The sequence below is a fragment of the Pelobates fuscus genome, chromosome 3 (assembly GCF_036172605.1).
Source record: "Pelobates fuscus isolate aPelFus1 chromosome 3, aPelFus1.pri, whole genome shotgun sequence".
NCBI classification, from domain to species: domain Eukaryota; kingdom Metazoa; phylum Chordata; class Amphibia; order Anura; family Pelobatidae; genus Pelobates; species Pelobates fuscus.
In genome coordinates, this window is record NC_086319.1 from 273689204 (window position 1) to 273805013 (window position 115810).

Here is a 115810-nt window from a genome sequence, read left to right on the forward strand (position 1 = left end):
TGTCTGTATATGGGGGTCTGCCTGTGGCCTTTGTGCACTTTGTTTATTGCCAAGTTATGTTTTATGACTTTGTGTGTATGATGATTGTCTTCATGGGTGACTGTGACAGGGTGAGGGGGTGAGTGTGACAGAATGAGAAAGGGCAAGTGTGACATGGTTAAAGGATGGAGTGTTACAGGGTGAGGGGAGGTAAGCGTGACAGGTTTAATTGTTAATGTGACAGGGTGAATGTGGCATGGTTGGGGAGGTGTGTATCACAGGATTGGGGTGAATGTGGCATTGTTGGAGGAGTGAGTGTGATAGGGCAAGGGGAGGTGAATGTGACATGATTAAGGTGAATTAATTGACAGGGTGAGTATGGCAGAGTGAAGGGGTAAGTGTGGCAAGGTTGAAGGTGAGTGTAGCACGGTTGGAGGAGGTAGTGTGACAGGAGTGTGACATAAAAAGGAGTGGTGAGTGTGAAGGGGGACAGTGTGTGGAGGGGGGTGACAGTGTGTGTGCATGAAGGGGGATGACAGAGTGTGAAATGTAAAAAATAAATAAAGGTCTTGGCACTCCAAGGTCCAAGAAAGGCAAATTTAATCGAACCAGATCACAATCAGCAACATTTTGACCCTTAAGGTCTTTCTCAAGCTTTTTATTTTTTTGCTTTATGCGTCTTAGTAGGGCGTAATGGTGCCCAGGGCCGAAGGTAAGGATCTCCCGTGGGCAGCGGTCCCCTCCTGGGCCACCCTTTATCCCCCCAGTAACTTTACGTGACCCATACCTGTGAGAGTTAAGAGGTGACAATTCGCCAATACTAAGTTTGGGTAGGCTATGTACATTGGGTTGCTATGTGGGTTAGCAGGTGTCTAGTGCTGAATCCCTTATGTGATAACAGTACATGCCTGGGCCACCCCTAGTCCCTTTAGTTACGGTACACAACCCACACCTGTTATTACAACATTACATTACCCATCCCGGTATTCCACTAATCAGTCCTCGAGGCACTTGCGGTTAGGGGTCCTTTTTTGTGGATATTGTGCAGGTAGGAGTTCATTTATCGTTTCTTCGCTCTCTTCCATTCCGGGGAGAGTCTGGCTGTGTCTTTCTCAGCGCTTGGGTGGGTCGATGGTGTGATGTCCCAGGATCGCAGTATCCGGTCCCCGTCCTCAGGTGTTGGTATGATCGTGGTCTTCCCTCCTCTGGTTACTAGGAGTTTGGTAGGTGGTGTTCCCGCAATGCAGTGGTGATGACTCTGAAGTCTCGCCTCCTTTTAAATGTGTAGGCCGATATGTCAGCAAAGATAGTGGTTCCCTTATATTCAGCCGGTAGGCTTTTGCCCGCCTGTTTGCTGAGATAATTGCTTCTTTGGCGTGAAAATAGTGCAGCCGGAGCATGACATCTCGATGCGTTTCTGGAGGTAAGAATTGGGGTAGTGCTGTGCGATGTATCCTGTCCAAGAGGAGCAAATCTTGGGGTATATCAGGAATTAAGAGCTGGAGTAGGCCTGTAACATGGGTCGTGAGGTCATTGGTGCCCACACTCTCAGCTATGTCCCTGATTCGCAGGTTGATTCTGCGGGCTCGGTCCTCCATGTCTGTGAGTTTCAAATCTTGGGCATCCATTTTGCTCACCAGAGCATTGTGCACTTCAGTGAGCTCCACCATTTTGTCCTCAACATGTGAGGTTCGATCTCCCAGTTCAAGCAGATCCTTGCGGAGGTCTTTTAATGCAGTGTCCAGCTTGGTTAGTATTTTGTCGGACATCTCGTCCAGCAGGCTCTTCATTAGGCCGTGTGTTAGCGAGGGATCTGACTCCGGTGGCTGTGTGGCCTGCTCGGGTTCACTCTCCATGTCATCTTGCGCCTGTTTCAGCGGCTGCCAGTTTTTGCCTTGTCCGGCTCTGGAGACAAAGACATTTATCTCTTCAGACCTCTCTGTGGTTCTCTTCCCCTTGGGCTGTGACATGGTCGGGTGTTGATGCCTTTTATTCAGGGATTACGGTAATTGCTCAGTAGAAGCCCTCATGAGCGGAGCTATCAGCACATGCATCCGCTCCGATCATAGTCCAGGACACGCCCCCATTCCAATCTGATGTTTAATGAATAAACTAAATGTTACTTTTCATTTTCTACAATCATTGAAGTAATAATTACTGTAGGCATCTTTACCACAATATGTTCCCCTTTATGTTAGCTTGCGCTCTGAAAATATTGATATTTTCTGCTCTGATAACTGTAAGGGACTGAGAATCCTTGCATGGCAGAAGTTAGCAATACTTCTGCTCACCTTGTAACTAAACATCTGGAGGTTGCTATGTTGTGATACAATATGTTCTGCAGATAGAGGGCAGTGCTGGAACGTAAGGCTGCACAGTCAGTATGCTCTTAGTGTAATAGAATTTAGAAAAGACCAAACCCTGATTGTACTGTGCTTATTTACCAGAATCAGCGTGAGTTCTACATTCAGTGCAAGTGGTATGCAACTAATGCGAGCCTAGGTGTTGCAATTGTGTCTGTAGTATGCAGCAAAGTGCATAAGATGTGCCACTTTATCCAGGAATTCAGTCACGCACACCACTCACATGTTACATGAACAAATTACAAAAGAACTGTGTTGTAATCAAAACAATCCTATTGCTTACGTTAATACACCACCTCTGTTGAAATATACTCAGTACATTTCAGTAAGGTTATCTACCATAAGCGCCTCAGGTAACACCGCCAGGTTTCTTTACTAAATTCTGAATTTTCACAAATTAATTCTGAATGGCAAAACTGAGGTAAAAACAGATGAGCTGAAGAAATTCTCAAAATAAGCTATAGTCACAACTTGGCTATTATTGCCTCGGATTTACTATTCAGAATATTCCGAAAGAAAACACAAAAAGTTCAGAGTAACTTTACATGTGTTATATTTGCCTGACTCTCTATATAATGCATGTTTTCCCGCTTTCTGAAATGTAATCTCTCTAAAACTGAACTTCTTGTCTTCCCTCCTACTAATACTGATCCTCCTCTGTCGCTCTCCCTTCAAGTTGATAATACCCGCATCAGCCCGTCTTTGCAAGTGCGCTGTTTTGGTGTTATATTTTATTGTGGCCTCACCTTTAAGCCTCACATCTAGTCTGTTATAAAATCCTGTCGATTACACCTAACAAACATTGTCAGCATCCACCCGTTTCTTACCCAAGATGCTACTAAGGAGCTTGTCCATGCTCTAGTAATCTCTTGCATGGATTATTGTAACCCTCTCCTAATAGGTCTTCCCAGAAGTCGTATTGTCCCGCTACAGTCTGTAATGAATGCTGCCACCAGACTGATTTTCCTCTCCTGCCACTCCTCATACACCATACACCTATTGTTCCTGTAACATTTTTTTTTTTTTCCCAATGTATTTTATTTTTACATTTGGCATAAGTAAGAATACCATAAAAACCACAATGATGAAGGGGGTACAGAAAAGAAAATAGGGAGGTGGAAGGAAAGGACAGCGGCATATATCACATCTGCTTTGAATTCACAGCAGTCGTATACATAGATGGTTTCAACCAGTTTGTACAAAGTGTAGACATTGATACAGTTAACAGATTAGCAAATCAATTACTAAGCATATACCAAATCAACTCAGGAATCCCTGATAACGATGTGTGAGATGACCTATACGCATCTTCTCCTAACTGGCTAGTAGGGGGAGAGGGAGGGAGGCAGCAGCGAGCGCTAACCTGTGACCATTATACCACCTACGTTGTGCTAGGTAGTCTCTAGCCCTATATTTAGTGATTTTTTGTCGTTTGGCTGTTGGGCAGTTTTTTTTTTTTTTTCATTTACGTGTTTCTCCATGCCGGTATTCCACCCATCTGTGCCAACGTGTCTTGTGTTTGGCACAACACAAGACACGTTGGCACAGATAGGTGGAATACCGGCATGGAGTTCCTGTAACATTTTTAAATCGTCTCATTTATTGTTAAATCTCCCCCTCTTATAATATTGTAAAGCGCTATGGAATATGTTGGCACTATATAAATACCAATACCAATATAAATACCAATATAAATACCAATAATAAATACCAATAATACTAATAATAATACTAATAAATAATTTGAACGGTTCCGGAAAGCATCTCTTTATATTATTAATGAGGAATGGCATCAACATGTGTTTCAGAGCCAGTTTACCAATTAGGCAACCAAGGTAGCCATCTTGGGCCTGGAGATCCATCTGTGAGCTGGCCCTCCTCAAATCAGCAGAGAGAACAAAACACAGACCTGCGCACCCTCACTTTGTTGAAGGAGTGTTTATGTTTGTATCAATATCAGGTACAAGTTACTTTAAGAGCACCATCACATCCGTCCATTCGCCCTGACTGATATTGGTACATAGAATGGAGCTCCCTCATGAGACCACCATGGATTCTGCTCACTCTCCACTGGACAACTAGGCGAGATAAGCAAAGGAAAAGAGGTAAAACAACACTCAGTCACAGCATGAGAATGGACTGGCTGCTGATGAAGATCTTACATCTTCCCAGTGGCTGTGATGCTTCTCTTCTGCTTGCTGCCCCAAGGCCGTGGCCTTGTAGGAAATCCATCCTTGGGCACACATGGCATGGATGGTTGTACATTCTCTGGGCCCAGCAGATTAGCTTACACTTTTGATGGTCATTTTAGTGGTACTAAAACCCCCCTATTTTGCATAGAGATTTGAAATAGTGCACAGATAGCTGTTTTTCTGTTTTGTTCTATTATGAGTATAAGCATATGAATCCAGATGAGTATGTGTTCTATGTGTTTGGGCTGATGAATAATAGAGCCATTTCTGCTGTCCAAGAGTAGTGGACAATTGAGCAAACAACCACTGAACTCTGGAGCAGTGGAATTGTGTTCTCTCATGTTATGAATCACACTTTGCTGTTTGACAGGCTCAAGGAAGAATCTAAGTGTGGCAGATGCCAAGAGAATGCTATCTACCAGAATACATAGTGTATGCTGTAAAGTTTGGTGGTGAAGAAATAATGGAATAATGGTCTGGGGCTTTTATTTAGGGTTTAGGCTAAGCCTTTCATGTCCATCGAAGGGTCACTTAACGCTACAGGATCCAAGACATTTTAGACAATTGGGTGCTTCCAACTTTGGCCTTGATTAAATTCCAGCTGATAATGTTTATCTGCAGTTTATCGGCACTCCACTCAATGCCCCATTGTAGAAAAGGTGGGGACACTAGATTGTTCCCTTGCATGCTTTTTTAATTTAATAATTATTACGTGCAGGAGGAGTGGAGTGGAGGCATGGGAGTTGGACTGTAAGCTATCCAGCCTCTTTTCTTTCTGAAGGCCACAGGTGGCTGCACAGGTCCCTCTGTATGTTAAAGGTGTATTATTACTGCAAGCAGCCACCAGCTGGTCTCTGTATACACATCCCCACTTACAGTCTGTTGAGTGGGATTATGGAGAAGTAAGACCTCACTTATACCGTGTGGGTCATATTTACCCCCATAGACTTTATGTCTGTTTTTTTTTTTAAATGACTAACAGCATTATATTATATATTAGATGGGCTTCCAAGCAGTTTTTTATAATAATTTAATCAGCTGGGCCGTTTATCAGGTTTGGCTGCTAGAATTTTGCCTGCCATTAAATTGAGCAGAAATTTGACAAACATAATCAAGGTCTTTGTGGTAACAGTTTGGGGAAGGACAATTTCTGCTCCAGTATGACTGTGTCGCAGTGCACAAAGCAGAGTTGAGTGTCTTGCTCAGAGCTCTGACCTCAGTGCCGTTGAACACCTTTGGGATGAATTGGACTCCTGATTGTGAGACAGACTTTTTCATCCAACATCAGTGCTTGACCTTACAAATGCTCTTTTTGCTGAAATTCCAGACAAACACAATCCAAAATTGTGTCGAACGTCTTCCCGGAAGATGGTGGCTGTTGAAGCAACAAAAGAACTCCATATTAATAACCATGGTTTTGTAATGGGATATCCAACAAACTTGAAACATTGTACAGAGTAACTTCAAACAGTTAAATCAATATATATATCTAAGCCAATGAATGCAACAAGGATCAGACATTTGTATTGAATTATGCGAATTAAAGGAACACTACAAAAACCATAACCACTACAGCTTGACCACTTATCTGGATCCCACCAGGTGCCCATCGGTGCATACCCTGCTTCCTGTTTTTTCCTGTGTCTTTTCTGAGAATCCACTGAGCTAAAAAGGACATATAGGCCCGCACTTATTGGTTGAGAGTGTTAGCTGAGTGCATTTTCATGCTGAGATCCAGGTAAGTTGTCAAACCATGCTAAAATAGTTTAGAAAACCATACCAAGATATTGCTGGGGAACTCATGGCACAATAGCTACTACAGTGGGCTTGCTATAGATGACCTCATCTGGATTACAAATTACCTAAATATACTTATTTACTTAGGGTGCTGCAGACCAGTCTCAGTCACTAAATACGCACATTTCTGTTTATGAAGACGTGATACCGGAGAAACTGACGGAAGCCAAGCACAGAGAGATGGACACAGGTTTCTTCAGGAAGGAAGAGATTCTTTATTGGATCACCGATCGGGACTCAGAGGGACTAGCGTCACCAAAATACAGCAAAGTCTGAGTACTGAATACATAGAGTACATTCCTTATATAGCACTGTAGCTCCTCCCACAATTAACTACACCCACACATACCCTTAACCTATTTAATAAATAGAGTCTAAACTCATCCATCCGGTCTAACCACGTGGCTCATCTGATACAAAGGAGAGGGACGCGTAATTCCAGTTCTTACATTCCTGCACCTGGTCAGTACAGTGATGACAGTATCTTAGCTACGTGTAATTAACTAGATACTACAAACACATATACATACATATGCCTTGTGGCAATCTTAGCCTGCTAAACTTGTATTTTACTGGAATTACATCACATTCCCCCCTTTGATGCCTCTGATATTTCACAATTACTTGAGGCATCACTTAACCTTGGTTTGCATATACCTCAGGTTACCATGAACCAGACCAGACTTATCTTATGATGTGAATCTTCAACATTCATCTTCTTGCATTGGTTCTCCCTGATCTAGAGCCTTATACTTATATATCGCCATTATCTGTGCAGCAGCCTTCCTCTCTGCTATACTTCCTATCAGGCTTTGCACAGACCTAACTACTAAGGGTATAAGACACGGTAGGAGTAGACACAACAGTAAAATCAGTAGGACTCCACCTACCACTGCCTTAAGCCCTCCAAACCACTCATACCAGCTACCAAACCAACTACTTGGATTATACCCTTTCCATACCTGAGTAGGCACATGCGCTAGTTTAACCATATGGCTAGTAAGCTCAGCTATTGCTTGCCCTTCGTCATCTATTTGAAGACAGCAATTGCTCAGGTTAAACTTCCCACATACACCTCCCTCTACTGCCAAAAGGTAATCCAAGGCTAATCTATTTTGGTACACTGCTGTCCTCATCCTGGTATTATGCTTCGCTAGAAGATTGAGTGCTTGTGAGGTCTCATTAGTAATAATCTCAACCACCGCCTGTAATCTTATAATACGGTTGAGCATATAAATTGGGGTTCTATAACCAAAGGTACCATCTTCTGCCCACGTGGCTGGCCCATAATAATCTATGATACGTTGGGGAGGCCATTCATTATCTTCCCAGGTGCCTATCTCTAAGGGTCCCCTTTTCTTCCTATGATTCACATCATACACTTTAACACCTAAAGTCTCACCTGTTTCAATCGGTAACAAGAAGAAGGATGGTTTGAGCATACCCAACACACATGCCCCTTCCCAGTCCTGTGGCAACTCCGAATAGGCTTTCTTACCACAGATCCAGTACAAATTTGCTGGGGCTCTCCAGGTAGATGTGATGGATAAATCAAACCACACATCCTTTAAACTGGCATATCTAGCAAACGGGTTAGATGGTTCTGAGACATTTGAAGCCGACCACCAAGTTGTATTTTTAGTATCATCATCATAAGCTTTTTGCCCTAGACAAGTTAATTCTCCTACAGAAGTATTATACATCATTCCTTTCCTTGCTATGCAAACATAACCTATGATGGAGGTCTTTAATCTCCACTCAGATTTACCTCTAACACTCAAATGATAATCGGCTTGTGTAGATATTAGTTGGTCAACTGCCTCAGAACCGGACATTACCTCCTTTGCTTCCCAAGGCCATTGGTCTCCCATGTTAGTACCTCCACACACATAGCAGTTGGTAACATTAAGACTACCGGCAATACTTTCAGCTAAATCGATGAACAGGTTTTTAGCATTATGGGGGATCTTATTATCTATACTCATCTCTTCGTAAAAGGAATGGTATACTTGATGAGTCTGGGAGGATACCGTATCAGTCTCTATCCCTATAAATAATATTGTCCCAGGGTCTAAACCCGTCCCGTATATTTGAAACCCAAATAAATTACCATATTTATCTAAGAACTTGTCGGGGTTATTTATAAGAATATGGACTGGATTGCATTCCATAGACTTACAATAAGGGCTAGTCGGCAACTTAGTCACTATCATGTCTTTATCTACTGTCTGTCCCCAAGTCGCCCACCCCACACAAGACCAATATGGACAAAAGTTATAGTCTTTATTTGGGCATCTAGGACTCACATATTTATTTTTACTACTGGGACAAATATATTTATCATTAGACCCATACGTCCTCTCCCATCTAAGATCCCCACATACATTCCACGGCTTTCTACCACTAGATATCGCTTTACACGCATCAAATAGCAGAACACCCGAAGAATGTACGGATTCTAACACCGTCTTATTAATTAGGGTCCCCTGAGGATCTCCATTCCTGAGAGTCAACCAAATTGTACGAGGTTGATACTCCGGACTGAAGCACTTAGGTTCTCCTACTCCTAAATGGCACACACTATATTCTATATTTAAGTATCTACATCTCGATACATCTCCTTTACACTCGTATTGTGAATGCCAAATTAGGGTTTGGGAAATATGATTACCTGTTCTCGTAGTCTTAATGCATACCTCACAGCTAGGAGTGTCGGTACCTCTACCTTCCTGAATATAAAAACACATATAAATAAACACAATCAAAAGCACATCTTTCGCCGTCATCCTCAGTCTTCGTCCGTGCGATGGAACCTCAGCTTCCAGGATGTGAGGGCTGCAGGGAATGGAGTTCTGCTCGTCTTCACAGGTGTCCCTTCGAGACTTTCCTGGCTTATACACTATGTGATGGTAAGCGGACAGGCTTTATTATGGCCTTCTCACTCACACCTGTAACAATAAAATTTGTAATCCACAATAATTCCTCGTTACTCCGACTGAGTAGTGCGTTTTAACCGGATCTTGCAGGGATTCTCTGGATCTGCTGTAACTTGCCAAGAATCGACTGCTGCTGGTTTAACCCTGGAGTGATGTATCCACGGAGTCACTTCTGCTACTTTTATTGCTGTAGGGGTAGACAAAAGAACAACATAAGGACCTCTCCACTTGGGCCCTAACGGTACATTATTCCACTCTTTAATCCACACTTGGTCTCCTGGATGGTAACTATGAACAGGGGGATAAATATTCACAGGTAATCTATCTTGTACCCATTTCTGTACCTCCTCCATAGTCTTACCCAACTCTACAACCTGCTGCCGGGTAATTCCTTCTCCCAACTGACTCAAGTCCCCCCTTAAGTTACCAAGTATGGGAGGTGGTCGCCCATACATGATTTCAAAAGGAAAGAGGCCCATCCTTCTGGTAGGGGTACTGCGGATTCGCAATAAAGCTATGGGTAAGAGAACGTTCCACTTAAGTTGGGTTTCCTGACACATTTTAGCCAACTGGTTCTTGATAGTTCTATTCATTCTCTCTACCTTACCAGAACTCTGGGGTCTATATGCAGTATGAAGCCTCCACTTTATACCAAGCATATGAGTCAGTTGTTGTAGGCACTGATGAACAAAAGCTGGACCATTGTCCGATCCTATAGAACAGGGTAGTCCATATCGGGGTATTATTTCTCGTAGCAGGAATCTTACAACTTCTCCTGCTTTCTCTGTACGAGTAGGACATGCTTCTACCCAGCCTGAATAGGTGCACACAATTACCAGCAGGTAACGATGTCCACCCGATTTAAGCATCACTGTAAAGTCTATTTGTAGATCGGACATGGGGAGTCCCCCCATAAACTGAACTCCTGGTGGCTTTACTGGTCCTTGTCTTGCATTATTCTTAGCACACGTTACACATCTGCGTACAATGGCCTGAGTCAAGTTGGACAATCTTGGTATGTAGAAATGTTTTCTAAGAGATTCTTCAGTACTGTCTCTCCCAGAATGTGTCCCGTTGTGATAATTTTGGACAATTTCTACCGCTAGCGATGCTGGTATAACTATTCTTCCATCTTCTAGCTGATACCACTTGTTCTCCAGATACTTTCCCGGTTCAGTCTTTAACCACTCCTCTTCTTGAGCTGTATAAACTGGAGTCCATTGGGACAGTGGAGTTGGTATAAGAGCAGCTATATGCCCTACATACTCCTGTCTTCCTGATTCAGCAGCACGCTTAGCTGCACTATCTGCCATCCGATTTCCCTTGGTTACATCACCATCTCCTCTCAGATGCGCTCGACAATGTATGATACCGACTTCTTTCGGCTCCCACACTGCTTCCAATAGTTGTAGGATTTCAGCTGCGTACTTGATTTCTTTGCCTTCTGAATTCAGTAGTCCTCTTTCTTTATACAAAGCTCCGTGGGCATGAGTGGTTAAAAACGCATACTTAGAGTCCGTATAGATATTTACTCTTAAACCTTCAGCCAATTGTAACGCTCGTGTTAGTGCTATTAATTCTGCCTTTTGTGCTGATGTTCCTTTCGCCAATGGCCGAGCTTCTATCACCTTGTCTATGGTTGTTACTGCATATCCTGCATAGCGGATCCCTTCTTTCACATAACTACTGCCGTCTGTATAATATTGAACATCGGGGTTCTGGATGGAAAAATCACGAAGATCTGGTCTACTTGAGAATACTTCATCCATTACTTCCAAACAATCATGTTGACTTTCAGTAGGTTGTGGCAAAAGGGTAGCTGGATTTAAGGTGTTTACAGTCTCTAAATGCACTCTTGGGTTTTCACACAACATTGCTTGATACTTGGTCATACGGCTGTTACTAAACCAATGATTTCCTTTGTAATCCAACAACGTCTGTACTGCATGTGGGACTCGTACATAAAGTTCTTGACCCAGAGTGAGTTTATCGGCTTCAGCTACTAGCAGGGCGGCTGCAGCTACGGCTCTTAGACAAGGTGGAAGTCCGCTGGCCACTGCATCCAATTGTTTAGACATGTAGGCAACAGGTCTTTGCCATGATCCCAAGTACTGTGTCAATACTCCCACAGCCATTCTTCTTTGCTCGTGTACATACAGGTAGAATGGTCGTGTGTGATCAGGTAGACCTAATGCTGGGGCACTCATCAAAGCCTTCTTCACATCTTCAAATGCCGTTTGCTGTTCTTGGGTCCATAGGAAGGGGTCGTGCTCTGTACCTTTGATAGCTGCGTACAGAGGTTTTGCCAGTATCGCATAGCTGGGAATCCATATCCTACAGAAGCCTGCTGCCCCCTAGAATTCTCGCACTTGTCTTCTATTCTTGGGTATTGGTATTTGGCAGACAGCCTCTTTTCTCTCTGGCCCCATAATTCTTTGACCTTCAGAGATATGGAACCCCAGATACTTGACAGTTGGCAAACACAACTGAGCCTTCTTTCTAGACACCTTGTATCCTGCCTTCCAGAGAATGTGTAGTAGATCGTGCGTTGCTTGCTGACAGATTTCTTTTGTAACTGCTGCTATCAACAAGTCATCTACATATTGTAACAATACACACTCTCCTGGGATGGACTCGAAATCCAATAGATCTTGACTTAGGGCTGAACCAAATAGGGTAGGTGAATTTTTAAACCCTTGGGGCAGTCTTGTCCAAGTCATTTGGCGTTTTGAGCCCGTTACAGCGTTCTCCCATTGGAAAGCGAAAATACATTGACTTTCTGCGGCAATTCGGAGGCAAAAGAAGGCATCTTTGAGATCTAAGACTGTGAAGTAAGTAGCCCCGCCCGGAATTAAAGCAAGCAGGTTATATGGATTGGGTACAACTGGATGTATGCTAACAACCGCATCATTGACTGCTCTTAAGTCCTGCACAGGTCGATACTCATCTGTGCCGGGCTTTTGAACAGGCAGCAATGGGGTGTTCCAGGGGGAAGTACAGAATTTTAGGATACCATACCGTATGAACTTATCCAGATAGGATTGGATGTTCTTCTTAGCCTTCTGCGGAATGTGATATTGTCTTAGGCTCACTGGATAAACCCCATGTTTCAGTTCAATTTTTATTGGTGGAATATTGCGGGCCAGTCCTGGTGGGTTGTTCTCTGCCCAAACTCCTGGTATGTTAAACAATGTCTCATCACTCCTAGGGTTTTGGCTAGTCAACACTGTATAAAGTCGCCACTCTTCTTCCTTTGGTACGGATAAAGTCATAATACCTGAAGGTCCATTAAACTTTAAAGATGTTGTTCCATCTGGTAGGAACGTAATCTGCGCTTGTAATTTGGATAGCATATCACGTCCCAGCAATTGGACTGGACATTCAGGCATATAAAGGAATTGGTGTCTTACTACGTGGCCTCCCAATGTACAGAGTCGACTTTTAAGAACCGGTTTTTCAGCACTTCTTCCAGTTGCTCCTATCACAGTAATAGTCCTTCCAGATGGAGGAGCAACTAGATTAGTCACCACTGAATGTTCAGCACCAGTGTCGATCATGAACGCACTCCTTTTCCCCCCTATTGATACATCGACCATAGGCTCCGCTCGACCAAGGGGGATGGAGCCCGGTCGGTATCAATAGTCCTCCATGACAGTGTCAGCCAATCCTACAAAGTCCCTACCTTCTCTATCGCGGGACCTTTGCGCTGCTGGAATATACCTGTCTTCCCTAACACTTCCTCTGTTCCCATTACTCCCTCTATAACCATTACTCCCTCCGGGGCCTCCTCTACCTCTCGCTCTGCCTCTAAAGTTTCCGTAGCCTGCCCTGGGTTGGTCTCTCTCGTACTGCTCTCTTTGCGGACATTCGTTCCTCCAATGCCCTTCTTCCTTGCAATACGCACACTGATCCCTACTCAAAGGCTCCCTACTCCATCTATTATTGCCTCTATCTGGGCCCCGTTTATCTACGCCTGCGATCGCTACCGCTAGCATATCAGCCTTTTTACGCATCTTGCGCTCTTCCTCTTTCTTGCTTTCTGTTTCCCTATTCATATACACCTTATTTGCTACCTCCATTAGTTGGGTGATTGACATACCTGCAAACCCTTCTAGCTTTTGTAGCTTGCGCTTAATATCTCCGTAAGCTTGGCTGACAAAGGCGGAGTTCACCATTCGGGAATTGTCTGCGTCTTCCGGATTAAAGGGGGTGTACAAGCGGTACGCCTCCAATAATCGGTCATAAAAGACACTGGGCGCTTCATCGCTTTTCTGAATCACCTCAACTGTCTTTGACATATTAATAGCCTTCTTTCCTCCGGCTTTCATGCCAGCAATTATAGCGTCTCTATAGGCTCTGAGTTGAACCATATCAGCACCATTTACGTTCCAATCGGGATCAGTGTTGGGATAGTGTGTTGCGGCCCATGCTGCTGGATTGGCTTGGTTCAAAGCACGGGCTCTATCCTCTAATGCTTTAATGGCTGCTTGATTTATTCTTGTCCTTTCCTCATTGTTAAATAAAGTCATTAGTAACTGCTGGCAATCAGCCCATGTCGGATTATGCGTCTGTACTATTGAGGTGAACAGATCAGTCATAGCTTGTGGTTTCTCAGTATACGAGGAATTATGGGTCTTCCAGTTTAAAAGGTCGGTAGTGGTAAATGGGACATATACGAAGACTGGGTCAGCGTGTGCCATTTGACCTGCGGCATCGATATAAGCTGACCCGGGATTTAGGCGAAGAGGCATCTGATAGTGCTTTAATTGTTGGGCACCAGTCAACTGTCGGGTTTGGATGGGGCTACGTAGAGAGGCGTCAGTCATGGGTTCCAGTCGGGGAGAAATAGGGTATGGGGATGTGGGAGTTTGGTTTTGGGAAAAGGAGGTAAATAAAACACTTCGAGCCGAGCTAGATGAAGCTTGACCGGAAGTCTGAAGTGGCGCCAAATCAGGATATTCGTTTCTAATGGGGGTGGATTCTGGTTCCGGAAGGGGAGATTTAGTACGAGGGGGGGTGGATCCTGTACTGGAGGAGGAAGCGGAAGTGGATGAGGGTAATGAGGGAAGGGTTACAGGACTTCCTGTATTTGCGTCACTTCCTCTTACCGGAAAGTAAGGGGGCGGCAAAGGGATCTCGGACTCAGGGGGCGTGTCCAAAATGGGCCTAACACCAGCCCTAGTGGACGAACAAGTCCTAGCTACCATGAGGCGACACTGTTCCTCGTGGCATGTCCGGAGCCATTTTGGCGAGTCATTTACGGCCTGTCTCCAACAATCAATATAAGGAAACTGGCCGTAAAGTTCAGGCCTACCTGATACAGCCACGTGTAAGCGCTGTACCAGAGTTGGATCCAAACTGCCACGTGGCGGCCATGCCGCAACCAAAGTAGGCCACTCCCTAGTGCACAAAGTGACCAAACGTACAGGGGACATCTTAACCCCAAAATCACAAACCTTGAATCCCTTTTTAAAATTCTTAACCATACATCCTAAGGGATCCGGAATCGTTGACTGCGACGCACCCATACTTAACAATGGAACGTCGTCGACAACGAATACTATACACGCGTACTATTCAACAGTCACACCCGTTTCCTCTGGCAACAGCACCACGTGGTACGGTTACCAAGTGAAACGTACACAATAACAATAAACACTCAGGGAATTCCCGTACACACACAGCTGCTACACCAGTCACTATATAATCAATATTATGCCCTTTGGCGTAACTACACAGTCACCCACGCTATAATTCTCTATATACGAATTACCCGTCTATAACACACCCCAGTAACATCGTCTTTTACAAATAGCGGTTACAGTACGGTTAGCATAGGTCAAAGCACAAGTTAAGGTCACAATACAATTATTAGTGGTTATGGTGTTAAAACATGCAATGGACGACAATGATTAGTACTTATTATATAATGTCAGTAAATATACAGGGTTATGGTACCGTGCACTATAATACAGCAACACACTATTAACACTCTCGCTAGACGGCTGAGCTCGCGCTATCTAACAAGATATACACTTTACTAAACAATCGTTAACACATTTACAATTCCCAACTAAACTATTGGCCAGTACCTTGAATGGACTACCTAAAACTATATACACCCGTTTTGGTTAGCCACACTGCCCAATCACCACATATACATAGCGAGCTAGAGAACCGAATTTACACAGGCGCCTCTTAGTCGCACTATACAACGAGCTAGAGATCCGAATTTACACAGGCGCCTCTTAGTCGTACTATCAAAAGTCTAGTGGGTTCCAAATTTACACGCCTTCCCACTTAGCCCAGATAGGATGAGAACTAGCGAACCGAATTTACACAGGCGCCGCTTAGTCTCCCGGTCCCTCCGACCTAGCGAACGTAATATACACCCTAGAACGCTAGTCTAGACAAGACACCGGTGTCCGGCTAGGGCTATCTTACACCTGGACCCCGCCTGACTAACCAAATCAAACGGTCTGACTAAAGAGCGTTCGATCGAGCGGTGCGCCTTCGCTCCTTCCCTCCGACAGAGGGGGCAGATACACAGATTCAAAACCCCTTTGGGCCTACCGCACAATCGGTATACCCCTAGTGGGTCCTGCCGTCTAAAACAGCAGTTGTCTTACCTCCTCGTTCCTGAACCTGAGTTCACACTCATCGACGGGGACACCCCAGCACTTCTTACGTAGAGGCCGATGATCTCCTGGACAACAGACCAGTGGCGCCGAGACGAAGGGAGGTCCACGCAGAAGTTCAGGGGTGCAGCCGTAGAGAACGTGGGCAAAGATAGACCGTCTCACGCCTCTGCCTCTCAGCTACCGTTGAACGATGAGCTTCCCGGCCAATGCACCAAATGATACCGGAGAAACTGACGGAAGCCAAGCACAGAGAGATGGACACAGGTTTCTTCAGGAAGGAAGAGATTCTTTATTGGATCACCGATCGGGACTCAGAGGGACTAGCGTCACCAAAATACAGCAAAGTCTGAGTACTGAATACATAGAGTACATTCCTTATATAGCACTGTAGCTCCTCCCACAATTAACTACACCCACACATACCCTTAACCTATTTAATAAATAGAGTCTAAACTCATCCATCCGGTCTAACCACGTGGCTCATCTGATACAAAGGAGAGGGACGCGTAATTCCAGTTCTTACATTCCTGCACCTGGTCAGTACAGTGATGACAGTATCTTAGCTACGTGTAATTAACTAGATACTACAAACACATATACATACATATGCCTTGTGGCAATCTTAGCCTGCTAAACTTGTATTTTACTGGAATTACATCACAGACGGACACTCCATGTCAGTGACTGAAAAGTTGGCACTGCGGCTGTTGTGGACTAGGTGTTCCATGGGGCTCAGTCTTGCTCAGGATAAGCACTTAAAGAGTCACTATGACTCTGCCTGGATTATGCTGATTGTACCATCAAGATGTGTTTGCAGAACACTTCATATAAGAAGGTTAAGTATCTATTGCCTAATATCATAAAGAAAGCTATGTGTAAGTGTTTAAGAGTATGCACGTGATTGTCTGTAGAGGGGGTGGATTTCAGAGAAAATGTGACTTAGGGTGCAGAATTTGCTGGAAAAATAGTCGTGATGTGTTAGAAATTAAGTTGCTAAATGTTTGATTTATTTTCCAGTCAATTATTTTGCCTGTACACGTAATCTTTTTTTCTGTCACCAGAAGCGTTTCTTTAATGACTAAGACCCCTGTGTTTAAGTGTGAACAGGAAATGTATACCAAGACAGTGGTGTATCTACTGCTAGGGCCGGGGAGTTCCGCCATTGAGCCTATCAAGCTGTTGCTGGTAATGGGCCCTCTGGACGGTGATAGGCCCCCTCAGGAGTCTGGGGCCCTGAGCATTAGGGGGGCGCAGTCCAGCTCTGGGAGTTTGACAGACACAGCTGGTCCTGATTGGGTGATGGGCCTCTGTGCTGCAGTGCACAGAGGCTTCTGGTTGGTCGGGGGCCCCTCCCTCCTTCTTTCTCGCAGAGAAAGAAGGAGGCAGGGACCCTCTAGGGGGGGCCACAATGAGGTGAAGTGTGGACCAACACGGTGAAGGTGCTGTGTGGCAATCTGGAAGAGAGCGCTCCCTGGCAGTTGCCACTGCATCCTCCCCTCAGTGTGTTTCAGCAGAGTAGGCAGGTAAGCAAGTACCTACTTTGCCTGAGGGAATATATGCCTGCACTGGGGTGCCCCAAGGTGATGAGTCGACTACCCCTGGGACTAGCAACCACCGGCTTGCTGCTTTTGCAGTGCCCCCCCCCCCCAGATATTTGCACGTGAGACAGACACACCATCTGCCCCCCCTGTAGTTAAGCCACAATGTCTGTGTGTGTTAGTGTGTGAATGTGTGTCAGTGTGTATATATGTGTGTGTGTATGTGCATCTGTTTGTCAAGGTGTGTGTATGTGCCAGTGTTTATCAGTGTGTCAGTGCGTGCATCTGTGTTTTAAGATGTGTATAAGTGTGAAGGGTTTTTTATGTGCCAGTGTTTATCTGTGTGTCAGTGCGTGTATCTGTGTGTCAAGATGTATGTATGTGTCAAGGGGTGGGTACATGTCAGTGTGTATATATCTGTGTAAATATGTATGTAGCTGTGCTTGTGCACACATCCCAGCAATCATACACCATCATCACATGCAAAAACACACTTGCAATCAAACACAAATATTACATACAAACACACCCATGCATTTAAACTTCAAAATCATACACAAGCCAGACATCCCAACATGCAAAAACTTATTTCAGGTAGGTGGCTGCACCCCCAACCATGCGTGCCCCCACATAACCCACCAATGTGGTCCCCCACACACAGTCACACACAACATATTGCAACTACCTACACTATTAAACCCTCCAGGACGGAGTCAATAGTACACATTCTGATCAAAACAAAACGTAAACAAAAACTGGAATTTGCGCTATTTATCTGTTCAACCGTAATTCCCCTCTTTCATATTAAGTGCACCCACACTTATTATATATCATTTTGTTCAGTAGAAACTGGGCTTTAATTTCTCATGAACTATTCATATTTGAAACATAATTTATTATGAATAAAATAAAAAAACTGTGAGAAATTAAGATAAAAAAAAATTGTAGACATTTTAGCTGTAAATGTCATAATACTGTTAGCTTTAACTGCACAAAAAAACCACATATTTGGATTCAGCAAAGTCTCACGAGTACAACCGTACCCCCATTAACAGTTTTTACGGTGTTTTGGAAAGTTACAGGGTCAAATATAGCACATTCCATTTTTCAGTTTTTTCAAATTGAAATTTGCCAGATTAGTAATGTTACCCTTGAGACCATGTGGTCAGAGGCGGCTCTCTAATTAGGCGATTTAGGCGGCCGCCTAAGGCCTCGCGCTTGCTGGGGCCTCGCGGCCGCCTAAATCACCTTAGGGCAGAAGGAACTGCCGGGTCCTCGGTCCATGACCGAGACCGAGGATCCGACAGTGAGAGGGGGCCCGGCGGCTTGCCCAGTATGCCGCCGGGTGGCCCCTCACATGGTCTGCCCACAGGGAGAGCCAGCCTCTGATCTGCAGCTCCGCCGAGTGCAGAGCTGCAGATCACATAATGTGGTTCTCGCGAGCACACAGAGCGTTGCCGCGGGTTACCACGGCAACGCTCTGACAGGCTCTCGCGAGAACGAGGTCTGCAGCTCTCGCGGAGCTGCAGACAGAACAGTCATCCCACCGGACCACCAGGGACTGCTGCCACCGGACCACCAGGGAATTTAATTATAAAACAAGGTATTTTAGTGTGTGGAGGCTTGTCACAGCCTCCACACACACTCTTCCCAACACTGCCCACCCAGCCTCACTGCCCCAACACTGCCCACCCAGCCTCACTGCCCCAGCACTGCCCACCCAGCCTCACTGCCCACCCAGCCTCACTGCCCCAGCACTGCCCACCCAGCCTCACTGCCCCAGCACTGCCCACCCACCCTCACTGCCCACCCAGCCTCACTGCCCCAGCACTGCCCACCCAGCCTCACTGCCCACCCAGCCTCACTGCCCCAGCACTGCCCACCCAGCCTCACTGCCCACCCAGCCTCACTGCCCCAGCACTGCCCACCCAGCCTCACTGCCCCAGCACTGCCCACCCAGCCTCACTGCCCACCCAGCCTCACTGCCCCAGCACTGCCCACCCAGCCTCACTGCCCCAGCACTGCCCACCCACCCTCACTGCCCACCCAGCCTCACTGCCCCAGCACTGCCCACCCAGCCTCACTGCCCACCCAGCCTCACTGCCCCAGCACTGCCCACCCAGCCTCACTGTCCCAACACTGCCCATCCACCCTCACTGCCCCAAAACTGCCCACCCACCCTCACTGCCCACCCAGCCTCACTGTCTCAACACTGCCCCAAAACTGTCCACCTACATACACTGCCCTCCCACCCTCACTGCCCTCCCACCCACACTACCCCAACACTGCCCTCCCACCCCCACTGCCCACCCACATACACTGCCCTGCCCCAACACTGCCCTCCCACGCACACTGCCCTCTCACCCACTCTGCCCTGCCCCCCACATACCCTGTCTCAAACGTGCCCTGCCCCAACATACACTGCCCCGCCATCCACATACCCTGCCCACCACAGACACTGTCCCCCACACTAACCACCACAGACACTGTCCCCCACACTGACCACCACATACACTGCCCCCCACACTGACCACCACAGACACTGTCCCCCACACTGACCACCACATACCCTGTCCCCCACAGTGACCACCACATACCCTGTCCCCCACAGTGACCACCACATACCCTGTCCCCCACAGTGACCACCACATACCCTGTCCCCCACAGTGACCACCACATACCCTGTCCCCCACAGTGACCACCACATACCCTGCCCCCCACAGTGACCACCACATACCCTGCCCCCCACAGTGACCACCACATACCCTGCCCCCCACACTGTCCGCCACACACTCTGCCCCCACACAATTTCTCACACAAAATGCCCTCCACTGTCACACACCCTGCTCTCCCACACTGTTTCCCACACACTCTGCCACCCACATGGTCACACACCCTGCCCCCCTACACTGTCATACACACTGCCCCCTCATGCTGTCACACACCCTGCCCTCACTAAACTGTGTCCCACACACCTTGCCCTCCCAAACTGTAACACACCCTGTCCCCCCCACACTATCACACACTGCTCCCCACACTTTCACCATCCTCCACACTGCTACCCCACACTGTCATCTTCTTCCTCACTGTCACCCACTCACACCCTGCCCCCAAAACTGTCACATTCCTCCACACTGCTCTCTCACCCTGTTACCCTTTCACACACTTGCACCCCATATTGTCAGCCCCCAACACTGTCACCAATACATACAGTCACCCCTCCCACACACTGCCCCTGCACACACTGTCACCCTTTCCAACACTGCATCCCACACTCTCACCTACCCACCGTCACAATTCCACACACATACAGCCACCCCACACACTGTCACCCCCCACATGCTGTCATGCCCCCTTCACCCAGCTTCGCTCACATTAACCTCTCCTAATCTTGTTGCTTTCACCCCCTCCATCCATTCTACAATTACCGGCCCTCGCTCTTCTACACTCACCCTATCACATTAATCCCCCTAATCCTATCACACTCATCTTCTCTCATACTGTCACACTCACCCCCAACCCTGTCACACTCATCCTTTTTCACATTAACCCTTTTCTCGTGGGCCCAACCATGCCACACTCACCCTGTCACGTAATCCTGTCCGGCTCACTTTCCCTTTGCCTTGTCACACTCCCTCCTCCAGCCGTGCAACACGTAACCCATAACCCTGTCAAACTCATCCCCTCTTCACCCTATCACATTAACTTCTCCTATCCTGTCACTCATCCTGCCTAGACATGCCACACTCACCCTGTCACATAACCCTCCCTCATCCTGTCACTCTCACCTCCCCTCGCCCTGTCACCCTTTCTCCTTCAACCGTGCCACACTCACCCCAACAGTGAATACAGAGACTAGCTCTCTGTATCCAGCACTGCAAACCTGTCATACATTATAACTACAGCTCATTATACACACAATTCAACCCCTATATGTTTTTTTTACTATGAGTGTTAGTGGGGGGCCTCATGTTTGAGTTTCGCCTAAGGCCTCATAAAGTCTAGAGCCGCCACTGCATGTGGTAGCCCAGGAATGAGAATTACCCCCATGATGGCATACCATTTGCTAAAGTAGACAACCCAAGGTATTGCAAGCGGGGTATGTCCAGTCTTTTTTAGTAACCACTTAGTCACAAACACTGGCCAAAGTTAGCGTTCATATTTGTTTTTGTGTGAAAAAAGCAAAAAACTAATATTTGGCCAGTGTTTGTGACTAAGTGGCTACTAAAAATGACTGGGCATACCCCATTTGCAACACCTTGGGTTGTCTACTTTTGCAAATGGTATGCCATCATGCGGGTAATTCTCATTCCTTGTCTTCCATACGGTCTCAAAGGCAACGTAACCAATCTGGCAAATTTCAATGTGAAAAAAATGAAATGCAAGGGGGCGGGGCCGAACCGCCGAGCTGGACGGTCGCACACAAGTTTAGCTCCTGCTACACAACCTCGATTATATAACCAAAACATGAAAAAATACCTAATAATAAACCACCAGCACGGGTGTTCAAAGCCACAGAGACACCGGATCCAGGGAGAGGCTGGCTATTGGTGCTACAGTCCCCTGGAAGCGAGGCCCTCGACGATCGAGTGGGGGCCTATGCCGGCGGTGAGAGGGACGGACGGCCGCTGCCCCTCTATCCTGCCTAATGGTGCCGAAATGGAAGCGGAGACCCGGGCGGATTCGGCCCTGTTCCCCCCCCTGTGGACCGGTGGGGGTGATCCCGGTCCTCACCCAGAGGCTATGCATCCAGGGCCCAAAGATGGTGTCACACTGCCCGAGCGCCTGACCGCCCCACCCAAGATGGCGGATTCCGTGTGTGCCCAGACCAGCGGAGGTAACTACTCCATAAGGGAGATCAGACCAACCAGCCAGGCCTCCAAAACCGAATACAGGGGGCAGGAAGAACATAGGCCCAGCATGCCAAGCACCACAGCCCCGCGAGCAACCTCCTACCCGCCCTCTCCACGAACTATACCTCGGACAGGCAACGGCGGAGGCCTACCCGGATCCATAATGGCTGCTGCACTGGCGCATACCGAACACCACTCACCCATGTCAGCGACTGTCGGCCATACCACCAAACGAGGTACTCCCACGACGGGGCTGACCACATACCCGCCCTACACACAGCATAGAGCACAGCGGCCAGGACGAGGATCCCACAGGGCCCCCCAGCACTCAGACGCTTTGATCAGCTCCCAAGCGTCCTCCCTAATGGTCACTCATAGTCGGACATCCAAAGGGGGCACGCCTGGCTGGCTGGGGAGACAGCCGATGGGTCACCTACCAGAAGCACGAAGACACCCCTGGAGCGGCACTACCCGACCACCGAAGGACACCGGCACCTGGCCACACCTTCATAGTAGAACGGGCATCGGATAAGCGCAGACCTGCGATCACAAACAAGGCCTCGGGAACATTATTCAACCTAAGAACTCTGAATCAGCCAGGGTGATATACCTACTACTCGTGGACTATCATTTCTTTTCAGCGTGTTTAGCATCTAATCTTTCTGATATGATATATCGCTTAGCTTAAATACATGCTTACAATCACCTAACTCTTTAATGTACTAGTACCCAGAACGACATATGATCCTATGGGATAAATGTATGATCACTTCGACCATATAAGTATATAATGCAGGTACACCTCTCAAGCGTTGACAAGCAATGCTGAGCATAACCAATCCAACTTCGAGTAACTAACACGTGTCCATAAATTACATCAGCACACTCAAAGTTAAGAGATTTGTACCTCGCACGTCATTTAAACGTTTCTCACTGTAATATTTCTTTCCCTATCATTTAACACTCTATGTATGCTCTCATGCACAAGTCATGCTCCCCGCATATGTTTCTTCTGTATCTGTCTCTCCATGACATGTGTAATATGCTACCATCTTAAAATCAAACGTGATCCTGCTCTACTGTTTTCAAATAATATAAAAAATGTGCCTGTATATCCAATGCCATAACAGGTTATACCACTGTTTACCTACTCTGCCGGATGTCGCTGTTGTGGCACACACCGGCTGTTTGTTCAATCAGTGCACAACCAAAATAAAGAATTAAAAAAAAAAAAAAAAAATGAAATGCAAGCCTTATATTTGACTCTCTAACTTTCCAAAACAACATAAAACCTGTACATAGGGGGTACTGTTATACTTGGGAGACTTCACTGAATATAAACATAAGTGTTTCAAAACAGTAAAACATATTACAACAATAATATCGTCAGTAAAAGTGCTGTTCATGTGTGAAAAATGCAAAAAGCTTCACTTTTACTACATATATCATCGTTGTAATACAAGTTACCATTTTGAAACACTAATATTTGTGTTCAGTGAAGTTTCCCGAGTAAAACAGTACCCCCCATGTACAGGTTTTATAGTGTCTTGGAAAGTTACAGGGTTAAATATAGTGCGTGCAAATTAAATTCTCTGCACTTTCTGCCTGGGTTGTCAGGCACGTCAATCAAATTTTAATTAATTAAATCACATAATTATGTTAAAAGATTACTTAAATATACACGTAGAATTTTAATATATATATATATATATATGTATTTAAATTCTACGTGTATACTTATGTAGTTATTTATGTAATTATATATATTTATCTATTAGTGAACTGTTGAATTAGATGTACCGAACTGTTCGCCGGTGAATAGTTCCTGGCGAACATAGCGTGTTTGCGTTCGCCACGGCGGGCGAACATATGCGCGGTTCGATCCGCCCCCTATTCGTCATCATTGAGTAAACTTTGACCCTGTGCCTCACAGTCAGCAGACACATTCCAGCCAATCAGCAGCAGACCCTCCCTTCCAGACCCTCCCACCTCCTGTACAGCATCCATTTTAGATTCATTCTGAAGCTGCATTCTTAGATAGAGGAGGGAAAGTGTAGCTGATGCTCATTTGATAGGGAAATGGATAGCTAGGCTAGTGTATTCAGTGTCCACTACAGTCCTGAAGGACTCATCTGATCTCTGCTGTAAGAACAGCACCCCAAAAAGCCCTTTTTAGGGCTAGAACATCAGTCTGCTTTTTTTTCTGTGTAATCTAATTGCAGTTGCCTGCCTGCCAGCTTCTGTGTCAGGCTCACAGTGGATATTGTGCCCACTTGCCCAGTGCCACCACTCATATCTGGTGTCACAATAGCTTGCATTTAAAAACCAAAACATTTTTTTCACTGTAATAGATTGAATAGCAGTTAGTTGTCTGCAAGCGTCTGTGTGTCAGGCCTACAGCGTGTACTCTGCCAACCTCTGCCAGTGCACAGTGCCCCTCATATCTGGTGTCACAATAGCGTGCATTTAAAAACAAATTTTTTTGTCTGTTATTGTGTGTGTGACTGTCTGTAACTGTGTGTGACTGTCTCCCTGTAACTATGTGTGTGTGTGTGTGTCTATCTATAACTGTATGTCTGTGACTCTCTGTAACAGTGTGTGACTGTATGTGACTGTCTGCCTGTAACTGTGTCTATGTTTGTGAATGTCTGACTGTAGCTGTTTGTGACTGTCTATAACTGTGTGTGAGACTGCCCGTAACTATGTGTGATGCCTGTACCTGTGTGTATGAGTCTGCCTGTGACTGCGTGTGACTGCCTGTACCTATGTGTGTTTGGTTGACTACCTGTAACTGTGTGTGCATATGTGGCACCCTTAAAGATGTATGTGGCTGCCGGTAACTGTGTGTGTGTCTGTAATTTTGTGTGTCTGTCTGTCTGTAATTGTGTGTGTGTGACTATCTGCCTGTAGCTGTGTGCGACTGTCTGTAACTTTGTGTGTGTTTTCCTGTGACTGTGTGTGTACAACTGTCTGCCTGTGACTGTGTGTGACTGCCTATACCTATGTGTGTGTGACTGACTACCTGTAACAGTGTGTGTATATGTGGCTACCTTTAACTGTGTGTGTGGCTGCCCGTAACTGTGTGTGTGACTGTAACTGTGTATGTGACTGCCTGTAACTGTGTGTCTATAATGGTGTTTGTGTCTGTCTGTAACTTTGTTTGTTTGACTTCTGTAACTGTGTGTGTGTCTTTGTGGTAACTGTGTGTGTGTCTGTTTGTCTGTAATTGTGTGTGTGACTGTCTGTAACTGTGTGTGACTGTCTCCCTGTAACTATGTGTGTGTGTGTGTCTATCTATAACTGTATGTTTGTGACTCTCTGTAACAGTGTGTGACTGTATGTGACTGTCTGCCTGTAACTGTGTCTATGTTTGTGAATGTCTGACTGTAGCTGTGTGTGACTGTCTATAACTGTGTGTGAGACTGTAACTGTGACTGCCTGTAACTGTGTGTCTATAATGGTGTTTGTGTCTGTCTATAACTTTGTGTGTTTGACTTCTGTAACTGTGTGTGTGTGTGTGTGTGTGTGTGTGTGTCTATGTGATAACTGTGTGTGTGTCTTTTTGTCTGTTATTGTGTGTGTGAGACTGTCTGTAACTGTGTGTGTGTGTGTGTGTGTCTATCTATAACTGTATGTTTGTGACTCTCTGTAACAGTGTGTGACTGTATGTGACTGTCTGCCTGTAACTGTGTCTATGTTTGTGAATGTCTGACTGTAGCTGTTTGTGACTGTCTATAACTGTGTGTGAGACTGCCCGTAACTATGTGTGATGCCTGTACCTGTGTGTATGAGTCTGCCTGTGACTGCGTGTGACTGCCTGTACCTATGTGTGTGTGGTTGACTACCTGTAACTGTGTGTGCATATGTGGCTACCTTTAACTGTATGTGTGTCTACCTGTACGTGTGTGTGTGTGACTGTCTGCCTGTATCTGAGTGTGACTCCCTATAACAGTTTGTTTGACTATATACCTGTAACTGTGTGTGTGACTATGTGCCTGGAAGTTTGTGCATGTGGCTGTATTTGACAGTGTATGTGTATAACTGAGTGCATCTGATATTGGCATTGTGTGTGTGTGACTCACTATCATCTTGATAAAGACCCAGGAGGATTGAGACGAGAGAGTGCTCCTGTCTTTACTTTGTGTGTATATATATATATATATATATATATGTATATATATATATATATATATATATATATAAACACACGCGCATGTTTTATAACTGCTCCCCTACTTTTGTCCCTAGCCCACCATGTGCCCCCCTAAATATGAATCCTAGAGATGCCACTGTTGTGTGTGTGCAGTAATGTGTATCTGTGTATGCTTGGCAATGTGTATTTGGGTGTATGTGTGTGTCTAGCAGTGTGTAACTATGTGTACCCGTGTGTGTCTATAACTGTGTGTATACTTTAAGTGTATCTGAAAGGTATGTCCAGCCTATGGTGTCTCAGTTAGTGTGTATCTCTCTCTGGGAGAGTGGCAAGGAGCCAGCCAGGGAAAAATTCTAATGGTATCCCCGGTGATGAGGTTTAGGGGTACTGAGGAGCTTCTGTACATGATGCGATTGTTGGTAATGATAAGGTAATGTGATTGTAATGTGGTTAGGGCTGGAAATGTTTAGTTGAGTATGGGGCTATGGGTGATGAAGGGATGAATGGATTGTAGTGGTTATGGAGCTATCACACAAAGACATCACCCACACCACATGCAGCGGTGGGCTGGGTCGAGGTTAGGGAGGCAATTGCCCCCCAGGCCGTCCTAAATTATTTTAAAAACAGCCGCAGGCGGCTCTGTAATTAAGCGGTTTAGGTGGCCTAAACCGCCTTAGGACAGACTGTGTCGACCCGACACCAGGAGGAGGCCTGGCGTTTTTTTCGGTATGCCACCGGGTGTGAGACCCCTCCAGGCTGCCCGAGAGCACCCGTAGCGCTGGTCTGCAACTCCGCCGTGTGCAGAGCTGCAGATCATGTGTCTCGCGAGATCTGGCCAATCAGAGCGTTGCCGCGGGTTACCGGGTCTTGCGAGATATGGTCTGCAGCTCTGCACACTATGGAGCTACAGACCGGATATCACCACCGGACCACCAGGGAGCCCACACTGGACCGCCAGGGAGGGGCAGAAGGTATGTAGTCCCCCCTCCCTCACACCATCACCCTCCCTCCCACACATTATTACCCCCTCCCTCTCACCATCAACCTCCTCACTCACACCAAACCCCCCCTTCTCACCATCACCCTTCTCCCACACATTTTTAACCCCCCCTCACCAACACCCCCCTCCTTCACACCATCACACAACCTACCTTTACACCATCACCCCCTCCCTCTAACAATCACCCCCCTCCCTCACACTAACACCCCCTCACCATCACCCCCCTCCCTCTCACCATCACCCACCTTCCTCTCACCATCATCCCCCATCCCTCACGTCAACACCCCCTACTTCACACCTTCATCCCCCTCCTTCACACCTTCACCCCCCTCCCTCACACATCACCCCCTCCCTCACACCATCATCTCCTCCCACTCACCAACACCCACCTCCTTCACACCATCACCCCCTCTCTTTTACAACATCACCCCCTCCCTCTCACCATCACACCCCTCCTTCACACTAATACCCCCTCACCATCACCCCTCCCTCTCACAATCACCCCCTCCCTCACACTAACAACCTCACCATCACCCCCTCCCTCTCACCATCCTCCCCTCCCTCTCACCATCCTCCCCTCCCTCTCACCATCACCCCCCTTCCTCTCACCATCATCCCCCATCCCTCACACCTTCACCCCCCTCCTTCACACCTTCACCACCCTCCTTCACACCTTCACCCCTCTCCCTCACACCACCCTCCATCCCTCACACCATCACCCCCTCCCTCTCACCATCACCCCCTCCCTTACACCATCTCACCCCTCCCTTACACCATCACCCCCTCCCTCTCACCATCACCCCCTCCCTTACACCATCTCACCCCTCCCTTACACCATCACCCCCTCCTTCTCATCATCACCCCCCTCACACTAATTCCACCGTCACCATCACCCCTCCCTCTCACCATCACCTCATCCCTCACACCAACACCCCCCTCCTTCACACCATCACCCCCATACTTCACACCATCACCCCCCTCTTTCACACCATCACATGCCTTCTTCACACCATCACCCCCTTTCACACCATCACCCCATCCCTCTCACCATCACCCCCTCCCTCTCAAATTACCCCCTCCCTCACATTACTACCCTCTCACCATCACTCTCTCTCACCATCACCCCTCCCTCTCAACATCACCACCCTCACCATCACCCCCTACCTCACACTAACACCACCCTCTCTCACACTAACATCCTCCTCCCTCACAATAACACCCCCCTCCCTCACACTAACACCACCCTCCTTCACACAAACACCCCCTCCCTCACACTAACACCCTCCTCCCTTGCACCATTACCCCCCCTCACATCATTATCCCCTGGCTCATACCATCACCCCCCTCGCTCACACCATTACCACCCCCTTCACACCATTACCACTCCCCCCTCACAACATTACCACAACTCCTTGACACCATTACTACCCCTCCTTGACACCATTACTACCCATCCCTCTCACCATCACCCCCACATAAACCACATTGTATCATATTTGCCTTGCTTCATGACATCAATATGCGTTATAAAACCAGGAAAAGGTGGGCATGGATGGTGAGCGGATTCTGTGGTGCAATCGGCCACTTGACTGGATTTGCCCCCCAGGGCTAAGGCTACCAGCCCTCCCCTGACCACATGTCCACATGCAACCAATACACATATCATACACATCCAGGACTGGTGCAACAATTTTTGGTTACACAGGCAAGATGCATTGCATCTTCACCTATTATCTCTTACCACCTTTAGTCCCTTTTGTTTTCTTATCCTGCTTTAAATGTCTTACCACCTTTACTGTATCTTATCCCCCTACACTACTGTATCTTATGCCCCCTTTTCCCCCTTTGTATCTTACATCCCCTTTAGTGTCTCTTTCTCCTCCCAGCTCTTTGTGTGCCTCCTTCTTCTTCTCAGTTCCCTTTTGTGTCTCTTTCACCCTTCTAAGATGGTTGCCTGTGGCATCTTATGGTAGCCCCAGCCCTGCTAACATCACATATATCACATACTACACACATCATAATTTAAGTTTTGTCTACGGTGTCAGAAACTCTAGAGACGGCTCCGCATACAGTCTGTATTTAATAATGGAAGGTTGGCAGGTTGTTGCAGGGAGTGTTTGAAGTTGACAGAAATGACACCATAAAGGGACGTAGGGTCTAGTAGGTGCTGTGTCAGACTAATGTGTAGTCAAGTACAGTCATAGCAGATATGAATGTGTGGTGCACTGACAAATCTTTGTGTGTATTCAGTAAAGGAATAGCCGGGAGGGATGTGGGGTGCAGTGGGAGATCTCTGTGTGTATTCAGTACAGGAACAGCAGGGAGGAATGTGGGGTGCAGCGGCAGATCACTGTTTGTATTCAGTATAGTAACAGCAGGGAGGAATGTGGGGTGCAGTAACAGCACAGTGTGTGATTTCAGTAAAAGAATAGCATAACGCAATGTAGCACACAAATAGCAGGGGATATTTGCACATCTCATGCTCTCAGTCCCAGTGAGTCAGTAAAATAGGAATGATACAGCCCTAATGGGTGGACCCTTTACATAACCCCTTCCTCCTGCTCAGGTATATAGGACAATCACAGCACGCTATACTCTACACGACACGCAGACATGGAACCTTCACGCATCATTTGGGTATTTGCTTTTTGTGTGATTGCAGGTAAGGGCTTTTTTCATGATCTCACTTATAAATACACAGAAGAGCAGTCTCTTATGGGATAATGCTCAGGTATATGCAGGGTAGGTATCCCGTAACTCGCTAGGGATTGATAAACTCATTAGCCTTAGATAGCTAAACAGTTAATGATTTCTGCACCACTTGTTACATAGATATATCTTCTACATTACATAAAGCAGTAACTTTATTTTTCAATAGTAGAATAAACTATCTCTGTGCAAATTATTGGTTGGCTAACAATTATTTTTCATTCTTTCTCTCTTTCTTTCTTTCCTTTCTTTTCTCTCTTTTCTTTCTTTTCTTTCTTTCTCTCCTGAAATTATTGTTGTAATTATTGTCTTTAGAATATATGAGCAATTGTTCCTCTATCCTTCTTAATGAATGTTCATATTTGCAGTCTGTGTTTGGAACCTTCCTGTGCAGTGCTACAGAATATGTGTAAATCTAATTCATGTGATTGTGATTGATGTCTCTCTATCTAGGTGATTCTTTCAATGTAATCACTGAAAACACTGAGCCTGAAACATTGATCTTCAAGTATTGATAACAAATAACTTATTAATTCACGAATATGAAAGGGATAACATTTTAGTTGGTAACATGCCAGTGCTAGTAATTAGCTACAGGGTTATTTACTAAGGTACGAATTTAAAGTTAATTCAAATTAAATTCCAAGTTTAAGGTCTCAGTAGTCAAACTAAAAGCATAGCTGCATAAAAGCCTGTTTCCAGTTTGGCTATTTTAACCATTAATATGAAATTCACTGTGATTTCTCACTCTAGTAAATAATCCTGCTAGTGTGAGATTACAAATTAATGTTGAATGACTGACAGTCATAGGGTAGTATTTCTACAGAGTACTGTACTCCAATAGTGGCAAGTTACTGCTTGCCCCTATTGGAGAGTCCTGCATCAGATTCTTTCTCGGGGAACCCATCTATATCCAAAAGTCTCTCATTGATGGATGAATTTCAGTAAATCCTAGACTCGTGGTTGTTTCTTATTAAGTAGCTCATTGTATCACTTGATTACAAATGTTCTTTCAGCTGTCTCTGCAAAGGTCGTAGTAAAGGATGGATGCTCCCAGGGCCCCGAGTTCTGGTGTCAGGATCTGGTGACAGCCGCTCAATGTGGAGCAATCGACCACTGCAAGGACGCTGTGTGGAAAGAAGGAGAGGTAAAGAGAAAGGCCACCAATATTACTCGTTAGATACAAAGCAGATGAGTCATTATTTTCTGATTTGCACAAAGGCTCTATTAGCTCGCCATGACTTCAGTTTGTCCTTATACATTTCAATTTAATCCGATGATTATCTTGTCTGTCTACACTTTGCACGTTCACTTAGTTTTCCGCAGTACACAGCATTTCTCTATAGCAGGGGTGCCCAAAATGTAGATCCCCAGATGTTTTAAAACTACAGATTCATGATGCTTTGTCATTCTAAAGCCCTCAAAACACATGCAAACATAATGGGAGTTGTAGTTCTACAACATCTGGGGATCTACCTTTTGTGCACCCCTGCTCTATAGCATGAGCAGTTAACCCAGGAGTTCTCTGAAGACTAAAGTTTTAACTCAGTAGCTATACATAGGAAAGCTGAAAATCAAACTCAGCAGCTGAACAGACGCTGAAAATTAAACTGAGCGGAGTCTTAGTCAGGGGAGTTGGTAGGTGGCAAAAAGACCAGGTAGGTGCAAATCCTCACACTGCAAGCTCGGATTCCCCTGGCAGCCCAGTGGCAATGTTATAAATACATCAAATAAATCCCCAGCCTTGCACGGCTCAGTGGTGCCACCCCCTTCCAGGGCAGGTGCCATCACTGCCATATCCTCTGTTTATAAAAAAATTGAGCTGTTAATACTTGCCCCCTGCTCATTCCATCCTCTTACTATGTAATATTTGTGTCTTTCTCCAGGATACCCTGTGTGTCCAGTGTAAACAGATTGTGACACTCCTACTTAACATGGTAAAAGCTTCATCTATCCAGGTAAGACAGAAGGCTAGCAATGTAAATGGCAATCTATTAACCTGGTCAATCATTGCATCTACATCTTTTTTTTTAATTTTGTCTTACCTATTTGTGTTCTGTTGCCTTATTATCCCCCTAAAGGGCACCTGTTCAAATTTTCACTTCTGGGTTTTTTAAAAGTTTTTTACGTTTAGTGAGACAATTCTTTATTTTTTTTAATGATGTACATTGGTTTTTGACCAACTGCTGCTCAACCTATCGTGCTTGCTGCCACAGATTCACGCAGAGCTATCACAGCAGCAGGCAAGTTTGGTTGATCAGCAGTTTGTTAGATAACAGTAGAGTCTAACTCAACAGTTGCTCAGTCAGATAAAATAGCAAAATATTCTTTAAGAATCAAATATACACCATTTCAAAAGTTATTGTTTTATTAAATGTTCTTATCATTTAAAGGACAACTGTCATCAAATGTTCATCTCACATCTTTTTATCATCCAATCTTTCTTTGGCAGGACACCATCAAGAATTTTCTTCACAAGGAGTGTTCCCATCTGCCAGTCTCTGCTCTTATACTCCAATGTCACCAACTGGTGGAACAATACCAGGGGGTCCTGATTGATCTACTGGAAAGTCAAATTGTGAGTATCTGCCACCTATTAGGGAAAAACAGTAAGAACAGTTGGGCACAATAAGTTTAAGAATCATATGTTGGGAAGAAGTCAGTAATAAAGATTATAAACCTTGCCTGTACATATGAATATGAAAATGTATAATTTATCTCATTATATATTATATGTTAAAGGACATTTTGAAATGCAGACAATAAATTAAGTCCTTGTTCCATCAATCCTAACATTGTAAGTGGTGGTGGACTCACATTTAAAAGAGCCAAGAATGTCCTCTTGGGTGAAGAAGTGGATGCTTTGTTGTGTCTGGGAGGCTGATTGTACCAAGGTAAACTGCTGGGACACCTTCAACAAACTGAGCTGACAAGTGTGGTGAAGTAAATGAAGGCTTAATAAATATAGTAGAACTGTTTACACGTTGGAACAGTGAACAAGTACTGTGTTACTATGCAAAGGTCTCTGGGTAGCCTCTAAATCTTTAGTGTGTACCTGGCCTGTCCCTGATTGGCACCTTACACATGTTTAGTGTTATCTGTGTCCGTGTGTTTTAACAATATAGGTTCCGGAGAATCTGTAAGTGTTTTTAGTTAATTTTGTATTATTTATGTATATGTTACTACTCTATATATTTGCCTGCTCGTGTTCTTAGAGCAGTCTTGTAATCTACATTAGTGATGACAGCACCACCTCCAAAGTGGACATTTTATTAGTAATGGATAATGTTTCATTTAATTACATTGCCTCCCATTCACGGTTTATGGTTTGTGGAATTTGTAGACACTTTTCTAGATAGATCTCTGTAATGTGTGCTTTATTTGTAGCTCCTGCTCATGGATAATGTTCTCACAGAAGAATTTAATAATACAGATTTAATGGGACCTTAATGTGTATCTTTTTTACATTTAGAAACATTGCATTTCTTATATTTAAGCAGTTTTTTTCTCCTATTATTTTCCAGCTATAACTACATTTTTAATTTATTGTATTTTTATACATTGAGGATACATAGGTCAGCCTTTCTCACACTTTATTCAAATATAATGTTTAGGAGGTAAAATGCCCAGAAATACAGAATTACACAAAAGTCAAAATTGAAGCTTCCAAGAAGATTCTGCATTCTGCAATATTCTAAAGCCATGATGAAGAGTCAGTTCCACTTTCCTTCTGAATCCTTTTATTATCCGTTGAGCCCTTGAGTTGAGAAGTTTCCCCTAGATGCACTTGAACATATTTGAACATACTCACTCATGATGATGAAATTGCATCTGTGCCTCTCCAGAGTAAATAAAGCAAGGTTTCACTAGACATTCTTTAGAACAATTCTCTTTGTACTGGGTTCAATCCATTCTATACTAGACTGAAGATAAGTCCCCAGGGACTAATGAAAGTATTTAGAACATTAGGCTGACTAGATGGTCCGATTGGTTCTTATCTGCCGTCACATTCTATGTTTCTATCTGTCTGTTTCTATCACTGCTTACTCCATGCGTTGTGTCCAGCAAATGGGTTAGTTTGTTTATATCTAGCCGATATTTGTATATGTTTCTTCTTTTACAGAATCCACAATCTATATGTAGTAGTCTGACCCTCTGTTCATCTGACCAATCAAGTAACTTGAACTCAGAGCTGCTGACCAATCATATCCTTGAGACTGTAATACCTCTTGTACAAGAAAATTTACAGAATGCCTATTTCAAATCTTACCAGAAACAGGTATCATATTATCTTACATATAGAATTTTTATGTATTTTAATTATTTATTTAACAGGACCAACGTGCCTACAGGTAAGACGTACAAGTGAACAAATGTGAAACATGAGGACATGAGTTTATATTTTGAACAGCTGTGGCAGAGATATTCTGGCCATGAAATTGCAATTTTTTAGTTTTACAAAAAGGTGTGATCAGGCCAGAACAATAGGCTAATTGCAAGTAGTGGAGTGTATTGGGTAAGCGGACAATCAGATTGCAAATTTTAGACCAAAATAGCAAAATTAGAACAATTCTCAATCTTAGCAATTTATGCTAAATTTCGAATTTGCTGGTCTTTTCACCACACATGTTTAGTCATTCATCACTTTCTCTGCAAGTCTCTGATCCTTGCCAAGTTACATAGTTACATAGTTACATAGTTAGATAGCTGAAAAGAGACTTGCGTCCATCAAGTTCAGCCTTCCTCACACCTGTTTTTTGCTGTTGATCCAAAAGAGAAAAAAAACCAAAAAAAAAACCCCAAAAAAAAAACCCCAGTTTGAAGCACAATTTTGCAACAAGCTAGGACAAAAAATTCCTTATTGACCCCAGAATGGCAGTCAGATTTATCCTTGAATCAAGCAGTTATTACCCTACATTGAAAGATTATATCCTTGAATATTCTGTCTTTGCAAGTATGCATCTAGTAGCTGTTTGAACATCTGTATGGACTCTGATAAAACCACTTCTTCAGGCAGAGAATTCCACATCCTGATTGTTCTTACAGTAAAAAAACCTTTCCTTGCCTTAGTCATGTCCAGACAAATCTTGATACAAAAGTTAACATTTGGTTAGTTAGAAAAATTAGGTAGATGGATCTTCTAAAACCGAGATCGCAGAGTCATGTATATTTTCATCACCATTAAAACAACAAATTCTACAGATTGAATGGATTCAATGAGTACTGGGACACTATCCGCATCATCATTTATGAAAAGTATTAGGCAATGCATATTATTCACTGATTTACCTTGTGTAGCTTGTTTCAAGATATATTGATGGGGAAATGAGAAGGGTTGCCAGATTAAAAAAAAAAAAAAAAAATACAGTCTGAGCAAACTATGGAAATGCAAGACTAAAGAGAAACACTAGGCATGACATTTTACTGACATGGAATATTTGGGAATTAAACCCAATTGGCAAAATGTAGGCTAAAATTGTTGTGACCAGGACTGGACTGGCCATCGGGCACACCGGGCAAATGCCCGGTGGGCCACAATGTCAATGGGCTGAGGCCGGCAGGGGAGGTCACAGGATCTCCCCTGTCAGCACGTGCAGGGCCTGCGCTATCCGAGCGCCGGCCTTGATGCATTCCATGACGGGACGGTGGGGAGATCCCAGCTGGGGAGGGAGAAAGGAGAGGACCCCAGAGGAGCTCTATCTTGCAGCTCTACTGGGTTCCTCTCGCTAGACCCATGGCAACGCTCCGGAACCTGCGAGAGTGAACTCTAGCCCTGCAGGCTAGAGTTCACTCACCACTAGGACCATCAGGGATGGCAGCACAGTCCCCCCTCTCAGGCATAAGGTAAGAAAAGAGGGGGGATACAATGCTGGCTTTTTTTTTTAAATAAAAAAATACATATATAATGACATTAACCTGGCTCCCCCAACACACAATCCCTCCAAACACATACACACAAAGCACTCTCTCACAAACACACACACAGCATCCTCTCTCTCTCTCACACACACACACACACAGCACTCTCTCACACACATAGCATCCTCTAACACACACAGCACTCTCTCTCACACACACAAACACACACAACACTCTCTCACACACACAGCACTCACTCTCTCACACACACACAGCAACCTCTCACACATGCACAAAGCATCCTCTCACACACATACACAACATCCTCTCTCACACACACACAGCACTCTCTCACACACACACAGCATCATCTCACACACACACACAGCACCCCTTCCAAATGACACAGTCATTGTCACACACATTGTTTAACCAACACACACTTTCACTGAAACACACATTCACAGACATACACACTCACTCATTCACTGTTACACTCAGTTACACACATACTCACATTCACCAACAGACACACATAAACACTAGCTGACAGATACGCATTCACCGACAGACATATGCACATTCACTGACAAACACGAATACACTCCCACTGACAATAAAAAGTTCTATTTTAATCATTAACAGAACAAGATCTAGTAAACAGAGCTATAAAAACCGAATGCAAAAAAAGTAACTCATATAGCAACATTTTAATTCACTGTGTTAAAAACATAGAATTTTTTTTTTTTTTTTTATCCTTAGTACTATATGGAGATGCCAAAAACAAAAAAAAATTAGAACTATTGAAAGTCAGCAGGATGTATTTTACACTCCTCATCACATGTTTAATAATGGTGGGTAAATCAATACATTATAAAATAATCAAGAGAAAATGTTCTAGTAAGGAACTTTTGCAAGATTCCATTAAAGGAAAAGTCCAAGCACCATAAGCACTACAGTGCACTGTAGTGGTTATGGTGCCAGAAGTGCCTAGATGCCGCCCCATCTCCCGCTGTTAATATAAGTGGTCAAACTAATGCTCCCAGATTAGGAGCTAGCTGAGGAGAGCTAAACAAAGCCCCTGTATAGGAGCTACCTGCTCCAATTCCATTTTCTTTGAGACAAGTTCAATCCTATCTCACTTACTAAAGCATAGGCCATATTATTATTATTATTATTATTTGTAAAATGGCAACTTACTCTGTAGAGTTATAAAATAAGTGGAACTTAAATTTAAGTTTGTTTGACATTATACAATTACAAATTATATCACTTATTAAAATGAGTTACTAATTTAAACCAAACTTCTAAAGAAAACAAAAATACTATTTTTTTTAAAAATGAGTATAGCATATATTCATCTAGTAAAGTTCTGTTGGTTTGTTAACCATGGAAGCTGAAAATTAAATATAAATAAAATGACGCTTTCTACAAGGATGTGTCTACCTGTAATCAGCTATTTTTGTAGAAAAATGGTGCATGGAAATGAGCCTTAAAGTGAATGCGGTATGACCCAACTAGGGAACCTGGGTAGTCAATTGACTCAGTGCTGTTTAACCATTTTCTCACTCTGTATTACAGAATGGCGAAGGAGACTTGCCAATCCCACTGCCAACATGCTGGATGTGCAAAACATTTATTGGTCGAATCGAGGCAGCCATCCCTAAGGTGAATTCTCCATTCTGCTACCCCTTCATTGTATTTTCATATTCATATCCATCTAATTCATGACCAGCATGGTTACTCACTAGAGACTTCAAAAAGAATTTCAAATTTCAAATTTACAGGGTTACTCCAACCACCATGACCACTTCTGCTTTTAGAAATGGTGGTAGGTGTTTGTACGTGCATAGTTTCTACTTGAGATGCTGTACAGGTAGAGTAATCTGCTACTTTGTGCTGGGGTCTAGTTGTACACTCGGTTCCAGGCTGCCCAATTTCAATTCTACCTAGTCAGTTTAAGTAGGTAGAATACTTCTTTATGGGAAGCATTTGATTGGACCACGCATGGGTAGTGGTGATGTCGAATTGGGACATGGAAACCAGTGCGAAGAGCCTCACCCAGTGCTGGATTCCAGGTACTTTTCTTTATTTCCAGGATTATCGGGTGGGAGGTAGTGGATATTGCCCAGAGAATCATTGTAAACTAAATACATATGCATTTGTGAGGTTTAAAAACGGAATTAATTTTAGAAATCCACACCTCATTATTCTGCAAAAAGGCTTCATCCCTGTCAATCATTGAGGCAAACTGTCCTTTGCACTTGGCAGTCAGTAAAGAACAAACATACAGAGAAGAGGAGAAATTATACAATATTTACATTTCTCCTCTTAATTTGCAATGTTTGCCCTGGCTTTGCCTTGTCTAAATTGGATCATTATGTAATTTGCTAATTCTTTAAAGGGACACTATAGTCATCAGAACAACTACAGCTTATTGCATTTGTTCTGGTAGGTATAATCGTTCCCTTCAGGCTTTTTGCAGTAAACACTGTCTTTTCAGAGAAAATGCAATGTTTACATTACAGCCTTGGGATAACTCCAATGGCCACTCCTCAGATGGCTGCTAGAGGTGCTTCTTGGGGCAGTGCTGAACAGTGAGCAGCACTGCCATTCAGTGTCTCCACCCTCTGCATGCAGACACTGAACTTTCCTCATAGAGATGCATTGATTCAATTCATTATTATTATTATTATTGCCATTTATATAGTGCCAACAGATTTCGTAGCGCTTTACAATATTATAAGAAGGGGGATTTAACTATAAATAGGAACAATAGCTTGAAGACAACCCTGCTCAAACGAGCTTACAGTCTATAGGAGGCGGGGTGTAAAACACAATAGGAGATGCTGATTGGCCAGCGCTGTATTTGACTTATGGTGGCTCTGCCCCTGATCTTCCTCCTTGTTAGTCTCAGCCAATCCTATGGGGAAGCATTGTGATTGGATCACAGAATCACTTCTGATGATGTCAGGTGTAAGCAGGCAGATCAGGGGCCGAGGCAGCGGCTGCAGACTTAAATACAAGTAAGATTTTCCTATATTTAGGGAGGCAAGGGGAGCCAGGGGGGCTAGATGGTGGTTTTAACACATGTTTGTGTTCCTGGCCTTATAGTGTTCTTTTAATGTAAGTGTTTTGGTGAGTATAGTATGTTGCTGCAGGCCTTTTGCTGTAAACATTTCCTTTTCAGAGAAAGGTCAGTGTTTGCATTGCTGCCTAGGAACACCTAACGTGGAAACGGTGCTTCCTGTGTCAGTACTGCACAACACTTTGCATGGAGGCGCTGTTGTTTTCCCATAGATGTGCATTGAGTAAATGCATCTTTATGAGGAGATGCTGATTGGTGCAGCACAGCATTTAGCCACACCGCATTAGCTGGGATCGTAGTTTTGATGACCATAGCCAAGGGGCGGCGTGTGGGCAGAGCCAATGCCTGTGCACCTGTGTGGCGCTGCAAATAAGGTGAGTTTTTAATCTAGGGGTGGGAAGGGGGGCCGGTGGCCTAAAATGTTTTTTTTAATACTATAGGGTCAGGTTCTTTTAATATAAATTTAAAATTAAAAGGAGTATCTCTTCCAGAGAATTGACAATTCCTATTCCTGTTAGTATTAACAATGATATTAATGGCTGTTTTTTAAAGGAACACTCCAATCAGAATAACCAGTACCACTCTGAGTTTACAGAGAAAGAGGTTCTATTTCATCTGTCAAACATAAAGACAAATAAGTCAATGGGGCCTGATGGAATACACCCAAAGGTATTAAAAGAGCTTAGTGGTGTACTAGCAAAACCATTAACAGATTTATTTAACCAATCATTGTTAACAGGAGTAGTCCCAGAAGATTGGAAATTAGCAAGTGTTGTACCCATTCACAAGAAAGGTAGTAGGGAAGAGTCGAGCAACTATAGGCCAGTAACCCTTACTTCAGTAGTGGGAAAAGTAATGGAAACCATGTTAAAGGATAGGATTGTTGAACATCTAACATCATGGATTTCAAGATCGGAGACAACATGGGTTTACTTCAGGGAGATTATGCCAAACTAATCTTATTGATTTTTTTGATTGTAGTAGACATTGCTTACCTAGATTTCAGTAAGGCTTTTGACACTGTTGCACATAGAAGGCTTATCAATAAACTGCAATCTTTAAGTTCGATTCCAATATTGTTGAATGGGTTAGGCAGTGGCTGAGTGACAGGCAACAGAAGGTAGTAATCAATGGAGTATATTAGAAGTCTTGTCACCAGTGGGGTAACTCAGGGATCTGTACTTGGACCCATTCGCTTTAATGTTTTTATTAGTGATATTGCAGAAGGTCTTGATGGTAAGGTATGTCTTTTTTGCTGATGATACTAAAATATGTAACAGGGTTGATGTTCCAGGAGGGATAAGCCAAATGGCAAATGATTTAGGTAAACTAGAAAAATGGTCAGAGTTGTGGCAACTGACATTTAATGTGGATAAGTGCAAAATAATGCATATTGGACGTAAAAACCCAAGGGCAGAGTACAGAATATTTGATAGAGTCCTAACCTCAACATCGGAGGAAAGGGATTTAGGGGTAATTATTTCAGATGACTTAAAGGTAGGCAGACAATGTAATAGAGCAGCAGGGAATGCTAGCAGAATGCTTGGTTGTATAGGGAGAAGTATTAGCAGTAGAAAGAGGGAAGTGCTCATGCCATTGTACAGAACACTGGTGAGACCTCACTTGGAGTATTGTACTCAGTACTGGAGACCGTATCTTCAGAAGGATATTGATACTTTAGAGAGAGTTCAGAGAAGGGCTACTAAACTGGTTAATGGATTGCAGGATAAAACTTACCAGGAAAGGTTAAAGGATCTTAACATGTATAGCTTGGAGAAAAGATGAGACAGGGGGATATGATAGAAACATTTAAATACATAAAGGGAATCAACACAGTAAAGGAGGAGACTATATTTAAAAGAAGAAAAACTACCACAACCAGAGGACATAGTTTCAAAGGGACACTATAGTCACCAGAACAACTACAGCTTATTGAATTTGTTCTAGTGAGTAGAATCATTACCTTCAGGCTTTTTGCTGTAAACACTGTCTTTTCAGAGAAAATGCAGTGTTTACATTACAGCCTAATGATAATTTCACTGGCCACTCCTCAGATGTCTGTTAGAGATCCTTCCTGGGTCATGGCTGCCTAAATGCATCACAACATTCAGTGTCTCCACCCTCTGCATGCAGACACTGAACTTTCCTTATAGAGATTCATTGATTCAATTCATCTCTATGAGGAGATGCTGATAGGCCAGGGCTGTGTTTGAATTGTGCTGGCTCTGCCCTTGATCTGCCTCTTTGTCAGTCTCAGCCAATCCTATGGGGAAGCATTGTGATTGGATCAGGCTACCACTTCTGCTGATGTCAGTAGGCAGTGGGCAGGCCTAAAGGAAACCGGCACAAAGAGTGCAGCTGCAGACTTGAATACAGTAAGAGTTACTATATTTAGGGAGGCATGATGGGACCAGGGTGGCTGGATGGTGGTTTTAACCCTATAGGGTCAGGAATACATGTTTGTGTTCCTGACCTTATAGTGCTCCTTTAAATTAGAGGGGCAAAGGTTTAAAAATATCAGGAAGTATTACTTTACTGAGAGGGTAGTGGATGCATGGGATAGCCTTCAAGCTGAAGTGGTAGTGGTTAACACAGTGAAGGAGTTAAAGCATGCGTGGGATAGGCATAAGGCTATCCTAACTATAAGATAAGGCCAGGGACTAATGAAAGTATTTAGAAAATTGGGCAGACTAGATGGGCCGAATGGTTCTTATCTGCCGTCACATTCTATGTTTCTATGTTTCACTACAGCTTGCTTTCTGGTTGATGTAGTCAAGACAGAGAGCGGCACCCAGCAGAAACCACTTAAGATCTCAAACCATTCTAAAATTATTTGATTCCATACAAAGTGGCACCATAACCACTATAGGGTGATATAGTGATTATTGAGTTTGGATTGTTCCTTTAACAACAAGCATGACAACTAGCCCTATTAGTTTGTAAAACCTTTCCTTTAAAACGGAGTCTCATCTGCCCACAGACCCTTATTGCCAAGTCAGCCACTGCACTGTGCCTTGCTCTGCCAGGAAAGATTGCCGGTGTCTGCCAGTGCTTGGTAGAGAAATACACCATTATTTTACTGGACACTATTCTGAACAAAGTGGGGCCAAAGCTGGTGTGTGGACTGATCTTTATGTGTTCCACGGATGAGAACTGTGGATCAGGTGAGAGAGTGCACCTTACAAATATGCTGTATATGAAACCTTTGGGCAAAAACATCTTACAATATAAATGGTTATGAGAAAATAAAAAAAAACAAATTACACCCTAACATCCCAGTGACAATTTTACCACAATACGGACTTGATTGTTCTCTTTTTATATAAAAAAAATAATGCCCACATTGTATGCCAACACAGGGAATGTGAATTGGGTGAATACTTTTATCTTAAAGGTAGCATGAGAAATACATAATATTGATCTAATGAATAATATGATTGCTTTTTGGGTTTCTTTTAATCTTCTTTACCAAAGAGCAGAATGTTTCAGAATTTTGTTGTCTACTTCAGGCTTAAAAGATCTATTATATATGACTAATTTTTGTAATCCAACAATCTCTGCAGACCTACCCGTGAAGCCAGCATTGAGCTCTGATATAACCTGTACCATGTGTATGGTGGTCACACACTTGGTAAAACCCACCCTTGGTGAAAATGCCACCCAAGCAGACATAAAAGCAGCTCTCGGCAGAGTGTGCTCTGACCCCGAACTGGATTTTAATGCAGTAAGTGAATAGGAAATAACAAGATCAGGAACTGAAAAAAAAACCTGTACAGAACTGTTACGTTGATTATTGCAAACATAATGCAGATTAATGAACAGTGCACACAAAAAATATACATATTTAAATGTTACAACTTAAAATCACCTATATAGAATCCCCATATGTGTTTGCTGAGATATGTGATCTAAAGTAGCCTTGTAATATGTCATACTGTATTTTTTTTGACTGTGGCATGTTTCCTAATCTGTATTTTGTATATATTTTGGTCTTTACGGCAGGACCACTACCGAGAAATGCATGCTCCGGGTGTGCCCAAAGTTCCCTTTATCCTGTGTATTATTGTATACATATAATGTATTTCTGTTTAGTGCCAGCAATTCATGCAGGAGCATCAGATTGAAATGATCCAGATTCTCCAAAACCCTTGGGATCCCAAGTTGACCTGCCAGGTAAAACCAGCAAAACATGCGCACACTCTCTCTCCCAGCATTTGTTGTTTCAGCACCATTTGTCAACACCAAAAAAATACTCCTAATAAGCCTATACTTCCAGTCTGTTTTATCTGTCTTAACACCTGCTGAAAACATTAGGAACTCTATTCCAAGAACACTGGGAACGATAGGAGAAATCCATATGAAAATGCTCACCTGTTTTAAACACAAGACCAAAGCGAACAAAGCTATGTTTAATGATGTTGAATAGTTGTACTTCTGAGAAATGCAAGTCAACAAATCCAGGTCCAATAATGTTAATAAGATTATATTATTATTATTTTTTAATCTAACAAACAGTGATATACAAATCAGCATAATACACAGTTTTCTTGGAATGTAAAATGGGATGAGTAGAGAGGAAGCATGTTTTCTTTACCCTTTTGCTTATGTTCCCATGTGTGCAGGAAGTAGGTGCCTGTCCTGTTTCTAGTACTGCTGCTGAGGGGCGTTCTGGTTGCGCATCTGGACCATCGTACTGGTGCAAAAGCCTAGACAATGCTAAGGAGTGTGAGGTGAGTGAGGATGGCTACACAGGAGTTTCCGTTGAGGGTGAATATGAAGATAAACAGGTAGTCTAAGTGGGAAGAGGCAGTAAAAGATTTTTTTTTTATTTTGTATTTTTGCAGTGCATAAGAATATAACAGACCAGCCCGAGTTACCCCAACAGCAATCCTCAAGCAGAGTTTCACGCATTATAATTGGGATAATAGAGTAGACATGCACAATTTTATGATAATAGGAACAGGAACCGTACGGAAGTAGTGAAAGCAAAGAGACAAGAGATGTATAATAACGTTAAAATGGATAAACTCCTAAGCGAGGCATCCACTTTGGTTCACTTGTGTACGTTTAGTCAATCTACGTATGCCTGAACAAATTGTTAGTAAACACTAGAAATCATGCTGAGTGTCTTCGAGTGTACTACAATGCTGGTACATGAGATGGACTAAGTGTTGCAGGCTAAATATGTGTGGGTATGTGCAAAGTGCTCATATATTAAGGTAGAGTTTCAGGCTTAAGAAGCCACGGTTTCCACCCCGCAGCATACGCTTGCGTGTGGTATGGATGCGGCCCTATATCCCCAATACAGGTATGGCGGTGGGTGTGCCAAGTGTGCATGCGCCCAACTGAGCTGTTGTATGTCAATGCCAGCGGTATTGCTCGCGTGTTGGCATCGTGAAGTGTCGCATCTGAACATATAAATAATGTGTCTGCAAGCTGCCATTTCTGGTGCCTTTCGTCATTCAAGCAATTAAACATATATGTTATGGTATGTTGTCATGGGAAAAATGCAAATAGGGAGACAGGCAGGCATGTCGAGTTTAGTTGGATAGTCCGACTTATGGGCGAGCTCTTCAGCTCCTGTGCGTTTGGGGGTGCAAATACGCGAATCATCCTATGCCCCGGCTCAGTAACAGGCTTAGGGGGTGGCGTGGTGTCAAGAGGCAGAGACCAAGTAAGTCCTTCCCGTAGCCCCGGGCCATCGTGAAGGGCGGCATCTTTGGACCACAAACCTGGTCACTCACGTAGGAGGCCAAATTCTTCCCTTGCAGGGGACAGCTGTGGATCCCAGTGGATAATCGCCGCCTGCGGCGTCGAATCCTCCGCGTCAGTAGCCGATACTCCGGGAGGGTATCCCTGGTGGCCTTCAGCCTGGGTGGGCCTATCATGTGAGGCTGTAGTGTAGCTGTGGATGGAGCGCCCAGTGGGGCGCTCTATCCATACAATGATTTGCTCTTCTTCCACCTCTCTTCTCTCTGCATGCTCTCTGCAGCCGGTGCTCTAGGCGGCCCAGGGCGGGCAGATAGCCTGGCACTGAATCTGTTGTGTGCCTTTGCCATGTGTCATAGTCTGAGCTCACATGTGTTCTGCTTGCTCCCCACAACACTGTGCACGAGGCTTGTGGTAGTCAACCATCTTGGAGAAACTGCACGGTTCTTGATGCTTGTCAGGACGAGTGCTTAAGCACGGCTGCGTGCAGTGATGGTCGCTCGTGGGGACCGGGATAACCCCCACCGGTCCAGAGGGGGTAAAGGGTGGGGGGGGGCAGCTACGTGGCGGTTGGAGAACTGGGAGAGCAGCCGTTTTACCCCAGCTCAAGCTCTGGTAGGCCTCAATCAGGTTACTACAATGCCATATGGGGTCTTATGGGGTATCCCTGAGTTCACTGTCGGCTGATAAATAATATGATCACCGATGTAGGTCAGTATCTGCTTGCGGCATGCAGTTAGCTCCGATTTTATAGCTAGATGCGGGAGCTCAGCCAAGGCACGTCTGATCCGATCTGCGGTGAGGCTCCGCCCCTCCCAGTGAAAGAGTTTACTATATAGGTCTGTAAAGCAATAGAAAATTCATTCAGACATACAATGATTTGCTTCTCCTGATTAAAACCAAGGCAGCATTAGTGGGTGTAGAGCTACTTCAAAGAACACTGAACTTATTGGGGAGTGTGTATAGCTATAAGGCCCATTGAATTTAATGCTGCCACGCTTTAATTTTTTTGTTTTTCTGAACAAACCTTGACAGCATTAAAAGGACACTTCAAGTACCATAACAGCTTAATTCTAATAAAGTTATTATGGTGCTTTATGATTCATGCCTCGTTCTGAGGTGGATATCCCAGGGCAGTACAATCGGACTTTGGCTTCAACACTGGTGGTAAACGGTTCATTAATGTTTTAATACCTTGAGGTAAACCGGCACACGGGGACCTCCTCACCATAACAACTTAATTCGAATTAAGTTGTTATGGTGCCAGGAGTGTTCCTTCAACTTTGATGTAATACCTAAGATATAAACATAGGTTACTCCAAGCACCATGACCAATTCATTGATTTCTGTACATTAGGAGTTTCTAGATTCTAGATTCAGAGGTAATAAAGTCTAGAATCGTAACTCCACCTCTGACAGAATCATTGGGTTTTCCATCAGCTAGCCTAGAAGTAGAGTTCACTAGAATTTAATTGCACAGATTGTCAGTAATTAGCTGAATTCCAATGAATGCCAAAGTATATGGCTTCTGACTACTGCAGAAGCAAGAAGCATGTCACCGGACCACAAAAGAGCCTGTCAGGGACCTAGCTGAGGGGGCAAGCCATTGCAAAATAATCGGCCCCACTACTAGGGAAACAGCCAGGCTAATCCTGACATCACAACCACTACAGCAGGCTTTAGTGGTTATAGTGATTGGAGTAACGCTTTACGGAGAAAATAAACATTCCTGACCTGCATTAACATCAAATTTCAACTTCTGAAAGCAAACAATTTCTAAAAATGATATCCATTTGTTCATGGTACCATTCTAAACTACTGTGAAAGACAAATTGGGAGTAGTCCGTACATTTTATACTAATTTCACAGTTCTGTTTCCTGTCCTTTCGGAGATACCCATATGATAATAGGCAGCCATGGTTTGATCTGGAAATTATATTTGTAGCTATTAGGGTTGGAATATGTGCACATATGAAAATCTACATTTTAGAGAATTATAGAAACCCCACAAAGAAGGTACTGGCACATATGATAGGTTTCCTGCCCTGAGTAAAAGCATAAAATAATTCTGGAGACAAATGATGAATATTACCACCTTGTGCTCAAAGCTGGTTAGATTTCAAATATATTGAAAAATGTCATAATGTGTTTCATTTTTCTAGGCTGTCAGTCACTGTTTGGAACATGTGTGGCATTAAAGACCTCTTCAACGCAATTCCAGAATGCAGGCATTACGACACTCTATTCTGTTGAGATCAGGTTCTCGCAACCAATCAATCACTTTGCTTGTGCTTTATAAAATAAATTACTTTATAAAAAGAGCCATAGTGTCTTCTTGTGTTGCTAGATTTACCATAAACATTTGCATCTCTGCAAAAGTGACTCTTTGCAAGGGCAAGGCTGGACCGGGAACGAAAAGCAACCCTGGAATAAATTCTTTAACAGACCAAAAAATGCATCATGCAGATATAGAGGTGGAAAAGATCATTTAAAAGGGGGCTTAATGTTTGAGAGGGTTTAACATCAGAGTTAATTTAAATAGGGTGGTTAGTGTTAAGATGATTCAAAGTATGAGTTGGATTGAAACAGCACTGTGGTATAGGACAGGCTGACTACTAACACATCAAACTCCAAATCCAGCTATTACACCTACACTCCGTGCTTGGAGACTGGTAAGACATCTCCCTACTTTGTCCCTGTAAACCTTCTCAAAGCCCAGACTTCTCCCCATGCTGTCAGGGAATAAACTTCTCCAAATATCATAATTCTACATATCTTAGCCTCGGAACAATGCTCAGCCCGACAGGCTATAAGTCCCTACATACAATCATGCACCCTCACACTTTACTCTCTCTTTTTTTGGGGGGGGGGGTCGGGTTAAATTTAACGCATGTGTGGTTAGGAGGGGAGGGGAAGTACTTTACAAATCACCCTTCAATGTCTTCTATAGTCCAGTCACTTTCATGTGATTAATAGCAGAGCTGCAGCAACTGTTATACATCACTCATTTCTGTTCCACCTACACCCCTATAGGATAGGTGCCTACTCGGCCTAATTGGAAACCTGGCACTTGTTATGACTGCATTAAACTTGTTAGATTCACAGTATAGATCTATTGAAATAGGTTTTAAAATACATACTATAGCGCTAAACATTAACAACAATGAGATCACTAACTAGAACGCTGGAATATAATTTTCCTTTAAATATAAAAAGTCACACTGCATGTTTCTTACTGTCTGATACTATGCTACCCTAAGAGGCATATTACTGTGATGACGTTTTCATATTGACATGTATTGTATACTGTATGTCCAGTGTGGACCAAATAAAGAATTCAATTAAATAAAATAAAGGTTTTAACAACAACATTGAGATATGCGGAAAGTTATGATAATAATAAAGCTGATGATAGATCTAAGTCTGAATTCTCTGCCACAGTCCTGGTCAGTTGAAGGTGAATTTAAAAAGGTACTGTATGTAAAAGTTTTATTTCAAGTTTTGTTTCATTAAGAGAAGTAAAGTCTTTTTAAAATAAAATAAAATAAATGCTGCCATGTTGATAGATACAAGCTGTTTTTACAAAGATTGTTATTCACCACCGGCTGGCATCCATTGACTGGAACCCAAATCTTGGTCACCTCGTTTAAGACATAGTATAAAAAGTCAAGTATTTCAAAAAGTATGTGTGTCCTTTATATTTTACCCTATGCTTAAAACAGTGTAACAGCTATGGAGAGAAGGATCTCATTACAAAACATTGAAGCATAATTCTTCTGATTTAGAAGTTCTGCAATGTGCTTTATCTGTTGTAGGGGTGGTTCTATTTCTTAGGGACATTACAGATATATAGTATTGTCCCATCAAAGGGGTAGCTCTCTCATGTGGACATGCCCTGTATAAAAACAATCAAAACCACACACACTGCACAAATCTTTGGGAAATCCATACCTAAATAGTCTTTAGCTAGCATTTAACTCCCCATTGGCTCTCATATACCTTCGATCCTCACGAAGGAGGTGCAGGGAATAATATCACCACATCAGGTGGACAGGGTCCTTGATCCGACCCACTGGATAGCCTTCATACCTTGTAGCTCTCAAACATTACTTCTAAATCTAAACCCAGATAATGTCTTTTGAGAGAAAATGATGTTATTTCACATCCTAACCACTATTATTTTCCTAGTTGCAAAATACTGGACACAGAAAAGAATTTCCAGCATGATGACAATGCAATTAGTAGCCACACAGTTCAGCTAGGAGAATATGTCAAGAGACATTTTTGCTTATACCTGTAGAATTATCACAATATGGGGCCCATGGGATTCTTGTTGGCAAAAGTTCTACAGTACTGCATGATGCCTAAAGCTCTCTTCCATAATGAAATTGCACTATGACGCAACAACAACAAAAACAAAAAGAATCACTATGACAGCCATTGGTCAGTAGAAAAAAAAACTAAATGTATACTCATCACATGTCTATTAACTATTATAGCAGGCTATTATTTCATAGTCCTTGGTATAAGACACACACAAACAAACAAAACAAAACAAAATTACAGTTAGTTATGGTAGAAAAATAAAAATTCAGTCGGCTAAACAAGAATTGTTTCTGTTTGGAATACTCCAGTAATGAACAATTCACCAGGCTGTGTCTGAGTGTAACATGTCATTTTTGTTCAAAACCTTGAATTCATAGATTACAATATAATAAAATGATAAGTTGAATATATTAACAATACAAACAATAATAACTTGTGACAAAACAAGTTTAATAAAATATAATCTGTTAAAGTCAAAGACCTGTGGCTTTTAACACAAACTTCACAGAGGTTTCAGAATATATACACTTGTACTAAACAGCAATGTCTGGCAGAGTGTTGTAGCAGTGAAATGTTTGTCCTACCTTATAGGTAGCAGATTCTATGACACGCATAAGGATGACAAGGACCAATAAATCGTAAGACACTGTGTATAGTAAACAGTCCCAGATAGAAAGTCTATAAAATGATAATCTGCCATAACCCACTTTGACAGACCCTTCGAATGAATTAAAGAATAACCCTCTAGAGACTAGAGGTGGCCTCTTTATTAATAAAGACATTTCACACGTAGCAATTTCTCTTCATGTTCTTCAAAACGATTTTCTCTTTACTACATGGACTTCAATCATGTTATGAAAACGGTTTATGATCACGCCCCCTGCTGGTTCTTCTCTCCATCTTCCCTTCTCTTCCAGATCTGCAAGCAAAAGAGGAAGTGCTGTGAGACTGGTCCAGACAAACACATTAATAATGGTGGATATACTACATGTGCTTTGATCTTCTAAACCTCTTATTTGTCCAGGTTGAGGACAGAGATGTGATTGTATAGATTCCCTATATAAAGTTTGTCTAAGCATCACTCAGATACTGTGATGTTAATTACAACAACAGAGGTCTTATCGTTCCCTACCTGTATGTAGGCCTCTGATAAAGTGATCATCTGTGGCAATATGTCAGTCACTTGCAAATCCTGCAGCTCATACCACTTCCCGGTGCCCTATAACAAGAATCGCATATTAGGATTTTATGTTAGACAGTCCTGGAATATTTACTACAAGTACATACAAATCATTGATCGTATTGATCTGGAACAAAGTGGAAGAGGATAAGTTAATAACGAAAACATGAACCCCTCCTGCTTTGGAAAATGTCAGTTAAAAAAAAAAAAAAAAAAAAAAAAGGGAAATCACAAAACCCACAAGCCCAAATAACAAGACACAGGATTAGTTAGTTGAATGTTTCTCAAAGCCATATATTTGTTTTTTACTTCCCTTGAATGGTTACCCCTAGCAACATGAGTGATTTGAAGTGGTCATGGTGCAAGAAGCCTGTATGCACAGTGTTTCAATGTGAAATGATGTCACATACAAAGATTGTTTGTTTAGCTGCTGAAGCAGTGCCAGGTTGGTTAATGTTAAATCTGTGCGTAAAACATATCTGCCATCAGCCTTCTGGCAATGGACATCCCCCTCCATGCTGCCCTAAGCACTGCATGATTTCCCTTAGCCAGCAGTGAGTGACAGTGGAGTCACTTTATTGTATTACACCATTTTACATATTGTGTAATAAAATGACGCCAAGGAAACGCTTAATAACATGTGAACACTTCAATAAAAAACAAGTTTAACCCCTTAAGGACACATGACATGTGTGACATGTCATGATTCCCTTTTATTCCAGTAGTTTGGTCCTTAAGGGGTTAATAAAATATTGGGTAATGAGATGTTAACACTAACTGCATACAGGTTTCATAATACACACACACACACACACACACACACACACACACACACACACGTGTAGCATTGAAATAGTTGCTCCCACCTTATGGGTAGCAGATAACCATGGTGTAAGAAGCCCACATGTGCAGGTGTTTTAATATGATATACTGCACATAACATACAAAGATAGTTCGTGTTGCTGCTGGAGGAGTTCTAAGCTGGCTAATGTTAAATCTCTACATAAAAAAAATATTAAATAAAAAATAAACTTCCATCATCAGCACGCAGACACCCTAAGCCCTCCCTCAATGATATCACTCTACATGCAAGGAGGTTGAGTAGCATCACAGAAGAAGTGGACTGTAAGGAGAACCTGCCTTGTAGCTGAATAAAAAAAGAAGCCGAATGGATTTACTATCTAAAAGCACTTAATCATAAACTTAATCAAGACATTGACCTTGAAGGACTTATTTGATTGGTCAGGCCGTTGCAGGGTTGATTCTTTCTTTCCTCACTATATTGTTTAAAGGACCACTATAGGCATCTAGACCACTTCAGCTCAATGAAGTGGTCTGGATTGCCAGGTCCTTCTAGTTTTAATCCTTCAGCTGAAAACATAGCAGTTTCAGAGAAAGGTAAGAGTTTAACCCCTTCAGCCCGGCGAGAGTGGCGGGGACCTAAAGACCCTATAGTTCCAGGAAAACAAGTTTGTTTTCCTGGCACCATAGTGGTCCTTTAACCCCTTAAGGACCAAACTTCTGGAATAAAAGGGAATCATGACGTGTCACACACACGTCATGTGTCCTTAAGGGGTTAATAGATTGTTTATTTAATCTCTCACATTCTAGTTCGTGTTGGATTTATTCAGATTTTATTGAGTTGGTGGTGTATTCCATATTTGATGATATTTTATTGTTATGGGAATTGTACAGAGAACATTATCATGACTTGGAATTTTCTTAATGTTTCCTTTTTTGTTTTGTTCATGCTCTTTTTGTATTTCATTCATTTAAATTTTTTCTAGAGCTTATTTATTTTTATACTTTTTCTCTAAATATATAGAAGTAGGATCATGCTGGATTTTTTATTTATTTATATCACATATTTGTTTATATAGGTCATATTTCCGGGTCATTATACATTTTTGTATTATTATTGTTGTGCGTTGCCTGCCCCCTCATAGGTTTTATAAGTTTACATGAGTATTTCCGTCCCCAAAACTCCAGGACATTCTTAGACATATCCTTAGATACGATTCTCGTTAGAGAAGGATCCAGGAACAGGATGTGATGTCACAAGAGCCTGAAACAGCAAAGCATTTTACAAACTGCAGGTGGATGGCATTAGATCATTAACAATTCTTATTTAAATGAAGGACAAGTAAGATGAGGCAGATATCTCTGAAGAAGTCCATAATACGAAATGCGTTGGATATTACTATTTTGGGACTTTTGTTTTTTAGATTTCTTGTTTTGGTTTTTATTATATTTATATTGTTTGGGACACTCCCCTCGATCTTGGAAATTCATCTCTGTACAAGTTTCATCAGTATCCACATTCCCTGGGAGTGGATATATGCCCATTTCATGGTTTCTCTTGTGAGTGTAATTTTAATAAATATTTAAATATCTTTGCAATCTGCACTATTTTTTTTTATCAGCTTCTTTTAAAGTTCAGGAAGATTTACAGATGCTCCTCACTTACCACTCGGGTTCCGTTCTTACGACCCGGTCGTAAAACCAATTGGTCGGTAAGTGAGGCGCATGCGCACCAGCACAGGTCTATATTCAGGGAATTTTCCCCAAACATATATTAGAGTGATTGCCTGCTCTGGTGCGTATGTTTATGTTCGGTAAACTTTCCCCGAACATAGACATACTCACCAGAGCAGGGAATCCCTCTAAGCTATGCTTGGGAAAAATTCTGTGAACATAGACCAGCTCTCTAACGTGGGGAACCCCTTGAATTTCCATGCTAGAGAGCTGGTCGTAAGTGCGAGCTGTCACAAAACAGGTAGGTCGCAAAGTGAGGACCACCTGTACACCATGTTTAAGAACATTTCCAGATGGATGATAAGTCTGACAAACTTTGTGTTCTTGTGAGTTCTCCTGTTTATTTGGAGTGTCAATTTTTGTTTTACTTTATTATACCACATCCAGTCTTTTTTTTATTATTATATATTATCATATATTGTTCTCATTTTGAGGTTGTATTACCTTTTAATTGTTTTTCACTTGGGAGGTGTCACTCCTTTAGATTAGAATTCCTGCTTATTTGTATGTTACTATAAAGTGTTATTAAGACCAGTCTGTGGAACTTACGTGGTGTAATACGTGGATACGGTAAGATCCCTCATTGGGTTTCCCATCATGCACTACGTTTGCAATAAGGTCATAAGTTGTGTTCTTGTGCACAGATTGAAATTCCTCTGCCAGGTATTCTCGAAGATCCACATTCCTAAATAACAGAAAGAGCAAACACATACTGGACTTATAGGACCCACAAAACTCTCGAAACATGGAATGTATCTCTAATGCGCTAAAGTCCAATTTAACAGCAAGTCAACTCACGTGATGGGAAAGTTCACAATGGTGGGATTCTTCTCCACAAAAAAGTTATTCTTCGTAAAACGCTTGATGCAAAAGATCAGATATGGAGGCAGCTTGGTTAGCTGGAAACGCTTGAGGAAATTTTCTTTATAGGTCTTGTATTCCTGCAAAGAAAAAAAAAACACTGTCTCACTCAATTATGTCCACATATAAATGCCATTGCTCCAATCACCTAAGACATACTTCTTTTGCTTTTCAAAACCGAGAGTTTTGGCTACTCTGGTCCCCATTACAGGTTTATTAAGTTTGATAGCATTTATCACCAGTAATATGTTTTGCATGTTAAAATCTTAATAGCTTTGCTATTGTAGCATTCTGCAACCATCTTTACACAACCCGTGTTTTATAAAAATTCTTCCCTTTATATCTCAGGTTTCCAGTACTTTAAGCTCAGTCATTAACAGCATTGCCATTACATGTCTATTTCTTCATTCCATGTGTCCCAGTACCTTCTCAGTTATGCCGTTGAACTTGGCCAGGATGCTGAAGAGAGGAACCTGTGGAATAATGAGCTGTTCTTTCTCATCCTTGTAGAGGGGGGCAGTAGGAAGGTCCAAAGTCAAGTACATGAAGGGAGACTCCAGCTTAGTTTCCTGATATTCCTCGTTGTTCTGCAGCTGTTCCTTCTCTTCTGCTGGCTAAGAACACATGGAACCATTAACAAAACACAATTACATAACAGGAGAGAAGGTCTAATCACTGCCCAGCTCTACATATTTATTTCAGGGCTTAAAATTTCCAGTTGATGCCTAGTCATCGGTGAGTGGAAAGTCAGCCCTGGCAAATTTGCCAAGGATGATCCCATACACTCAATAGTGATTGAAAGCAGCGTCTTAATGTATCAATATGTGTGCAGTTGATGTCTGCAGTCAGTCAGTCAATTAATCATAGTGAAGTTAATGATGTATTTATTATCCAACCTCACACAATTAAAATTCTATCTATACACCGTGATGACGTTTTTTGAGGAAAAAAAAGAAAAACAAAGTTATGTAAAGGGGGTACCTTTATTGGTCAACTGAAAAAGCTTTCTGTACATTAGTCTTGCAATTATCACTCTCTTAACTGACCAATGAGGCGCACCAACGCCTTTACATACATTTTTGAAAGAACACATGTTCAGGTTTCCAAGCAATTGTGAAATAAGTTACCGAGACAAGCGGTAAACATTTGTCAAAATGAGCATGTTTGTACAACTCACCAAATCTGGGTGTGGGAGCTTTTTGGTGAATATCCTCATGGATCCTTGGAAGACATCGGTTACAATAGCTGGAAGAAAACAATGGATACAGACATCAGTCCAAAAAGTCACATCCTTGAAAGCATACAAATACCATGCAGAAAATATGCAAAGCATGAATTCAAGAGACAAGTCTGGAATAATCGCTTGCAAATGATCATTGCTGAACTGAAATATGTATGTAATCCAGATACTCACTTTTCTTTTTCTTGTTGCCCCCAAGAGCAGAGTTTAGAGCATTTAGGAACCAGGACAAAAAATCCACTCCGTCCCCTATACACATTAAGAAAGATTGCTTAGACAAACACTAAAAAGGGGATACTGTCAGCACACACACACATTCCAATAGAGAAATGAAATCAAAATTAAATGAAAAAAGAAAAATCAGAAATCAAACCTTTTCTGATAAAAAAGCACTTATATAGTATGCAATAAATATATTACCGTAAATGTATTTTTCCTTAGGATTAGAGGTAGTGCAGAACAACAGGGATATCCACCATATCAGGACAGGAAAAGGTAGGCATCACACTACAAATGTAAAAGTTAAGCGCCTTCTAAGACTTCCCCCTCCACCCCTAAACAAACTCAGAAACACCAGTTCTATGCCTGCCTTCTGAAAGATAGGTAGGCATTCATGTTTTAGACATTGCTCACCAGGGGGGAGGTTAGGCGGCTAAGGCAGAGAAGAACTCTGCTCTTAAAGGGAAGAAGACCTAGAATATTTATTAAATAGGGAGGAAAATCAGTGCACTGTCTCTAATCCTAAAGAAAAAGAAACTTACAGTAAGTAAATTATTTTTTTCCCTCCAGATTAGAGACTGTGCACATTGACTGGGATAAACAAGCAGACCCAAATGAGTGGGTAGACATTATTTTACCATAGCTTGAAGCACCTTGCACTCAAAAAACAGAATCCTCAGAGGCCTGTATGTCTTACTTAGTATTTTGAGTATCTGAGAAAGTGTGAACGGGCACCAAGCAGACGGCTAGCAAACTGAAGAGTTGCGAATTCCTTAGATGCCCGGGGTGCAGCACTTGCCCATATGGAATGAGCCTTTAAAATAAAGTGGGGGAGTAACTTGGAGGACTTGCAGGAAAGCATGATAGCATCTTTAATCCATTTCGCTAATGAGTCGGATGCCAAGAGATCCTCTTCTGACAGAAATCAAACAGCCTGTTAGAAGGACGGCATGGTCTTGGTTATTCCAAATAGCACTGAAGTTTGTTTAACATCAAGGCAATGACAAATACTTTACTTTCTGTTACAAAGATTCCAACAGAATGTTGGAAGTACAATTTCCTGATTAATATTGTCCACCAAACGTGACTTTATCATTATGAATAATAGATAGGGAAGATGCGCTTTAAAGCCTTCATTTTTTTTCAAACCTCTTTGCTGACATAATGGCTACCAGACAGTTGTCCCAGGTAAGGATTATGAGATGGCATTCATCGAACAGTTGAAAAGGGGAGTCACAAAATGCTGAAAGGACTAAAGTTCCCACGTAGCAACCATTTCTCTGATAGTTCGGAAGAGATTAAAGACAGATCTCCAAAACCTTAAGATCAGATGTTCTCAAGCCAAGTCTCTGATTGTGTGTAAACTAATTGCAGAAATTTGGACTAGCAAAGATGTGAATCTAGACCCTTTGCAAAAGTCAAATGTAGAAATCTTGGTATTCGAAACAGAAGTTGATTTTTCATTTTTATGAATTCCCAGGTACCGGGAATTGAATGTCCTCCAGATCCTGAATAAACTCTACTTGTGGATTCTTTCTTGAAGGCAATAAGAATATCAATAACATCTGGACACAACTCTTTGGAACCAAGAATCTACCGTTCAAATATCACTCTGAGACTGATTAGCAGAGGAACCAGATTGTGTTCCAAAATGTTTACTGAAAGTGGAAAATGCAAAACGTTTCATTTTAGAGGTTCAAAGAAAATTCAGAATTAGCTGCTCCAAGATAGAAGGGAAGAATAACAATGATTTTTGCTTGTTTTCCCTCTGAATAATTTTCTACAAAATCCTTGGAATAAAAACAACTGGAGGGAAAAAGTAGGCCAAATGAGAATATCAGGTAGTTGCTAGGACAACCACAAGGTCAAGATTTTCTAATTGGATGATAGAGAAATATATTCTGATTTGTGTGTATATTCTTAAAGTCATCAGGTTGATTTCTGGAGTTCCCAATCTCAACACTATTGATTGAAAAGTTTGATGGGAACAAAACCAATCTCCATGCTTCAAATGAGTCCTGCTCAGAGCATCTGCCAACATAGTGGTTTCTCCTTAGATTCAGATAGAAGACTTCTGAAAAAATCTTCACACTGGAATACACCCTTGCCAGAGGGAGAATGAGTTGCTCTTTGCCTGGATAAATATGCGACTGTGGTTGTGTTGCTGATCGAATTTGGACAAGATATTTCCTGAACATAGGAAATTAAAACCCTGGTATCACCCATGATGAGCTCCCCAACCAAAACATGAGGCATCTGCATAAAAATAAAGATACTTCCACAGATGCTTCTCTGCAACAGACACCACAATTTTCTTTTGTATCGGTCTGGTACAGGCTGGTAGCAGGAAGAACATATGTTGACATACATTACCCTTATTTGGAGACTTGTACTAAATTTTTTTTGAAAACCAAGGGAATAAAAGGCAAATGACCATAAAGGAAAAAAAGCCAAGTGTCTAAACTCAAATGGCCTCTGGATGTGCTGGTGAAAGCTCACTGCAAAAGAACTGAGAGCACCTGGCAAACAGGCAGTTGCAAGCTGGAATAAACAGCCCCCAGAGCCTAGAAAAATTGAATTTTGTGCCTAAAATCAGAGATCGCTTAGTACATAGTGCCACAAACTCCAAGTGGAGCGCATAAGAACCTATGCGTGTTTTCAATCATCAGAGATTCCCAGCATATGTGTCTGCGATGATCATAATTTCTGGCACTCCGCATGGACGTAAACAGGACTTAAAAAGGCAACCGCCATACATTCCAACACCTAAGAAGAGAAAAGGGAAGAAACAGGCCCACCTAAAGTCCTACCCTGTAAGAGCAGAGCCATCCTCTGCCTAAGCCGCCTCACCTTGCCCTGGTGAGCAAGGTGAAAAAACATGAGTGCCTACCTATAGAAATTGAGTTTCTTAGTCAGTTTTGATTTATTTTTTAGATCAAGTTGTGTGCTCAAAATACCCCACAATGTCCTTTTCATGTTTCTTCTGCATTTTATCCATAATGCATTAATAACAGAGGTCAATTTTGAATTATAGTGTTCCTTTATTTCAGACCTGGAATGTCTCTTATATCAAAATTACTTTAACGGACTAGAGAACCAGTAAACGGAGAGAATATTCAACAGAGAAGTCATAATCAAGCTCATCTAAGGTTATGTACAGGTAAAAATGTACTTTCATGCTATATACAAAGTATATATTTTATTACCTTGTGGGTGGACTGGAAGGTACCTTAGAAAGAATAAATGCTGAAAACGTTAACAAAATAACTTTGCTTCTAAGAACTATACTTTATAATGGCGGTTGCTAAAAAATCTTGCGATAATATTGTTCCAGAAACTATTGGAGTCCTTAGAACAACTTTATGATGGCAGAGCACAGCAAAAAGTGACAAGTGATTAAACAGCCTCACACCTTACCTCTGAAAAGGAATTGAATCACAGGCCATAATTAAGAATTCTATAAGAGAGGTTTAAAGACACAAACACATGGAAGGATAGATGATTTACACAGAGAGTGGAGTTCTTACCTTGCTTTGTGATCTGGAAATTCTTTTTGCTACAAAGAACTACGGCCTGTAACATTTCATGTGGGGATACGTGAGCTTTAAAATTCCTAGGGTTCCACAATTTGCGCATAAGTTCCCCAAATCTCTGCACCAAAAGGAACATGATGTCCCCAGGGGGACGCTGGATATTACGGTAATTCTCCTCCTCAAGGAAATAATTTCTCAAAGGAGGAACATTGGAGAGAGCCTGGAACACGGAGAGAATTCAATTGAAGGTGCATTTCTATTTCCATTACTTCTGGTATTATATTCAGGCTGGAATAAGTCCAGTAAATTACCCAAGATATTAAGAAACACAACATAACCTTAAATTTTGAGCCCTGCTATATAGGGAATCATGCACTCATTCATACATGTTTATTCCTACCTGTAATACAGAATTGGCATAGTCGTTAGCTTTGATGTTATTCAGCCCCACAATTCCTGGGAGGTAAGTGGTGCCATCATATGCTCGGGAAAGCTTGGCCTGTTTGTCCAAGTTAGTGATTTGAGCTTTTGTGAACGTTGGTTTCAGCACATACTGCAAGAAAGTGTAAACAGACAGTGATTAAATGTAACACGCATAGGAAGCAAAATAGGAATATTTGGAAGTCTTTCTCTACTACTCATGCCAAGATGGAAGAGGCACTTTGTATTGCAGGTTTTTAAAAGCACTAGCTCAAGGGCCATTTCTGCCCCATAAATACTTTCATGTGGCCATTCTACCCAGTTTGATCGCAACATTCCCAGAATAGAGAAGTATGTCTCCATCCCTGGCATACACCTCTCAATATCGCAGGCAGGTCCACAACAGGGCCGCAATCTAGTCGTTGGTTAATATGTTTTGAGTGTCAGGCTAGCTTGGAGCAGTGTTTGACTGTGTGGTGTACTTTGTCCGTTATTCACTACTACATATGGAACTTCAGTTATGAGGCTGGTTGCTGCACACAGCACACAATTACAGCCTAAAGCAAGAGCTCTGCCACGCTACAGGCGTGGGTGGGTATATCATATATGTGCAGCTGTATGCAACGTTGAGTAAGGATTTGTCCATATGTCTAATAATATGGATCCGCAAACCCCATGGGAGAGGAGGACTTGGCTAGTGGACCTTGCATATCCTATTATAATTCATGGGGATGGGTGATCTTTGTGTCAAATAATACACAGAATTATTATAAAAGGTCTTCAGAGTGAGCTTACAGGATCACACACTGCACAGTGTGACAATGTTACACAAGAGTTACACATTACTGATCCTGAAAAACTATAAGCAGCCAGCAGGTGTAACAGAAAAGATTTGCAGCTACAGGTCTAAAGTTTAAAAAAAAAAATGCAGATATGAAACAACTTTATATGAAGTACCGTAATATCTTCCAGAGATGAATCTATGATCTTATAGTTATCCGGAAGGCAGTAAAACCTCAGCGTGTGCAAGTTGAGGAAAACATGGTGACTGAACTGAACACTATGTATATAAGCATGAGATTTCAACCCTCGACCTGCAGAAGAGGAAGTAAAAAAAACAATTGTAAAAGATTAAGAAAGCAAAAAAAGCGCAAACAAGATGCAGAATAGAATGGAACACAAAGACAGAAATCAAGAAAATAAACAGAAAATATAATGACAACACTGTGCATGAATTAATATTTTCACATTATCAGTTTCAATTTCATAAAACCTTAGTAACATTGATTGGCTAATACTGCTGCGAACACGTTAACATTATTGGTTATGTTGTTTAGTGTGTCCCTATGTTTGAAAATAGGAAATATCTGATCCTGTCTTACTCACCCTGGAAGTATTTTCCACACACCAGGCAGGCATATACATTGATGTGAGAAAGAGAAATGGAACACAGCTTTTCGAAATCAAAATCCAAGACGCTCCTTATAGTATAGGAAACAAAAATAAGGTTTAAGGATAACAATCAAAGCAACAAAATCCAATATAGACATTACAGTTTAACAGCCATAATAACCTATTGATTGTGTCCAGGTATGGGCAATGCCTACTACGACGATCCTCAGGCTCATGCCGGCCGTGTTTTACTGCAACAAAATGAAAACAAAAAAACTGTTTATTAATACATAGCACTGGGAAACACTAGCCATCCAAATGTAAAACTTTTCTGCTACATGTATGTATGTATGTATGTATGTATGTATGTATGTATGTATGTATGTATGTATGTATGTATGTATGTATGTATACATTCCTTATATTTATTTTATTAAAAATAATGCACTTTAGTATTAAATGTGTCTGTTTAAAAGATTATGCCAAGTACCATGAGTAGGTCCAGATAATCAGATAAGTCCTAACTGCCATGATTTTAATGTACACTATTGTAGCTACTGATTGTAAATCAGAGTGTTCGGGAGTTAAAGGGACACTATAGTCACCTGAACAACTTTAGCTTAATGAAGCAGTTTTGGTGTAAAGAACATGCCCCTGCTGCCTCACTGCTCAATCCTCTGCCATTTAGGAGTTAAATCCCTTTGTTTATGAACCCTAGTCACACCTCCCTGCATGTGACGTGCACAGCCTTAAAAGAGCCCTATTTAGGCTTTCTTTATTGCAAGTTCTGTTTAATTAAGATTTTCTTATCCCCTGATATGTTAATAGCTTGCTAGACCCTGCAAGAGCATCCTGTATGTGATTAAAGTTCAATTTGGAGACTGAGATACAATTATTTAAGGTAAATTACATCTGTTTGAAAGTGAAACCAGTTTTTTTTTCATGCAGGCTCTGTCAATCACAGCCAGGGGAGGTGTGGCTAGGACTGCATAAACAGAAACAAAGTAATTAACTCCTAAATGACAGTGAATTGAGCAGTGAAATTGCAGGGAAATGATCTATACACGATAACTGCTTTATTTGGCTAAAGTAATTTAGGTGACTATAGTGTTCCTTTAATTTTCGATCTGCATTACATGACTTAAGTAAAGCAGTAGAATTTCTTAGACCAGCCACATAGTATATTAACAGTTTATTGAACGGTTACTCCAACCACCATGACCACTTCAGTGATTCAGTAGGAATCTGGGTGCGCATTGTTTCAGCTTGAAATGCTGCACATATAGAGATATAATGACTTTTGTGCAGGCCACCAGTTGCATCACTGCAACACGTAACTTTGCCTAACAATTCTGTGCAAAAATAACAATTGTCATCACAAGTTTATATACCCTTTATAGCGGATGTAGTATAAAATAATAATAATAATCTTATATATATTATTTATCCCGACTCACTTCCTTTCAGAATCAGAGCATGTGCATGCGCTCTTAGCCATAGAAACGGTTCAATCAAAGGATGCATTTGACTGGACCACGCAAGGCCCTTGTTGATCTTGGAAGGGACGTCAGCTGTGTGAGCTTTGCCCTGGCACTAGGTTCCAGGTAAAATATGATTTGCAAGTTTTAATGCAAAATTTAGGGAAACACAAACAACTAATAAGTATTGTTAAATAGGGCATTTTAAGTTTAAGAAGTTCGGTTTTAAAAAGGATCACAGTAACACTTTTGTTAAAAGTATTACTGTAACCCTTACAGTAAATCGTTTTCCTGGCACTCCGTCAAAGCCCCCCCTCCCCGGCCACTTACTTGGGTCCAGCGCTGGCTCGGGGGTAGACCCAATGTGCATGCGCCGCAATGGCTGCTCTCATATTAGAATTTCCCCATAAGAACTTATTATTTAATGCTTTCTTATGGGGATTCCGGTGACGCTGGAAGTCCTCATGCATAGCGTGAGGACATCCAGCGTCGTTTAGACGACCAAAAGTCACCTAATCACCCGGAAATCCCTCCAGTTGCTGTCTGGAGGTCACTAGAGAAGGAGTTAACCTTAACAAACTCCAATACAGGTAATTACCTGCTCAGGGTTAAGGGTGCTGGGCAGTGGCGTAAACACAATCCATGGTGCCCTGGTGTAAAACTGATCCCCCCCATACCACGCCACCCCATACAGACACACAGACAGACAGACATACAGACACATACATAGACACACACAAAAAATATTTTAGTCACCCTCCTATTACCTACCTTTTAGGTGCAGGGGGGTGACTTCCCTGGGATCCAGTGACTCAGATTGATGGGAGTCAGAGTTCCCATTTTGATTCCCTCTAGTTCCTCTCGCACGGCTTCCAGTGGTTGCTGGGAGGCGTGACCGCGGCAGTCACTGCCTCCCAGCATCTGAGATCATCAGAGGGGGCCCGGTTGCGCTGTTACCGGGCCCACTCCGATGATGATATTCAATTCCTTCGGGTGGCCCTAACAGCATGGGCCACCCGATGGGCCCGTTCACCTGCGGCCCCGGCAATTATACTGCGTGTCCGGGGCCGCAACACATGGGGGCGGCCCCCGGGAGTGACAGGCCCGGTCGCAGCTGCGACCGCGGTATGTGCGCTGCTGGTGCTGGGACACTGCACCCAGACTACTTCAATGAGCTGAAGTGGTCTGGCTGTAGGAGCATTAAGGAGGTGTAGTCCACAACACCTGCACTGCCGAAGGTTGCCTAGCCTTGCACTAGTACCTGATCATAGGCAACCTTCGGCACTCCAGATGTTGTGGACTACACCTCCCATGATGCTTTACCAGCATTGTGGATGGAATAGCATTATGGGGGATGTAGTCAACAACACCTGCACTGCCGAAGGCTGCCCACCCTTGCACTAGTACCTGATCATAGGCCATAAGTATCAGGATAAACCCTGATCAATGCTTGGAAAGGCCTGAATGGGAAGCAAACACCAGGAACATCCCATGGGTTTCTATAGCTGCTGTAGCGCTGGGAATGTTCCATGGTGAGGCTGCTGTGGATATGAGACATTATTTGCTCTAACGGCAGTGATATCCCGCTCCCATCACTCACCTTCCTCCTCTATCTCCTCCTCTTCCTCCGGTTCCCGTTTTAGCCGTTTCTCAGGGTTCATTCTCCCGGATAACCGAACCTGCTCCCCAGGCTAGCCTCGCTGTAGCCGCACACTCCGCCCCTTTCTCAGACAACAACCTGAGTGGAGGCTTCAAAACCAAACCGAGGCTTGGCACGCAGGAAAACCCTCGTTATGATTGGCTGGGCTGCATCGAGAGCCACGATTGCTGTAAAAAATTTACGAATCAGCGTGTGCTATCGCCTAACTAGCCAATGAAATGTCTCTGTAGTGATCAGCCAATCACAGGAAGCCAGTCTGCCCCTGCAGGCACCCGCTTGCCATAGGAGACGGTCTGGCATGGAAGAGGATGCGGAGACTCGGGGCAGAGCGGGACCTGGCGGCAGGCTGGATATGAGCCATGGCTTTGTACACCATATCCGGAGAAACCAGATAGCCAGGTAACCGGGACACAGGGCCCATCACTATAAACAGTATGGCGGAGTTTCACATTTCAGGCCAGAGTAATCGAGCTTAAAACAGGATTTACGTGGTCTCTTTTACTATGCGACTATTTTGGCCTAAATTCTCACTTTAGTGAATATCCCTGGTAAAAAGAAAGTACTCACCTGCTTCATAGCTCTATCCTAATGGTGTCATAGAGTGTGTGTGTGCATACACAGTGGAACCTCAGAGCTCGAACGGTCCCGTTCTCGAACAATTCGTAAGTCGAACAAAAATTTCCAGTAAAAAAAAAAAAAAGTCTTGGTACGCTAAGGATCTTCGGTACCCGAACATACAACAAAGAGCCATGTCTCATTTTCAAGTCAGACAATTATTATAAATAATTGTAGTAATGGCCAACGGTACATTCTTGTATTTGAAAGGCAGGAACCACTCAAATAAATGTAAGGTGCTTATTACTAGAGTGATCTCTGCATTTTTAATGCATACATATAAATGTAAAATGCTGTAATTTTGGGGGTCTGGAACGGATTAATCAATTTTACATTCATTTTTATGGGGAATGTTGATTCGGTTCTCAAACATTAGTGGACTCGAACAGCCTTTGGGAACGGATTAAGTTTGTGTTCCGAGGTTCCACTGTGTGTGTATATATAATTTACAGGCAAATGAGATATATATATATATATATATATATATATATATATATACACACACACGTACTACCATTTATACACAGGATTTACAGTAGTAAAGAGTGCGAGCTGAAGTGGTCTGGCTGTAGGAGCATTTTGGGTGATGTAGTCCACAACACCTGCAGTGCCGAAGGCTGCCCACCCTTGCACTAGTACCTGACCATAGGCCATAAGTATCAGGATAAACCCTGATCAATGCTTGGAAAGGCCTGAATGGGAAGCAAACACCAGGAACATCTCATGGATTTCTATGGATACTTTAGCGCTAGAATGTTCCATGATATATATATATATATAATCTCCTGATCACATTGTATTACCGTAGCTAGTTTTGTGTTATCTGCTGACTCATGACTTTCAGTGTGTATTTCATGATCAGATCATTTTATAAATAGATTGAATAGAAGCAACCTTAGAACAGACACCACTCTTGTCCATCTTGGAAATTTACCATTAATGATAACTCTCAGTACTATATCTATCCAAGAACAAGAATTTTCATCCACCCCAATTAACTTTACTTTGAACACTAACCTTTTTGTGTGGACGTGTATCGAACATTTGTGGCAAAATCCAAGAAGATCACATCCACTGCAATCTGATCTATACTTCTAAACAAATACATACAATAGGTGGAGCACTTCTGTGGTTTACTATATATCACACTAGGAGCTCGCTGTCCGGTATCCCGCTCTCCGCTCATACACTGGATCCGCTGTTACTCAGTCACTGACAGTGCGGCTCCTGTCTGGCTGCGACGTCATTGACTATCAGCGGATCCAGTGTGTGAGCGGAGAGCGGGATACCGGACAGCGAACTCCTAGTGTGATATATAGTAAACCATAGAAGTGCTCCACCTATTGTATGTATTTGTTTTATTTAGAGTGGTATAAGGGGCTCCCACTCAGGGGGTTTATACCAGTTACTGCTAACACTCTCTCACGCAGATTGTGTACTGTATTCTTTACTCTGATCTATGCTTCTACTTGCTTCTTCGTATAATCCAAAAATATGATTAAATATGTTTTTCATAAAACCATTCTGATTTTTACTAATAACATTGTTCTTCACCATGAAATCCTGAAAAATTATACCCCAATAACCCTTCAAATAGGGGGCGGGGCCTGACAGCAGAGCTCGTCATAATTGTGGTTTTTACAGACCAACATAACGGAGGCTCATTGCTGCATCGAGTGGGAGCTCGTGGACACCAAAAAAGTGACTTTCCGTCGAGATCTGCCACACTCCATACCGAAGGCCTAGCATGACAGGCAGTCTGATGGCTGGGAGAAACAGCAACATGCGAACCAAACCGAGCAGCAACTATACCAACACCCTGCACCCCCCTCTGGACCGGTGGGGGTCATCCCGGTCCCAGTTGGAAAAACCCTCAGACCTACAGCAGGGGAGTACCTGGCTGGAACAAAGCTCGCATTCAGTAACTAAGATGGCCCCCGAGCCACAACCTCATGAGACACTGCAGGCCTGGAGAGAGGGCTTTGAGGCCAGGTTCAATAAGATCTGTGAAGACTTTTGGAGGCGATTAGAGCGCAGACCCAAAGCGTTTCACTCATCCGCCACAATGCCACACGAAGTGGAAACGGCAGCCCCCCGAGATGACATTAGACAGGGGCAAAGTAAGGAGAAGCGTCCACCCCGCCGCCCGCCTTACCAGCGGTCTCCCCGGACACCCAGACGTAAAGCAGCACCACATCGCCGCAAACCCGCCTTACCGCACACCCGGCGCTCCGCCATGCAACACCTCGGAGGGGCACCAAAACGCACCTGCACACTGCCCTACCAGGAGAATCTCACCAGGCAGCACTGCTTACGGGCGCTGAGGAGGCTTGAAGACCATAGCCCAGATAATCAACTCCGCTATTTGCTGGTGGACACAGTGAAGGAGCACACAGGACTTTGGGGCTGGAGGGGCCCGAGCATGCAGAAAGGTGGACTCAGGACCCCCAGAGTGGACAGCCCAATTCAGTGCCCACCATCACGTTCCTGGCTCTTCCAAAACAGGGGAATCGGATGACTGGTGACTTACTGAAAAAGCTCTAGATAGCCATTACTGGCTCTGATTTATACTAACTTTATGTTATAGGCCAGGCTTCTGAGCTCCTGTCTCTCCTTGGTTTATTTATTTATTTATTTATTTATTTCCTATTTGATTCTTCTCTATTTCCTAGCTATCATAGTGCAGGGAACGGGAGTAGGGCAGACCTATAGCTCCAATAATAACCGACATGACATGAATAGACATAGCCTGTTCTCAACCTGCATTGTCTATAACGCTCAGCTCTCCAGGCATAACACGTTTCATGTATATCGGAACTTCAATTAAAACATGTATAGCTCATTGTCAACACACATGTCTTGGCCACAATACAGGATAACGTTACTATTTGGTTTCAAACAGAGGTGAGGGTGGCCTACTTGATCGTTCCCTGAAGGCTACCATAACGCTGCTCAGTAAATGCACCTCTAGACATGCGGCCTATTGCTTTAAAGTTAACCCTATTTGCTGAGGCCTGCATAGCATAGCACTACTGTCCCAAGCTCTAAGGGTCACTGGCCTGGGGCATCCCTAGGGATTTACTCCTGTCTCCAACTGCTACTTACTACTCTTATAAAATGTGCTGTTTTGATCTGCCATGAAAAGGTTGTTATTGAAATGCTCGCATCGGCACTAAAAGTTGAAGCACGTTATTACCATTACTGGTTGACTATTATAAATTAGCATGACTTTTTTATTACTAATCACACTTGCTTATCTTCTGGCATTCATAGCACCAACCTGTTAACGTATAAAATAGTGCAGCTCATGTGACATTTTAAGCAAAGCTTTGTCTCGTAGGTTGCATACTCCTGCCAAAATGTCTATATAATGCCTATAATCATACAAAATGTACAAAGCAAGTCATTAACCCTGTTATACCTTTTTAAAAATTGTGCATGTCTTTCTCATTGCTCTACTACATGTAAGCTATCTATTGTGAATCTATTGTCATTGGCTGTTGGGGCATGACAAAATTGTATGTATTTTTTCTGTACTACAAAAATAAAGAATTAAAAAAAAATAACCCTTCAAATACTTTCCCAGCCACGGAAATTAAGCTCACATGTCTATAATTTCCAGGCAAACGATTTTAAACCATTTTAACATAGGAACCACATCTGGCTTTCTCCAATCGTCCGGTATAACGCATGAAAAGAATCATAAAAGCTTAAAACCAGAGGTTCACGATTTCCACACTTGGCTCCCTACCTTGAAATCTGATCATGCCTGACAAGAGATGTGATTTTGCTTCAGTGTTTTTGTTTTTGTTTTATTCTTCCTCCATATTCTAGAAGCTTGTTTTATGTAAAAAAAAGTTTTTTTTAACTATTGCTTCCTAATCTAATAATATATCCACCTACATATTTTCTTGCTGTTTTAGAGATGATTATGACAAGGAAGTGAAACAAGCCCAGCAGAAGCAAAAGAAAAGATATGTTCCAGGACCTTCTCGACCTAAGAAGCCTGACTTACAGGTCTACCATCCTCGCCCTCGAGGTGAGGGAAATAATGCATTAGTTCAGTATTATCAAGAGACACATAGCAATCGTGTAGAGCAAAAAAAGCTGCAGGAAACAAAAGTATTTTTTTCATTGCGATATAGAATTGATGTGATGCTTTCCTTTTGGGGGTGCCCAGATCACATGGCCAAGTTTTACTCTGTCATTACAGCGGAAACCCCTCCAGTAGCTGTCAGTGTAGCAGTCTCTGGTTGTGTGTTTAACCCTTCTACAACATTGCAATGTTCTGCCTTGAATGGTTGACAGGACCACGTTGGAGTTCCTTTAAATTACAAGTTTATGCTTTTAGTTTCAATATAGAGCCTTCCAAACGGCTTGCAGTCAAGTACACTTTCTTCTTTCAGGAGAATCCCAACCGGTTTGTGGTCTAGAAGATGATGGATCTAGTGATGGTGATAATGGTACAGATAATGAGCATGCCCGAGCGGAACTCTTCTGCTTGGAGTTTGAGGCAGATGGAGGAAAGATCACATCCATTATTGTATATGAGGTGAGTGTCGTACATAATTGTTCTTATTTTGTAAATCAGAATTTTCTCTGTGAATGAAAAATGGCCCTCCAAGGATCATGTGTAACAAATACAATGTTAAGAAAGCAGGAATAACCTAGAACCTTCAGAGCAAAGCACCCTTTGGACAAATGACTTCTGAACTGTAGATAAGTGCAGGAAGAAACTGATGAATCTAACTGATGCTGTATTTTACTTTTATTTTTTTATGAAGTTTTAGTTCACAGACATATTCAAAGCATTGCATTGTTATACAACAGTAATTTGTAGTAAAAATTTTTTTATTTTTTTTGTACATTGTTTGTTTTTTAAAATACTTTGTGCTATTTGTACATTGTTGTGGCAATAAAGTCTTTGAAATGTGAACCCTTTTTTTTAACTGTATAAGGCAAAGAGTCAGATGATAAACATAAGGATGGAGTGGGGGAGGGGAATAGAGATGGGGATCGGGTTACGCACTTTTCAATATTGAGATAGACGGGTGTTTCAAGGAGTTGATAGATTGTCTGTCTGTTGTTTTTCTCTGAACATGTCAGGACTAGCCCTGTCTTAAGTAGTTAGAGGTTGTGTCATTGTCACTCATTTTCATGGTAACGGTTGCTATTCAAGCTCATGGTTACTGTCTTTGGTCCATTTTTCCCTTTTTAACACATACAGACTCTCATTTGCATTTATGGGTGTGGCTGTCGAGGCTTCTGAGATTCTTTATAGTGGTTTGTTTGTCTCAATGGCTTTTTCCCATGTGTCCCACACTATTTTCCAAATTTAGTTTTTTTTGGTGTACTGCTAGTCTAGCTGATCTTTCTGAGACTTTTTGTTCCACCAGATGTATGCATTCCTTTAGATCGGGGATGTTGTCTGTTCCCCATTTCCTGACAATTACTGTCAATGCCGCTATGATAGTTTGGAATATTAAGTAGCGTATTGCCTTCGGCAGTCACCCTGGGTAGTTATGCAGCAAGTAGGTATCTGGATTGTGTGGGAGGTGTGTACCAGTTGTGTTTTTCACCAGTTGTGCCACCGGCAGGCATTCCCACCATATGTGGAGCATATCACCTGAGCCGTTGGGGCATCTCCAGCATTTGTTGGGCACTTTGGGGTTTATATGGTAGAGTCTCTTTGGTACTAAGTACCATCTATATATTAGTTTTCTGGCTAGTTCTATGTGATCGGAGCGGAGGGTTAATTTTCGTTTTAGCCACTTTTGTGTGGAGAAGTGTTCAATGTCTTCATGCAGAGTGTGAAGACTCCAAACAACTATTCTAACAGCCACTAGAGGTCTCCTTAATATCAAGTGTAAAGTTTAAATACTACTGTTTCTCAGATAATTAAGTTTTTTTCAATTCTTAAACTGCAGAGACACGCTTTTTGCACCAGAACCAATGCGTTAAATTGTTGTGATTGTGATGCTTATTGTCTCTTCAAGGCAATACTTCTGCCAAACATTAACTACCATTTTAGGTAATCACTACCTAGTTTATTTGATATTTCACAACAATGATTGGGCTACAGTATAATCTTTAATGGATTTATTTTTCATCTACTCCATAGGATGATGATGCAGAGCAAGTGGCAACCAAAATCTCTAATCAGAATCATTTGGAGAACAGAATGAAGGAGGCCCTTAGACAACGTATCCAAGAGGAGATTTCCAAGAGAAGAGTGCAACGCTGAAGGCATGTGCCCCCATTTGATGGCATGTACAATATGTACCTGTGGCACACTGTGCTGGCCAGTATTGGTCCCAGTCCCAGAAGACAAACTAGGAAACGGGGAAAAAGAATTGTTGTGTGGCCAGGAGGCTGTAGAGGCTAGGACACTGGTTTTGATTTCACACCAAAGTTACTACCAAACTGAGAGCTCTTGTAGACTGTTGCATATTCAGTATCTACACGCTTCAGAAATTGTGTGCCTTTTACTGCCAGAGTCTCTATAAATCTACAGTGATTGTGAGCAGACAGTATTTTGGATTGAAATCAGTGGAATTTGTGTTTTGTATGCAAATATGTTAGAGTGTAAAAATAGGCATTGTATAAGTTTCTTACTAATTTGTAAAAGAGAACTCTATAATGCATAACATGTTAGTGCCTTTTTCTTTTCTTTTAAGATGCACATAATTGTATCTATTGTTTGTGTTATAGGAACAGCTAACTAATCTATAGTTTCGGAAATGTAGTAGGGAGTAAAGTAAACCCAATGTATGTGCCTGGCTCTGCAATATAGAAATTATTGTGACGCGCTCTATATTCTATCTCTGCATGCTTTGGGTTATTGTGTGTTTGCAAAGCTATACTAGCCACTTGTCTACCATAATATGTAGATACGATCACGTGCAGAATAAAACTGTTCTGTGTTATGCAGGGCTGGGTAGTTCTATTCTCAATGTTAGAGGAATCATTAACAGTTTTATTAAACCCACACACACAAAGTTTATTAAACACAAACCTGAGACTAGAAAATATGTACCAGTTCATATTACATAAATATTAAACTTTGCCAAGAAATGTAATCATTTTTTTAACATCTAAAAAAAAAAAAAATCCGTGAGTGTTCTTTAACTTATTTAAAATAATGAACCATTACAGGCCACCAAAGCATTTTTGCAATGACTCTGGAATTTCTGTAAACGTGTGTGTGTATTTAACTTGTTTTTTTTATAATTGCAGCTTCCTGTGGCCAAATAGCAAGCTTTGGTGACAATATGTTTCATGTTGGCTTTAAGGGGCACTTTACAAAAATTAACCCTTACAGCTTGCTGTTTGGCTTATGTTTAGTGTCCTGGGGAAACACCTGGTTAACCACACAGTAGTGCTTATAGTGCCATTATGGTCCGGGCACTCCCCTATTATAGGTAGTTAAACTGTTTGCTAATGGTTTGACTTCTTACCCGGGTTCTATCAGGCATTGCTTTCTGCATTTTGCTAGATTTTCGAGACACTGCGAGAACACTCTTGGTAACACAATCACTATGAGGTTTATTTGCAAAATAAAAATGGGAATATTATTTGATGCCAATTATTTTGTAGCTCTGTACAAAAGATGAACTGACAAACAAGTAGCTACAATATGACATTTTGGACACACAGGAAAATGGATTCTTACATTCTACAAGGAGTAGGTGATATACATTATATAGTGTATAGACTATAGTCGCAAGAACAACTGCGGCTTATAGTATTGCTCTGGTCAGTAGAATCATTCCCTTTTGGCTTTTTGCAGTAAATACTGTATTTCAGAGAAAATGCAGTGTTTACATTACAGCCTAGTGCGAACTCCACTGGCTGCCACTCAGTTTCTGTCATTCAGTTTCTCCACTCTCTGCATGGAGACACTGAACTTTCCCCATAGAGATGCATTAATTAAATGCCTCTCTCTATGAGAAGATGCTGAGTGGACAAGGCTGTATTTGACTTGTATTATGCTGTATTTGATTTGTGCTGGCTCTGCCTCCTTGACAATCCTATAGGGAAGCATTGTTATTGGTTCACATCACTTCTGATAATGTGGGGCAGGGTCAGCAGCTGTAGACTTGAATACAAGTAAAATTTTACTATATTTATAGAGGCTGGGAGGGTTGATAGTGGTTTTAATACTATAGGGTCAGGAATATCTGTTTCTGTTACTGACCCTATAGTGTTCCTTTAAACTAGTTATTGATTTTTTCATTTATTTTTCCTGAGAATCCTCACATTTAGAAATATGTTGGATATAAAATAAACCAGTAGCCACTGGAAAGACATATTATATGTTAAAAAATTTCCATTAACCATTAGCATTTGGCGAAGGAAGGTTTAGCCCTGGTCAATAGAAATTCACCTTTGGTGAGTGTGCTATGACTTATAGCACGGAGTATCTTTAATGGCCTAGTTAAGCCCTGTATTAAATACTCTGGAATTGAACTGGTGAATAATAAATGTGTCAGTATCCATAGGAAGTATGAATGTAGGACTAAAGTAAGAATGGAATGGGGTGCTTCTGACCGGCAGCTGCATGGGCCAGCCCACTGAGGATTGTCCATGTGCACAGAGCTTTAGAAGCGCTCCGTAAATGCATAAATGCCCTGTGTGCACATTGCCCATAACAAGCGCATTTATTGATGTAGTTGCACTTTGCTTACTGTATACATTTTTGTGGCGTAGGTGTGACACTAAGAAACAAACATGGGACAGCAGAAAATGAGCCCTAAATCATGTCAATCAGATTTGTTGCAATGTTTAGGTTAGGCTTTTTTCTTTATAGTACTACTGAACTGTTTTATTACATTATTTCTGAATCATCTCTTGCATCCTGAAATGTTTTTGGTTTTCATCCAATAATAATGCTACACATGCAGGGTTATTGACTAAAGTGAGAATTGTAAGTAAATTTTAATTTTAAGGTCACAGTAGCCAAACTGAAAAATACTAACTTGTGTTTCAATTGTGTCTACTCTGGCTCTAAATCCAAGTTTTAAATTAATATATTTTATTGTTTAATTGTGTGTTTGCATATACATTTTGAATTCACACTCTAAAGAGTGTATTTAAAAAAAAAAAAAAATCTGTGAAATTATTTCTGTAGTGTCTCTGTAACAATAAGACCAAGTCCAGTGGCACTGTGATTTGTGGGGTCTTTGTATTTTTTTTTTTTGCAAAATAAAGTCAGATTAAGTGGTGGTGGCTCACAGGACGCATATAGGGAGATATACTTAGTTTATAAGGACACTATAGTCACCAGAACAACTACAGCTTAATGTAGAGGTTCTGGTATCTATAGCCTGTCCCTGCAGGCTTTTCAATGTTAACGCATTTTCAGAGAAAAGCCTAGTAACACCTTCTAGTCAATCAGACGGCCACTAGAGGTGCTTCCTGGATCAGTACACAATGTGCAGCACTGTCGTTCAGCTCTACGCTCTGCGTGGAGCCACTAAATGTTTCTCATAGAAATGCATTGGTTCAATGCATCTCTATGAGGAAATGCTGATTTTTTTTTTCCTGTGCATGCACAATAGCCTCCCAATGCTTCCTACGGGGAAAGCATTGGGTAGGTTGAGATAGTCACTTTTGATGATCTCAGCCAAGGAGGTGGAGTCAGTTGCGGCAAATCCGCATGGAGCTGTAATACAGGTAAGTTTTAAAAGGGGGGCTGGGGGTCTAAACTTTGTTTTTAACACTATGGTGACAGGAATGCGTGTTTGTATTCTTGTCACTTTAGTGTTCATTTACAAGGGTACATAACCGGGTCTATGGAGGATCTCTCAAGACTATGGTATGATAAGCCTTGTTAAATTAGGTGCCATAGCACCAGCCCCCATCAGGTGCAAGTGGTGGCTCATGGAAAATAGTGATTGAAACGCCACCTATTGTAAAGGATTGGCAATTACATGAGACTAAGTAGTCTTCCTTCCCCTGTGTTTATCTGATTGCTTTAGATAGGGACTCAGTCTTTGTCAAAATCTCAAAAGATCAATGGGCTTCGAGTTAGCCTTCAGTAGCATTGAAAGTGATTTTCAAATTTTAAGACAAAATTGGAAAATAAAATGTGTGTCAGCCATGTTTCCAGTTTGCCTATTCTGGCAGTAAACTTGATAATCCCTCTGAATTCGCGTTTAGTAAATACCGCGAGCAGCCAGGTAATGGCAGGGGGTCCTTGGACGTGGAATGAACTCCACGCAACGCTCGACGTAAGACGTCATTCCTCCCCGATGCAAGCACGCTCTGTGCAGCGAGAAGGGGCTGCTCGCAACACTTTGCATGCTGGGAAATGAAGTCCAGTGTGCAGATACCGGCACACTCTGCGCACGTCTTTCGACACCACAACTCCCACGAGCATCCGCGGTGTGTGCTGGTTAATGAGTTAAAGGGACTGCTCAGCGGAGGCTCCGGGGGATCTAAGGGCTGCGGGGAACGGGTGTGTATCACCGGGTGATGGGGGGGAAACCAAGCTTCAATTCCATTATAGGTTTCATACCTGCGATACCTGTCTGCTAATAGACTATTTTCATCTCTTGTGATTTTTTCCCCCTTCCTATTCTATTTATTTTAGCTGTGTACTCTGTATGTGTATATGCTGTATGAAGGGGATGTGTGTACTACCTATCAGGACCCTATTCTAAATAAACATGTATAAGGAAACATTGCTAGGGACACGTTGTTTACTCATGCAAGCTCGCAAATATATTGTGCAACAAAGGCAGGTCAGAATCCAGTGTTCATATCCTCCTCCCAGTGATTTGTGTTTTTTTACACTCAGATCCACCACATTCCAATATTCACCTATTTATACTCCTGCTCTTTCTTGTTGCATTCACCAGCCACCCTGACAATGTGTAGTAACAAAAATGTAATATGTGTGTGTCTTTGTGAAAAAATCATGCTATAGGCCTTGTGAGTAGGATTAAAAAGCTATTATCAAGACATTTTTGCATTAGTGTAATGTGGGGAATAGAGGTGGAGTCAGGAGAGAGATAAAGAGAAAATGGATTGGGTTTTTGATAGAAAACACAGGATTGAGGTCAGGTAATGATGCTTAGTGCAGTAATGCAATGTTGAGTTAACTGTGTGGTAGAAAATCAATATGGAAATATTTTAAGGGGAAGATTTTAGTTGATGAAATTACATCTCTATCTCAACTTCCTTTATGTGTTGTTAGATGTCACTTTGCTTTTTATTCATCTCTTCTATTGGCTTGTTCAAATTTTTTTTTTTTTTTTTTTTAATTGCTTATGTGACGGACCGATTTATCTTCCTTTTCATCAATTACTAAAATGTTATGACCGTAGTACACAGAGGTATGTGACAAAGGGTCACTTTTAATGATAACTGCATCCTCTATTCTGTGTGTGTGTGTGTGTGTGTGTATCACAGTTTCTCATTTAAACCTAGAAAATGCACAAAGATGTATGTTGTCAATCTTGCATATATGAAACTTTGTTTTGCTAAGCTATTGTATTGTAATCAACTTGTGTTTATATTGATTTTTGGGTTATATCTTCCCCGTGTAGTAATGTCGTTTTGGGTTTCTGACGTACATATTTAAGAGTACAAGAAATAGTCGTTGGACAAGTCCAGTCCAATGCAGCACTACTTTATAATGTAGGACATATGCTGTGTGAAACTTTCCCCAACAACCCTTAACATTATGAGAATAACACACTTATCAGCAATGGAACCATGGAGAGAGTTGGTTGGAGCTGATTTCTAGGGTAGATTGAAGGATAGCAATATAAAGGAATGTTGCTAGGTTAGTGCCTTTGGCTTAAAGGCATAGTTGCCAATATCTGAAAAAAAGCATTTCAGAGACACTTCGTGGCAAGTATGCAAGCTAGCAAATGTTAGCCACATCAATTAATGCTTTCTACGGATTCGCCCACTTCGTTCTATCCCAAAACATCCACACTGGCAACTCTAGACTTTGCGGGGCATTAGGCAAGCTCGAACATGAGGCCTATAATGTGGAGAGAAAAAAGTAGGGGTTGCATTCTGTGTGTATTTTCGGAGTTGTAGAATGTTTTATATGTGGAGTGGCTGTAGTGTTTGTGTATTTGTCACATATTTATTGTGTATAGGGGTAACAGTGGGTATAGAGTTAGAATATAGAAATCTCAAGACAAAGTACCAACAATAAAGAGGCAATTAGTACAAATAATAAATATATATATTTTTTTAAATGATGAGGTGAACTGATCTGGCAAAAAGTTGCTATGTTGACTAAAAACACCAAAATAAAATGTTTATACTCAGACAAATAACTTAATTCATTGCTTATGTGTGGTTTCCCCTGAAACAAATTTGCATTATAGACAAGGTTTAAAAACCCCATCGGCACTCCAAAGGGGAGTAATTTTTGTTTTTATTAGTCTTTCTATTCTATTACCTTTTTAATAGGGATTTACACACTTTTGAGTCATTTAAATTTCAGACATTTCCATTAATCTCCAAGTAGTTTGCAAAAAAAAAAATAGCCACCAGAAACTACGTTTTTTTGGGTGTCCTGGCAGATAATGCTTATACGTTTTGTTTCATTATGCATAGATAGCACATTATTTAAAGGGCGTATGTGATGCCCAAAATAACTTCTGCTCATTAGATTGAGCTTAAAATCATATCTATATGTTCTAGCAATTTTGCTTGCAAATGCATAGATTAAGTTTTTCCTAGAGGAGGTCCCTCTCCTCTATACCCATAGCATATGCCATGGTTGTTATGGCAACTACCTAGCCGGCGTTGCTAGTGCTGAATTGACAGTATAGGAACAGAATGACTTCAGGGTCCCCCTCCCGCTGGGAGGAAGGGGTTAATCCCTTACCTTTTCTCCAGCGCCGGGCTCCCTCAGCGCTGGGGACTCTCCTTCCTCTTCTTCCGTCATCGGCTGAATGCGCATGCGCGGCAGGAGCTGTGCGCGCATTCAGCCAGTCCATAGGAAAGCATTCTCAATGAAAATCACAGTGAGAAGCGCCTCTAGCGGCTGTCAATGAGACAGCCACTAGAGGCTGGATTAAACCTAGTGTAAACATAGCAGTTTCTCTGAAACTGCTATGTTTTCAGCAAAAAGGGTTAAACCTAGCTAGACCTGGCACCCAAACCACTTCATTAAAGGAACACTATAGTCACCTAAATTACTTAAGCTAAAAAAAGCAGTTTTAGTGTATAGATCATTCCCCTGCAATTTCACTGCTCAATTCACTGTCATTTAGGAGTTAAATCACTTTGTTTCTGTTTATGCAGCCCTAGCCACACCTCCCTGGCTATGATTGACAGAGCCTGCATGAAAAAAAAAAAACTGGTTTCACTTTCAAACAGATGTAATTTACCTTAAATAATTGTATCTCAGTCTCTAAATTGAACTTTAATCACATACAGGATGCTCTTGCAGGGTCTAGCAAGCTATTAACATAGCAGGGGATAAGAAACTCTTAATTAAACAGAACTTGCAATAAGGAAAGCCTAAATAGGGCTCTCTTTACAGGAAGTGTTTATGGAAGGCTGTGCAAGTCACATGCAGGGAGGTGTGACTAGGGTTCATAAACAAAGGGATTTAACTCCTAAATGGCAGAGGATTGAGCAGTGAGGCTGCAGGGTCATGTTCTATACACCAAAACTGTTTCATTAAGCTAAAGTTGTTCAGGTGACTATAGTGTCCCTTTAAGCTAAAGTGGTCGGGGTGCCTGTAGTGGTCCTTTAAGACACCAGCAATTAAGCCAGCGTGTTGGTGTCATGGAGGAGGACTGTCCTTCTATGGGAGGTGTCCCCAAGTTTGGCAAATCAACATAGAGCCAAGGAGCGTGGACAGATCAGAGGTAGACTTTGACAGGGAAGCGGAGAGCCAGGTAAGGGATGACAGTTCCCCTTTAACCCTCACTGCCAAGCAGTTTGCAAATAAAAAACACCCACAGAAGTATTTTAGGTGTCATGGAAAATAATGTTTAACTGTATGTTTTATTTTAGTATGCATATACAGCACATTATATAAATAGGTAGAGATATATTGTTATGTATACTGCTGCATTACTAGAACACTGCCTCTTTGCACACATCTATAGACTCACAGACCCCACAAATTCATATGTACAGCCATAGGCACAGGACAACAGATACATTCAGTCAGAGATATACATACAAACACTTGCAGATACATACAGTGAGGTAGTGGAAGGGAAAAATTTAATCTCCCTTTTTTATTTCAATAAGCAATACATAAGATAAGTTACCCATCAGCTGCCCAGCTCACCAGCATGACTGTTGGTGCAAGGCTCACTCTCATCACTTTCCTGGCTCATCTTCTGCTTTCCTTGCGTGGATAGGGAGAAAAGTGGGCCTTAATGGTGTGAATCACGACTTTGCAGAGGTGCAGGCGGCAGGCATCAACCAGCACTGGGGAAAAGTACATTGCAGGGTGTGCTTGCAGACATTCTTGCCTTTGTATTCAGCATTCAGAGGCTCACAGCATTGCAGTTCACTTTTATGCAGCCCTATGTCTGTAGTTCTGGCATAATTTGCAAACACAATTAATAAATTAACCAAATGTCATTTGCAATTACAGAAATTGTGGTAGGGTAGAAAAACTGTAAAAAAATAATAATAATCATTTATCAAATAATTACGTTACAGCCCCATTGTGCACCTGACTGTGTATATTTCTGACTGAGTGTGTTTAGCATTGTCTATCAGTTTATGAGAGTGTCTGACTGTGAGTATCTTTGCATGTTTATGTGTCTGGGGATGTTTGTCTGTGCCTCCCTACCCTTAGAGAAAGTATGACCAAATAGGTCCTCAACTGCCATAAAACTCCCATGATCTTTGTCAGCTTTGGTTCTATCATTTGCCCATTCTCGCATTGTGTGTGAACACAATGGTATATTTGTGTGTAATATTGGCATTTGCAGGCAGGTGTGTTTGTGTGTAGGGTTTGCTTGAGTTGGCAATTAAATGTAGAGGTGTATTCGTTTGAATGTTGCCATTTTTGTATGGAGTATATTTGTGCAATTACTAGTGTGTATGTGTAGTCTTGGTGCTTCAATGCAGTGGTGTATTAATATATACACTTGCATTGCTGGACACAAAGTTGCACACTGATATACACTGTGTCTACAGGTACACAGACACACAGAGAAATAAATAAGAAAACATATTTTCTAGTTATCCTCCTGTTTTCATATCTTTTGGGTGTAGGAGGATGTACTCCCAGGGGTCCAGTGGGAGCAGGCTAGTCTAGGCTGTCTTCTCTCTCCCTCTCCACAACTGTGTGCATTCCTACCAGTACAGCTGCTGCTCTGAGAACAGCCGTTTGTCATATATATAATATATATATTTATATATTATTATTTTTTAATTTTTTATGTGAAACAGTCATGGAGTCGTTTCACAAAAACTTGCACTCTCCGTGGGACACATAGATTCCCCCCCTCCTCTCCAGTCAACTTGTTCATATCAATGCCATCCAATACGGACGGCTGGGTTAACCCTCCACTAGCAAACACAATCCTACCATTGTTCAAACTGGATGGTATTGATAATGGGGAAGTGTATACGATGGCTGGAGTGGGAGCAATGCCCGCTAGAGCCCTGTTTTTTGTCAAATTGCTCCAAAAAGGTTTGATGCATAATAAAAAAACCAGTGTGGCGCCCATAGAATGAAGCTAGCATAACCAGTACGCTGAGCTGTATTGGTTATGTTGCTTAGACTGAACCTTGTATGAGGACAGGATGAATATTTTGCAGCTCAATATGAGCTTGGTGTACGGTGCCGTAAAGTAAGGGAATAGGTTCTAAAAAAGTGGGAAACATGTTGAAATTACCAGACTGTTCAGAGTGGAGACCTTAACCATTTAGAAGGGTTCAAGAAAAAAACACAAGGATGACTGTAAGAACGATAGGTAACAGCAGCAATATTTACAACAAGGGGTTAAATTGAATGAATAGCAATGAAATTAGTTAGGGAAATGGTTGACAGGTCATACCAGCTTACCTATAATCTGATAGGTTTATAAGGTAGTGTCAGAAGAGGGAAAGCCTGGTTTAGGGATAGCTTGGAGATTTTAGGAACTTGAGATGGAAAATTACTATTCTTACAGCTCTCCTCTTTTGCCCTAAAATCCTATGGCGTAGTGTATAACTCTGTAAACATGTAAGGGAGAGAGGGGGGGGGGGGGGGGGGAGGCAATGGGCGAATATATCTCCAGCTGGTAAAATCATCTTTGTGAAATAGTATTGAGGAAGAAATAAAAGGTGATTTATGCTAGGAGATATTAGATACTGTGATCATAACATACAACTGTATGAATATTTGTTATTTTGCAGGCACTGCATTTATTCTCCCATTATGAGCAAGCTCTAAGTAATATTATCCTTTGATATATCTGTCATGCCCTTTTAAATCTAAATGTGCCATATTCTTCAGAAACTCTCAAGATATTCCTTTACATGTTCATTTTCCTCTTCAGATTGTTTTTGTTCTTTGATCCATCTCTCTCTCTTTCTCAGGTGGTCAGTGAAATGTCCCTTGCCCATACAATCAATGCCCGCTGATGATTTGCTGTGGAGCTCCCTGTTCTGACTGCTCGTCCCCCTCCCTTGACCCCCGGTTCCTCCTTACTAATGACCGGCTGGATTGTCCTTCCTATCAGCCTGACTGCGTTCTCTATCCCTGGAATATGGATTGTGTAAGCATACAGAGGGATCTTGATATTGGAAGATGTAGACATAAAATTATTTTTTTTAAGGATAAATATGGAGCCAGTATGCTGAAGTTACATTCTATGCCAAAGTTTTACATTTGCAATATAGTTAAAGGAACACTATAGTCACCTAAATTACTTTAGCTAAATAAAGCAGTTTTAGTGTATAGATCATTCCCCTGCAATTTCACTGCTCAATTCACTGTCATTTAGGAGGTAAATCACTTTGTTTCTGTTTATGCAGCCCTAGCCACACCTCCCTGGCTATGATTGACAGAGCCTGCATGAAAAAAGGGCTCTCTTTACAGGAAGTGTTTATGGAAGGCTGTGCAAGTCACATGTAGGGAGGTGTGACTAGGGTTCATAAACAAAGGGATTTAACTCCTAAATGGCAGAGGATTGAGCAGTGAGGCTGCAGGAGCATGTTCTATACACCAAAACTGTTTAATTAAGCTAAAGTTGTTCAGGTGACTATAGAGACCCTTTAATGCATTAATAAACAATTTAAAGTAAAAAGGTTGAGTGGGAGTTACACAAACTTTGACTTACACAACAAAACTATTAAAAAAAATATATATATTTTTTTCTGTTTTTTTTTTTTTAATATATACACACACACACACACTAATTCAAGTTGCCAATTGCACATAACATAACAAGCAGGTATGTGTAATGTTGCTAAACGAACACTTTAAAAGGACTCTCCAGCAGCCCCTGTTTACTCACCTGGTTCCAGCGCCGGGAGCCTCGTGAAGCCGCGCCCCCTATTTCGTCAAAATTATGAAATAGGCGGGCGCGAGCAGGGAGCAATCAGACGCTTCCATTTGGAAGCGTCATTGCTCCCTTGTGCGCATGCGCGGCTTCGCCGCACATGCGCACAGACTTCAGAGGGCGGCATTCATGCCACCCTCTGAAGTCCTCAGCGCACTACCGCGCATGCGCGCGGTGTGAGCGGCCGCGAGCTGATCTGACAGCTCAGCTCGCGGTCTTTGCCCGCCCCCTCCTCTGCTGACAGGCTGGAGAGAGAAGGCACGCACACAGTGCCTTCTCTCTCCTGCACACGTCAGACGTATTTTCAAACGTCTGACGTGTACAGGGCCTTTTTAGGGCCCTGCATGATAGGAAGTGCCTCTAGTGGCCGTCTGAGTGACGGCCACTGGAGGTATTCCTATCAATCAATGTAAACACTGTATTTTCTCTGAAAATACAGTATTTACATTAGATTGCCTGCAGGGAGCTATAGATCTCACCTGAACAAATACATTAAGCTGTAGTTGTTCAGGTGACTATAGTGTCCCTTTAATGTTTTCTAACACTAAAGTGTTCTTCTTTGGACCCTCAATTCTATATAAAAATTAGTATCTTGCACGGGCGCAGAATGGTATTCAGAAGAACAGATCTCTGTCTTGCTCCTGTTTGGCATCATCAATTATTACAGACAATGATGTCAGGTTGTTTTGTTTTGTAATGATTTTCTTGCTCCTAGTAATTTGTTGTTGGGTTTTTATTTCTGGTTGTTTTTTGTTTTTCACTAAACAATAAATAGACTTGGATTGTAAAATAAATCGCAGTGTTTGGTGAAAAATTGGTAAGTTGTGATTGTAGTGCAGTTTTCTGGGAATTTTTCCAAATCCGCTATATTAGACTCAATTTTGGTTTCTCTATAAGTTGGTATTTACTAAATAAACCCAGATGTGTTTTTATAAATGCATCAAAATAGGATTCTCTGTATATATGAGTGCTAAGATTGCTAGATAATGGGCAATTGATTTATTGTAGTAAACGTTATAAAAGTGACCAGCACAATCTTCCTTTTCTTTCTTGCAGGTACGCTATGGCTGTAATGAACCATCACGTGTGTCCAGTGGAAAACTGGTACGGTATACAAATCATCCCTAATTGAGACCTCGCATAATAATGGTTGTGGATGTATAATTTTAGGACTTATTGATGTGTAATGCTGCTGTGTAGTGCACACCACTTGTCTTTTTTTGTGATTATTTAGTTGATCCTAAAAAAGTAACAAAATGGCATTGTAACATGCATAGTAGGACATCATTCTTATTTTAAAACTTAAAGGGACACTATAGTCACCTGAACAACTATTGCTTAATGATGCAGTTTTGGTGTATAGAACATGCCCCTGCAGCCTCACTGCTCAATCTTTTGCCATTTAGGAGTTAAATCCCTTTGTTTATGAACACCTCCCTGCATGTGACTTGCACAGCCTTCCATAAACACTTCCTGTATAGAGAGCCCTATTTAGGCTTTCTTTATTGCAAGTTCTGTTTAATTAAGATTTTCTTAGACCCTGCAAGAGCCTCCTGTATGTGATTAAAGTTCAATTTAGAGATTGAGATACAATTATTTAAGGTAAATTACATCTGATTGAAAGTGAAATCAGTTTTTTTTGTGTTTTTTTTTATGCAGGCTCTGTCAATCACAGCCAGGGGAGGTGTGGCTAGGGCTGCATAAACAGAAACAAAGTGATTTAACTCCTAAATGACAGTGAATTGAACAGTGAAATTGCAGGGGAATGATCTATACACTAAAACTGCTTTATTTAGCTAAAGTAATTTAGGTGACTTGGTGTATATTTGCACTAGGCAGATGATATGCTATCATTCATTATCACACAGTGCCCTGAAAATAAAGTAATATGTGTTAACACTATTTACTATGTCAGCAATGTCTAGACTCTCTTCTCAAATTAACCAGTTAACATATGGGTAAGAACTTATATATTTGGAGGCCACGTACATAAAGTACACATTGTCCTGTGTAGAATCAGACAAATCAAAGAAGATTTTTGCAGCCTCCATGGTGGCCCCAGGATGCTTGTAACTGATAAGAACCCTTACTTTTCTATTAATTTGAGCTTTTTTTTCACCTCTTTTTCTCGTAGGACATACAATCTGACGTGCTTCGATGACAACAGCAAGCAGGGGACTCCCAAATCTTGCTGTACCCTAGAGGATGTTCCCCTCATCAGGTAGGTCATTCACAGCTAATTCCGTCCCTCTATACACTCTGCCCGGCAACAACTTTTCTATGGACAAAATAACAGGTAGCCACCCTTTATTTTCCGTTTACCTTCTGTCTGTATCTGTCCACAGAATTTTCTAACACACAACTCTTCTTTTCATCTCCAAACAGCAAGTGTGGGACATACCCTCCAGAGAGCTGTCTGTTTAGCCTGATTGGAAATGTGGGAGCTTTTATGGGTAAGTGTACTTTGTGGAACCTAATGCATGTTCCTTATTCCCCCTCAGTGACCCGCCCCCTCCCCTCCCACTTGTATCGTCAGTCTCCTTTTTCCTCCCTGACTCTCCTTTCTCTCAGTGGTGATGATCTGTTTACTGAGATACAGTCAGGTGATCGAGCTCAGCCACAGTTCCTGGCTGAACACAGTCGCCCTGATTTCCGGATGCACCAATGCGGCAGGTCTTGTCATGGTGGGCAACTTCCAGGTAAGAGCCGACTACTTTGCACCACATATTTAAACTACATCTCACACACACTTGATTCTCTCTTTTGATAATAACCTAATATGCTGAGATATGCTACACATTGATAAAGCGGTCATAGCGAGATGCTCAGACATCCGTGTTCTGCCATGGGATGACATGTTTAGTCCTTCAGTACTGTTCACAGGCTACTTATACAGTATATTGCTGCTCACTACATGTGAGTTATTAATACTGGTGTTAAAGTAGTTGGTTCCACATGTCACCACCTTTTCTTTTTACATTAAAGGGACACTATAGTCACCTGAACAACTACAGCTTGATGTAGTTGTTCTGGTGAGTATAGAATGTCTCTGCAGGCTTTTCGATGTAAACACTGCCTTTTCATAGAAAAGGCAGTGTTTACATTACTGCATTGGGATACCTCGCTCAGACGGCCACTAGAGGTGCTTCTTGGGTCACTGTTGCACATTATCTCCACGCTCTGCATAGAAGCGCTGAACTTTCCCCATAGAGATGCATTGAGCCAATGCGTCTTTATGAGGGGATGCTGATTGGCCAGGGTAGCATTTTGCCACAAATGCGCAATGGCTTCCCAAGAATCCATTTCTTTGTAACCAGAGGGCTAAGACTGAGCTGACTTGCAAGCTATACTTTGTCAGCCTAATTTAATTCAAGGATGTTCAAGACAACTGTCTGGTTGTTGATGAAACTAAAATCCCTATGATTCAGCCAAATGGAATGTGTAGTCCATAAGTGTCTGCGAACAGCAGGTTGACTAACCATTTATAAGCGTGGCTTTATTTGATGCTGGTCATTAAGCAGTTTCACCCACAATATGCTTCTACATGTTAGCCTGCCTTTGCTCCCCGCGCTGTGTAATAAGCAGGCAAACTAATGAATATAAATATAGAAACATACTGGTATCTTTTGTGTGCCTATATTTCCCAGAATTTGCTGAACATAATCTAGAAGAGAATTTGGTTGAAATTGTTGACAAACAGCAGAGAAAACTAGATCTTTGTGCTATTAAAATATCCATGTGTCAATTTAACTACATGTTAGAAGACAGAAATGCATGTTGTCAACTAGTTTTTTTTTTTTTTTTCTTCTTTTGTAACTTATTATTTAGTTTGAATACCTTGCATTTCATGCTGACAGTGGTAAACATCTACTATCAATGTGTCTTGAGTCATTATATTTTCTTATGTTCTCAGGTGGATTATGCCAAATCTCTACATTATATTGGGGCAGGAGTGGCGTTCCCAGCAGGATTGCTGTTTGTATGCCTACACTGCATCCTCACCTACCATTTGGCAATTAGTGCTCTGGATTACTGGGTGGGACACCTGCGTGTCAGCCTAACCGCTGTGGCCTTAATATCCCTTGTTCTGAGTATCCTTTTATGTACATATTTGTGCTACCTTTTGTATTAATATTGGCATTTATATAGCGTCATCTTATTCCACAGCTCTTTACAATATTATGGAAGCCCCCTTCCAATAAATTTAATAATAAATGATACAGGAACAATAGGTAGATGAGGACCTGCTCAAATGAGCTAACAGTCTAGAGGAGTGGAGTATAAGGTCAAAATAGGGTATTAAAAGGGGCAGAAAACATACAAGGTGGAAACATAGCCGAACTGGAGGTGACAGTTAAGTGTGGATCTTTAGGAGAGCGTAAGAGACAGGTATGTGACATAGAAGTTACTCTGGGAGGCCATAAGCATTACTGAACAGATAGGTTTTGAGGGGCTTCTTAAACGATTGAAGATTAAGTGAGAGTCTGATGGGGGTAGGCTGGCTGTTAAAAAGAAAACAAGCTGCCCCTGAAAAGTCATGGAAGTGTGAATAGGCAGTAAGGGTGCAAGCAGACGACAGGAGGAGTTCACCAGCAGAGTGGAGAGACCAAGAAGGGGCATAACTACGAATTCGTCAAGAAATGTAACAGGCTAGAGTTGTTTAGAAATTTATAATTAAGGTTAGTATTTTGAATTGACAGCTATAGGATACAGCCTTGCCAGTATAAGGATCGACAGAGGGGCAAGGTATGGGAGGAGCGACAGGATAAAAAGGTCAGCCTGGCAGCAGCATTCATTACAGATTGAAGAGGGGCAGTTCGGCTTCTGGGAAGACCAGTTAGAAGAGCATTACAATAATCCATACAAGAGATTACCAGAGCAAGAACAAGCTCTTTGGCAGCATCTAGCGTAAGAAAGGGCGGATGCGGGCAATGTTTTTGAGGTGGAATTGACCGGTTTTAGCCACAGACTGGATAAGAGTTGCAGAGGTGAGGCCAAGATGGTGGGAGACCAAGGTTTGGAGCGACATCATCAGCTGCCATAAGCAGAATGATAGAAAGGTAGAGAAGGTGGGAGTAAGATTATGTTTGGTGTGAGGGCATGCATTTAGGAGGAGTTTGTGGAGAAAGGCTGGATAAGTATGAGTAAAGTGCATTAGATGAACAGAGAGAGTAGAGTGGGAGCAATGAAGATGGTGTCAGCAGGAACAGATAAGTAGCCTAGAGAGCTTTTAGTAATGAGAGAAGTATATACATCATTGCAGCTGTATGGTCCGTAACCCCATTCAACTGGTTAAGCTTTATGAAGAATGTAATCCACAACTAGTGAAATTACAAATGCCAAGCTGATATATGGCAATTACATTTTATTTAGCTTCAACCTATTCTGCAGTTCTTTAGACATAGCAGCAAACAACTGACCAAGTAATGTTGAATGACACAAAATGGAAAGGGGTACTGTTCAAACAAGCCTGAAGGGACATTCTAAGCACTAAAACAACTTTAGCTTAAATCGAAAGGGCCCAACTGGGACTCACACAGCCTTCCTACACACTTCCTGATAAAGGGTCCATTTATTTATACTGGTTTTGCTTCACTTATTGCATAGTGTGTTTAATTTACTTTGATTCACTGTTAAATGCCTGCTAAAGTCTACAACAGCCTTAAATGTGTGATTACATTTTAGTTAACAGCAGAATTAAAAAAACTTCTAAAGTAAACACACTTTGCTGTAAAAATTACTTTAAAAAATAAATAAAATTCGTGGAGGCTGTGTGATTCACAGTCAAAGAAGGTATGGATAGGGCTGCATAAACAAATTAATTTAAATCCTAACTAGCAGAGAATTAAGCAGTGAGACTGCAGGGGCAAAATCTATACACCAAAACTGCTTCATTAAAGGACCACTATAGTGCCAGGAAAACATACTCGTTTTCCTGGCACTATAGTGCCCTGAGGGTGCCCCCACCCTCAGGGACCCCCTCCCGCCGGGCTCTGGGGAGAGTAAAGGGTTAAAACGCCAGGCAGGGAGCTCTCCTCCTCCTCTCCGCCCGGCGTTTTAACCCTTTACTCTCCGCTTCCGATCCTCCCTTTCGGCTGAATGCGCATGCGCGGCAAGAGCTGCGCGTGCATTCAGCCGGTCTCATAGGAAAGCATTATCAATGCTTTCCTATGGACGCTTGCGTGCTCTCACTGTGATTTTCACAGTGAGAATCACGCAAGCGCCTCTAGCGGCTGTCAGTGAGACAGCCACTAGAGGATTTGGAGGCTGGATTAACCCTATTATAAACATAGTAGTTTCTCTGAAACTGCTATGTTTTTTTTTTTTTTTTTTTTTTTAAAAAGGGTTAATCCTAGAGGGACCTGGCACCCAGACCACTTCATTAAGCTGAAGTGGTCTGGGTGCCTAGAGTGGTCCTTTGAGCTAAAGTTGTTTTGGTGACTGTAGTGTCCCTTTAAGCTCTGCTTTTTGTCATAAACTGCCAAATGGCACAGTGCTTACGTCTTTGTATGTATAGCTAAAAACGTTGAATTTCCAAAAACTAGAAACAAGAAGAAATAAAGGAATATAAAAAAATTATTTAGAAATAAAACTGGCAAAGTGACAAGAACCAAAAGCTATGGGAAAGGCTTTAAGGACACAAGATAGGTCATTGCAGAGAAATAATGCTACATTTGAGAAGTTTTTGTTTTTTTAATTATTGGTGTGAGACTGAGCAAAGGAAACAAAAAGGTCACTAGTACCGTAAAGTAGTCAAGTCAGTGAGAATGTGGGGCCAGCTGAATGGATGTAGCATGTGTTTCCTTTTGTAAATACTGCACTTTTTGTCATAGCAGGAAAGTAGATTTTTGTTTTCCATTTTATAGTGTGAATTGTCTTAAAATAAAATTTAAGCCAAATTAGCCAGTTTGAAAAATTCTCCAAGTCAAATTCACTTTGAGTTCCCAACACTTCAGTTATTAACCTTGTATGTGATGTATTTATTATTGTGTTACTCTATAATGTGTATGTTTTAAAACCAATACATACGCAACATTTTAGAATTCAAAGTGCATTTCAAATTTAAGGCCAGAGTAAAAAGAAATAAAAAACATTTTGACCTTACATTTAAACACCTTTAATTCTCACTTTAGTAAATAACCCTGTATGAGTTTTTATATAAGAAATCCAGCCAGATTTATGTACAGGCTATCCCTTAACCACTCACCCAGGTGGAGTATTTTTCATCCATGAAAGCTTCCTTCTCCAGCACTTGGCTGCCATCTGTGAGTGGATATTCGTCCTAGACATTTTGGTCTTCTATGGCACCTTTGCGTATGAGTTTGGTTCGGTCTCTAGTGACACACTAATGGCAGCATTGCAGAGCAGCGCAGCTCGCAGCTGCAAGTCTCCGGGAAGCAGCAGTACCTCCACCCACCTCAACTGTAACCCTGAACGAATTGCCATGATTTAAGGGGTGCAAGATGTACAGATCAAGTCCTCCCTCTTCCTCTACACTCAGGACAATTTTAACTTTTTTTTTTTTTTATGTTTTTACCAAATGTAAAAGAACAAAGCCAATGTTTATGAATTTGCAGCCAGAGGGAGGTTGCAATTTGTTATCTGATAGCTTAAGATCACTAAACACCAAGTATTCACTACAGTTTTTTGTTTTTCTGTCACATGCATTTTTATGTCTAACACATTTTAGGGTGTTTTGTTTTTTGAAATTTGAAATTTTTGTTTCCAGTTTAAGTGTGACTGGATGGAGACACCTTGTGGTAATTTTAGGAAACTGTTTTTTTTTTGTTGTTTTTTTATATATAATATATACTTGTAAGGGCAAGATAAAATGACAGTGTTATCGAACCTCATCTAAATACAATGGTGCCACACTAAAAAGTACATCTGTACTCTTATCCTGCCTCATATTAACTACAACACAGTGTAGATTGACTTTGAGTGTATTTACATAATTTCAGGATTGGATAAATATAACCCTCAACCAGCAGATGGGAGTTGTGGAGGGTGAGCAACCCAAATGTGGGCTGCAATTTTTAATAGTGCAAAGTATCTAAATGGTAGATTCAACATTCCATGTGCAAAACGTTGCAAACAAATATACTGGCATGTATAAATATATCTTGGCGTTTTTTATATTTTTGTATGAAATCGTATACTTGTTCAATCACTTTAATACCAAAAGTATTTTTTGTGAACCCAAAATACGAAAACATGTTATGTAGAAACACATAATTATATCTGCTGTTTTGTAATTTTGTAGTACTGCTTCATTTATTATGCTATTATGCACTACTGTTGACAAACAGAATTTATCTGCAATAACATCCTGCTGCTGTACCCTAAATCAACCACAAGGTGTCCAAATATAAGCCCTCAGTAAGTTTTGCTTACATCACTCTTTTCAAGGTCATGTCTCCACAAGCCTTAAAATTTCTATTATGAATAATATGTATTTTTTTTTTCTTCTTCCCCCTCTTCCTGGAGAGTGACTGTTACTGCTTCAGATGGGTGGAAAATGTTCTTCCTGTAAGAAGCAATGTTACAGGCTTCCTCACTGCCACTTAACACATAAAGGAAATCTTAAGTACAGCAAATCCTGAATTCCGGTTTCCTCTGTTTCCCAGGGGACCTCTCACATTTGCAAATGCAACTCTAAAAACATCTGAGAGACTTTGGGAGATCATAAGTATATTTGTGATTCCCTGGGCTTTGTTTTTATTTATTTTTAAATTGTTAATAAAAAGTACCATTTTAGCACCACTACCTCTGTGCCATGCTTATATAGTTTAAATTGATGTAATTTTATCAGACAGTATGTTTACAGTTTAAGCCTTCCACGGACAACAGAATACAAATGTGCGATGGCATAAAGTCATGGGAACATTATTTAACCATTTGTTTGCTTGTGCTGCCACAGGGCAATAGTTTAGATTAAAAATATATATATATAAATATATATAATCTGGATCCACATTTCAGCTGTGCAGTGGTTTCCCATATCACTAATACAGAGGAAATTCAGGCCCGTTTGGGTACTAAATAAGAAATCCCAGACCTTATTAAATTGCATAAATAATGTCTGAATTTTGCAGTCTAAATGGTTTTGCCCCATTCAACATGAGTCCATTACAACTTTAGTGAATAACCACATTAATTTCTATTAAGACTTCTCCAGAGCAAAAGTGTGTCATTATGCTTTCTAACAGGATATACCACTTAGACTTTTTCACTGATGATTAAAAAAAGATGCAGAGCTCTGTTGATTTCCCGGATTGTCTTAAAGTATAGATTGGTTACTGTTGGGGGCACTCTTTTGTGACAGAATTGTATTGGTCCTAGTAACTGCTGAAGCATTTCAGCTAATCATGAAACGATTGGTAACTGCATAGGTTTTTAGGTCATTTAGATGCAACTAGTATCTCTCGATGGAATGGCAAGATGATTGACATCCGGAATCTATTGTGATCAGTGCACCACACACACACACACACACACTCATAACCTCACCAAAATTAGTTTATCTACAAATTGGAGTACACAATACATTTATAGTATTTTTTGTTACATTGTTCTCAATCTACACGGTCTCCCTTGGTAAACTCATCAGCTCCTTAAGCTTTCAGTATCATTTCTATGCGGATGACCGTTAAATTTATCCGTCCTCCCCTGATTTCTCACCACCCCTCTTGACTCGTGTCCCTGACTGCCTCTCTATTTCCAACTGGATGGCTGCTCATTTCCTTAAACTGAACCTGTCCAAAACAGAACTTCTGGTCTTCCCTCCCTCAAGTGTTGTTACTCCCTTGTCTGTGTCCCTCCAAGTCAATAGTGCTACCATCCGCTCTACCGCTAAGGCTCGTTGCCTAGGTGTTCTCTTCGACTCAGACTTCTCCTTCACCCCTCATGTTCAATCTATCGCCAAATCCTGCCGCTTCTATCTCAAAAACATTGCGCGTATCTGACCCTTTTTTAATGCCGGATATGGCAAATGTGCTTGTCCATGCCGCTGTCCTCTCTCGCCTTGACTACTGTAATTCCGCTTCTCAGTGTTATTACGTGTTCCCAACTTGCCCCGTTAGTCTATAATGAATGCGGTGGCGAGGCTCATCTTCCTGTCCGCCTGCACCTCCCACGCCTTCCCCATTTGTCATTCCCTACATTGGCTTCCCGTAAGATATAGGACTCAATTTAAGAGGCTGATACTGGATTACAAATCTATACAATGCTGTTCCGACCTACTTATCCTCACTAATACACAAATATGTCCCATCTAGGCCCCTATGCTCTGCTGGAGACCTACGTCTAACATTTGTTCATACTCCTACCTCTGGTGCTCGCCTTAAAGACTTCTCCAGGGCTGCAACGAAAGCATATCGATTAAACTGTGAAAAGCTTTCCCTCCCCGCACCCTGAATGCTCTCCTGAAACGGTCATCAAAACATTAAGCCTTCAATGAATACTATCCTAGCAACCTACTTTTCTACCCTACCCTTTTGTATCACTATACCCCACTCCCTCTAGCATGTAAGCGCATTGAGCAGGGCCATCAATCCCTCTGTTCTTGTGCATCCAACTTGTCTGGCTATAAATACGTGTCTGTTAGTCCACCCATTGTACAGCGCTACAGTACTTGTTAGCGCTTTATAAATAATAATTTAAAGTGACTTGAATAAAAAATATGGCACAGATTAGAAAAACTGCAGGGGATTATAGGCTTGGATACTTTGAATGAAATAAAGCTTTTATTTCAGCTTCTAAACACCTAAGTCAGACCTGATGATTTATTATAATGTCTCGCCTTTAAAAAGAATAAAAGCCATTTGACATTATTTGCATTAAAATTTCCGCAGCAGTTGGTATGAGATGATGAGCAAAGGTTACAGAATAGTGATTTGAAAATTAAAAGTATACAGTGGAACCTTTTTTTTCTTTTCAGTGATAAGTTTTTTGAAGGCTAATGTAATAAACCAAAAACTTAATATGGACAGACACTGGGAGGTATCAATAAGAAATGCTGTGATTTACCCAGGTTCAGTATTATACTATGTACATCTGGGCAGCATGTTAATTTCATATGACAGGAGCAAAAATTCACAGGAAGCCAAAGTTAATTGGAAAAAGTGGCAACTCAAATGGAGGAGTGTCCAACTTTGGCTCTCCAGCTGTTTGGATTTTATTTTCCAGAATTGTGAACTGGTAGAGAATTCTGGGAAATCATGCCAATAATTACTAGAGATCCAAGGTTGGATGTAACATGTACAAACAAAAATATTGTTTTGCTCTAATTATAATAAACATTGAAAGGGACATCAAAACAAATTGTGTTTCCTTTTCTATCCGAGATCTCTTAGCAACCAACAAAACTGATGTGCAGCCCATCCTTCATTACCATCATTAGTGTATGTGTTAAAAAATGTGAAAAGTTTTCTGCTTAAGCAGAGACATTAAAAGTATCTGCTCCTCATTGATTTCTTAAGGTCCGGTCTTGAGCTCCACTAGTCAAACTGTAAAGAGATTCAGACACTATTTAAATGCAATTGCTGGGTGGAGGAGGTGTGATCTTATTCTCAAGTGTACATAGCACCATGCAAATACTCCAGTCTCTGCTCTCGTTGCTGCTTTCGTGCCTAAAATTGAACAAAATAAAAACAGGAAGGGTTTCACAGATTGTACACTGGTGGTCTGTGGAGATGGCACAACATTCTCATCTAAAGGCTGTCTAATGGTGATTTTAGTTATGAAATGAAGAAGACTCACAGATGTCTTGCTTCTGATCTATACAACAACATGAAATTAAGGATTTATATACAATACAAACCTTGTCCTTTTTATATTCTTCATAATCCGGACTGTCAGTGGGTAACTCATCTCGGCATAATGGGCAGGAATTGGTCTGTGTGAGAAGAGGTATGTAATTGGTATAATATTCTATTTCAGTGGCACCAGTGAACCGGAAATGAGAGAAAGATAAGGTGATCAAGAAAACTATTTCAGTCCTTTAATACCTCTTCAGCAATCCAGTGGCTACTCAGGGTTAACACTCTACCTGACAATATTCAGCTCCAATCACACCAGGCCCCTGGAGCACTCTTTAAAGACCTTCATCATATCTGCAAGGCATTCTGTGCACAGCTGCAGAGTAAGGAAAACCCTGCTGCGCCCGCAGACATTCTGGTAAAAAATTAGTTGACAGGGTCCTGAAGGAGAAGTACCAACTTTCTGCAGTGCGGCTGCGTAAGGGCTCAGTCCCCTTGTACCACTGCCATTCTCCGTGGTGGCAAGTTTGCACAACGGGTTAGGCGGAAGTGTCCAAAGCCAACACTCCCATATCTGCGACCATTCAGCTTCAACAGTGGAACAAGTCTAGATGCCTGGAGCATCTCTACTGGGAAGCGCTGTGTTATTGCCTGTAAGACTGCCTGGAGGCTGGTTGGTGGATTTTGTAAAAGTGGGGAGAAGCAGGCCTATATGGTTTTAGGATGTCTCTGTTCTCCCAAAAAACAAGGAGTCTGACAGCTTACCAAGAAATGTATTTCCATGACGCTGAGTGGTGTCTTAAATGTTTTATCTATGTCTCACTCTACGTTTTATTTTACTATCTGAATATTATGTCAGGTCACCTTGTTATCGTAACATATGTTGTAATGCCAATGAGCTTAAACGCCTACAAAGTTATATTACATAGAGGTGTTTATATTATTAACACTAGATCTCTCTACCAGTGCATATATCGCTGCTATATTTAATACCGTTAAATGTGCACTACTCAATTTACCTTCTCTTTACCACACCTTAATTATATAAAGTAAGGTATAGACATGTTATGTGACATTAAGTATTGTCCAGGAATCGAAATATAAAATGGCTGATTGTATATGACAGGTCCGATATTTGCCTTGACTCTCATATACTTTTATTTGTTATTTGAGCTTTGCATGACCTCAATAAAACATTGATTGACAACACACTATCATGGTTTTTCACTAAAGTGATTTGTCAGGAATCAAAGTTAAGTGACAAATTTAATAAAATAGCCAAATTAACACATAGTTGACTTGATTTTTGTACCCAATTCAACTTTTATGGTGTCAAATTTGAAATTCACTTTGAATTGCTTTCAATTCACACATAACATGATGTGAGTAACCCTGATAGTGACTGTCAGTTCGTGATCTATAAGGATATGAATGATCTCCTAAAATAAAAATAGCATTAACGAGACAAAAAAATAAAATAAAAATCAGGCCGAAAAAAAAGCCAAAGGCTGAATTGCTATCGTAGTTTCTCTGGCAACATTTTGTAAAACAAAAACACCAACAGGGTTATTTACTAAAGTGAGAATTCAAAGTGAATTTCAAATGTAAGGTCAAATTCTCTAAGCTACCCATTTTCAGTTTTGCTACGGTGGCCTTAAAAGGTACACAGTAGTCCTCAAAACAACTTTAGCTTAATGAAACAGTCTTTGTGGATAGATCAGGCCTCTGTTTCACTGCTCAATTGTCTGCCATTTAGGAGTTAAATCACTTAAATGCTTCGGTTTAGCAGCCTTAGCCAAAACTCCTCTGACCGTGACTGACACAGTTTGCATAAAAACAAAAATGGTTTCATTTTTAAGTCCGATGTAACTTACCCAAAACTTTTTTTTTTTTTTTTTATATCTCCTGCTCTGTAAATTAAACTTTAATTACATACAGGAGGCTACTGCAGGGTCTAGCAAGCTATTAGCAGTGCAGGAGATACATTCTAAATTAAACAGAATTTGGGTTGCATAAACAAAGTGATTTCAATCCTAGATGGCATTGAGACTGCAGGGGCATGATCTATAAACCAAAACTGCTTCATTAAGCTAAAGTGGTTTTGGTGACTATATTGTCCCTTTAAAATTTTGAATTCTCACTTGTCATGTCACAGCCTCAGCTAAAATGAAGGGAGAGTGGCATGTCATCTATTCTGTCATATTGAATGCTGTATTCTGACAAGAGTAGCTTAATTTGCTGTAAAAAATAAAATAAAATCTGAATAAAGCCACTAGTAGTAAGCAAATTAATATATCCTTAACGATTTCTTTTAACCAATATTGGTAATCAAAACACTATTGCAATTTTTTATGCAGTATGCAGAGTGTTATGATGTAAAATTTGGTCAAGTGACAGGTCCACAATAGCTGCTCTTCATACGATTCCCTCTCAAGGCGGCAGACAGAACAGTTTCTTCCCAAAGAATCACTTTATGGAAAAGTACAGCAAGTCAGCCAAGGATGCAAGAGTGATTACCTTTCCAAGCCAGGGCAGGATGCAGGCAGAATGAAAGAGATGCTCACAAGGTAATTGGCGGACTGTTTCACCCTCCTCAAATTCTAACAGACAAACAGGACACTTAAGAGCAGCATCTGTAGCAGCAAGGAAGACACAATTTAATCAAGTACTTGGGACTCTACAAGTTCTTCATTTTTTACCATTCAGTATGTGTCCCCCTACCTGCTTGCTCTGGTTTTACAATAACTTTTGGCAAATTTTCCACAACTTTTTTGGAAGCTGGAGGCGGAAGTCGCTGATCCCATTCTGTAAGGTCCAAACCCCCAAGATCGATATCCATTCCACTGAGAAGACTCCTAGAAAAGAGGACAAAACTTTAAATTCAAATCTGACACCATGTCACCTTTATTTATACATCATTTAAACATTATATGGACCTATCAGTTCAAAATCATAAAATCACATTTAGATATCACATCTAGTAAGGTCTATCCATGTCTGATTATCAGTAACATCAAGCAGTTAGGAAATAAAGCATATGACTTCTTGGGTCCATCATAATAATCTGTAGTAAGGTGACATTACATTAGATGCAAACCAAGCACTACCTGACTAATAATTTGCCTTACATTACTTTCAACTTAGCAATGAATGAGCATGTCCTGATAATCTGTAATCACATCATATTACGTATAGACCCTGCACTGACTGAGCCTGTACAAGTAGATAATTTTACATTATGTACAAATCCAGCACTGTTCAAGTCAGTTACCTTAAAAACAAACAAACACAATTATAAAAGAACCACAAACCAGTAAAACTCAATGGTTACATGACTACCTTGCCAACTCTAGAAGGGCATTCTGACGATACTGCTCCTCAGGAACAGTAGGTTCACAGTTATGTTCTTCAAAGTAAGACGCCATGGATAGATGGTGTGCCTAGCAATAATAAAAATATTAATATTATTTGCATGGCATTTTGATGCTTGCCCCACTTCCACTCAAAAAAGTGAAGTAACACAAACAGACGAGTATATTTCTTAAGTCCTATGAGAAATTATTGTAACTTCTGACAGTGTAAGAACCTTTGGCTCCATTTTTGGGGGGGCAATTTAAGAACTTTGAATTCCTTTCATATATTGCTTGGACACTAAGTTGCAATGATGAAGACTAACACTTTGACAAAGCCCACTGGACGGGCAAATGAGCAATGTCATAATTGTGTGCCTAAATCATCTTGTCAGTATGCCTACATGGAACCTAGATGTGAAGGCAGTAAAATGAAACTATGCATTAAGTCTTAGAGAGAGACACTCAGAGATTTTAACTTTGGATTCTGGGCACATCTGTGGGTTTAAAATCAAAAGGGCCTAACCAACATTTAATGTATTCCTGGTACAATATTTTTTTTTTAAAGATATATTTTGCTGTTTATTTTTTGTTTCCACTAAATGATATTGTGAATGCTAACCTGGCAATACAAAATAAGTGTTTTTAAGCCAAGTGAACCTTACTATTTTATGAACACTGTAAGTTTTATATTCACAAAAGTGAGAACTGCTTGGAATTCTAAGTGAATTTCAATGTTTAGAACAAAATAGTTGGATTAGATACATTCTCCAAGCCAGGTTTGTTTTCAGTTTGGCCTTAAATTTTAAATTTACTCTGAATTCACAGCAATTTCTTATTTTAACCCCTTAACCCCTTAAGGACCAAACTTCTGGAATAAAAGGGAATCATGACATGTCATACATGTCATGTGTCCTTAAGGGGTTAAGGACCAAATTTCTGGAATAAAAGGGAATTATGACATGTCACACATGTCATGTGTCCTTAAGGGGTTAAAGGGTTATTCACTAAAGAGAGTATTGAGTTTAGTGAAGTGACATGGTCTGGGTCATTCATTAAATTGAAAATTCAAATTTACGGTCAAAATATACAAACTGAAAACATAACTTAAAACAGAGATAAGGCAAAAAGGTACCCAACCACTAAAAAAACGCTGGAAACAGCAAACCTACTAAACAGTGTGCCCTCTATAAACACCAATACAATAATATAAAACAAAAAGGAAGTAGGGATGCAAAGTGTAAAATGAACACTTCTAAGGTGCAGATATAAAAATATATATACAACCTTATAATGATGAAGTAAGCTATATCTGTATAAAATAAATAAATCGCATATAGTGCATTACAGAACCAAAATATTGTGACACGCAAGATGATTGTATGGAACTCACAAGATTTCAATGTAAAACAGGCCCATCATCCTTAGTCAGGCAGGATTTTCAGCATGTATGGAATAGCAGACTTTTTAAAAGGATCCAAGTAAAACAGCATAAAATCCACACTAAGGTGGTATCAACAGCATCAAAGTAAGTCCCCAAGTGGTGTAATCCGACGCGTTTCGTCTAGGTGACTTCCTCAGGGATTGTGGTTGTTCCGTTCCAGGGGTCGCCATTTAAAACTGCCGCCGGAATTGCCGAAATGTGATGCACCTGTGTGTTTCCGTCTTCATGTGCGTTTCAGCTTGGAACGCACTGAGTGTATCCGGCGTCACTTCCGGTTCCGGTTTAGCGATCAAGAAAAAGCTTATGCGTTTCATACTGGAACGCATAAGCGAGAAAAAGAACCCCTCGGACAACAGACTACTACATAGTAAATTTAAAGTGACCCAAAATGAAAGGGTACATACTTCAACACATAAATATAACTATAAATAAATGTAAATGAAATTAAAAATAAAAATAAAAATCTAAAAATCTAGATCTAATGGAAATCTAAATGTATATATATATATCCAGTAATATTGGGACACTTTTTCCATCTGTATATCATGAATACATTTTATTATAAAGCAAGACAATATAAAAAAAAATATAAAAAAAGACAGTATAAAAAATTAATAATTAATAACACTCCAATGAGATTATTGTTACTCCCAAAAAGACTTCTGTGGACTTAAGAGACAAGAATTAGAAATCACAAGGAGCATAAACATATGGTATATTGACAATAATATACAACTTATACATAAAAATATACAAGTAATATATAAAGAAAAAAAAGCTGAAACGCACATGAAGACGGAAACACACAGGTGCATCACATTTCGGCAATTCCGGCGGCAGTTTTAAATGGCGACCCCTGGAACGGAACAACCACAATCCCTGAGGAAGTCACCTAGACGAAACGCGTCGGATTACACCACTTGGGGACTTACTTTGATGCTGTTGATACCACCTTAGTGTGGATTTTATGCTGTTTTACTTGGATCCTTTTAAAAAGTCTGCTATTCCATACATGCTGAAAATCCTGCCTGACTAAGGATGATGGGCCTGTTTTACATTGAAATCTTGTGAGTTCCATACAATCATCTTGCGTGTCACAATATTTTGGTTCTGTAATGCACTATATGCGATTTATTTATTTTATACAGATATCGCTTACTTCATCATTATAAGGTTGTATATATATTTTTATATCTGCACCTTAGAAGTGTTCATTTTACACTTTGCATCCCTACTTCCTTTTTGTTTTATATGAAAACATAACTTGTACATTTTTTTTTAAATTACATCTGTTTAGTTGATATACCCCAAAGAAAACAAACACATGCAATTGATATATAATACAAATTAGCAGCTCAAATAAGCCTCTGTGGTGTGTTTTCATTCACACATCTCATGGAGTTCTTGTACAACTCATTGAGAATTGTTAGCAGTGTAGTGAAGAAGCCAAATACAGGCATGCTACCTATCTTTCTTGGCTCCAAATTTCTCTCTGGATCACCAGCCTCTTGCCCCACATAGGAACTATTATTGAACAATTACAGGAACATTGTTCCAACTGGCCTTGTGTATGTATAACATGTAAAAGTGTATCACACAGCAGTGTATGATGAGTGTATCTGATGGGGTCTGCTAATGTGTGTAAACATGCTGAAATCTTATTAGTATAGCTGTAATTAACCAGAATGTTATGTAGATATATAATATAACATATAGAATTATACAGAGACCTACCTGAGCACCTTGTAAGTGAATAGTAGGCAGTGAAATCCAGGAAGTCAGTCCAGCTCTGTAACTCTGAAACAGCAGTGTCATCACATGACTCACTCTGGAACAAGTCAGCCAATGAAAACAGCAGAAGTCCATGCTGGTAACCAATCAATAACGAGTTCTTGATCATTCAACAAGGAAGTAAAACTCAGATAGTTATTGGTGGCGTGTAGACATGTGCCGGTCGTAATAACCAATCACAGATGTTCTACCATAAAGTCCAGGAAAGGTTCCATAAAGCGAACGTTCTGCAGTATTCTATGCAGTGCTCTCTGTAGTGCAGTCTGTACCTGACCTTGGAATTCAGTTACTTATCCAGAAAATGACTATTCTCTATCTGGAGGTCGTTTTGTTAAACAAGTAACCTGGTTTGACATGCTTTAAACAGTGCTAATCCAATATGTTTTTTTCTAACCAAGAAAATAATTGTGTAGTTTTTTGTTTTTTTTAATACCAAATTGCCTTGCGGGGCCATTCTGAGTTTAGTGAATAACCCTGTATGTTTGCATGTGTCCCTCTATCCTGGCATGAGTGTCTGTATACAGTATATTACTCTTTACATGAGTGTGTATTCATTTGAGTATTTCAAGCTCTAAATGAGTATCATTTGCAAGTATTTGTTCCTATCTGTTCATGACTATTGGGCTATTCGCTAAACACAGGATTTTGATGGACAAAATCCAATGAAAATGTCTAAATTCTGACCCTTCATATTTTCTTAAGCTTTTGCTGACCAGTCACTAGAAAAGGGGCTTGTGAAGTAAAAGTGAGGAACACAGACAGCGGGTGGGTGTAATATAAAAGGGGGCCTTATAGCCCCCAGGGTCCCACCTCTTGATGGCATATTTGGGTTACAACAAAAAGGTAAAGTAAGGCACTGAGTTAGAAAAATAAAGATCTTAAAAAATCAACAATAAAATGGTATACGAATATACATCAAAAAGCTGTGTCACATTTAAATCGAGCGACTTGAGAATCTATAAAAAAATGAATACGAATATGTGAGCGCTCCAAAAAATAGTAATTGTCACTTTTTTTCCTCTAACTGAACTCCAGCGGCAGTAAGATAAACAATCTATCTATATATAAGGATACAATATTAAACCACTCTTAAGATTGGAGCAGTGTATAATTATAGGTGTCCCCAGCTATTTAAGAGGCATACAGCGAATGTTTAACACTAGTCATGTCCCGAACTGTTCGCTGGCGAACGCGGCGGGCAAACATATGCGATGGTCGGTCCGCCCCCTATTTGTCATGGAGGTGAGAGGGTCTGGGAGGGAGGGTCTGCTGCTGATTGGCTGGAATGTGTCTGCTGACTGTGAGGTACAGGGTCAAAGTTTACTCAATGATGACGAATAAGGGGCGGACCGACCATCGCATATGTTCGCCCGCCGCGTTAGCCACGAACAAGCTATGTTCGCCGGCGAACAGTTCGGGACATCACTATTTAACACCTTTAGATCTAAGTAAGCTATCAATATTAAAGGAACACTATAGTCACCTAAATTACTTTAGCTAAATAAAGCAGTTTTAGTGTATAGATCATTCCCCTGCAATTTCACTGCTCAATTCACTGTCATTTAGGAGTTAAATCACTTTGTTTCTGTTTATGCAGCCCTAGCCACACCTCCCCTGGCTGTGATTGACAGAGCCTGCATGGAAAGAAAAAACTAGTTTCACTTTCAAACAGATGTAATTTACCTTAAATAATTGTATCTCAATCTCTAAATTAAACTTTAATCACATACAGGAGGCTCTTGCAGGGTCTAGCAAGCTATTAACATAGCAGGGGATAAGAAAATCTTAATTAAACAGAACTTACAATAAAGAGAGCCTAAATAGGGCTCTTTTTACAGGAAGTGTTTATGGAAGGCTGTGCAAGTCACATGCAGGGAGGTGTGACTAGGGTTCATAAACAAAGGGATCTAACTCCTAAATGGCAGAGGATTGAGCAGTGTGGCTGCAGGGGCATGTTCTATACACCAAAACTGCTTCATTAAGCTAAAGTTGTTCAGGTGACTATAGTGTCCCTTTAAGTGGTGTGGGTGCAGTTCCACTGTTCCCTTAATCTTGCAATGTAAAATATTTTCTGAGAAACTGCAACAATTACATTACAGGGTTAAATCCACCTCTAGTGGCTGTCTTCCTAGAGGCGCTTCACAGAGGTTAACTCTATGAAACACTGGGTGTCCTCGTGGTTTGCACGAGGGTGTCCAGGTTCTTTAAAATCCCCAGAGGAAAGCATTGATTCAGTGCTTTTCTATGGGGAAGTCCTAATTTACAACCGGTGCTCACTGTGCATGCACATTAGTTCTCCCTATAGCCATGACATTGTGAGAGGAGGAGACCGAGTCAGTGCCAAGGCAGCTCAGCACTGGAATCATGTACCGTAAGTGAAAGAAAGGGTACTTAAGATATAGAGGTCACAGAGGGGCACTCTAGTGTTAGGAATACAGTTTTGTATTTTGAACTATAGTGTTCCTTTATTCCAGCGGTTCCCAACCCTGGCACCTCTGGGGGTCAGTGGTGTATTTTGCATTTGTGCTCCCCTAGGCATAACAAAATTCGGGCACCCCCCTCCCCAATCTAAATTTGCCCCACCCCTTCATGTCAAGGCCGTACCTCTTGCTTTAGGATTAACAAGCACTTTGACTGACATACATTCACTGACAGACACACACATTCAATGACAGACAAACACACATTCACTCAGACAAACTGACACACATTTACTAACACACTCACAAAGTATATGTTATTTAATTTTAAAATAAATACACCCAGTCTCCATACGTTTGGGAGAGCTGGAATGGATTCTTCCTTGGGGCCAGCGTGGCTGATGTCCCTGGAGTCCAATGGGGCAGTTGCGGGCTGGGCTGGTTCACACATACAAGATGTACAGACACACATATACAAACACTGCCACACATGGAGATACACAGACGTAAACACTGAAACACATACAGTTACACAGACACATTGATGCACACACTGACACACATGCAGATGTACAGACACACAGATACACATACTGACACATACAGATACACAAATTGACACACATACAGATGTACAGACACTCCGATACAAACACTGCCACACCTGCAGATGTACAGACACACAGATCCACATACAAATACACACACTGACACACGTATAGATGTTCAGACACAGGTTAGGAATCCCCTGGTGCAAATAAATCATTTGGAAGTTCTTCTAACAGTATTGAATGTTTTGGAAAGCTTATTAAATCAAGGCTTTAGTGCTTAAAGGGATATTATAGATATCAATACAGCCTTAGCTTAATGAAGCAGATTTGGTGTAAAGATAATGCCCCATGCAGTCTCACTGCTTAATGTTTTGCCATTTATGAGTTAAATAACTTTTCTTTCTGTTTGTGCAGTCCTAGCCACACCACCCCTGGTTGTGACTCACACAGCATGCATGAAAAAGGGGTTTAATTTTCAGTAGATGTTAACTTACTTTATAATTTTTTATCCCTGTAAATTGTACATTAATCACACACAGGAGACTCCTGTTGGGTCTAGAAGGCTATTAACAGAGCAGGAGATAATAAATTCTAGATTAAACAGACTGTGCAGTAAATTCACATAAAATATCTAGGTTCCTTTAGGAAGTGTTTAGGAAAGCTGTTTAAGTCCCGGTTTTCGGTAATATGTCCTGGCGTCCCAAGAAGCCCTCCACACACACTGACAGCCCCACACACTCCAAACCCAATCACACAATACACCCCCCCCCCACACACAACTCCTCCTCACACACACAGCTCCCTCCACACACACTGACCCCCCCACACACACTGAATCGCTACATACACTACACCCTTAACACCAGTGGCAGATCCAGGTGGGGGGGGGGCAACGGGGCAATTCACCCCCTCCCGAGATTCTCCCCTGCCGGCTAATGCAGGGCTGGCATTGTCCAAGTGCCAGCCCTGCAATGTGCCTGCGGACCGGGGAGGGAGATCAGAGTTCTCCCTCCCCGGTCCGCAGGCACTCTGCTGACAGCCGGCAGGAGTGAGAGAGGACCCAGGAGCTCTTACCTGCAGCTCCTCCGGGTCCTCCTCTCGCGAGCATGGAGCGTTGCCGTGGTAACCACGGCAACGCTCAAATCTCGTGAGAGTGAACTCTAGCACTGGAGCGCGGGCTAGAGTTCACTCTCACCACCACTGGGACCACCAGGGAATCCCCACCGGACCACCAGGGACTAAGAAATGTCCCCCCTCCTCCCTCAGTAAAGGTAAGAAGGGAGGGGGGACATAAATATATTAATTTTAATATTTTTTTTTAAGTATTAAAAAGCCTCCTTCCCCCCAATACACACACTACACAGAGTGCCCCATACACACACACTGCCCATACACACACTACACACACTGCCCCATACACACACACTACACACACTGCCCCATACACACACACTGCCCCATACACACACTACACACACTGCCCCATACACACACACTGCCGCATACACACTACACACACTGCCCCATACACACACTATACACACTACCCCATACACACACACTGCCCCATACACACACACTGCCCCATACACACTACACACACTGCCCCATACACACACAGTGCCCCATACACACACATTGCCCCATACACACACTGCCCCATATACACATTACACACACTGCCCCATACACACACAGTGCCCCATACACACACACTGCCCCATACACACACTACACACAGTGCCCCATACACACACTACACACAGTGCCCCATACACACACAGTGCCCCATACACACACACTGCCCCATACACACACTACACACAGTGCCCCATACACACACTGCCCCATACACACACACTGCCCCATACACACACTACACACATTGCCCCATACACAAACACTGCCCCATACACACACTACACACACTGCCCCCCATACACACACTGCCACATACACACACTACACACACTGCTCCCATACACACACTACACACACTGCCCCATACACACACTGCCCCACAAACACTGCCCACATACACATACTACACACACTGCCCCACAAACATTGCCCCCATACACACACTGCCCCACAAACACTGCCCCATACACACACTACACACACTGCCCCATACACACACTGCACACCCATACACACACTACACACACTGCCCCACAAACACTGCCCCCATACACACACTACACACACTGCCCCACAAACACTGCCCCCCATACACACACTGCTCCACACAAACACTGCCCCCTAACACACACACGGCAACCCTGACATACACTGCCGCCCTCACGCACTCGCACACACACACACTGCACCTTTCACACACACTTCACTCCTAACACATACCACTGCTCCTATGCCCTATATCCCAGCAGACCCCAGGTAAGTTGTCAAACTGTTCTTAAACGGTGTGACTACTTACTCTGGGATGGGATCTTGGCACTACTGGCGCCATAACTACTACACTGAGCTGTAGCGGTTATTGTGCCTGGATTATTTCTTTAAATAATCTACAAGTGCCCCTCCCGAGATCAGGCTCTGGATCCGCCACTGTGCTGCGGTAACCACGGCAACCCTCCAAATCTCGCGAGAGTGAACTCTAGTTCACCTCACCACCACCGGACCACCAGGGAACGAAATATGTCCCCCCTCCTCATCAATAAAGGTAAGAAGGGAGGGGGGACATAAATATATTAAGTTTCATTAAATTAAAAAATTTAATTAAATTTAAAAAAAGCCTCCCTACCCTCCTTACCCCTCCATACCCCCTATACATTGCACCCCATAACACTCACACTGCACCCCTACACACATACACACTGCAACCCTACACACACCGAATTCCTACACACACAGTACCTTCCACACACTGAACCACTACCCCCAACACACAGCACACACTCCACACACACACACAGCACCCCCTCAACACATACACAGCACCCGACACAATGAACCTCTACACATACTGCACCCCACACACACTGCACCCCTCCACATACAAACACACACACTGCACCCCTCCACACACTGAACCCCTCCCCCACACACACAGAACCCAGACACACTGAACCCCCTCACACACAGCATCCCCTACACACACTGCACCCCTGCACACACACTGCACCCCTCCACACACACACTGAACCCCTCCATACACACTGCACCTCGCCCACACAGCACCCCCTCCACAAGCACAGACTGCACCCCCACTGAACCACTACCCCAACACACAGCACACACTCCACACACACACACAGCACCCCCTCAACACATACACAGCACCTCACACAATGAACCTCTACACATACTGCACCCCACACACACTGCACCCCTCCACATACAAACACACACATTGAACCCCTCCATACGAACTGAACCCTTACACACACTGAACACCCCACACACACAGCACCCCACACACACTGAACCACTACACATTGCGCCCCTCCACACACACAGTACCTTGCACACACTGAACCCCTACCCACCCAACACACAGCCCCCTCTCCACATACACACAGCACTCGCACACACTGAACCCCCTCACACTCTGAAACCTTACACACACTGTAACCCCCACACACTGAACCCCTCCACACACACTGCACCTCTGCCACACAGCACCCCTTCCACAAGCACAGACTGCACCCCCGCAAACATGCTGAACCCCTCCATACGAACTGAACTCTTACACACACTGAACACCCCACACACACAGCACCCCACAGACACTGAACCACTACACATTGCGCCCCTCCACACACACAGTACCTTGCACACACTGAACCCCTACCCACCCAACACACAGCCCCCTCTCCACATACACACAGCACTCGCACACACTGAACCCCCTCACACTCTGAAACCTTACACACACTGTAACCCCCACACACTGAACCCCTCCACACACACTGCACCTCTGCCACACAGCACCCCTTCCACAAGCACAGACTGCACCCCCGCAAACATGCTGAACCCCTCCATACGAACTGAACACCCCACACACACAGCACCCCACAGACACTGAACCACTACACATTGCACCCCTCCACACACACACTTCATCCCTACACACAAACACACAGTACCTTGCACACACTGAACCCCTACCCACCCAACACACAGCAACCCCTCCACATACACAAAGCACTTCCACACACTGAACCCCTACACACTCTGAAACCTTCCACACACTGAGCCCCCCCCACACACACAGCACCCCCCACACACTGAACCACTACACACACCGCACCCCTGCACATACTCATTGCACCCCACACTGCAGTCTGTGTGTTCAGCAATCTATGAGTGAGTGTGTGTGTGTATTCAGCAGTCTGCGTGTGTGTATTCAGCAGTCTCTGTGTATTCAGCAGTTTGCCCTGGTCTAGGGAGTGTGTGTCCTCTGATCATGCTCCTATAAAGGACATTCATTTAAGACATTCAATTAAGTACCAGTAAGGGGGTGAGCTGTAACCGCCTGGAATAGGTTAAAGACTTCTATTGTGTATGTGTTTCTCTCATTTTTAAGCGATTTTTGTGTCGCTAAAGGGTGTTTGTTTTTGTTTTTTTCAAAATCTGGTCACCCTGTTTTTGGTGAACAACTGGTTTATGGGATGAATCGTCCCCACACACAAGAATAAAATAATCCTGATTGGAGCATCTAATCCTGGTAAGGGAGGGGGCTAGCTGCAAGGTAACAGCAATTGACAGTATTTTTTTATTAACTAAATTTGCTAACATATTTTGGAATAAACAGGTGCCATATGCTGATGATACTGATATGCTTTTGCTGATGATACTAAGATATGTAACAGAGTTGATGTTCCAGGAGGGATAAGCCAAATGGCTAATGATTTAGGTAAACTAGAAAAATGGTCAGAGTTGTGGCAACTGACATTTAATGTGGATAAGTGCAAGATAATGCAGAATGCAGAGTACAGAATATTTGATAGAGTCCTAACCTCAACATCTGAGGAAAGGGATTTAGGGGTGATTATTTCTGATGACTTAACGGTAGGCAGACAATGTAACAGAGCAGCAGGAAATGCTAGCAGAATGCTTGGTTGTATAGGGAGAGGTATTAGCAGTAGAAAGAGGGAAGTGCTCATGCCATTGTACAGAACACTGGTGAGACCTCACTTGGAGTATTGTACGCAGTACTAGAGACCGTATCTTCAGAAGGATATTGATACCTTAGAGCAGTGGTAGTCAACCTTTTTCTACCTACCGCCCACTAATGCATCTTTTTGGTTGAAAAAATTTCCTTACCGCCAACCAGTTTTCGCGCAAATGCGGAATATTTTTAAGAAAGGAGGGTGTTTTAAAAAAAAAATAAATGTACGTACATTTATCTTTTTATTTCTACTTAATGCAGGTTTATAAGGTTTTTAACTTTATAAAGTTTAATGAGAAAACAATAAAGTACATTGAAATTACCTTTACTAGTGATTAATGAGATCCTTGAGGTTGATGCTGCGAGACTAAATATTTGATATCTGGTTCGATTTTCGTAAGGAACAAACGAAGGTCTCTTTCAGTGATATTCAGACGACTTGATTTCTCATTTGTGCGTCAGCTCATCTCCTCTCCCTCCTCAATTCCCCTCCCCACCTTTTTTTCCCTTTTTTTCTATTTTTTTAACCTTCCTTATAGCAATGCCCAGTAGGAAGGCTAAGCTAGGTAGCCCACTTACTATAGTCCACTATAACAGACAGGCACACATACAGACACACATACAAGACACACACACAAAGACACACATACGACACACACACACACATACAAGACACACACACACAAGACACACGTACAGACACATACAGACACACATACACACAAGACACACATACATACACACACAAAGACGCAGACAGGCACACAGACAGGCATACATACAAGACACATACATACAAACAGACACACACAGACATGCAGACACACATATAAGACATACATAGACACACACACATGCAGACACACAAGACACATACAATGACACATACATACAAAGACAAGACACACATATATACAGACAGACACATACACACACACAAGACATACATACAAAGACACATACAGACAGACACACACACAAGACATACAAAGACACACACATACACAAGACATACCTACAAAGACACTCACACACAAACAAACACACACATTATATTTAAGTCACCCTCCTGTTTCCTACCTTTAAGGTGCAGGAGGGTGACTTTTCCTGGGGTCCAGTGGTGGCTCAGGTGGATGGGAGTCAGAGTTCCCACTGCTTCCTCCCGCGCGGCTCTCAGTTTTAGCTGGGAGGAGTGACCGGGGAATCACTTCCTCCCAGCTCTGTGATGTCATCACAGGGGTCCCGGTCGTGCTGTTAAAGCGCCCAGCGCTGACCGGGCCCCCTTACAATCCGCATCCATCGGGTGGCCCTGACAGCATGGGCCACCCGATGGACACTTTGGAAGGTGGCCCCGGCGGTTTACTGCGCGGGCCTGAGCCGCAAATGGGCACAGCGGTACCCAGTCGCACGGGTACTGCTGGCTCGCACCCGCCCGCCCACACCATCAACCTGGAAATCCCTAACGCCCACCTGGAATCCTGAAACGCCCACTAGTGGGCGGTAGGGACCAGGTTGACGAACCATGCCTTAGAGAGAGTTCAGAGAAGGGCTACTAAACTGGTTCATGGATTGCAGGATAAAACTTACCAGGAAAGGTTAAAGGATCTTAACATGTATAGCTTGGAGGAAAGATGAGACAGGGGGGATATGATAGAAACATTTAAATACATAAAGGGAATCAAACACAGTAAAGGAGGAGACTATATTTAAAAGAAGAAAAACTACCACAACAAGAGGACATAGTCTTAAATTAGAGGGACAAAGGTTTAAAAATAATACCAGGAAGTATTACTTTACTGAGAGTGTAGTGGATGCATGGAATAGCCTTCCAGCTGAAGTGGTAGAGGTTAACACAGTAAAGGAGTTTAAGCATGCGTGGGATAGGCATAAGGCTATCCTAACTATAAGATGAGGCCAGAGACTAATGCAAGTATTTAGAAAATTGGGCAGACTAGATGGGCCCAACGGTTCTTATCTGCCGTCACATTCTATGTTTCTATGTTTCTATATCAAATTATGAACACATACACATCGTGTAGTATCAATCAATTTACAGTATAAAGAGAAGAATGTGGAGGTATAACAGAGAAGGTATTTTATTTTGCCAAAAAATAAGAAAACTCGAGATTGTTTATTGCTTTATGTTCTAATTAGAGATGAGCGGACACCTGGATGTTCGGGTTCGGCGAACATCAACAAAAAGTTAGACAAGTTCGGACTCGAACTTGACCCCAAACCCCAGTGAAGTCAATGGGGACCCAAACTGTTGGGCACTAAAATGCCTCTAAAAAGGGCTAGAGGGCTGCAAAAGGAAGTAAAATGGGGGTAAGAGTAGGACAAGTGCCCTGCAAACAAATGTGGATAGGGAAATAACTTAAAATAACATAAAATACATAAAAATTTAAAATAATAATCTTGAACTAGGAGGAGGAGGTGGATGTGGAGTAGGAGGTTGAGGAGGCGGTGACCGTGGCGGTGTAGGTGGAAGCGGCGGTGGAGGAGGAGGAGGTAGCCAACACTGTTTTTTTTGTTTATTTTTTAATTGGGGTAGCCCCCAAAATATTGGGACATATAAAAAAAGGAAACAAAGAATAAGTGCACTTGAGTATAACAATGGCTGGGGGAGGCCGGTATAAATGTCTATTCTGCACAAGGTACAGACAAGTCTGGTGGGATTAATGCCTGGTTCATTTTAATAAACGTGAGCTTGTCCACGTTGGCTGTGGACAGGCAGCTGCGCTTGTCTGTGATAACGTCCCCTGCCGTGCTAAACACACGTTCAGACAATACACTGGCTGCAGGGCAGGCCAGCACCTCCAAGGCATAAAGGGCAAGCTCAGACCATGTGCCCAATTTGAAGACCCAGAAGTTGAATGGGGCAGACCCATCAGTCAGTACGTGTAGGCGTGTGCACACATACTGTTCCACCATGTTGCTGAAATGCTCCCTCCTGCTAAGACGTTCCATATCAGCTGGTGGTGCTGGTTGTTGTGGCGTGCTGAAAAAGCTTTTCCACATTTCGGCCATGCTAACCCTGCCTTCTGAGGTTCTGTCGGTGCTCCAGCTGCGTTGGCAACCTCTTCTTCCTCCTCTGCCTTCGCCTTGTGCTTCCACTGAGCCCCCGGTGTCAGTTGGGAATGCCCTCAGCAGCGCGTCTACCAGTGTGCGCTTGTAGTTGCGCATCTTCCGATCACGCTCCAGTGAAGGAATTAAGGATGGCACGTTGTCCTTGTAACGGGGATTCAGCAGGGTGGCTACTCAGTAATCAGCACAAGTTAGACTGTTGGCAACTCGGCAGTCGTTGCGCAGGCACTGCAGCATGTAGTCGCTCATGTGTGCCAGGCTGCCCAGAGGCAAGGATAAGCTGTCCTCTGTGGGAGGTGTATCGTCTGTGTCCTCCGTATCCCCCCAGCCACGCTCCAGTGATGCCCATGAGCTGCGTTGGGTGCCATCCTGATGGGAACACGGCTGGACAATAGTGTACCTGGCCTATGCTGGTGCTGGAACCTACCCTCCGAGCCACTTGTGAATGACTAGCCTGATAACCGTGGAAATGACCCCCTCTTCCTCCTCCTCTTCCTCCTGTGCCACATCCTCTTCCATCATCGCCCAAAGCGTTTTTTCACGGAGACATAGAAGTGGGATAGTAAGGCTGAGAATGGCGTCAGCGGCACTGGCCATGTTGGTGGAGTACTTGAAACACTGCAACATGGCACACAGGTCTCGCATGGAGGCCCACTCATTGGTGGTGAAGTGGTGCTGTTCCGCAGAGCGACTGACCCGTGCGTACTGCAGCTGAAACTCCACTATCGCCTGGTGCTGCTCGCACAGTCTCTCCAGCATGTGCAAGGTGGAGTTCCACCTTGTGGGCACGTCGCATATGAGGCAGTGAGCAGGAAGGCCGAAGTTACGCTGCAGCACAGACAGGCGAGCAGCAGCAGGGTGAGAACGCCCGAAAGCGCACACAGACGGCCCACACTTTCTGCAGCAGCTCTGGTATATCTGGGTAGTTTTTCAGGAATTTCTGCATCACCAAATTCAGCACATGCGCCAGGCAAGGGATGTGCATCAAACTGGCTAGGCCCAGAGCTGCTACGAGATTTCGCCCATTATCGCACACCACCAGGCCGGGCTTGAGGCTCAGTGGCAACAACCACTCATCGGTCTGTTGTTCCATGCCCATCCACAGCTCCTGCGCGGTGTGGGGTTTTCCCCCCAAACATATGAGTTTTAAAACAGCCTGCTGTCGTTTCCCCCTGGCTGTGCTGAAGTTGGTGGTGAAGGTGTTATGCTGACCGGATGAGGAGGTGGTAGAGGAGGAGGAAGCGGAGTAGGAGGAGGAGGCAACAGGAGGCAAAGAGAAATGCCCTGCAATCCTCGGTGGCGGAAGGACATGTGCCAAACTGCTATCCGCCTCAGGCCCAACTGCCACTACATTTGCCCAGTGTGCAGTTAGGGAGATATAGCTTCCCTGCCCGTGCTTACTGGTCCACATATCAGTGGTTATGTGGACCTTGGCACAGATGGCGTTGCGCAGTGCACACCTGATTTTGTCCGCCAATTGGTTGTGCAGGGAAGGGATGGCTCGTCTGGAAAAGTAGTAGCGGCTGGGAGCCACGTACCATGGTACAACCACCGCCATCAGGTTTTTAGAACTGTCTGTCTCCACCAGACTGAATGACAGCATTTCAAAGGCCAGGAAATGAAAATGCTATCATTCAGTCTGCTGGCATTCAGGGCCAGGGATCGCGGGTGGGTAGGGGCGTACTTCCTTTTTCTCTCAAGTGTTTGGGAGATGGACAGCTGAACGCTTCCATGGGACAGTGTGGAGATGCATGGGGACGGTGGCGGACGTGGTGGCGTTGCTGCCACATCCTCTGTTTGCTGGGTGGCAGGTGCCACTGTCACTCCAGAGGTGGAGGAAGAGGCCGAGACAGCAGCAGAAGAGGAAGCAGGAGGAGCCTGAGACCTTTCTTGCTTATTCCACTGCAGCTCTTGCTTTGCATGTAGATGCCTGGTCATGCAGGTTGTGCTCAGGTTTAGAGCGTTTATGCCTCGCTTCAGGCTCTGATTGCACAGCGTGCAAACCACTTGTCGTCAGCACATTGTCTGAAGAACTGCCATGCCAGGGAACTCCTTGGAGCTGGCTTTGGTGTGCTCGATCCCTGGGTGCGGTGGGCAGTAGCAGGCGTACTGTGTAGGGGATGGCCGCTCCGCTTTTGCACCCTGCTCCCTTTTATGCTGTGCTGGTGCCTCTGGCGACCACCGCCTCATCCTCCAAACTGCACACGTCACTCACATAACCTTGATTCCATGTGGGGTCTAGGACCTCATCATCCTCCACATCATCTTCCACCCACTCCTCAGCCCTGCCCTCCTTGCTGGACTGCACACTGCAGAAAGCCACAGCAGTTGGCACCTGTGTTTCGTCATCATCAGAGACGTGCTGCGGTGGTCCTCGCATGTCCACATCCTGACACATAATTGGTTGTGCATCAGTGCACTCAATCTCTTCCACTTCTGGGGCAGGGCTAGGTGCATGGCCCACGGAAACCCCGCCAGCAGAGTCATCAAAAAGCATTAGAGACTGCTGCATGACTTGTGGCTCAGACTGCTTGGCTGATTTGCAAGGTGGTGAGGTGAAAGACAGATGGCCATGGGCTGCAGGTGCCGACTCTAAGCTTTCAGCAGGGGACCGGGTGGGAAACAATGTGAAGGAACTGGAGGCACTGTCAGCCATCCAATCTGCTATTGCCTGTACTTGTTCTGGCCTCACCATTCGTAGAGCGGCATTCGGGCCTACCAAATAACGCTGAAGGTTCTGTCGCCTACTCGCACCTGAGGAAGGTGTTTCACTTCTGCGTGTAGCAGGCACAGATCGACCAGGTCCTCTCCCTGCAACAGGAGAGCCACCAACACCAGCAGCACCACGACCAGGGCCACCTCCCTTATTTGACGCTCTCCTCATTCTTTGCGTTCACCCACCAAACTAACAGATGGTTTAAATTTGAATTTTTCAAAGTGCGATGTAACAACAGTATTTGACGGTTCTATTTGACTTTCACATATGAAGTGCACCGCAGGCCGCAAATGTACTATTTAGCACCAAAAACATTCGAATTTTTAAAACTGTGATGGAACCACAGAATTTGACGGTTCTATTTGACTCTCAGATATGAAGTGCACACCCCAAATGTACTATTTAGCACCCAAAAATTAGTAATTTTAAAAAACAGCGCTGTAACCACAGTATTTGACGGTTCTATTTGACTCTCAGATATGAAGTGCACCGCAGGCCGCAAATGTACTATTTAGCACCAAAAAAATTAGCATTTTTAAAACTGCGGGGTAACCACAGTATTTGACGGTTCTATTTGACTCTCAGATATAAAGTGCACACCCCAAATGTACTATTTAGCAACAAAAAAAATTGAATTTTTAAAACTGCGCTGTAACCACAGTATTTGACGGTTCTATTTGACTCTCAGACATGAAGGGCACTGCAGGCCGCAAATGTACTATTTAGCACAAAAAAGTGTGATTTTTTTAAACCAACAATGTAACAGTAGTATTTAAGGGTTTTATTAGACTGCAAGAAATGCTGTACGCAAATGTACTATTTAGCACCAAAAAAATTGCAGTATTTAAAAATGCCTAGATGTTGCCCACTGTGCTACCAGAACAGGATTAAAGCAATGTGCCTGGCACACATGCAGTTGCAAGTGCACTGCACTCTCTTAAAAAAAATAAAAACCTAAAAATAATCGCTGTAGTTTGCAGATTCAACACCAGAATTATTTCCTAATCAGTCCCTCACAGCTGCAGCATCCTCTCCCTACACTAATAACAGCTCATGTGACGTGCGGCGCTACGTGACTCCAGCTTATATATAGAAGCTGGGTCACATGCTGCACTGGCCAATCACAGCCATGCCATTAGTAGGCATGGCTGTGATGGCTTCTATGGGCACACAAGTCAAACGCTTGTTGATTGGCTGCCCTGCAGCCTTTCAAAACGCGTCATTAAATCGCTGAACACCGAACTCCAACTCGAACATACACTGAAATGTCCGTGTTCAGGTCCGGGGTCCAAAAACCGTAATGTTCGGTACGAACCCGAACTTTCCAGTTCGGGTTTGCTAATCTCTAGTTCTAATGCATGGTATCAATTTAGTTCTAATTCAGTTCTAAAGCAGTATGTTGTGTCCATTTCCATCTATTCTGGTATAGAATGGATGCTTTGTTAATATGTTCCCATTTTCATATTGCTGTTTTTTCTCACCACACTTTGCGTGTATTCTACCAGTTTTGTTGATCTCGCAGTGTATGCTGACCCTCTTTTGGAGGATCACCACATTCCATTTCTGACCTCTTTATTTTCCCTATTCATCATTATCTTATGTTGTATACAAGTCATATACTCACTCTGGAATCACCACCCTTCCCCTCTTGTTCTTTGTTGCACAAATCACATGCCCATTGCACAGAGGCAATGACACAAAGATGGCATTCTCTCTCTGCTTTGGGCACATGCCCATAAGAATCCAAAGGGTTAGCAAGAGCAATCACGGTCTGGTTTGTTAGTGAGAGAAGA

At 42.3% G+C, this 115810-nt stretch overlaps 5 protein-coding genes across 5 annotated transcripts; 3 read left to right on the plus strand and 2 right to left on the minus strand.

Annotated features, from left to right (window-relative positions):
* Positions 1–30023: 30023 nt before the first annotated feature.
* Positions 30024–47082, plus strand: SFTPB (surfactant protein B). The gene is made up of 11 exons (XM_063448576.1): positions 30024–30114; positions 31178–31308; positions 32048–32119; positions 32614–32739; positions 34285–34440; positions 37602–37688; positions 42089–42272; positions 42672–42832; positions 43201–43281; positions 43731–43838; positions 46980–47082. Exons 1-11 carry the CDS (start codon positions 30066–30068, stop codon positions 47013–47015), a joined length of 1191 nt encoding a protein of 396 aa, XP_063304646.1. The 5' UTR covers positions 30024–30065; the 3' UTR covers positions 47016–47082.
* A 2490-nt stretch (positions 47083–49572) lies between these two features.
* On the minus strand, positions 49573–63738 carry USP39 (ubiquitin specific peptidase 39). The gene is made up of 13 exons (XM_063448578.1): positions 63602–63738; positions 60705–60774; positions 60518–60612; positions 60089–60225; positions 59112–59264; positions 58706–58931; positions 55134–55208; positions 54897–54964; positions 54145–54333; positions 53657–53799; positions 53408–53543; positions 50276–50362; positions 49573–50062 (listed from the first exon to the last, which is right to left on the minus strand). The coding sequence occupies exons 1-13, from the start codon at positions 63660–63662 to the stop codon at positions 50015–50017; spliced, it is 1488 nt and encodes a 495-aa protein (XP_063304648.1). The 5' UTR covers positions 63663–63738; the 3' UTR covers positions 49573–50014.
* A 144-nt stretch (positions 63739–63882) lies between these two features.
* Positions 63883–71355, plus strand: C3H2orf68 (chromosome 3 C2orf68 homolog). Its single transcript, XM_063445554.1, has 4 exons — positions 63883–64060; positions 68200–68315; positions 68683–68828; positions 70398–71355. The coding sequence occupies exons 1-4, from the start codon at positions 63960–63962 to the stop codon at positions 70518–70520; spliced, it is 486 nt and encodes a 161-aa protein (XP_063301624.1). The 5' UTR covers positions 63883–63959; the 3' UTR covers positions 70521–71355.
* A 3180-nt stretch (positions 71356–74535) lies between these two features.
* TMEM150A (transmembrane protein 150A) lies at positions 74536–90534 on the plus strand. Its single transcript, XM_063448579.1, has 8 exons — positions 74536–74735; positions 80807–80985; positions 82828–82875; positions 83906–83992; positions 84157–84224; positions 84343–84470; positions 85685–85862; positions 88983–90534. The coding sequence occupies exons 2-8, from the start codon at positions 80921–80923 to the stop codon at positions 89222–89224; spliced, it is 816 nt and encodes a 271-aa protein (XP_063304649.1). The 5' UTR covers positions 74536–74735; positions 80807–80920; the 3' UTR covers positions 89225–90534.
* A 2054-nt stretch (positions 90535–92588) lies between these two features.
* Positions 92589–100209, minus strand: RNF181 (ring finger protein 181). Its single transcript, XM_063445555.1, has 6 exons — positions 100059–100209; positions 96870–96970; positions 96252–96385; positions 96048–96163; positions 93593–93667; positions 92589–93401 (listed from the first exon to the last, which is right to left on the minus strand). The coding sequence occupies exons 1-6, from the start codon at positions 100188–100190 to the stop codon at positions 93342–93344; spliced, it is 618 nt and encodes a 205-aa protein (XP_063301625.1). The 5' UTR covers positions 100191–100209; the 3' UTR covers positions 92589–93341.
* Positions 100210–115810: the final 15601 nt, after the last annotated feature.

Bases quoted from the DNA above. Each gene is read 5' to 3' on its own strand.
- SFTPB (XM_063448576.1), top strand. From the start codon at position 30,066: ATGGAACCTTCACGCATCATTTGGGTATTTGCTTTTTGTGTGATTGCA. The intron at 32,740-34,284 runs GTGAGTATCTGC...CTTCTTTTACAG, and splicing joins ATCTACTGGAAAGTCAAATT to AATCCACAATCTATATGTAG. The intron at 43,282-43,730 runs GTAAAACCAGCA...CCATGTGTGCAG, and splicing joins ATCCCAAGTTGACCTGCCAG to GAAGTAGGTGCCTGTCCTGT.
- USP39 (XM_063448578.1), bottom strand. From the start codon at position 63,662: ATGAACCCTGAGAAACGGCTAAAACGGGAACCGGAGGAAGAGGAGGAG. The intron at 59,265-60,088 runs GTACTTCATATA...ACTTTCTTGCAG, and splicing joins CATCTCTGGAAGATATTACG to TATGTGCTGAAACCAACGTT. The intron at 53,544-53,656 runs GTGAGTTGACTT...TCTGTTATTTAG, and splicing joins ATTGTGAACTTTCCCATCAC to GAATGTGGATCTTCGAGAAT.
- C3H2orf68 (XM_063445554.1), top strand. From the start codon at position 63,960: ATGGAAGAGGATGCGGAGACTCGGGGCAGAGCGGGACCTGGCGGCAGG. The intron at 64,061-68,199 runs GTAACCGGGACA...TTGCTGTTTTAG, and splicing joins CGGAGAAACCAGATAGCCAG to AGATGATTATGACAAGGAAG. The intron at 68,316-68,682 runs GTGAGGGAAATA...TTCTTCTTTCAG, and splicing joins CTACCATCCTCGCCCTCGAG to GAGAATCCCAACCGGTTTGT.
- TMEM150A (XM_063448579.1), top strand. From the start codon at position 80,921: ATGACCGGCTGGATTGTCCTTCCTATCAGCCTGACTGCGTTCTCTATC. The intron at 80,986-82,827 runs GTAAGCATACAG...TCTTTCTTGCAG, and splicing joins ATCCCTGGAATATGGATTGT to GTACGCTATGGCTGTAATGA. The intron at 83,993-84,156 runs GTAGGTCATTCA...ATCTCCAAACAG, and splicing joins GAGGATGTTCCCCTCATCAG to CAAGTGTGGGACATACCCTC.
- RNF181 (XM_063445555.1), bottom strand. From the start codon at position 100,190: ATGGACTTCTGCTGTTTTCATTGGCTGACTTGTTCCAGAGTGAGTCAT. The intron at 96,971-100,058 runs GTAGGTCTCTGT...TATTATTGCTAG, and splicing joins TTCACTTACAAGGTGCTCAG to GCACACCATCTATCCATGGC. The intron at 96,164-96,251 runs GTAGGGGGACAC...TTGCTGCTACAG, and splicing joins TGTAAAACCAGAGCAAGCAG to ATGCTGCTCTTAAGTGTCCT.